General features: G+C 31.3%; 11 protein-coding genes across 21 annotated transcripts; 5 read left to right on the top strand and 6 right to left on the bottom strand.

Annotated features, from left to right (window-relative positions):
• The first annotated feature begins 4,700 nt into the window (after nucleotides 1–4,700).
• LOC111310351 (uncharacterized) lies at nucleotides 4,701–7,199 on the top strand. Of its 2 annotated transcripts, none has more exons than XM_022909726.2 (2): nucleotides 4,701–4,959; nucleotides 6,202–7,199. In XM_022909726.2, the coding sequence occupies exon 2, from the start codon at nucleotides 6,230–6,232 to the stop codon at nucleotides 7,049–7,051; it is 822 nt and encodes a 273-aa protein (XP_022765461.2). In that variant the 5' UTR covers nucleotides 4,701–4,959; nucleotides 6,202–6,229; the 3' UTR covers nucleotides 7,052–7,199. The 2 variants fall into 2 exon arrangements, with proteins under 2 accessions (XP_022765461.2, XP_022765462.2); XM_022909727.2 differs by having other exon boundaries at nucleotides 4,791–4,959; nucleotides 6,230–7,199.
• A 257-nt stretch (nucleotides 7,200–7,456) lies between these two features.
• LOC111310350 (protein FLOWERING LOCUS D) lies at nucleotides 7,457–12,548 on the bottom strand. Of its 2 annotated transcripts, none has more exons than XM_022909725.2 (5): nucleotides 10,682–12,548; nucleotides 9,320–10,081; nucleotides 9,172–9,217; nucleotides 8,930–9,054; nucleotides 7,457–8,499 (listed from the first exon to the last, which is right to left on the bottom strand). In XM_022909725.2, exons 1-5 carry the CDS (start codon nucleotides 12,453–12,455, stop codon nucleotides 8,468–8,470), a joined length of 2,739 nt encoding a protein of 912 aa, XP_022765460.2. In that variant the 5' UTR covers nucleotides 12,456–12,548; the 3' UTR covers nucleotides 7,457–8,467. The 2 variants fall into 2 exon arrangements, with proteins under 2 accessions (XP_022765460.2, XP_089604629.1); XM_089748503.1 differs by lacking the exon at nucleotides 7,457–8,499 and adding an exon at nucleotides 8,507–8,677.
• A 29,389-nt stretch (nucleotides 12,549–41,937) lies between these two features.
• Nucleotides 41,938–42,705, bottom strand: LOC111309549 (B3 domain-containing protein At3g25182-like). The gene has a single exon (XM_022908581.2). It carries the CDS (start codon nucleotides 42,672–42,674, stop codon nucleotides 42,069–42,071), a length of 606 nt encoding a protein of 201 aa, XP_022764316.2. The 5' UTR covers nucleotides 42,675–42,705; the 3' UTR covers nucleotides 41,938–42,068.
• A 2,542-nt stretch (nucleotides 42,706–45,247) lies between these two features.
• On the top strand, nucleotides 45,248–67,811 carry SEC8 (subunit of exocyst complex 8). 4 transcript variants are annotated; one of them, XM_022909721.2, is made up of 28 exons: nucleotides 45,248–45,289; nucleotides 45,633–45,696; nucleotides 45,948–46,074; nucleotides 46,415–46,627; nucleotides 48,662–48,835; nucleotides 49,000–49,104; nucleotides 55,156–55,265; nucleotides 55,468–55,647; nucleotides 56,358–56,499; nucleotides 56,602–56,708; nucleotides 57,110–57,417; nucleotides 57,519–57,676; nucleotides 57,806–57,921; nucleotides 59,742–59,812; nucleotides 60,646–60,776; nucleotides 60,883–60,932; nucleotides 61,674–61,774; nucleotides 62,422–62,534; nucleotides 62,788–62,895; nucleotides 63,906–64,103; nucleotides 64,316–64,401; nucleotides 65,002–65,185; nucleotides 65,277–65,354; nucleotides 65,895–65,996; nucleotides 66,119–66,193; nucleotides 67,190–67,285; nucleotides 67,376–67,425; nucleotides 67,511–67,811. In XM_022909721.2, the coding sequence occupies exons 3-28, from the start codon at nucleotides 46,033–46,035 to the stop codon at nucleotides 67,596–67,598; spliced, it is 3,186 nt and encodes a 1,061-aa protein (XP_022765456.1). In that variant the 5' UTR covers nucleotides 45,248–45,289; nucleotides 45,633–45,696; nucleotides 45,948–46,032; the 3' UTR covers nucleotides 67,599–67,811. The 4 variants fall into 4 exon arrangements, with proteins under 4 accessions (XP_022765456.1, XP_022765455.1, XP_022765457.1 ...); XM_022909720.2 differs by having other exon boundaries at nucleotides 45,248–45,401; XM_022909722.2 differs by lacking the exon at nucleotides 45,633–45,696.
• A 6,025-nt stretch (nucleotides 67,812–73,836) lies between these two features.
• On the top strand, nucleotides 73,837–78,233 carry LOC111310348 (uncharacterized). 3 transcript variants are annotated; one of them, XM_022909716.2, is made up of 3 exons: nucleotides 73,837–74,236; nucleotides 74,359–74,412; nucleotides 75,051–78,233. In XM_022909716.2, exon 3 carries the CDS (start codon nucleotides 75,096–75,098, stop codon nucleotides 78,102–78,104), a length of 3,009 nt encoding a protein of 1,002 aa, XP_022765451.2. In that variant the 5' UTR covers nucleotides 73,837–74,236; nucleotides 74,359–74,412; nucleotides 75,051–75,095; the 3' UTR covers nucleotides 78,105–78,233. The 3 variants fall into 3 exon arrangements, with proteins under 3 accessions (XP_022765451.2, XP_022765453.2, XP_089604628.1); XM_022909718.2 differs by having other exon boundaries at nucleotides 73,991–74,236; nucleotides 75,090–78,233; XM_089748502.1 differs by lacking the exon at nucleotides 73,837–74,236 and having other exon boundaries at nucleotides 74,323–74,412; nucleotides 75,090–78,233.
• A 2,882-nt stretch (nucleotides 78,234–81,115) lies between these two features.
• Nucleotides 81,116–82,458, top strand: LOC111309859 (uncharacterized). The gene has a single exon (XM_022908858.2). The coding sequence runs from the start codon at nucleotides 81,387–81,389 to the stop codon at nucleotides 82,221–82,223; it is 837 nt and encodes a 278-aa protein (XP_022764593.1). The 5' UTR covers nucleotides 81,116–81,386; the 3' UTR covers nucleotides 82,224–82,458.
• Nucleotides 82,459–82,938: 480 nt separating this feature from the next.
• MRH2 (Armadillo/beta-catenin repeat family protein / kinesin motor family protein) lies at nucleotides 82,939–93,934 on the bottom strand. Of its 2 annotated transcripts, XM_089748500.1 has the most exons (22): nucleotides 93,331–93,934; nucleotides 92,975–93,075; nucleotides 92,614–92,736; nucleotides 92,163–92,348; nucleotides 91,570–91,791; nucleotides 91,271–91,415; nucleotides 90,862–91,011; nucleotides 90,407–90,495; nucleotides 89,764–89,976; nucleotides 89,432–89,566; nucleotides 88,245–88,424; nucleotides 87,902–88,081; nucleotides 86,621–86,740; nucleotides 86,306–86,434; nucleotides 86,096–86,231; nucleotides 85,907–85,999; nucleotides 85,550–85,675; nucleotides 84,523–84,648; nucleotides 83,993–84,136; nucleotides 83,782–83,910; nucleotides 83,332–83,494; nucleotides 82,939–83,189 (listed from the first exon to the last, which is right to left on the bottom strand). In XM_089748500.1, exons 1-21 carry the CDS (start codon nucleotides 93,560–93,562, stop codon nucleotides 83,340–83,342), a joined length of 3,114 nt encoding a protein of 1,037 aa, XP_089604626.1. In that variant the 5' UTR covers nucleotides 93,563–93,934; the 3' UTR covers nucleotides 82,939–83,189; nucleotides 83,332–83,339. The 2 variants fall into 2 exon arrangements, with proteins under 2 accessions (XP_089604626.1, XP_022765450.2); XM_022909715.2 differs by having other exon boundaries at nucleotides 82,939–83,494.
• A 3,836-nt stretch (nucleotides 93,935–97,770) lies between these two features.
• Nucleotides 97,771–106,800, bottom strand: SVR1 (pseudouridine synthase family protein). Its single transcript, XM_022909714.2, has 10 exons — nucleotides 106,259–106,800; nucleotides 105,694–105,773; nucleotides 105,185–105,285; nucleotides 105,014–105,086; nucleotides 104,783–104,876; nucleotides 104,651–104,699; nucleotides 104,123–104,273; nucleotides 103,797–103,853; nucleotides 98,916–98,971; nucleotides 97,771–98,187 (listed from the first exon to the last, which is right to left on the bottom strand). The coding sequence occupies exons 1-10, from the start codon at nucleotides 106,776–106,778 to the stop codon at nucleotides 98,127–98,129; spliced, it is 1,242 nt and encodes a 413-aa protein (XP_022765449.2). The 5' UTR covers nucleotides 106,779–106,800; the 3' UTR covers nucleotides 97,771–98,126.
• A 374-nt stretch (nucleotides 106,801–107,174) lies between these two features.
• On the bottom strand, nucleotides 107,175–112,931 carry LOC111310345 (glycerol-3-phosphate dehydrogenase SDP6, mitochondrial-like). Of its 2 annotated transcripts, XM_022909712.2 has the most exons (7): nucleotides 112,351–112,931; nucleotides 111,099–111,572; nucleotides 109,743–110,074; nucleotides 109,454–109,614; nucleotides 108,869–109,127; nucleotides 107,615–107,913; nucleotides 107,175–107,527 (listed from the first exon to the last, which is right to left on the bottom strand). In XM_022909712.2, coding segments are annotated over exons 1-7 (1,905 nt in total). In that variant the 5' UTR covers nucleotides 112,730–112,931; the 3' UTR covers nucleotides 107,175–107,526. The 2 variants fall into 2 exon arrangements, with proteins under 2 accessions (XP_022765447.1, XP_089604625.1); XM_089748499.1 differs by lacking the exon at nucleotides 107,175–107,527 and having other exon boundaries at nucleotides 107,614–107,913; nucleotides 112,351–112,838.
• Nucleotides 112,932–117,524: 4,593 nt separating this feature from the next.
• On the top strand, nucleotides 117,525–126,479 carry ATVPS33 (Sec1/munc18-like (SM) proteins superfamily). 2 transcript variants are annotated; one of them, XM_022909709.2, is made up of 22 exons: nucleotides 117,525–117,658; nucleotides 117,754–117,793; nucleotides 117,974–118,054; nucleotides 118,348–118,542; nucleotides 118,646–118,756; nucleotides 118,851–118,916; nucleotides 119,106–119,213; nucleotides 119,329–119,373; nucleotides 119,672–119,728; nucleotides 120,392–120,486; nucleotides 120,919–120,970; nucleotides 121,082–121,138; nucleotides 121,479–121,541; nucleotides 121,644–121,750; nucleotides 122,007–122,129; nucleotides 122,294–122,375; nucleotides 122,486–122,556; nucleotides 123,414–123,494; nucleotides 124,269–124,326; nucleotides 124,568–124,590; nucleotides 124,960–125,053; nucleotides 126,032–126,479. In XM_022909709.2, the coding sequence occupies exons 1-22, from the start codon at nucleotides 117,606–117,608 to the stop codon at nucleotides 126,119–126,121; spliced, it is 1,752 nt and encodes a 583-aa protein (XP_022765444.1). In that variant the 5' UTR covers nucleotides 117,525–117,605; the 3' UTR covers nucleotides 126,122–126,479. The 2 variants fall into 2 exon arrangements, with proteins under 2 accessions (XP_022765444.1, XP_022765443.1); XM_022909708.2 differs by having other exon boundaries at nucleotides 124,529–124,590.
• A 1,690-nt stretch (nucleotides 126,480–128,169) lies between these two features.
• Nucleotides 128,170–133,170, bottom strand: PUB14 (plant U-box 14). The gene is made up of 4 exons (XM_022909707.2): nucleotides 132,545–133,170; nucleotides 130,477–130,593; nucleotides 129,738–130,151; nucleotides 128,170–129,620 (listed from the first exon to the last, which is right to left on the bottom strand). The coding sequence occupies exons 1-4, from the start codon at nucleotides 132,833–132,835 to the stop codon at nucleotides 128,529–128,531; spliced, it is 1,914 nt and encodes a 637-aa protein (XP_022765442.2). The 5' UTR covers nucleotides 132,836–133,170; the 3' UTR covers nucleotides 128,170–128,528.
• Between the last annotated feature and the right edge of the window lie 9,525 nt (nucleotides 133,171–142,695).

Genomic DNA, 142,695 nt, shown 5'->3' with positions numbered 1-142,695 from the left:
ATTAATTTTTACAATTTGGTTGCTTTTAATTGTAAAAAAAATATTTTTAATACAAATCATAGTGTATTTAATATTGCATTTATATTCAAAAACTATATTTTTGAAATCCAAACTTAATATTAAATTTTAATTTGAGACATGTGACGGTAACCACGATTTGAAACAGACGTTAAATCTTTTAACCTAATGTCCTCCGTTAGAATTCATATTTATCTATAAAAATTGGTTTAAAGAAATGGTTGGTAGTGAACTATTCCATCATCGTCAATATGAGACATGGCAGCTATAAATCAAGATAGTATCTAATCAAGCTCATTTTTAGAAACAATAGGAATAATAGTTTTCAAAGAAGTATATATGGGAACACATTTTGAGATGACAATTGAATAAATCAAATCGGATTTGAATTGATTTTAAATAAAAAAAAATCGAATAAATTTATGTTTGAGTTGAATGATTTCAGATTATTAATTTTTTTTATAATAAAATCGAATTAAATTGAGTTCAAATTTGTACAAACTTTTTAGATTCGAATAAATTTTACTAGCTTTAATAGCACTCTAAAGATTTCAACTCTAATGCGTGGGATAAAAGCAGAGGGAAAAATCTAAAGGTTGGTGCTGATGTCCAATGTAAAGGGAGAAAGTGGATACCCATATTCTTGAAAATGAAATGACCTTCAAAATGAAGAAAGAAAAAAAAAAATCCCTAGCCCTTGTTTCTTCTTTCATCGATATCGACGTTGATGTATAATCAATACAAATTAGAGGTTGTTTTCCGCTTCTTGACATAAAAAAACTTTAAGAAATATATTAGAGTTTAAGTTTGAATCAAGCCATATTCTCTCTCTTTTCATGTAATAGGTTGTCCTCTTTTGGATAAAAAAAAAACAAATTAAAGGTTAAAAATTCATTTGAATTTATAACATATGTTTGATTGGATTTTACATTAAAAAATATTTGTTTCATATTCATTCAATTCATATAATTAAAGGTGAATAAAAGTCAGTTTGAATTAATTAGATCGATCAAGATCAAGCGAAATTCATTAATCTGATTCGATCTATTTGATTTTTAGTTATAATTAGTTTTTTGGATTGATTAAATTAGTTAATTTAGTTTATTTTCAATTCTTAAAATTAATAAATTGAATTAATTGACTTATAATAAATAATGATAAAAAATTTGAGATGAGTATTTTTATTTATTTATTTTTGTAAAATATTATTAAAATTATTAATTTTTTTAATGATTTAGTTTGAATAATACATGATTTTGAATTTTATTTGATTGAATTTGTGACTAAATAATTATTCAGAATAAAAAAAAATGATAAAAAATTTGATTATTAATCGAATTGATCGAATTGAACTAATTTTAGTCGACTCAGTTATGATCAATTATTTAAAAATTTTAAGTTGGTTTAATTATTTATTGAATTAAAATTGATTAATTTGATTATTGATTTTTTTAAAATTTAATGATCAAATCAACCAATTGCTCACGCTTATATATATATATATAATTTAGATTAAACAATTGTGACTGCCTTTTAAAATTTTTTTTTATTTCACACTTAGCATTTCATTTTACTTGTTTCATGGGAGAAACCCACCCACCATTGACCCCATTCGGAACCATGATCTATTGTTCATGTTAATTACAATTTGCTTAGGACCCACCCAAGCTTTGTCTGAGTGGTAAGTAAGAATTTTCGAATCTTGATATTCCAAATTCATGTTTCATTATAAGTGAATTTGATTTTAATTTATATTGAATTTATTTAATTATATGTCGGTTAGTTGATTGATTTATTTATTTGATTTAATTCATTTATTATGAATATATTATTTAATTATTTTTATTTTTATATAAAAGAGAGCTAAAAAGCCTTATTAAACTCTAAATTGAACCAATCTCTAATTCATCATAATCCAACAAATTAACTAAATTCCACATAAAGTCCAATGACATCAAAGATGGTGAAAAAAAAAAAAAAAAACAAGTTTTTTCACACAATTTGAACTTGCATATCTTTCATGAGTTAATATTATACACAATCAATCAACCATAGTGATATTTTATTAATGAGTTTAACAAAAAAAATTTATATTTGATACAATATCAATATATGAAATTTATATATTGTTAGTGAATCGAAAATATTATTTTATTAATGAGTTAATTTTTAAAAAAATTAATTTTTTATATAATTATTTTAAAATTAATATTGATATAATTTGATTTACTGACAGTATATCAAATATAGATTTTAAATAAAAAATAATCAAATCCTTATACTTATAAATTACCAAAGTATCAAATACTAACTCATTTGTTACGAGATAGCCTTGTTGAGTGCAACTATCAAACAAAAAGAGGGATACAACAAAAGAATGAAAACCTAACATTGAAGGTGGAAACTATATTTTGCTTGAACGTTTCTGTTTCTGGTTGGTCATGTCATGGCCTATACTCATTCTATATTAGAACATAATTTGTGTAGTAATGTGGACATTGAAACATGTCATGAAATTCATTATTGCAACTGTTTCTTGCACTGCTTTCCTTCTCAATATCAGGAGAACAAGAAACCTCGGTGCCCTTCCTTAAACCTATTATGAGTTTAACGGGCTTGGCAAACGAATACACCATAATTTGAGAAGCCATATTTCTACAGTTAACCTTTTACTGATTGCTATTAGAATTAATGGCCACGTTTGCTACATAAAAGGAGGTCTTGGCCTCCAACTGGATGGTGGAGTGTATTTGAATAGCCTTCTAATGATGTAGTTGGATTAGTTTTTAATTGAAGGGAGAAAAATTCAATGGCTCATTGGATTTTAATATAATCTAATGATTTTAGCATAAAATTAAAAAAAAAATTTTAATTATGATAGTCGATGTAAGACAATAAATTATCATATTTAACTCACAATTATAATTGCATTTACATTTAAACACATATTTTATTATTAATTTTAATATCATTATTACATTATCTAATTTTATCATCTCGTTATTTTTAATCTTGTTAAAATCAATCTTATAACTCATTTAGATAACTTTGAGTGACTAAATTGACAAAATTAAAATTTGATAAGCCAAATGAAAATAAAAAATAAATTGTAGAATTTATTGGCTCGTAAGCTTATTCAAATTTTTTGGGCATGGCTTTTAACGTATATAGTTGGCACACAATATTCTAAATGGACCATCCAACAATTATAGTTCGGATTATCACTTAAATTTGAATCTTAAGAAAAAAAATGAAATTTATAGGATAAAAAATTACTTTCTTTTTCATATGTAAAAAAAAAAATATAGTGGACATATCATTTTTTTTAATCACAAAATATCAAAGTAATCGGAATGATCAATTTTATTACTAGATCAAAGTTCGATAATCTAATTAATAGAAATTAACTAAGACTATCCTTAGTAATAATTAGTGATAAACTTGACAATGCAATTAACCAATGTCCATAACACAAACTTGTCCATGGCCACGAACTAAACTAGATGATTTAGAAGTCTTATTTAAGATCTAAGCAGGTTTGATCTATCTAGTTTAAAAGATTTAATTTATTTAATAATATATTAAATATTATTATTTTAAATATATTTTAAAATTAAATATAAAATATAAAATTACTAATAAAAATATTTAAATTGAATTGAATTCAAACTTCAAATATTATGTCCAAACCCCTAAATAAGTTTAGTACATAACAAAACAAAAAACTAAAGAAATAGAATAGAAAAAAGATGGAGATAAAGATGGATAGATTTGCAAAATTTAAAAAACCATTAGAAAAGAGTTATCGCAAATAAATTTAATAATTTATGTATTTACATCGTATAAAAAAATAAAAATTTATGTATTTATTTTATGGTTTATATAAAAATTGAGTGTGACAATTCGTGTAATCATAAAAAAATCAAATACATTTTTTTATTTATGTTAAACCCATAATTTTTTTGCTAAAATGTTAATTTATATCATTTTTATGTCTTTTTTATACTATTTTCTCATAGTTTAGTTGCGAGTCAATTTTTTTTTTTTTGGTTTTATCATATCTATTCATCATATTTTTATGTAAAATTTATCAAATCAAAAAATAAAAGATGAAAGAAAAGAAAAAATAAATGATGAATATCTTAATCGCTTTTTTTCTCATAAAATTAATCTAACAGTTAAACATCCAAAACAAAAAACAAAAGAAAAAAATGAAAAAAGGTAAACAAAAAAAAAAAAAAAACTAAAAACAAGTAAAAAAGAAAAAAGCTAATATTGGGTGTTACTTCACATCTCATATTGAGATTAAAATAAAAATTTTTAAATTAAAATAAAAAATTCATCTTATTAATACACACACATGTGTATACATATATACATATATATATATATATATCTAAAATTAGTGTACTTTTAAAAGATTAGCTCCACAAAAGAAACCTCTATAAAATAAAAAATTAAAAAATATAAATAAAAAAACTTAATATGTGACATTTAAAAGGCTTTAAAAAAAATTAAAATATTAAAAAAATCTATTAAATGTAAAAATTAAAAATTAAAAAAAGTTTTGCATCGGCACGTATGAAGATAAATTTACAACGTTTATATTTATTTATATAGGAATCTTTTATAAAAAGAAAAATTCATAAAAGGGCACAAGCTACAACACTAATATGCCCTTTGTCTTTATATTCATTAGTTCATTTCTGAATTCCGATAAACTTATTGCGTATATATTATTATTATATATATAAAACACACGACAGAGCTTTATAGATGAGAGACAGAATCAGAAAACGCAAATAAAAAAGTTGAGAGGAAAAGGAAAAGAAGAGGCTTCATTCCTCTCCAATTTTGAAGTTTAAATCTTTCTACTTTTGATTAACCTTAAGATTGCTTTTCCTCTTTGGAAGCTTCAACTGTTCTTCTAGCGTTGTTTTGGTAAGTGATTTCCCTCTTTTCAATTATTGATTAAATAGCTCTGTTTAATTGAATAAATCAAAGCCAAAAACACATTTTGATTTCTGGGTTTTTGTTTTTTTGGTGATTTTTTAACGTGGGTATTGATTTAAATGCCTGATCTTTTTCGTTTAATGGGTTGTTTTTCTTTTGGCTTATTGAAGATTCCAGGTTGTGATTTTGACGAATTTATGCTTGATTTTTTCCTGAGATTTTTTTAGGGTGAAACTGTTTAGCTCAAATTTTGAAGAGGAAAAAAAAACATTGCTTGAAGAAACAAATGGTAAACTATGAAATTAAACCCTGTGATGGTTTTTGAATTATCCATGAAACATTGTGTGGGAATGGTTTGGCATAACTAGAAGGTTTATCTACACAGTAGAGATCAAAGGCCACAGGAACTTAGGTAGATCCTATGGAAAGAATTTGGCACATTCTTGTTAAAATTAAGTTTGCAAATTTGGGTTCTCAAGCAATTAATGGTATAGTTTGAGTTTTTTTTTTTTTTTTTTTGCCCGTACAACAGTGAAAAGTTTGAACTGTAAAACCACCACCGCCATGAATAAGGTATATGATGGTGAGTCTTGTTCAAACTGGGGATTGGTGTAATTGTAATTGTTTCTGTTTACATTACTTTCTTAGGGAATAGAGTGGGAGTTAAGAAAATGCCAATTTGGTACATTAATTGTTGGAGTGAAATTTGCCATTTCCCTTTAGAATTTGGCACTTTCTTGTCAAAATTAAGTTTTCAAAGTCCGGTCCTAAAGCGTTTGTGGGGTATAGTTTGATTTTTGCCTGTACAATAGTGCATGGTTCGAAATATAGAACCACTAGCAGCCATGAATAAGGTGTGTGATGATGAGTCTTGTTCGGACTGGGTGTCAATATTATTGTAATTGTTTCTGTTAACATCACTTTCTCAGGGAATATAGTGGGAGTTAAGAAAATGCCGATTTGGGACATTGATTATAAGAGCCATTTCCCTTTATAATTGGAAAAATGACTAGTTTGTTAAATGCAATAGTCAGATAGGTCATTTTTGGTTAACCTTTTCTTTCCAGATGACATATAAACTAATGTGAAGATATCTGCATTGATAAGTTTTCTTTTAAATAAAATATGATATTCCCTATATTCTGGCAAATTTTTTCTTTTCTGTCTCTTTTCTTGTTTAAAATTTCCCCTTTGTTATGCCTTTTCCATTTGTGATTTTTGACGAACCAGTGATGAACTGTCATTCACCTTCAACAAGATGAATGGATTCTCCACTGTGGATGGCTTTGTGGAGATAACTGAATCCCTGGCAGATATGATCAAGTATGTGGCGAATGAACCCTCAGTGGGCCTTTTCTATGTTCAACAGCACACCCAACATGCAGTTCCTAATGTAGTTAATCTCAATAATCATGTTGTCAAAAAGTCTCGTGAAGCAACTTTGCACACAGAGGACTTAGAAGATTCTATCACCATGGTGAGGTCAATGAAGGAGTGTGGCTTCCCCATTGCTGATGAGATGATTAAGGACATTAGGAATTCTCTAACGTTAATGTCAGCAAAACAACCAAAGAGAGGATTGATCCACAGTCCTGTTTCAAGCTTTCAGATTAGAAGAACTAGCTCTTGGGGACCAATGTCCTGGGGTCATGGTTCTGGAAATGCCCAGCGGGATGGAACTAATTATTTTTCAACTGTAATCAAGTCAGCAAGACAAAAGGCAAGCAATTTTAAGTGGCCACAACTTGAGTCCAAGGAACAGACAGAAACCAAGCCACAGAACCTGCTTCCACGTCCTGCCCCGCCATTATCAGTTGCATCTGCCAGCACTAGTTCAATTCCTGATACAGAAGTTGATGAGCTACCCTTATCCAGTCTTATGGCAGATGAACTTCATGAAGAAGAAGAAAAGGAAGAAACTGAAGATGATGTCAATCTGTCACGTCGCAATTTATTGTTAATGTCGGAAAACTATGATGATTTCAAGGTTGATAAAGAAGCTAAACTAGAACAATGGTTGGCAGGAACTGAAGGCAAAATGGACAAAAATAAGGGAGAAAGTGATACAGGTGGGCTTTAACTTGACAGTTTTTGGATTGAAAAAGAAGCTTGAGCGCTGTAAATATTGTTGTTTGTTATAACAGTATCTCCAGAGAATGATTATATATCGTATGATTAATTGTGCGGTTTATTCTTTGATATCGAAATTAAATTGCAGTTTTCACTCACGCACTTGTAGACTGTGTGGGACATTCTGCAGTGGCAGGAGTTATATTTCCATGGCAAATTTCCACTCCATCAAACCATGAAACCTCCGCCATGCAGACATTGATTACATTACCGGACTTGTCTGCATCTTCGTTCATGCCTAAAGAAGCAGTCCAGGCTATGCTTTATAGCAAATTGGCCTAAGCCCAGAGCCAAAATGCTATTCAAGAGCGTTTTCTTATATATATATATATATATATATAAGTGTATCTTCATCTTAAGGAGAAAATGCAATGAAATAATAAAGAAAATAGAATGATACAAAATACAAATCTGCTAAAAAGAAAAGCAAAAACAAGATAGCCGAGTTGGAAATGAATAAATCTCCAGAAGTCATCAACATTCATGGACATCAATTCCTACTCAAAATAGGAGCTTTTCAAAATATTTTTGCAAATCCCATGGACATGCTATTTGCCTCAACTTCCTATACTGCCGGGTGTGCAAATAGCTATTGAAAAAATTTATGGTCTTCATGGTCAGGATGTGAGCTTAAACAATATTATTACCCCATCAGGTAGGGTAAATAGTTGGCACACATGTTGAGGTAGATATCAGTTAATTCTTATAAGTCGTCTTTGACCAGAGATTTTGATCGTGCCACAATCTTAAGGGAATAGAAAGCAGCATCTTTGCAAATGGTTTAATGTCACTGTCGGCATCAACAGCAGGTTCATCTTCTCAGTGGCATTCGTTGCAGATCACTTTGTCTGACGAGGTAAGGATGACCATAAACCCTGCAAAAGAATAGATGCATGTTCTGCTTCTCACACTGGGGTCTCACGGGAAAGCCTCAGTCATGAGAGAACAATTTTCACCATCACATCTAGTCACAACCGGCTTCATGACTGTTAAACAGTTTGTCATAGCCAAACTTTAATCACAAGAGTCAGAATTGCTGATGATACAGAGAAGTGATTCTGAAGGTCAACTCGATGCTGCAGCAAGTTGCAGGGACGTCTACTACAGGGAAATATCAATAAATGCATCCTAAGACCATTGCCAACATCTGGTCTTAGCTCAATGTATTTTTAACTTTCAGTATATAGGTTGGGAATAGAAAATTTGGTTGCAGCTTGTATAGCAACATTCTGAAGAAATCAGACACAAGCTCCAAGCATTTAAGAAGGGGATCTGCAGAATATTCTGAGGCTTAGGCTATGTCTCTGCTACTGTGAACTCTCAAGATTTTCAGGATCCATAAAGAATACACCCTCACATTCCCAGCTCATTCCTTCAATATCTCACCTTGATTTTGCCCTATTAAATGGAAGTTTTTATATTCAGATTTCCCATTTGAAAAATATTGACATATTATACAACAGACAGATGATAAAAGTAAATTTGGATAGAACTTATAATCTTGGTTTTTCCATCACAATTCACTTCAAATCAAGTAGAAACAAGTGCCGATATCGATAGTTCCCCCATAATTTTCCTAAAGAGAAAACTCTCCAAGTGAATTAGGGAAAGACAGAACAAAGGCACAATTGGGGAACAATTAAGACATTTGAAACCACAATAGCAACCGACACCACAATAGCAACCGACACCAAAAAAAAGAGTTGATATTACTTCAGGAGTAGAAAGTAAACGAACAAAAGAGCAACTGGCATAATTAACTGCATGACATAGAATTGCACCAAAATAAATGAAACTACAGAAGGAAACTAGAAACCTTCAGACATACCTGAACTAGAGGGCTCAGGAGGAGCCTGCTTTATCGCTTTTATTTCCTCCGACGTACTGCCATTTACTTCATTCACAATAGGAGGAGGAATCAACCCTTTAGTGTTGCGCACAATTTTAGCCCTTCTGCGGAAATAAGGACGAAGAATGAAGAAAAGAAGGATCAGGTAAAATTCCTTCGTTAATCATAAGGAGATTTTCAACATATATAAGAAGAATAGAATTAAAAGGTTTGGCTCTGACCTGATGAATTTTTGCTTTAAAGTGCCTGTTTTCAGCTTCGATGTCCCTTTACCAAAACCATAGAAATGTTATTTTTAGTGTTAAGACAGAAGTAGTTTTCATATTTTGAGATACAGGTATAAATAAAGGAATATCCAATGACTCTCACCTGATTTTAGAGCCAAAGAAGTCGAAGAGGGTTTTCGAACACCCCTCTGTGCTTTTATAGAAGCAATGATAGAATCAGCAGTAGGTCCCAAACCCTTCCGCCCCAGAAGCTTAATTCCCAGCCTTTCACACAGGTAGTTCAACCTCATCTCATCCCCACCTCTTACTTCTCTCAGCTCAAGTGCCTGTTGCTTTGATAACAAAGTGTAAACATGCAACTGTTGTTGCTGATTAAAATGTGACTGGAGCTGCTGAAAAAGCACCTTATTAGAATGTTGCTGATCTGTCTTTGAACCTTCCTGATTCTTCTTTCGGGGCTCACTAAATGTCACCCTCAAAATTGCTGGTGACTTTGGATCAGCATTCTTTCGACCAAAAATAACAGAAAAACTCCCGAATTCCAAATCAGGTTCTCTGAACAAATCCATAAGGAGGGAAGCACAAGAATGAGCATTATTCGATGGACTCCTGTCAATCTTTTTCTTTGCAGTCCGAGCCTTAGCAAATTGAGCCATATTTGCAGCTTCCCTGAGCCCTGTAAGAAAAGCTCCATGCATGGTAGCAGGGTATCGCCTTGTAGTGGCCTCCCCTGCAAAGAAAAGTCTTCCATCCCCCACACTTTCTGCTAATATATCATAGTCATCTCCAGATGCTCCCACTGCAACATTAGAGTATGAACCTAGGCTGAAGGGATCACCACCCCATCTGGTACAGACAGTTTGGAGGGGCTCAGGGACAGTGATTCCTTGTGGTTCATATATACCTAAATGCAATCATACAAAAAGCCTCAGGATAATTTCACATAACCAACAGCACTTAAAATTTTTGGACATAAGATATTAATCATTGCCAGTTAACATCATATATAACCAAAATAAAAACAAGTTAAAATGAACAAATATGTACTAGTATATTGATTAAGTTCACTTGATTGGTTCAAATACAAAGGACAATTTTCTCTTTCTTTATAGAATATGCACATAAGACAATGAGAAACTGCCTGCTGTTATTTACTATTCAAGAAAGTTGCAATTAAAATGAGCCACATGTCAATACATATAAAAGATATAAAGGAAAAAAGAAAAATGTATTATAATGTTAACCCTTTCTTTAGAGTATGTGAACATAACATCAATGAGAAACTGCCTGGGGTTATCAACTATACAAGGAAGTTGCAACTAAACTCAGCCATATGAGCAACCAATACACAGAAAAGATAAAAAATGCATCACAAAGTTAAATATCTGTTTTGCAGCTACTGAATGTATATCAGTATTTCAGACTACAAGACAGATTTCAAGCTTTGAAAAAAAAAAGAAGCTACAAAAAAAAGCATGTCAACACATGAAATTGAATTAATTACCCTTGAGAATTTGGAGAACCTGGGTCACTGCATCTGTAGGAGGCAGAGTCTCAAACCTATGTGCAGCTTCTCCTGCTACTAAAGCGAGTAAGAGAGGACCACCAGCAACTGTTGCATAGCTATAAAACAGAAAAAACTCCCCTCGATGGCTTGGATCTTTAGTAAGATGCCCAAAGGTATCAAGATCTGTACCCCAAAAAACATAAGGAAAAAGCATTGCAACCTTATTCAACAACCCAAATCCCAACCTCTTTATCCCATCAAGCTTCCTCTGAGGCAACTCCGGAACAAACTTGATTGACCCACTCTTTAAAACTCCAAGAGGCACCGTACATAATGCCATATCACCTTCATACACGTGACTTCCTGCCATAACCTGCACCCCGTCACTGCCATACCTAATAGTGTGCACAGTTTTCTCATACAAAATAGGCACATTTTCTGCCAGAGCCTGAACCAACCTGCCATTCCCTCCAGGCAAGAAACAATGATCCCCTCCCATGTCATATGGATCATCTTGGTCCCAAAATGCAAGTGAAAGCTTTGAAACCAATCCGGCATTTGCATATTCTAGATTTGCAAGATGCCAATTGAACAAATTAATCTCCTCTTCGGTCACTGCATCCCTATAAACCTGTCTAAAGGTCTCTAATGCAGCCCCAAGTGAAACATCCATTGAAACCTCCCCCATTAACTGCCTAAGCTTACTAGCCTTATCCAAAAGCCGATTAAAAGCTGTCTCCACCTTCATATCCGTATCTGGATCCACCAGACTCCCATCCATCCGATAAAGTGGACACTTATCCCTCACCTTAAAAAGGGAAGCACCCAATTGTTTCGCCACAATCCCTAACGGATTCCCCAACGTGCCTGTTAACACACTCCCACCTAAATCCGCAGCTGCACTCACCCTACTTCCTCCTTCCATCTTCTTCGTATAAACCCTCCCACCTGCTCTCTTCCTTCCTTCTAAAACAGTCACCTTAAATCCAAACCTCATTAACTGTCTAGCTGCAGCCAGCCCCGCCAACCCGGCACCAATTATAACCACATTATTTTTAGTTGGTTCCACTGGGATTTTCTCCTTAATTGCTGGGGCAACCCCAAAATTTATATATCCATGTGTAACTAAATAATTATAAGCAGAATCTAAAAGCGTACTACAATGTTTTGGTATAGAATCAACAAACATGTCTTTAGTCACCCAATTGGATATATTTTCGCGCCATTTCGCAATAATGTGATTTCGAATGAGAATATAGTTTACCTGCTCGATGCCACCAACGGAGGAAACGACACCGAAGTCAATTTCTTCCTCGGTGAGAGAATCAGCAGGGAATCCAGCAGAAAGAGCGGTGAGAGCCTCTGTCGTTGATTCTTTATTGATCACGATGATCTCGTCGGCAATTTTGGTTTGTGCAGTTGTCGTCGCCGTTGACGATGAGGAAATCGAATTATGGTTAGGGTTAGAGTTTGGGAGGTTGGGATTGAAGGAGCCATTGGGGAAGGCAAGGAATTGAAACGACGACTTTGAGGCACTGCGTTGAGGCCTGCCACGTCGTCGTTTTTTGGGGACTGGGAAGGAAAGGAGGTGATCAATGAGAGGAGGAACGGCATTCGGGATAGGGTTATGGATTGGGATTGGTGTTGGAGTTGGAGCTGGGATTGGACGGAAATTAGGGTTAGGGGTAGGGTTTGGTAAAGGTGGAATAAGAGTGAAATGGGGAAGAGGGAATTGGGAGAATTGATCAGGAGTTTGATTTGGTGGGTTCATCTAGTTTTGTTTCACACTAGTTACCGAGAGAGAGGGGTGAGGAAAGCAGGAAACCGGTTGTGATGGCGGAAGAAAAGGTTGTGTTTGTTTCCTGAGAAAAATTCAATTGGAACCGCAATTTAAAACGACTTGTCGTTATGCCAAAAAAAAAAAAAAGAGTCAGTTGTTACTAAACAAATAAAACGCCCTTTTTTTAGTAACCCAAACAAAAAATTTATTTTTTCTACTTTTCTTTTTTTTCTTTAATAATATCTATAACAGTATATAAAAATTATCTCCTCTTATCAATTGATGCCTAACCCAAGTTTGTATTAAAAAATAATTAGAGAGATAATTTTGGAACTATAAAAAAGAAATTTCTCAAAGAAACTTTCTAAAGTTGAAAAAAAATGAAAGCTTCCAGAGACTCACATGGGAAAAAAAAACGGAAAAGAAAAAGGAGAAAGGAACAAAAAAAAGAATAGGGGAGGAAGGAATCAACCACAAACGTCCATAGGTGACACTCTTCTGAATCGACCCACCAGTCAGCCAAACTCCAAAAGGCTTGACCCTTCTGTTTAGGTAAGTTCGAGAGTTGTGCCTATTGTAGCTGCAATGCAAGTAGTGACGTGTTAGTTTTCAAGGTTGGATGGGTTTGTTTTTGGTTCAGATTAGACGGGAAAGTAAAAGAGATAGATGTGAATCCAATATTTGAAAATGCAAATACAAATCTCATGAAAGGCAGGGTTTTGCTTTTGAAGAAATTTTTTTTTTATTTGGCTCTTCCCTCTAGCTGTGTTAGCAAATGAGAAAGAGAGAAAAAGAGATAAACAATATCCATATATCAAATTTTTATTGCAGAGAAAATAAATATGTAATTTTTTACAACGTTGACATTTGTATATGATTTTTTTTTTTTAATTGCAGAGAGAAAATTGTGAAAGACGCAATGAGCGAGAAAAAGAGGAAAATAAGAAAGGACGAGTAACTTGATTTTGACTTCGACAAGCTAACAGAGTTTTGATTCTTTGCCATGCAAATTAACACATCCATCTATCAGTACCATCCATCTAACTTATTTTTGTGATGCAATGGATGTTTTTGTATTGCTATGTGATGTTTCTATTAATATTATTAATAATAATTGTGTTTTCCATTTCATTGAATGTTGAGACAGGTTATCATATCATTTAAGTTGAAAAAATTTATTCATTATATACAAAAATTATTGATATTTAAATGTAATTGATCACCTATATAAATTTGTCTCTTTTAAAATTATTTTAAGTCTAAGTTAAGGTCCTTAAAAAAAATATATTTTGATCTATATCATCAAAATTAAGATTTAAAAATTGATTATTAACAAGAAAGATATTAACATACTTTTACATCTAAAATTGATATTAAATTAATTATATGTTATCTTACTTAAGCCTCAATAAAAAATAATTTTTATCATGCAATAAATCAATTTCAATCCTTTTATTTATTTACAAAATATGATGATATAAAAATTCTATCAAATATCAAGTAATCATGTAATCATACAATAAATATTAAATCATACCATGCAAAAATTATCATACAAATATATTATAAAATTATATCATGCAATCATATCATAAAAATTATTCATGTAATTATATATAATTATGTAATAATAATAATCATATAAATATAAATAATGTCATGTGAATATATTATAATATAAAATGCCATGCAAATATATAATCATGAAATCAAATATAATCACACAAATATATTAATAATATAATCATGCAATTATGCACAAAATTAATATAAAAACATGCAATTAGATATCATTCAAAATTAATATAATATCATATTATGTAATAAGTATAAAATCATGTAATAATAATAATGAATAAATAACCATGCAAATGGATATTTTACTAATCATACAATCACACAAATAAATAAATTAATAATCATGCAAATAGACATACAAATAAATAGATAATAACACAATTAACAATGTAAAACATGTAATTAAATATCTAATCATGCAATTAGTAATGTAAAACATGCAAATAAATATATAATCATGCAATTAACAATATAAATCATACAATAAAATATATAATCATGCAATTGACAATATAAAACATGCAATTAAATATAGTATCATGAAATTAATAGTATAAAACATGTATATAAATATATTATGCAATTAACAATATAAAACATGCAAATAAATATATTATCATGCAATTAACAATATAAAACATGCTATTAAATATATAATAATAATCATGCAAATATATTAATAAATCACACAAATATATAAATTGATAATCATGCAGATAAATTAATAATCATGCAAACATATTAATAGTAAGCAAATATATTAACAAATCACACAAATATATTAATCATGTAAATAAAATATTAGGTAAATAAATTATCATGCAAATATAATATTAATATGCAAATATAATATTAGTCTTGCCAAAATAAAAACTATGTAATAAATATAAAAATAAATATTATAACGTATAGATCCATGGACCTACCACTAGACATGACATGGATAAAAGGGAGTTGTCGGTAATCTTTTTTGTTTAGGTGTGATTGACCACTTGATTGAATTTGATCTACCAAACAGACGTTAGGTTCGGGAATCGGTTACACATAGAAAAAGTTGTAGCACCCTCACAATGCTCATCCAAAGAATGGTACCAGTTTGATATCGAATTATCCAAACTTCGATTATTTTTATGATTTACCAAATAACTTAATATTAAAAATTAACCCTAAAATTATCCTAATAGTTTGATAGTAATTTAGGATAATTTTTTAACCTTAGGAGTATTCATGGAGATTAGTGTCATACTTTGAAGAGGCTCCGTCGTTGGATTTATTAATTTTTATTACCTAAAGAAAACAATAAACCTCTCAATTTTTTTATTTTTTATTTTGAAAATATTATTTAGAAAGATTTTTTTGAAGGATTTTATTTTCTTTTTTTTGAATTATTTTTTTCCTTTCAGAAATACCGATGGTAGGAATAATTCCCTCTTTTTTTATTTTTTTCTTTAAAAAAATAAAACAAAAAAATAATTAAAATAGAATAAAAGAAAATAAAATCAAAAAATAAAAATAAAATAGAAAAGAGAACCTATGATCGGGTTGAGTCAGAGCGCGGGTCAACACGCGGGTCGTCGAGTCTGCGCATGAATCTTGGCTTATCCAAAACGACATTGTTCGACAGCAATATAAAAGCCAAGCTTCAGCATTTTTTTCTCACAATCACCCGAGCCCTTCTCTCTCTAAACCGATTTTTCTCTACCTTCTCTTTAGAAATACCTACTGAAAACTTCAATCGGGGATTGAAATCCACTAGTTTTTGGAAAAGTTACTAGAAAATTCATATAAAAAAATTGAGGGCCTGTTAGTTTATGAAAAGTTGGCTAGATTCTGAAAATTTTGCTAGAATCTCATCAAAAACTTTAAATGGCCACAAAAAAATTCATCGAAAATTTCATGTTCTTCCCAAAAACCTAATAAAACCTAGATTTCTTTGATTTTTTTCTCAGATTTCTCCAAAATTTACCTAGATTATTCCCAAAAGCCTTCAAAATCTTGATTTTAACCCAGAAACTTAGAATCAAACCTCTAACTTTAGATATAATCCAAAATCTCAAAATTGAACCTCCCAGAGCCCTTTTGCCAAAAATTTTTTAACCCTTTTTCCTCAAAATTTCTTTCAATTTTTTTTGTGTGTTTTCATGTGTTCATCCTCTGTAAAATTAGTCCAATTTATAGGTAGTCTTAGGATTAGTTTAAGAAAACAGATAGAATCAATATTAGGCTTGAATCCCGGGATTGAATTCTGTCATGACGAAATTTTAAGTCTTAAGATTTCAGCAATCTCATCTGATATGATTTGGCATTGAAATTTTGACTAAGTTGGATCTGATCTCGATTCTATTTTTTTTGTTCACGTGTGAATTAAAACAAAAAAGGAAAGAAGAAAAGAAAGAAAAAAAAAGAAAAGAAAATATTATTATTATTATTAATATAATAATGATATATACCAAAAAACCAAAGAAAGAAAAGGAAAATAAAATAATAATAATAATAATAATAATAATAATAACAATAACAACAATAATAATAATAATAACAAAAATACAGAGAAAATCAATCCAACTAGGCCTAGGCACAAATGGGCTTAATGGGCCTAGACATGAATGGGCCTAATCGAGACCTGGGCATAAATGAGTGTCTATAGCTGCATCTCTTTACATATCTTTGTTAAACAGAGATGATGCAAAGACCTAAACATCCACTTTGTTCTAATCAAATTAGCGAGTAAAACTGATCGGGGGTAAATCTCGAGTTAAAAGTAAAGTGATCTAACTTGAACTAAGATCGAGTGACTGGGATGATGCCGCAAGTCTGAAAGTGATATGACCTAAACTGAGATCAGATGACTAGGACAATGCTGTGATCAAAAGACTAAAATGATATCACGAGTCTGAAGGTGACCAAGATCGAGTCGAGGTTGTAAACAAATGATCGGACTGGTGTCGCAAGTCTAAAGATGATCTGATCTAAGTCAAGGTCAGATGACTGGGATGATGTCGTGAGTCTGAAGGTGACCAAGATCAAGTCGAGATCATAAATAAATGATCAGACTGGTGTCACAAGTTTAAAGATAATCTGATCTAAGTCAAGATCGTATGATTGGGATGATACCACGAGTCTAAAGGTGACCAAGATCGAGTTGAGCTTAAATGATTAGATTGGTGTTACGGTTAGAAGATGATCTGACCTAAGTCGAGATCGAATGACTGGGATAATGTCGTGCGTCTAAAGGTGACCAAGATTGAGTCAAGGTTATAAATAAATGATCAGACTAGTGTTACGAGTTTGAAAATAATTTAACCTAAGTCGAGATCGGATGACTAAGATGATGTAGCTAGTCTGAAGATGATCAAAACCAAGTAGAGGTAGTAAATAAATGGATGAATTGATGTTGCGAGTCTGATGATGATTTGACCTAAGTCAAGATTGGATGATTGGGATGATGTCGCGAGTTTGAAGGTGACCAAGATCGAGTCGAGATCATAAATAAATTATTAGATTGGTGTCGTGAGTCTGAAGATGATTTAACCTAAGTCGAGATCGAATGACTGAATAATGCAAATGAATATTTTATTTGAAATGCAAGTGAAATATCAATTATGGTACTAAAGCTTCTGTATTCTTATTCTATACTTCTTTAGTAAATAAACCCTAATTTATTACCTTGAATATTTATCTTTATTATACATTTTACGAAAAACATCTTTCATTAACCTGAATGCACGTTCTTGGCATAGAAACCATATTTTACTAACCTGAATGCATATATTTGGCAAAGAAATCATCTTTCATCAGCCTAAAAATAATCTTTATCCCCAGAAGGCTATGCTTTTATTTTGGAGGGGTTCATTTTTGGTCCTGGTCTCTTTAAATCTTTTAAAGTAACATAATTTCTTATGACTTTATTCAATTATTAATCATTATCATAATTCCAAAGTGGAGGATACAACTTATGCGCTTCTTCCATTCATGGCAAGGTATAAAGAGAAAGGATAAAAATATTGGCAATGTATTGAACTGAGAGAAAATGATAAGATGACTTTCATTTATTGGGATAAGTAATAAATTACAAATGATGGTATAGAGATACAAATAGTGTATTTAGGAGTGGCTATTTGGGGTAGCAATGCCCTAAGACAAATGATTAGATAACCATAACAATAAATCTTGGATCTCATTAAAAAACTCAATCAAAACACGATGCCCTAATGCTTCAAAGCTCTTTGAAATTCACTGTCCTTGGTATGTCTTCCCAAGTGATGCCATATTATGTTCACTCAATTTTGCTTTCATTTGGTTCTAGTTGCCTTTCAAGGTTATCAACCCGAACCTTTTCTTTTGGATCCAAGCCATCCTTTCGAGTTTTCAGCCTAAACTTTTCTTTCTTTTAATAGCACAAGTTACCCTTTCAGGTTTTTAACTTAGACTATTTTTTTGTATTTTATATTTTTATATATTTTTATTTATTTTAAAATCAAGAAAAATATTTCTTTACTGTTTCAGAATTAACAGGACTAGAAAGTTCATCTCCATCCATTTCTGACAAAATTAAAGCTCATTCTGAAAAGGCTCTTTTTACAATGTATGGTCCCTTTCAATTTGGGGTCCATTTCCTTCTATCATCATGCTAACTTAGAAGAATTCTTTTAAATACCAACTCTCTTTCTTGAAATTGATGAGGTCTGACCTTTTTGTCATGAGCTCTCATCATTCTCTTTTAGTACGATTGGTCATGACAGAGTGCCATCAATCTCTTCTCCTCAATAAAGTTCAATTGCTCATAGCGTTCTTGAATCCATTTAGCTTTTTCTAATCCCACTTCTCTTAAGACCCTTAGCGATGGGATTTTTACTTCTACTGGTAGTATAGCTTCTATTCCCTAAACCAGAGAAAAAAGAGTTACTTTAATAGAGGTGCGTACAGAAGTTTGATACGCATGTAGGGTAAAAGGTAATTTCTCATGCTAGTCCTTATATGTTTTAATCATCTTCTCAAAGATCTTTTTGATGTTCTTACTTATAGCTTCCATTGCTTCATTCATTTTTGGGTGATATGGAGCTAAATTGTGATGTTTGATCTTAAACTGAATACATACTTCTTGCATTATCTTGCTATTCAAATTCTTGGCATTATTTAAGATGATTCTTTTTGGGAGCCTATATCTGTAAATTATTTTTTTTGATGAATTTACAGACACTGACCTATTCACAGTTGTGAAAGAGGTGACTTTGACCCATTTAGTGAAGTAATCAATTACAAAAATGAATCTATTTCTGTTTGAGGGCTTTAGTGTGATAGGGCTAATGACATCCATCCCTCACATAGAAAATTGCCAAAGAGGTGCTATGACATGTAAAGAACTAGGCGAAGCATGAATCTTGTCAGCATAAATTTAGTACTTATGGTATTTTTGAGCATAATCAATGCAATCTTTTTCCATTGTCAACCAATAATATCCAGCTCGCATAACTTATCTTACCATCATATATCTATTTGCATGTGCTTCACATATACCATTGTGAACTTTTTCAATAATCTTTTTGGCTTTAAAGGCACTTACATAACGTAATAACACTTGGTTTTTACCTCTTTTATACAAAATTTTCCCATTTAAAAAGAATCTCATAGTCAATCTTCGTAAGGTTCTTTTATCACTTTCTGTTGCTTGATCTGGATACTACTAATTCTTTAAATATCGCATAATATCATGATATCAGGGGTAGCTATTCTCCTCTTCTTGCAAGTTGGCATAATGTAATGGCATGTCCTTCATATCTAATTTGATAGGTTGAATTTTAGTAGTATCACCAATCCATACCGTTGCAGCCAAGGTAACCAAGGTATCTACAATCTAATTTTTTCATGAGGTAAATGTTCAAACTAAATTGCTTTGAATTGTTTGCACAGCTTTGAGATGTATTTCTGGTAAGGGATGAGTTTGGAATCCTTTGTTTTCCATTCACATTTTAGTTGATAAATGGCTAAAATTGAATCCCCAAACACCTTTAACGTTTCAACTTTTTTGTCCAAAACAGCATACAGCCCTATAACATAAGCCTTATATTCGACTACATTATTAGTGCAATTAAAGTTTAATCTTACTGTAACGAGATAGTAGTGCTCCATTAAAGATATTAAAACTGTTCCAACCTTATGTCCCATGGCATTGGTAGCCTTATCAAAATACATCATTCATGTTTCTTCTCTTCATCATCTTCTTTTAACTTTGATATGGCCGTTAGTTTCTCTTTTTCTCTGAAAAATCAAGCTTCATTGGCTCAAAATCATCAGTGGCCCAACTTGCTAAGAATTTAGAATAACACTTCATTTGATTACTTTTTGGCTTACATATATTATGTCATATTTAAAAAGCATCACTTGTTATCTTACGATTCTTCCTGATAGTGATGGTTTCTTGAATATATATTTAATGGGATCCAATTTAGCTATTAGCCAAGTTGTATGGTAGAACATGTATTGCTTGAGTCTTTTAGCTGTCCAAGCTAAGACACAACATATTTTCTTGAGTGATTAATACTTGGATTTATACTCCATGAATTTTTTACTCAGGTAATAAATAGCTTTCTTTTTCTTATTGGATTCATCTTGTTGGCTCAGCACATATCCCATTGACCTTTCATGTACCACTATGTATAGAATCAATGGTTTTTTTGGAATATGAGGTGTTAATATTTGAGGGTTTGATAAGTACTATTTAATCTTATTGAAAGCTTCTTGACATTGTTCATTCCACTCTTCAAGATTATTTTTTCGAAAGGAGTTTGAAAATGAGATCACATTTAAGAGTAAGCTAAAAAATAAACTGAGAAATATAATTTAATATACCTAAGAAGCCTCGAACCTCCTTTTGTGTACCTGAAAGAGATAAATTTTGGATAGCCTGAATTTTGTCTGAAACCACTTCTATCGCTCTTTCACTGATTATAAATCCTAACAGCTTCTTTGATCTAGCTTCAAATGTATATTTAGCGAGATTTAGTTTAAGTTGGAACTTCTTCAACCTTTCAAATAATTTTTTGAGATTGACTACATAATCCTCTCTTTTTCAGGATTTGGTAATCATGTCAACCACATACACATCAATCTCTTTATGCATCATATCATGGAAGAGTGTTATTATGGCCCTTTGATAGGTTGCCTTAGCATTTTTTAGTCCCAAGGGCATAACTTTGTAGCAAAAAGTTCTTCATATAATGATAAAGATGGTTTTCTCCATATCATCTTAGGTTATTTTTATTTGATTGTAACCAAAAAATCCATCTATGAAAAAGAATACCAAATATCGGGCTATATTATCCACCAAAGTATCAATGAGGTAAAGAAAATTTATCTTTAAGGCTAGCTCTATTCAGATCTCTATAGTCTACATACATTCGTACCTTTTCATCTTTTTTAAGGACATGTACTATATTAGCCACCCATTCAGGATATTTGGCCACTTGCAAGAAGCCTGTATCAAATTAGTTTTTAACTTCTTTTTTAATTTTCAATAACATATTTGGTTTCATTCTTCTTAGCTTTTGCTGCACTGATTTGTGTTTTGGCTTTAATAGTAACCTAGGCTCCACTATTTTAGTGCTGAGTTCAGGTATATTTTAATAGGATCAAGCAAATACATCCACAAATTCTCAGAGCAAATCCTCTAATCGCTGTTGATCAATCGTTGAGAGTGAAATACTAATCTTAACTTTTTTCTTATTTTCAGCATCACCCAAATTGATCAATTCAACAAATTCTTGATGATGCTTAATAGATTTATCTTTTTATTCAATTAGCCTTATTAAATTCGAAGACAAAGTATATTTATCAGAATCTTCAGCACCAAGTTTATCGGTATTAATTGAATTTTCAAAGTTAAACCTTAGATCATTGTCATGATTACCTTTACATTCATTTGGGGACTTGAAAATTAATAGAATAGGAAATATTGGCTAGAAATTTTGATGAGGTGATGAATGGAATGGAAAAAATGAATAAAATGTATGCTCTTATTTTTGTTTACATAATGAAAAATAAAAAGCCCAAACATAAGAGTTCATCATAATACTTTTAGGCATGAACAATTAGGAGATATGATTACACTGAAGGAAAATCAGAAACAATAGACATTTGGATGACCTTTCAATTTTGCAATTCATATTCTGGCGGGCATGAGAAAAGCTAAGCTTCCTCATCTTGACTTTCATCATCCACCATATGAATGGATAGCTTAGCAAAAGCTTTCTTTTATTTTGTTTTTTTTTTTTTATGTCTTTTTTAGCTTTCTGGTGCATGTATCCCCTAAGAATGAAGGTTTCATTCAAATAGGGAAAGATCGTTGATTTTTTTTTGCCTTTTTACTGTTGTTCTACATTTTTTCTGTTTCATAACCCAATCTAAATCTACAACTATAATCTTCAATCTTAGGAATCTCTTTTATCCCTTGCAGGCTTTTGCCTAGGCTAAACCCGATATTCTAACCCTTGTTAACCATCTGATTAATCACAAGCAGGCTGAATTTGAGCCTTTTACCTATTGCATTAATAGGTTCAAAGGATCTATAAAATCACTCCAATGATCTTTTTACTGCTTCCACATATGGGGCATTTATGGGTTGGGTCACTAACAAATCTTTTTTTCTAGCCATGATCACCAATGGTCCTTCTACATTGAATTTGATCTTTTGATGTAGTGATGAAGGGATGGCACCTGCTTTTGTGGATCCATGACCTTGTCAATAAGCAACTATATGATAAAAAGATATCCATAACTTAAAATTTTATATTGAAGACACATGGCCCAATCTGGATAGGTAGCTTAATGTCTCCTAGAACTTTTCACCTAGTCTTATCAAATGCTTAGACCACCATTTGACTGTCTTACACATGGGACATATCAAAGGGTAGCTTGGCTAAAATAGACATGAGCATTACATTAATAGCTGATCTGTTATCAATAAGGTCCTTGGCTACTATATGGCTCTTACATTTGACAGTGATGTGCAATGCTTTGGTGCTCTTTTTACCTTTAGGTGAAATCTCATCATCACTAAAAGAGATGTGATATGACACCCCTAGATTCTTTACCAAGTGATTCACATATTCCACTGATACATTATAAGCTACATAAGCTTTTAATACATTTAACAAAGCATTACGATGCAGTTCTGAGTTTAGAAGAAATGAGAGCAGAGAAATCCTGGCTGACATCTTATTCAATTGCTCCACCATAGAATATTCACTATGCTTTACTAGTTTTAAAAACTCACAGGCCTTCTTTTCAAGCATTGACTTTGAGACATCTTTTTTTTTAAATCTTTAGTTCAATTTGCTTTTTTATTTCTTTTCTCATTTTTTCAAAAGTATCCAGAGTATAACATTTTTCACTTTTAGTTATGCCCTTAACACCCGTTATATATGCAGTTTCAGCTTTCGACATATCTTTTTACTGCCCTTAAACTATCATCTCACACTCATATCTCTAAGGCACCGCTTTATTATCTTTATAAGAAAATGAGTGTGGGACTCTGAAAGCTACTGGTTTTAGGATGAACTTACTCACAGCTGATTATGGTTTCTTCTTACATTGTATAATGATAGGTTTTGGCACCCATATATTTGTTATAGTCACCCCAATATTTTCTGAGGCTCGTAATTTCTCATATAACTTTATCTGGTAAGAGTCTATTAATTTTTATACCTTTTGGTGAAATTGTTGACATTTTTCAATAGAATGCCTTAGAGCTCTACTATGATACTTACACATTTGATTGGGGATGCATTCTCTCATGTAGGTGTATAGAGTCATTGGTTGTATCAGTTCAACTCTGTATAAAGCATCATAAAGCTAGTTAAATGGCATTTTAATCTCTTCTACCCCTTTTTTTATATGCCTTTTATTTTTATCTAAGGTGTTGACTGTATAACTGGATAAAAGATTCCCACTAACATTAGGTACTGAGCTTTTACTAGTATCGAAGCTTATCAGCCTTTCTTTAATTAAATATTATACTTTTTATTAAAAAAAAAGGTAATTTTTAGTAGAATAGCCTGTTACTCCATAATGATAGTCACAATGGGCGATGGTGTCATACCATTTAGGATAAAAAAGTTTTGGCTATTTGATAGAGACATGAGCAATTAGATGGTTCTTGCAGAGTTCTTGATATAACTCTGTGTAACTTATGGGTATAGGATCCAAAGTAGGTTTTTTTCTAGTTCGTAGTTCTTTGGTATTACCTATAGTATTGACTGGGTGAGCGAGGATCTTGGTGAAGATAGATAAGATGGTTGGGTGGTTGATTGGTAAAGGATGTAGAGGTATAGTTTACAGTGTAGTGGTATGTAAGGTAAGTAGCCCGAGAGTAACTTTTGAATTGCTGCCCCTCAAGACTCACAGCTTGAGTCTCATTCTTTTTCTTTTTAGGTACTTTTTTGAAAGACTCTACTCTTTCAAGCTTATCATTTTTTATTGTATTTTTTATAATCTCTCTCGAAATCACCATATCAGCAAAGTTTTTTATCGTATTTCCTATCATTTTTTCATAGTATGTGACTTTAGGGTGCTCATAAACAACATTGTAGTTTTTTTTTTGTTAAAAGAGGTTGTACTTCAGCAGTTACATCCCATAATCTTTGGGTCTATTGCTTGAAAGATTTGGATACCTTCTTTTCCATTGCCTACAAAGAAAAATAGTCTGGACCCATGTCAATAATATGACAATATTGATTGATGAATGATCGGATCAAATCTTTCTATGTCTTTATTTGAGTCCCATCCAATTGGACATACCATATTGCTGTAAACCCAATTAAACTGTCCTGAAATACATGCATAAGTAATTTTTCATTACTAGCTTGTGCCACCATTTTATGATAGTACATGGTGATATGTGTGATAGGGCACTTAGAATCGTCATACTTTTCAAACTTTGATATTTTAAGCTTGGGTGGCATTACCACATTTGGTACTAGGCAAAGTCTCACTGTATCCATAGATCTATAGAAATCCATTTCCTCTATAACCTTCAATTTTTCCTCAAGCCTATTCATGGTCTGATCAGTCTTAGAATTCTCCAAGGGCATAACTGTCAATGGTTTTTCTTTCTTCTTTACATTCTTTATAGTAAGAAGTTGAATGGGCTCAGTTGTCTTTTGGCAAAAATAGGATTATAATAACTTTGGATGTTTTCATGACTGGGTGCATAAGTCATTCTTGGATAATTGTATTTTGAAAAAGTTACTGGAATACTAGGGCAGTTGTGCACCCAAGCCTGAAGGATATGCTGATTCAGTAGCCTCTTGTGAAGTATTTTCTTTCATCGATTTTCCTCTATTTACTTTTTTAAGGCTTTTAAAATCTTGTTCAATTTTTCCTCTAGTACTTCTTGAGCTTTTTCTATCCTTTCAAGGTAACTTGTATTGTCTTGTTCCATCTTTTTAGCTCAAGCTCATGTATCGTATTGATGTGTAGCTATTCTTGCACCTTAGTACCACAATTGAAAATTCAATGATAATGTTATGATAATGAATGAATGAATGAGCGTGATGCAAATACATGAAAAAAAAGAAAAAAAGAAAATATTTACCTCTTAAAAAAAATTCAACAAAAGAAAACTTTCATTTATTCCACAAGAGTCTGTTTTACATCAAACCTAATAGTGTTCCTTTATATAAATGCCTAACTTGCTCATATTGATTTTTAGCTTCTTCAATGAAGTTTAACAGTTTCTATCCATGTTTCTCTATTGGTGTAACTGAAGCTCTTAGTACCTCAACCTTTTTTGCCATCTCACCTACTTTGAATATAGCTTTGCCTATCTGAGTTGTGAGGTGCTCTATGTATTTTTGTCTTTCCAACCTTTCTCTTTTACTATACCACACATGATAGGATAATTCTTTGTGCATTTTTGTGAGGATTCTGACATGATTTTTTATTCATTCAACTTTGATATCAGAGTTAGAATATAGTCTGAAAGCCATTGATTCTCTTGCTCAACCTTCATTAAAGCATTTTTTATTTGGGCACGCTCTTCTTTCAACTTTTCGTTTTCACGAATCAGATTGGTGTTGTTTATTTCTTTAGCCTGCACCTATATCCACAACCTCTTATGTTCTTGTCGCACCTCTTTTAACTCCTTAAGGGCATTATTCTACTCTCTAACAACTTTTTGGGTCTTGCTGTATTCCTTGAAGATCCTATGAACTTAGATTTCTAATTTTTTTGCTTTATTCTACCATTGATCCTTTTCTTTTTATAACTTTAAAATTTCTTACTTCAGTTTCTCCTTCTCTATTTCATGCTCTAACTTAGAAAGTTTATTGTCTAAATCTTGGCCCACTGGTAGGTGATGATCTTGAGGCATAAATGTAATCTTCTAACCTCTCTTATTTCTCCAAATTAGATATTCCTGAATGACTTTATTAGTGAATGGCCTTAGGCTTACTCTCTTGGGCTTCTTCCAGGCCGTAATCATGTTATAAGTCTTTTGAAAAGTTTTAAGCTCCCTATATGAACAGTTAAACTGGTTGAGCTTGGAGGTCATAGACGTAAACTGTTCGGCTCCATGCTGTCTCCTTACCATCAATGGTGTATAGTTTGTTAACCCTCATAGACCTAAAAGTGGAACTCTTGTCTCATTTTCACATTGATACAACATAAGTTCCTTGTCTATCCACGAAGCTAACCATTTTACCTGACCCACTCTAAGCCCTTGTAGTAGACACTTCCACTTATTATGAGTTTTTGCTTCTGGCCAAATACTTTAACAGAACTCTCTTATCAAATTTTAAATGTAGAAATAAAGCTTAAAGAAGATGATCTTCTTGCATTCGAAGTGACTTTTCATCCATATATATATAATAAGGATATATAATCCATGAAGCGTGCTCTATCATTTTACCTATAAAAAGTTAGTGATCTGATGGTTTCTACCAAGATAGCTGGTGCAGGATTACACTTCTTTTCAATTTGCTCAAATAAATCAATCACTTTTATCTCAATATGGCCTAAAATCTTAGGAAAAATGACCAACCCATATATGGTAAAAGCAAATGCATTCATTCCTTGATCATCATCTAGATGTTTAATAATGAAATCTAGGAGCACCTCCCATAGAATACCTTTGTGATCTTTTTTCTTTCAGATGTATGAATCTATGACCTCTTTTCCCACTTCTAAGATTTGACCCAATTTTTTATGACTTTCTGATTTGTATTTCTTCATGTATACTCTATCTGGATACAATATATGCATACCCACTAGAGTTGAGTACTCTTATATTGTTGGTACTAAATCAATCTCATTCATAATGAAACATCGGTAGGAAAGATCTCATAACTGTACTATTACCTTGATAAGTGAGTGGTTAACCTCTACTGATAAGAGATATGCAATATGCCCAAACTTCTCACAAAAAGCCTCTTACTTTGAAGAGGTCATACCATTCCACATGTCTAATAAGCTTTTCAAATCATTATGTTTGAAGAGTAGGCAAACTTCTCTTGACAGTGTAGAGATATAACCCTGTAGTAAGCAATCTTTTTCTTTTCGTTGCTTCTTTTTTATTTTGTCTTCACTTTTATGGGAGACTCACATTTAAACAATTTAGATAAGGCACAAACCTGATGTTCTATGGAATCCATGAAAGTTTTTGTTAAAATAGCTTTAGGGTAAAAATACTAAGCAATCTGTAAACATATTCATGAATATGCACAAAAGGAAAAGAAATAAAAGAAGACAAAGAAATTAGTTAGTCACTTCAATAAAATATAGAATAAACATCACATAGCAATTAAGATAACAACATGACCTAGAATTTTGGATTATCTACAAAAAGTGGAAAGATAAAACTCTATCTATTGTTGGGCTTTTAAAGTTAATTATATGTGGTTTGGGTTTGTTTTAAAAGATTTCCAAATTGTTTCCTACATCATGGTTCATTACAGACTAGTAAGGCACCAAAATCCTCACCCATCATAGGCTACAAATGAAAATGGTTCAATTTGAGTAGGAGTGTTTCACGGGGCCATACAGAGACATGAAATCTCATGAGGGCATAGGTACTTTACTCCCTCCTAAAGGTAAAGCTCGGATGGAGGGCTTATGTTATGCACATGTTGATGAATGACAGATATATATATATATATATACAAATAGTAAATACTTAAGCAAATATGAACAACTAAATAAGCAAATATATATATAAGGAAAATAAATAATAAAGTAGATATAAGCAATAAAAGGGAATAAAATAATTTTAAACTTATTAAGCAAGGCTTTGATAATAAAAAATCATTTATTAGCTTGACTCTCAATGTCCCCAGTGGAGTCGCCAAACTGTCATAACGTATAGATCTGTGAACCTACTGCTAGACATGGATGAAAGGGAGTCACTACCAATCTTTTTTATTTAGGTATGATTGATCACTTAATTGAATATAATATGCAAAATAGATGTTAGGTTCAGAAATCGATTACGCATGAAGAAAGTTATAGTACCCTCATAAAGTCCATCAAAATGATGGTACCAATTTGATCTAAAATTATCCAAGCCTCAAATTTTTTATGATTTACCAAATAACTTAATATTGAAAATTAACCCTAAAATTATCTCAATAGTTTAGTAGCAATGTAGGATAATTTTCTCACCTCATGAGTATTCATGGAGACTAATGTCCCATTTTGAAGAGGCTCATTCGTTAGATTTATTAATTTTTATTCCTTAAAGAAAACAGTAAACTTCTCAATTTTTTTTTTATTTTGAAAACATTATTTACAAAGATTTTTTTGAAGGATTTTTTTCTTTTTTTTTAAATAATTTTTTTCTTTCTGAAATACTAGTGGTAGGAATAATTCCATTTTTTATTTTTTTCTTTTAAAAAATAAAACCAAAAAATAATAAAAATAGAAAAAAATAAAAATAAAACAAAAAATAAAAAACCTTTGATCGGGTCGGATTAGAACGCGGGTTAACACGTGGGTCATCGAGTTTGTAAGCGAATCTTAGCTTATCCAAAACGACGTCATTTGGCAGCAGTATAAAAGCCCAGCTTCAACGTTTTTTTCTCATAATCACCCAAGCCCTTCTCTCTCGAAACCAATTTTTCTCTGCCTTTTCTTTAGAAATGCATATCGAAAACATCAATAAGAGATTGGAATTCCACTAGTTTCTGAAAAAGTTGTCAAAAAATTCAATCAAAAAAATGGGAGCCTGCTGATTTCTGAAAATTTGGTCGAATTCTAGAAATCTTGCCAGAATTTCATCGAAATCTTGTCAAAAATTTCAAACAGCTACTGAAAAATTCATCGAAAACTTCATATTCTTCCTAAAAACCTAGAAAAACTTAAAAAACCCAGATTTCTTCAAATTTTTCTCAGATTTCTCCAAATTTTGCCCAGATTATTCCCAGAACCTTACAAAATCTTGATTTTAACCCAGAAACCTAGAATCAAACCTCTAACTTTAGATAGAATCCAAAATCCTACAATTGAACCTTTCAGAACCTTTTTTGCCAAAAATTCTTCAGCCATTTTTCCTTAAAATTTCTCTTAATTTTTTTTGTGTTTTCGTGTGTTCATCCTCTATAAAATCAATCCAATTTATAGGCAGTCCTAGGATTAGTTTAAGAAAATGGACATAATCAATTGTAGGCTTGAATCCTGGGATTGAATTTTGTCATGACGGGATTTTAGATCTCAAGATTTCAGCAATCCTATGTTGATACAAAGCAACAATATGAAGGAACCTAAAATTGAACGATTGACCTAATAAACTAATCATCAACAGGGATTGAAAAAAGTAATGCAAGGTTTCCAAACTTCTTTTGGAAAGTCTTCTTGTCAGTGATACTCCATTGGTTCCAAATACTCACCAAATTGCTAAGATCATTTCATTTGAGATTGAGATGGATTTTGGCAAGCAGAGTAGTTACATAATTGTCTGGCAAACAATCACCTTCTTTAAGCTGCGATTCCTTAGACTTCATTCTTAGGCATATAGAAAACTTTGATAAGTTCTCTATGGATGTAATTAAAATTTTTTTTGTTAAGATTATTTTGTGGTAATCACTCTTTATGTAAATCTAATTATGCATGTATGCACAATAAAGTAGAAAACAAAAGGTTAGTTAACATAATATAATATATACAACGAATAAAAAAATATGAAAAGGTTATTATGCAAAAATATAAACAAAGAATAACATAAATTTACAAGAATAATAACTGTCCCATCATGTTTCTTATTTAGGTTTTTTCTAATTAAAGGGAGGGGAAGGCTTTACCTTAGGTTTGGATCCTTAGGGTTCATGTATATGTTAAGTTCAAAGGCTTGACAATCTAAAGGCTCCCAACCTGTTCCTTACATCATCCTCCATTATAGACTAGTAGGGCACTTAAATTCTCACCCATTATTATAAGCTCAAACGAAAATGGTTCAATTTAAGTGAGAGTTTTCGCTAATTCACACGAAGGTTATCACCTCACGAGAGTATAGGTACTTACTCCTAATAAAAGATAAAATCTAAGTATAAAGCTTATCATGAATGCAAATGTGGTGTGCATAAAGGAACATACCAAATAATCAAATAAATTAATGCACATAAAAAATTAAAATCTACAAAACAAGAAAACAATAATAAATTAGTAATATGAAAATCACAAATAATTACATAATAAAACCAGCAAGGCAAGGCTTAAGATAGCACATGACTAACTAATGACTTGATTCTCTAATGTTCTCAGTGGAGTCGCCAAACTGTTATAACATTTAGGTTGACAATACCTACCCATTAGACACAAAAATCATAGAGTCGCTACTAATTTTTTTTTATGTATATGTGATTGGTTACCTATGTGAATTTATCTCTTTTAAGGTTATCCTATGCCTAAGCTAAGGGTCCTTAAAAAGAATAGATTCTGATGTACATCATTAGAACTAAGGTTTGAGAGTCGGTTATGTGCAAAGAAGGTATCAGCACTCCTTTATGCCTAAAATTGGTACCAAGTTAATTATGTATTATCTTGCCTAAGACTTAATCAAATATGGTTTTTATCATGCAAATAAATCAATTCCAATCCTTTTATTTATTCACAAAATACGGTGATACAAAAATTCTATCAAATATCAAGCAATCATGCAATTATGCAATAAATATTAAATCATACCATGCAAAAATTATCATGCAAAAATATTATAAAATTATGTCATGCAATTATATCATAAAAATCATTCATGTAATTATACATAATTATGCAATAATAATAATCATATAAATATATATAATGTCATGCAAATACACCTTGCAAAAATATAAAATACCATGCAAATATATAATTATAAAATAAAATATAATCACACAAATATGTTAGTAATATAATCATGTAATTATGCACACAATAAATATAAAAACATGCAATTAGATATCATTCAAAATTAATATAATATCATATCTTGCAATAAATATAAAATCATGCAATAATAATAATGAATAAATAACCATGCAAATAGATATATTACTAATCATACAATCACACAAATAAATAAATTAATAATCATACAAATAGACATGCAAATAAATACATAATAATTAACAATATAAAATATGTAATTAAATATCTAATCATGCAACTAACAATATAAAACATGCAAATAAATATATAATCATGTAATTAATAATATAAATCATGCAAATAAATATATAATCATGCAATTAACAATATAAATCATGTAATTAAATATATAAATCATGCAATAAAATATATAATCATGCAATTAACAATATAAAACATGAAATTAAATATATTATCATGCAATTAACAATATAAAACATGCAATTAAATATATTATCATGCAATTAACATTATAAAACATGCAAATAAATATATTATGCAATTAACAATATAAAACATGCAAATAAATATATTATAATGCAATTAACAATATAAAACATGCAATTAAATATATAATAATAATCATGCAAATATATTAATAAATCACACAAATATATAAATCAATAATCATACAAATAAATTATCATGCAAATATAATATTAATTATGCAAATATAATATTAGTCATGCAAATTCATGCAAAAATAAATACCATGTAATAAATATAAAAATAAAAGTAAGCTATTAAATATTATAAAAGTTATGCAAAAATCACAAAAAAAAAAAAAATGAAGGCAAACATTACCTTAATGGATCATGGGTTCTAACAATTTTTTAGCTTTCAAAAACTAATGCTTCATATTATAAATTTTAACCCTCATTCTAAAAATTCCAACTGGGTTTTCTTGCAAAATTTTTTTGCTTGATTGTTTCTTCCTTATTGATTCAAAACTTTGCTTAAATTTTTTCTTTTTTCAATGACCCCCCTTTGATCTTAGATTCAAGATCCTTATATAGGGATTGAATTTTTTTTGATTTGGAAGAAATTAATTCAACCGAATCTAAAATTTTTCTCCAAATTTTATTCTCTGTGCAATTTTCCCTTTTTCAATAGAGTGAGTCCTAAGTCTTTCCAAATTTATTCAATCATTAAAGTTAAAATTTGAGATAGAATCCAGTAGTTGAATTGAATCCAAGATTTTTCATGCAAAATCTCATATTTTTTTCTTTTTTAATTTTACCTTTTTTTTTTAACAATTGACTTTGACTCTTTTGATTAAAAAACAAAAATTAAACCAAAAATTAAACTAAAAAAAAATAAAATGTAAATAAAATTTAGGGCTTAATCTTTGAGTCCAAAATTCACTTTTTTTTATTAAACCCAATTACATAATCAAAATAAAAATTCAAAGCCTAATAAATTTTAAAAAATCCCCAGATAAAATGAGGTATCTACATAGGTTACTAAAATTGTTATAAGAAAGAATCATAGATCCATTGGCATTAGAGTTTAAGGGCTTGCAGATATGTTAATCTTACTTGGCATGGCCTTTGATTCACTTGAGGTATATTTGATTACAAATACATTGATTTGGTATACCTTTTTAACCTGAATCAATTTTATCTCATAGTTTGCTTGTTTTGAATTTCAAGTTCAACAGCTGAACAAGGACATATTTTAGACCATATATCACCATGCTCTAAAAGCTTCTTCTGATATAGCTAAGAAAAAAGGCCCCTATGAGACATATAATGGGAGTCTCGTGAATAAGGTAGGTGATTTTCATAATTTTTTTTGAAATGTATGGAAGTATTTTGGATTTTGGTTATTAAATGTGATTGTAATGTCTTAAATGCTCATTTCTTGTTGATCTATTTTGCTCATCGCTAAGTTTTTTTTGTTAAATTACAGGGTATTTTTTAGTCAAACATGTGGGGTGTTACTCATTTAGATTGGTGGAATTGGAATGCTATTAGGGATATGATAACTAAGAATGGAGTGAGAAATTCACTTTTGTTAGCACCTGTGCCTACTGTTTTAATTAGCCAGATTCTTTGAAATAATGAATTCTTTGAGTCATATACTTTCAATATCTATAGTCGTAGAGTTTTGAGGTGATAATTTTTGACTTCCTTTTATTTATCTCATTCTATTTATTTGTTGTCCATTCCTTAAAACTTATTTTCTATCTATCTTCAATGGGAAGTTTGTGATGGTTAATAAGCATTTTTTTTATGATTTAATTGAGATGGGTCTTTGATCTCTTGTTATTAAAAACAACATAATACATGAGGATGATTCTGTTTGATTTTGATATGGACTTTACTCTTTGATTTTGAATTCCATTTTGAATTATTTATTTTTTGTGAATTTAAATAATGATACAAATTCAACTTTTGATTATTTATTTTTTATAAATTTAAATATTAATACTCAAGCAAATGAAAAAGGCTTGGATTTTAGTGATCTTGAGGGAACAACAGATTCTCATAGTGACAATTTAAGAGAGCATAAGAAATGTTAGTAAATGTATTATTTTATTTGCCAATATATGGTTGTCTTTTTATGATTCTAATCAATGCAAAGAGAACAACACGAATGTTGAACATCAAGAAAAACATCTAACAAAGGATGATTATGCAAAAGATAATGAAGAAAAAAATTTATTAATTCCTATAGTTAAAGGTGAAAATTATGATAACTTAGAGGTAGAATTGGTTTCTGGTGAACCATGGGTAGTAGGAGAAATTCTTGATAACAAGACATTGGAAGGGCAAGGTTAGTAAATTCTCACTTTAGCAAGTTGAAGTTAAACTCGAATTTGTTTCACCTTTTAGTTGAGTTGAATATTCATCTGTTCATCGGGTGATCAATCATAGTTATCAAACTGGGCCAGACCATTGGTCTAATCAGTTGAACCAGTGAACTGGTGCTAAAACTTAGTTGATTCTATAATTAGACCAATTTTACAATTAAGTAGTTTTAAACTATTGTGAACCGATGGTTTACATAATAAACCAATAAAATGGGCAATTTTTTTTAACCAAACTGATTCAATACCAATTAATAAATTTAAGTAAAATATGAAAAACGCCCTTCAAGTATTCAAAATAATTTAATTAAACCCTTATACTATTGTATCATCTAAATAAACCCCTTAATTTTTATTTTCTATTATTAAAACCCTTGTATCCTTATATTAATGATATGTTAGTATATTTTGAGACATGTGAATAATAATATTGCAAAAAACCTTACACATGTGTAAAAATAAGTAATTTAAAAAAAAAAGATGATCTAATAAAAAATTTTATTAATTGATACCATAATAAAAAATAATTATAAAATTAATAATATATAAAATTAATAAAAATAAAATGTTAATAAAAATGATTAATTAATTGACCATGATAAAAAAATAATTAATAAGAGAAAATGTATATATATGTAAAATTAATCAAAAAAATCTACATTTATATAAAAAATATAAAAATGATTTTAATTTCCTTTTTAGCAATTTTCATATAAATATAAATATTTCCTTTTTATTAATTTTATATATAGATATTTCTTTTTTATTACATAAAGATTAATTATTATATATTAATAAATAATATTTATATTTAATAAATAATAATAATAATTTATATAATAATAATAATTATTATTACTTATATTTATTAAATTATAAATATTATTTCTAACATATTTTAATTAATATAAATAACAATAATAATTTATAATAATTTATTAGTTATTATTTATTATACTTATTAAAATATAAATATTATTTCTAACTATTAAAATATAAAATATGATTTTAATAAAATCTTAAGTAATTTCATTTCTAACTAGTAATTAATTGTTTTATGAATTTTATATTTTAAAATTTGTAGTTATGATATACTTTAAAATTTATAGTTTTATATGGTTGAATTATTAAATTATAACTTGAGCTAAAAGTTTAAAATTTGAAGTTTTAAAATATTTATAGTTTTTATAATATTTTTTATTGAATCAATAATTGATATGATTGATCGATGATTAAACCATTAATCTAGTGACCCAAAATTTTAAATATTAAACCGGTTCGATTTTGATAATTATGGTTTAAACTTATTTTGGCACTTCCATGTTTATAGAACAAGGAAAAACTGAACTGCATCCTCCAGTTGAGTTTCCAAAAGTTGATGCAAAACCAAGTAAAGTAGTTGAAGGCAGTGAAACCCAACCAGTTTCTTCATCCAAGAACTTGGAAGACCATGAGATGCAAGAAGAATCAAATTTTGAGAAGAATCTATTTGGAAGAACTCATCTATCCTGATTATTCATCAAGGCCCAACCAAGAGGAAAGCGTCATTCATCGTTGGCATTCACCTGTCAACCACTATTGTCTTCATCACCTCCTTCCTGGTCCGAAAATGAAAATCTATCCTTTTTTTTTTCTCCTTACAGTCCTTCCAGTCCTTCCGGCTTCATTTCAGGATAAGTCCCGAAACTGAACTAGTCAATTGATAGGCTACCCCTTTCTTCTATTTCACATTATTCTGTAACTCAAGAACCAGCAGTTCTAGAGCCTGAAGGGCATGAATTGGCCAAAATCCATACAAAGGGTGGTGTTTTTGGATAGGGTCAAGAATGCTTTCCAGAGGAATCCCAATTTGGCTAGCTTGGTTGCAGACCCCGAGTTTGCTAGGAAGATGGTTCAAAGGCAAGCAACTTGGAGGAAAGTTGTGGGATTGACTTTCTCTAGTGCGATCAACATATCAAAAATGTAGGTAAACTCCTCGTAGCATAACACGGGTCTAAGTTCGAGTAATAGAATAATAGTCATCTATTTTTCAAATCAAATTTAACAAAAAATTAAATATTGAAGTCATGTTTTTTAAATTTATACATTTAAAATCATAAGTATTGAATTTTCAGTATTCATTTGATCCTTTTATTTTTGAAGGAAAATTTAAATTTCAATAGAAATAGGTTCAAAATGCGTTTATTTATAACCCAAATATTGGGATGTTATATTTTATTAAGAATTAAAAAATTAAAGTGAAAGTTGTCATTATATCATATGCGAGTGGCACAATATCACCTCATTAAATAAAATTGTCACACTATTTTTATTTAGTGATTTCGTATAAAAAATAATAAAATTAAAATATTTCACAAAATATTTTATCAATGCAAAGAATAAATTTGTCATTAATTTTATTATTTTTATGTTCAAAAATCAATGAAACTAAAAATATAATAAATAAATTCAATAAAATTAAAATATAATAACAAAATTTAACATTAATTTTTCATTCAACTTAAAAAAAAAAAAAAAGGTTTGTACCAGGAGAGGACAATGATGCTAAAGTTGGCTTTTGGTTTTGTTAGTAACTATGCAAGGTCCTATATCTTGATCTTGTTTACATATAACTTTAGATGGTTAGGAAGATTAATTTATGTAAAATTAATAATAACAGTGGATGCGAGATTAATTATAATAATATTAAAATTGATTATTAAAATTAAAATAAAAGATTAGATATGTATTTAAATATAAAAATGATGATGACAATAAAATAAAATATCTTGATAGATAAAATAAATTTTATAATATATTTATATGTATAAATTTAACATATAATTGAAAATTAATAAAATGATTTTTATAGCAAATCATAATTTTGTTAAAAATTAATAATATATTTATACATTTTAAATTTAACAAAATAATTTTTATTTAAAAATATTAATATATTTATACTTCTTAAAATAAAACAACTAAAGGTCCGTTACGAATCGAACGGATCCTGACGCAATAAGATTGAATCAATTTTTGATGTTATCGTCCAATGCTTTGGCACATAGTTGAAACACATGTTGCAGCAGAGGAAAAGTAAACATGAAGAAGAAGAAGACATGGAAACACATCTATTCTCAAGCTTACTGATCTCTTTAATTCCCCCTGCCCTGCTAATCCACTAATGAACTGTCCAATAATGCTTAGGAAGGACGGAAAGAAAGGGAAAGCCAGATGAGCCTAAATTCATTCAACAATATTACAACAATATAAAATATAAAACAACTGTTTGGAGCACGACATAGGAAAATTTAACAAAAACTAAAGATTTTAATCTTATTATTCATTTTAAATTAAGTTGAACAACTAAAAAAGGAAAAAAAAAACCATAGATAAAATTAATTACTTGGAGAAAGTAAATTCCATTACAAAAAGAATACCCAAACATAAAGAAATCAAAACCTGGATACTAATGGTTGAAAACATAAGCAGTTACATTAATTAATTTGTTAGAATCTTAGCCACTTGAACCTTAAACTTATTGGCTAATTGACCATGTGACCATCTCCCACGTCTCTAACCTTGATCATGGCAAAACCAAGCTTTGATTCCGGTCCGACGCGAAACGACCAAATCTGCACCACCGCCTTTGGCTTGAGACTATCGGCATTGTTCTTCACAATGTCATTCCACTCAGTCTTGAAAACATAAGCAGAGCAGTTCTTTCCGATGTCCCACTTGGTGAGATGCAACTTAGATACCTTAAGACATGGTTCTACGAATACAACATCTATTACTCCATTGTTCTTCACTTTTACCTCCTCAGTTTCACTCAAAAACTTAATCCTAACTTGTTTCAGAGTCATTGACAATCGATTTTGGGATGGGTTCAAATCAGTAACTTGTATAAACTTTTGTATAACCAGCTTTATTTCAGACCCACCCACGGTTTCAATCACATTCTTGAACGCTTCTGGCATGTCGGGAGGCGGTTCTAAACCTAATGCAGTAAGCTCAACCAATGTTCGATCGAGTTTCTGATTCTGGTTCTTCAGCTTCGGCTTCTGGGTGCTTTCATTGTTGCCTGTCTTGGGCTTCTTTTTGTTCCTGGTGATCAACTCTTCTTCTCCATCTTCAACACAAGTTTCTATTCCACTCCCAACGCAACGTTTGATACCCAGCTTTTTCTCGATGACCATCTTCTGTTTCTTCGTCCCTTTGGAATTTTCATTGGTTAAGCGATTTATAAACCCTTCCAACACAATCTCAGTTACTTTCCTCAGCCTCTGCCTTTCACTATTTGTCACTGATTCAACCTCCTCCATCAGTTTCTGCCATGAACCACCATCATCAACATTCTTTAAATCACTTAACATCTTCTATATATATCTTTCTCAACTTCTTCGCCTTCAAAGAACTCAAGAACAAGATAGATTGAAGGAAATTACAAACGAACGAAATAAACACGATAGATTAAAGGGAAAAAGTGGTAGGTTTCCTGTTTGTATATATAGGGATGTTTTTGATTCCCAATCCTAACTGAAATTGAATTACTTGCAGAGATCATCAAGTAGCCTGGCAACAAAGTTTGATAGTCTTTTACTTTAAACGGGCAAGGGTTTTGCTGATTTTAAGTCGGTTTAAGATTTCTAGTTTCTAATAGCTTAATATAAGCTTAATATTAATGCATGTAATAAAATTAATCTATCCATCTATTAATTTTTTTGTTGTTTATTTAATCACACATTCTTTTTTAGAAATAGTATTACATATTTATTATTATTTTTTCAACGTGGTTGTATAATAATAATAATAATAATAATAATAATAATAATAATAATAATAATTTATTTATTATTATTATTATTATTATTATTATTATTATTATTATTATTATTATTATTAAATCATCTCAAAGATATTAACCAAAAATAGTAGTATGAAAAAAAAATCATGTTAAAAATTGTTGCTTATTTTACATTTAAAAAATTAGAGTTCAAAGTTTCTGAAAGGAAAAAAAAGGAAAAGGAAATTATCAAAATTCATTTTACTATTTATTTTTATTTTTATTTTTTGTTAAAAGCTTGAATTAAATTTATTATTTGTAATAAATAATTAATTGAATAAAAATAAAATGAATAAAATAAATGAATGAATAAGTCAAATTTTATTATTTCAATTTAAAAAATCAATATTTTAACTTTATAGTTTTGACTCTAGGTTGTTATTTTTTAAAAAAAATATTTTTAAATTATTATTTTTGTCTTTTTCAATAAATAGAAGTTTTATTTATCTAAAAAAATATTTTAAAAAAACTTACTACCAAAAAATCATACATACATTCATTAACTATACATCACACGAATGAAATTGTACGAACAAATAAAGAATTTAAAAATGTGAATCCGAAATTTAATTTTATTGGTTTATGCAATTATTTTTAAAATGTAATATTTTTATTGTCTGAAATTTAAATTATAATATTTACAATCATTTTCTTTATTCTCATACCATATCCTCTTATACATAAAAAGTTTTTAAAGTGTTATTTATCAAAATAAAAAAACTTTGATAACTTAAATTTTATTTATTTAGAAAAACAATTCAAATTCAATTTTTTTAACAATAATAAAATACATGTATAAACATGATTAAAGAACTTTGCATCAATATTATTGTCATAAACTAATATCTCTTGAGTGTTTAAAGTCTGTCTAGAAGGTGAGGTTGTATCGACCACGGTTATTAATATTGTACGGAACAATATTTCGGTTTTAGAAAAAAAAAAGTATATATTGATATTAATTGTTTTAAGATATTATTTTAGATTTTTTGATTTAATAGAAATACATTTATAATATATTTGGATTTTTACATAATAATACTATTAATAATATGTAAAATAAAGAAAGGGAAAGTGCTTCTGATGTTTTCCAAGAATGTGAGTGTCAAGGATTCAAACTTGGCAAAGCTGTTGGCGGCAATTGAAGCTCTCACTATCGTGGTAAATACAAACATAGGTCAACGTCCAGACATCATAATCGAAAGTGACTCCAAAATCATCACATCATGGATCAGCAAAATCAGTGAATACTCTTAGAGGTAAAAGAATTTATTGAACAGGTTATTTAATCTTTTCGATAGGATTAAGAATATTATTTTTGTTCATGTCATCAGAGAAGCAAATCTTTTTGCAAACGCTTTAGCCAAGATGGGTGTTCACTGATCCTGTGATTTTGTAGTTCGGCTATAAATGTCACTTTCTTTATTATGAATAAAACTGTTTATTTCACTTTAAAAAATAATAATATGCAAAATAAATATACAATATTTTCAAATATCAAATAAATAATTTAAAATTTTAAGAAATAATATTATCAATTTATCATAATATTTTAAACATTTAATCTGATCATATAATATTTAAATAGATATTTTTTATGTAAGAATATATTAAAATAAAAACAAATATATGAAAAAAATAAAATATTAAAATGAAAATAAAAAAATGAAAAAGAAAGTAACTTTAGCTTTAAAAGCCTTAAATCTTAAGGTTTGAAATAGATATAAACATTTGATTTGAAAAATCAAAATGTAAAACAAAGAGTTGCTCTAAAAAATAAGGAGACAGCTCAAGTTCAAACTTTTACAGGTTTTATTTTGTTCTTTAATTTTTATTAAGTTAAAAATAATAAACAAAAAACAAAAGATAAATCATAAAATTACAAATTATGCTTCACAGTCATTTTTTTTTCTCAGCCAAAACACATTTTATTTGTAGGGACCAAAGGTACATGTAACAGGTCAAGCATACTGCATTTACTGGCATCATCCTACGCCTGACATCATATTACAATTATTGAATACAAATACATTCTTCTATAAAGAAGCATAAAACGGAGTTGAAGAATCCATACCCATTCTAACCAGTGAATCTACAAAAGCATTAGCCTCCCTAAAAACATGCACAAAGTTCACCTGTCCTATTTTGTCTTCAAATGATCAATCTCCTACATCTCTTTCCACAGCTCCCACGATCAGTCTTTCCTATTTAGCATAGCATTAATAGCCTGTTTTGAGTCTGACTCAATAATTAAAGCTTGTCACCCCCACCCCCCCCTCCCCCCCATGTAGATGTGTATAAAATTTCCATTGCTGTTTTAATAGCTAAAATGCCAGCCCATATTGCCTCTGGTACTCGCAAGGGACCATAAAACATATCCCTTATCTTAACTTTCACAGTTATGTACTGATCGAGAATGGTTAATTTAGCGAAATTGGTCAAAATTACAAAAACATTCAGTATTAGTCAGTATCAAGTTGATCGGGATGAAAAAATACTTTTAAATATAATGTATTTTGATAAAATTGGAATGTACAGATCGATACAATCAATATCAAAATGAAATTAATAATATTGATATAAATGCATGCTTAAGTTTTTGTATATGCATGCTATTTTGGAGAAATCAAATTTCTTTTGAATGAAAAAATATATTTCGTCTAACATCATTTTCAGAACGAGGACTTAACAATACAATTTTTGTCATTAATTCATTACCTTAATGACTAAAGAGTTCTTAAAGACATAGAGATCTTAGTTTTGAACCAAGGTTTTCTTCCTTTCCCGTGAGTTATTTATTCACCGTTAAAGTTGAACAACTAAAAAAAGGAAAAAAAAACCATAGATAAAATTAATTACTTGGAGAAAGTAAATTCCATTACAAAAAGAATACCCAAACATAAAGAAATCTAAACCTGGATACTAATGGTTGAAAACATAAGCAGTTACATTAATTAATTTGTTAGAATCTTAGCCACTTGAACCTTAAATTCATTGGCTAATTGACCATGTGACCATCTCCCCCGTCTCTAACCTTGATCATGGCAAAACCAAGCTTTGATTCCGGTCCGACGCGAAACGACCAAATCTGCACCACCGCTTTTGGCTTGAGACTGTCGGCATTGTTCTTCACAATGTCATTCCACTCGGTCTTGAAAACATAAGCAGAGCAGGTCTTTCCGATGTCCCATTTGGTTAAGTGCAACTTAGATACCTTAAGACATGGTTCTACGAATACAACATCTATTACTCCATTGTTCTTCACTCTTTCCTCCTCAGTTTCACTCAAAAACTTAATCCTAACTTGTTTCACAGTCATTGACAAACGATTTTGGGATGGGTTCAAATCAGTAACTTGTATAAACTTTTGTATAACCAGCTTTATGTCAGACCCACCCACGGTTTCAATCACATTCTTGAACGCTTCTGGCATGTCGGGAGGCGGTTCTAAACCTAACGCAGTAAGCTCAACCAATGTTCGATCGGGTTTCTGATTCTGGTTCTTCAGCTTCGGCTTCTGGGTGTTTTCATTGTTGCCTGTCTTGGGCTTCTTTTTGTTCCTGGTGATCAACTCTTCTTCTCCATCTTCAACACAAGTTTCCATTCCACTCCCGACGCAACGTTTGGTACCCAGATTTTTCTCAATGATCATCTTCTGTTTCTTCGTCCCTTTGGAATTTTCATTGGTTAAGCGATTTATAAACCCTTCCAACACAATCTCAGTTAGTTTCCTCAGCCACTGCCTTTCACTATTTGTTACTGATTCAAACTCCTCCATCAGTTTCTGCCATGAACCACCATCATCAACATTCTTTAAATCACTTAACATCTTCTATATATATCTTTCTCAACTTCTTCGCCTTCAAAGAACTCAAGAACAAGATAGATTGAAGGAAATTACAAACGAACGAAATAAACACGATAGATTAAAGGAAATAAATGGTAGGTTTCCTGTTTGTATATATAGGGATGTTTTGATTCCCAATCCTAACTGAAATTGAATTGCTTGCAGGGATCAAGTAGCTTGGCAACAAAGTTTGATAGTCTTTTAGTTTCAACGGGCAAGGGTTTTTGTTTATTGTAAGTTGGTTTAAGATTTCTAGTTTCTAATAGCTTAATATAAGATTAATATTATTGCATGTAATAAAATTAATCTATCCATCTATTAATTTTTTTGTTGCTAACTTAATCACACATTCTTGTTTTTAGAAATAATATTAATTATTTTTTAATTTCTTTTCAACGTAATAATAATAATAAGAAGAAGAAAATTGCATCTCAAAGATATTAACCAAAAATAGTAGTATGAGAAAAAATCATGTTAAAAATTTTTGCTTATTTTACATTTAAAAAAATAGAGTTCAAAGTTTCTCAGAATGGAAAAAACGAAAAGGAAATCATCAGAAACGGTTTTACTATTTAATTTTTAATTTTTTGTTAAAAGCATGAATTAAATCATTATTTTTAATAAATAAATAATTGAATAAAAATAAAATGAATAAAATAAATGAACGAATAAGTTAAATTCTATTATTTTAATTTAAAAAATCAATATTTTAACTTTTAAAATATTATTTTGGTTTTCTGATAAATAAAAATTTCATTATCCAAAAAAATATAAAAAAAAAAACCTACTACCAAAAAGTTGTACTAACATTTATCGACTATACATCATACGAATGAGATTATATGCACAAATAAATAATTTCAAAAAATAAAATTTAAATTTAGTTTTGTTAAATCATATACATATGACCATTTTAATACTTAAACTTGGTTTTTTTTTTTTTTTTATACTCAAACTGTAACCTTCTATATATAAAAAAAATTTAAAATAACATCAAAATAAAAGAACTTTGATAACTTAAATTTTATTTATTTAAAAAAAAATTCAAATTCATTTTTTAACAATAATAAAATACATTTATAAACATGATTAAAAACTTGGCATCAATATCATTGTCATAAACTAGTATCTCTTGTGTCTTTAGAGTTTATCTAGAAGGTGAGGTTGTATAAACTAAAGTTATTAATATTGTATTGGATAATATTTTAGTTTTCTAAAAAAGTGTTATATGTTGGTATCAGTTATTTTAATATATTATTTTGAATTTTTTGATTTAATACAAATATATTTATAACATACCTAAATTTTTACATAATAATACTATTAATAATATACAAAATAAATATGTAATTTCTTTAAATATTAAATAAATAAATTTAAAAGTATAAAAAATAATATCATTAATTTATTATGATATTTTTAAATATTCAATCAGATCACATGATATTCAAATAAATATTTTTTTATGTGAGAATATATTAAAATAAAAACAAAGTTATGAAAAAGAAAATAAAATATTATTATAAAAATAAAGAAATGAAAAAAAAAAACTTTGGCTTTTAGAGTCTTAAATCTAAAAGGATTGAAATAAATACCTTTTGTTGGAAAAAACAAAATGTAAAACAAAGAATTGCTCTTAACTTTTAGAGGTTTTTTTTTTATTATTAAGTTAAAATTAATAAAAAAAATAAATCATAAAATTATAAATTATATTTCACAACCATCTATAAGCTTAAAATGGTTAACCCACCAAAATTACTCAAAATCAACAAAAACATCGATATTAATTCGTTACCAATTGCGGTATAAAAATTACGTTTAAATGTATTATATTTTAATATAATTAGGTATATTAACCTATATAATCGGTATTAAAATGAGATTAATAATTTTAATATAAATGCATGTTTGAAATTTGTACATGGATGTGATTTTGGGGAATTCAAAATTCTTTTAAATAAAAAAAAAATTGGCTGAACGTCATTTCAGAACGAGGACTTAAAAATACAATATTTATCCTTAATGCTTTGCTCTAACGGTTAAAGAGCTCTTAAGAAAATGTACAGATTTTGATTTGAGTTTTCACCCCTTTTACCATGAGTTATACTCTACAACAAAAATATAATTTTTAATTTTTAAGATCGTTCTTTTCAAAAATAATAATTAATTAATTAATTAATTAAAATTGACAAATATAGAAAGGTTAATTAAATTTAAATATAATTAAAGCTTCTTTTCGGTCTTTTTAATATCCGACCCGACCCGTTTTAAGACTGTGCGGTCCATTTTATAATAAAAATAAAAATAAAAATAAAAATCAATATTCGACTGCTCCAGGGTCGGGGTATCGCTTTCCTTTCTTCTATTCCAAGGTTTTGACATTTTCTCCTTATTCTTCTTCTTGTGCCATTGAAGAGATCTGAACACACGAGCTCAGCGTGTTGAAGGCGGCACGCGCTTTAAAACGACAGCGTTCTTCTGCATGTACCTGCAAAATTGAATGAATCTCCACTTTTTCTTTATTTTCCTCACTGATTCACACTTCCAATTCGCTTCTTGTTCTTGTTCGTTTTGATCAGAAACGATGTCATTTTTGCATTGCAGATTTTATTTGATTCTGACAAAAATGCTATGATCTGTTTTTAATTCTTTGAATCACATAAATTTCCGTGTTGAGATTTTCACTTTTTTCAAAATTTTTTTATTTATTTGTAGATTTTAATTAAGTTTTGCATTGCTTGCAATTCATATTCTGGTGCTCAGCGTCCTGGATCTGAAGGTCTTTCTCTCGATTTTTAGCTTTTATTTTTCTTCTTCATCTCTTCTTTGGCTACTGAGAAAACAATTGAAAATTGAATGGAAAGGAAATTTTGAATTTTATACTTTTTTTTTTTTGGTGTAATTCGTTTCTGTTATTATTATAATAAATTCAACTCAAATTTCCTCTTTTCTTGCACTGACCTGTAAGAATTTAGCCGGTAATATATAAAATATTTATTTTAAAAAAAATTCTCGTATTTTCCTTTTCAGGTGGGATTAAAGGCTTTGTTAGATGATTTGAGTTTGTGCTGTTTTCCTAGTTTTATAGCGTGGGAGAAGTGAAAAGCATTTTGAGATGGGGATTTTTGATGGATTTCCCATTCCTCCAGATAAAGAAGTAAGTTTTAATTCACTCTGTTTGCTTGCTTTTTTCGCTACTTTGCTTTTCGTGTATAAAAAATTACTGAAAAGAAAAACTGTAATTGATTAATAATGAATAGATGACTAAAATGTGACACCAATTCTAATATAGGTGTTCTAGATACATGTAAAATTCATGTCTTTAATTGCAAGTTTTGGCAATCATCTTGAGGCTAGTGGAGTTGGAAGTATTCTGATTATTACTGTGTTTTAGAATAGTATGCTTTACTTGGGTGGTATTATTCTGTTGATTTGCGGGCAGCTTGGTTTGCTGTTTTCTCATGGTTCTTCTTCTGTTTGCTTATTATTAAATGCAGTATTTAAGGGATGAGCTTTCAAGAATAGATGAGAGTTGGGCAGCTGCACGTTTTGATTCACTACCTCATGTCGTCCGTATCCTGACCTCAAAAGATCGTGAAGGTGAGGTCCAGGATTTAAAGGAACAAAGTGATGTTGTTGAGGATGTTGTAGATGAAGTTGTGCATGCTTATCATGGTGGCTTCAACAAAGCAATTCAAAATTATTCTCAGGTTCTTTAGTAGCTTCTTTCCAAGCTAAACTTTTGTACAGTGTGCTTCACAAGTTTTTTTTCTTGGTTTTTTACTAATGGCTTGTTTTTGTGTTTGTTTTAGTTAAATTGCTAATTAATTTGTTTTAAAAAACCATTTCTGGTGGTTATTTCATTGAGCATATGAATTCTGTGCACATTTTTCCTGTAACTTTTTTCTGATAACGTTGAGTCCACAATTGGATAGGGAATATGGAACATTGTTCTTTGTAGTTTTGGATCTTAGAATCCTGTGATTTTGATTCTAAAACTTGATGGAAAATTACTTTTAAATGAAAAAACCTGTCAGTAATCACCATAATTGGTGAAAGCCTATGATTCTTGCTTTCTTAATTGGTGCTGCAATCATAAGGGCCTTGCATGAGATGATCAATCATTTATCTACTTTCAGGTTCATGAAGAATATTAGTGTTTGATTTTCACCTAGATTGATAAGTGCAATAGCTGTGATGTTGACATGGTTTTGGGTTCAAGGGTGTTACTCTACAAACAGATGTTTCATTGTGTCATGGTTTCTGGTTGATGGATGCTGAGTCATAAATGGATAGACTCAAGCAAATGATTCAGAGATTTTTGTAAAAAAAAATTATCTCGTCTTGTTTTTCAAATATTGATGGAATTCTGTCTCTTTTATTGATATTAGCATTGAGTTAATTGCACATGAACCATATTATCTTATCCTTTTTAATGAAAACAATACTATTTACAAGTTATTTTAATATAATAAAATTCTATTAAAACAATTAACTCTAACAATCATTATCTAAATTTCTCACTTCTTCTTATGTTGTTGTTAGTCTAATAGGTTAAGAATTCTATTGATGCATAAACCTATTTTAAATAGTATAAGTGAAGTTCAATTAAAAGTACAAGGGTAATAAAAGTTTCATATTCCCACAAACCACATTTATATATAGTATAGATAGATATGTTCTGAATGCTATTAAACTAAGAGAGATGTTTCTTTTTATGGTTTCTCTTTTATAGTTCTTATACTTGAATCCTATGATTCTATTGATACTATGAATATAAAAGTTGCAATTCTTCCTTATCCCTCCTGGGTGATATCTTTTGTGTTTTCTTTTTCCAGAATATGGTGGTGGTTTTTATTTTTATGGACTCTTAACCACTTTATTTGTCACTCCTCTGTCCCATAACTATTTTCCCATTTGAAACTCCAAATTTTTTCAGGGATGGGATAATTATTTTTGTATGACTTAATTTTGTGTATTATTTAATTTAGTATATTCTCAAAAATACCCTCCCCATAACATTACCTCTCTATCCTGCAAAATTTGCCCATCCTTTTTTTTTGGTCTCAGAATATTTGTCTATGTTGAGAGGTCAAAGAATTATTTGTTAATTTTACAAAATCAGTCTTACTTGCTTCTCATCTGTTTTACATGCAAGAATTTGCTAGGCAAACTCTTAAAATCAAATGCATTTTAAGACCAATATGAATACAATAAATAATGCCCCCTTAAAAAAGGAATTCTAAAGATGAGCTAAATATATGAGAAGAGAGAGTGTTAGTGGATTCGAAATTAAGATGATGTGCAAAAGTAAAATAATAAAATTTTGAATTTTAAATCAAGACACTCCTTTTTGACATCTAATATAGAAATAGAAAACATGTCCATTGATTGAGTATTTCAATCTCTAATTATGCCTTTGATAATCAATCCTGTGTTAGAGAGCACTCTATCAATCTGACGTCCATTGGACACTCATGGTAATGAATCCTATTACATGATAAATAATGGACAGAATAGGGGCATGAATGATCAATACTATTATATGCCTGGACAAACAGGTCATGCAAAATAAATAAATAAATTTGCCATTAAAACTAATTATCTCTGGTATGATAACTTGAATGATGTGCCATCTGTCATGTCAGTCTCATTTTCTGCTTTTCCTTTTCCTTCTTTGTTGAAATTAGAAGAGGAAAGGCAAACTTTTACATTTTTATTACTAACTGTTCTGTCCTCTTCAGATCTTGCGGTTATTCAGTGAATCTACTGAAAGTATTGGTGTCTTAAAGGTTGATTTGGCTGAGGCAAAGAAACGTCTTGGTACACGCAATAAACAATTGCATCAGTTATGGTATCGGTCTGTTACATTGCGTCACATAATCTCCTTGTTAGATCAGATTGAGGGCATAGCTAAGGTTTGCTCATCATTATTTCTACCTTTTAAATGAAATTTTGTTATCATTTACATGCTTCATCTTCAGTAGAATTTGACACTTCACTTCCATCCATGCCTTCCTATGTTCCTGCAATAATCCAGTAAATCTGATGAATCACCTTGTTTGTTTGTAATGTGGATCAGGTTCCTGCTCGTATTGAGAAGCTTATTTCTGAAAAGCAATTTTATGCTGCAGTTCAATTGCATGTTCAGTCAGCATTGATGCTTGAGCGAGAGGGCCTCCAAACGGTAATTTATGAAATGTTGCAAGCAGTGTATCTGTTCTTATTCTTTGCTCTATTTAGGTGAAACTTTGGTTTTGCTCATGTTGCCAATTCCTAGATTAGATTGGCACTCACTTAAAATGTTATCACAATTGTTCAACTTGTTCTTTCAAATTCTCTTACATTTTTATTGTGGAAAAACTAAGAAATAAATCAGTGTGAAAACTGAATGTATGTTGGAAAACTGCTTATTGAGAATTATACAAGAATCTTATGTTTATATACAACTAACTAGGGGTTAAACTAGGAAACTAAATCTTCCTAAAAAACTAATCCTATAATTGAGGGATTGTCTATCCTAATTTTAGGGATACAAATACTTAATTCTAGAGATACAAATATAAATATACAGATTACAAGATTACAACCAGCTGTAAATAAGTATTTTCCCATACTCCCCCTCAAGCTGGTGAATAGGTGTTTTCCATTCCCAGCTTGGAAATAATTTCTTGAAATGTTGCACTACTGAGACCTTTAGTCAACACATCTGGAAGTTGACCCTTAGTTGATACATAAGGTGAACAAATCAACCCACTGTCTAGTTTCTCCTTTATGAAATGCCGGTCTACTTCAATGTGTTTTGTTCTATCATGTTGCACAGGATTGTGTGCAATGCTTATTGTAGACTTGTTATCACAGTAGAGTCTCGTTGGTCCATCCCACTTAATCTTCAAGTCTTCTAAGATAATCTTTAACCATAGTAGTTCACAAATTCCTTGAGCCATTGCTCTGAACTCTGCTTCAGCATTTGATCTTGCCACCACATTCTGTTTTTTACTCCTCCAAGTTACAAGATTACCACCTAAGAAAGTGCAGTAGCCTGAAGTGGATCTTCTATCAGTTACTGAACCTGCATAATCCACATTTGTATATGCTTCTAGAACTAACCCCGAATTTCTTTTGAATAAGATACCTCTCCCAGGATTGGCCTTTAAATAGTGCAATATACGGTAGACAGCCTGTAGGTGCACTTCTTTAGGACTATGCATAAATTGACTTACCACACTCACAGCATATGCTATATCAGGTCTAGTATGTGAGAGATAAATGAATCTTCCAACTAATCTTTGGTACATCTCTCTATTTACAGCAGCATCTTCATTAGCTTCTCCAATTTTATGATTAGGATCTATAGGGGTATTTGCAGGTTTACATGCAAGCTTCCCAGTTTCCTTCAGAAGATCCATCACATATTTTTGTTGTGAGATGAAAATACCATGCCGTGAGTGAGCTACTTCAATTCCTAGGAAGTACTTCAATCTCCCTAGCTCTTTTATCTTAAATTCTCTAGCCAAACACTGTTTTAAAGATTCTCTCTCTTTTTCATCATCTCCAGTTACAATTATATCATCAACATACACTAATAGAACTGTGACTCTCCCTGAATCAGAGTGCTTGATAAACAATGTGTGATCTTCTTGACTCTGTTTATATCCCATTGCTAGCATCACTTTGGCAAATCTCCCGAACCAAGCTCTAGGACACTGTTTAAGGCCATATAAAGCTTTTTTCAACTTGCATACTTTGTTTGCTTCTATATGACCTCCAAATCCCGATGGAACCTTCATATATATTTCTTCTTCCAAATCACCATGTAGAAAAGCATTCTTTACATCAAATTGTTGAAGCTGCCAATTGTAATTTGCAGCCAATGATAACAAAATCCTAACTGTATTCATCTTGGCAACTGGAGCAAAGGTTTCCTGGTAATCCACTCCATAGGTTTGAGTGTAACCCTTAGCCACTAACCTGGCTTTATACCTTTCAACAGTACCATCTGCCTTGTATTTTACAGTGAAAACCCATTTACACCTCACTGGATTTTTTCATTTAGGCAACTCTACTAGTTCCCATGTCTGATTTTTCTTTAAGGCCTCCATTTTTATTTTCATGGCTTGCCTCCATTTCTCACTGGATAATTCCTCGGATAATATAGTTGGAACAGAAATAGTGTTTAGGCTCACAAGAAAATTTTTGTGGGATGGTGAAAATTTTTCAAATGATACAAAATTAGAGATTGGGTATATTGGATGCTTGGTACATTCTCTGGTTCCTTTCCTAATGGCAATAGGCAGATCATAATCACTAGTTATAGTTTTAGGAGATTCATGCTCATTTTGAGAAACAGAGTCAAAAACTGTAGTTACCTCATTTCCAGAGTTAGGATCAGGTTCTTGGACTGGCACTAGTTCAGGATCTAAAACTTTCCTTCTTGAGTACACCTATAATTCCTTCATAGAATCAAGAACAATATTATTCTTTGTCACATCTTCCGTATTTGGAATGGGTTCAGACTCAAATTCAGTGTTTAACTTGGGCTCAGCAGAAACAGGTTTCGACTCAGAAGAATTAATGGGTGTAAATGTTGAAGAATGGGGCAAATCAAGCAAAAAGAAGTCTTTATCCTTATCTTCCATGAATGAAATCTCCCCCTGAAGATAAGGTCGAGTAAAAAATGGTTTATTTTCTTCAAAAGTGACATCTGCAGACACATAAAATTTTTTGGTAGGAGGATGATAGCACTTATATCCTTTTTGAGTTGAAGAATACCCACAAAAATACACTTAATCGCTCTTGGATCCAACTTTCCCCTGTTATGATTGTGAACATGAACAAATGATGTACAACCAAATATCCTAGGTGTGAGATTGTTTGTGGTATTGAGGTTGGGATAAAATTGTGAGAGTAGTTCTATAGGAGTTTTAAATCCAAAAGCCCTTGAAGGTAACCTATTTATAATATGTGTGGTAGTGAGAACAGCTTCCCCCCAGTAAAATTTAGGTACATTTGCTTGAAAAAGAAAGGCTCGGGTTGTGGCTAGTAAATGGCTGTTTTTCCTTTCTGCCACTCCATTCTGCTGTGGAGTATTAACACAAGATGATTCATGGATAATCCCCTCTTTTTGGAAATAGGTAGATAGACTCTGGTTGAAGTAGTCTCTTGCATTATCAGACCTAAATCTCTTAATTCTCACTCCAAATCGATTTTGGATCATGTTTTGGAAACTTAAAAATACACTATTCGCATCTGATTTGGATTTAAGTAAAAAAACTCAAGAGACCCTGGTACAATCATCTATGAATGAAACAAACCATCTCGCATCAGAAATATTATGAATTGTTGAGGGACCCCAAATGTCACTATGAATCAAGTAAAAGGGAGTAGAACTTCTTTTGTTACTGATTGGAAAAGACACGCCTATGCTTTGCAAGTTTGCAAACATCACAATGAAAATCTTCAACATTTAATCCTTTGAACAAGGAAGGAAACATGTTTCTCAAGGTTCCAAAAGAAGGATGTCCAAGACGAAAATGATAAAGCCAGATTTTGTCTTTATTGGAAGATTTTTCAGAAAGAAATGACAAAGGTAAACTATTCTTGATACTACTTTTGTTATCTGATGTCTCAAGATAGTATAGTCCATCCTTCTCCTTAGCAAGTCCAATCATCTTCCTCGAACTCTGGTTCTGAAATTCACAATAAGAGGGATAAAAAGTTACTTTGCAATTCATATCTCTGGTAAGTTTTTGTATAGATATCAGATTAGTAGACAATCCAGGAACATGAAGAACGTTTTTTAGAACAAACGAGGGATTAACTTGAACATCTCCTAATCCTGCCACTGTGGTAAGTGAACCATCTGCAACAACAATTTTCTTATTACTAGGACACAGGTTATATGTACTAAACTTTTGTGAGGAATGTGTCATGTGGTCTGTGGCTCCTGAGTCAATGACCCAAGAACTCGTAATAGGCTTAGCCGAGACATTTAATCCATGAGAACCGGAAGCTTTACCTGAACTAGAAACCTTACCCAAAGAACATACCACAGTAGGCTTTTCAAGGATTTTCAATAAGTTTTTCAGCTTTTCAATCTCTTCCCTGTCGAACTCTCCTTGTTTCTGAGACATCTGTAGTACTCCAGTGATTTTTCCAATTAACATTTTCTCAAATTGGGTGGTAGTGATATCTTTCTTTGAAAGGGTTCGGCAATGAAGCCCTAAATAGGATTCGGCAATGAAGCCCTAAATAGGATTCGGCAATGAAGCCCTAAAAAAGTCAGCAATGAAGGCTGAAAATTTTGCTTCCCAAGAAGAGCCTAAAGCTCTGATACCATGTGGAAAAACTAAGAAATAAATCAGTGTGAAAACTGAATGTATGTTGGAAAACTGCTTATTGAGAATTATACAAGAATCTTATGTTTATATACAATTAACTAGGGGTTAAACTAGGAAACTAAATCTTCCTAAAAAACTAATCCTATAATTGAGGGATTGTCTATCCTAATTTTAGGGATACAAATACTTAATTCTAGAGATACAAATATAAATATACAAATTACAAGATTACAACCAGCTGTAAATAAGTGTTTTCCCACATTTATCTTTTAGAGTAACTTATTGCTTTTACATAAATAGATCAGGTGTCCATCTTAAAGCTGTTAGGCCTTCCAAATTCAATGGCCATATTTATCTCACAATTATTGCAAAGGCCTAGTGTAAGGGGTTTGTTAAATATCTGGACAAGATGCAAAAAAAAAAAAAAAAAAAAAAAAGACTAGTTTCAACTTGAACCTATGGTTTAAAAAGTGAAGACATTAACCTCTAAATTAAATCTGTTAAACGGTTTTAACCTTCAATTAACTAGACCGTTAGTTGGCATTTGAGCTGCACATGCTGCTATAAAGGGATGCTAACATGATGTTCTCTCTTTGCTCTTTCTTATCATTGTTAATAATCGTCTTTTGTCTATTTGTGGCATAACATTGATAGACCATACACATGATTACAACAAAATCAAATCCAACCATTAAAATGTCGAAAACTAATCTTAAAATGCAAAATAATCAACAGGTACATAAATAAGTAAAAAAAAAAAAAAGATGGAAGCCAAGTCAATAAAATGCTAGGAGCCTAGTCTGTGTTATGCTAATTACAATTTTATTAATCCAAATGGGTTGGAACAAGTGATGTCTTATTTATATGTTAATAAAACAGAGGTTTTACAGTAGCAAATAGCCAACCTAGCTACAAAAGGCAAAACTTAGGCATGAAAACCTGAAACAGAAAATCAATTCAAACACAAAAGTCTATTGCTTTTAATTCCACTGATTCATTGACACAATGCTTTGATGTATAAATCGTGATTGTTTGATTTTCCTATAGTTTACTGCATTTGTTATTCAAATTTTGCTACAACAAGGTTTTGGGTTCTGTTTTATTTGTCTGAATGGCTGGAAATGGTGTTTGGATGTGCTTTTTGTATGGAAAAAATGGTAAGAGAGGCAGAGTGAGGAAGACAGAATGATAGGGAGATAAAGGGAAAGGAAAAGAGACCAAAAAAGTGGTAAAAGAAACAGCATAGTTTTGGGATAGCATGTACTCTTTGTGTATGCTATGATCTTGTTAATAAAAGGTGAAAACATTGTATAATGGACATAATTTTGATGTTAACATTTCAACTCTCTTCACTAGAAGGTTGAATTTGAAATGGGTCCAAACTATAAGGTCTTTCATGTACTTTTATTTAGATATCATCATTGTGCCATTCTTTGTCAACTTAAGTTTTTGTGTAAATTAATTGTTAAGATGTTGATATAACAATTGAAGTGGCTTTCAGTAAATAATTTGCAACTATTCTCTGTCAGCTGGAAGCTTTTAGACTAATTAGTTGCTTAACTGATACATTTATATTCGACATAAACAAGTGTCAGTTTAGTCATTTCTACTATCTTCATCTTGGTTATTAATGTTCCTTCAAATTAGGATGCAGATTAAATTGAAATGTCAAAAATGAAAAAAAATGCTTCATAAAACCCAATCAATTGACCTACTATCTCAAAATCCTGCAATTCTTATTGGTCTAACTATGCTAACCTCCATAAGAAACCTTACACTTATATAAAGTTTAGCTTTTTCTACATCAACTTCACTTTTGTGGAATTGAAACTATATAAAGAGCTTTTAGATGTTTTCTGTTTGCCCACATTTAAAGATTCTAACTTAATATAATCTAGGTTGGTGCTCTCCAAGATGTTCGATCTGAACTAACAAAGTTGCGAGGGGTTCTGTTCTATAAAGTTTTGGAGGATTTGCATGCACATCTTTACAATAAGGGTGAATACAGGTATTTTCTATCTATTAAGGGCTTGACTTTCCATGTAATATCCTTTTGTGATTCATCATTTGATCTATTCACATCGAATTGGAAAGAAAGAGATATCTGATTCTATATGTTTTGCACATTTTATTTGTTCCAATAAAAAGCGATTTCTGGAAAACGTTCCCTTTTGCAAAACTTTGTTCATTAAGCTGATTAAATTCTGCAGCTCAGTTGCTTCAAGCATGCATGAAAAGGACGATGAAGTTCCAACAACCACAGCTGTTGCATTTGTATCAAATACTTCACAACCTGTTTCTCGAAGAACTAGGTCAGTGAGAGGTGATGGTCAGTTTGGCAGTCAGGGGCTTGTAGATGGATCATACAGGCTGGGTTCCATTGATGGAGGGTAAGTCTACATGGTTCATTTATTTTTTTTAATATTTTTATATGTTCCTGACTTTTTCATATCTGTAAAAATTAAATCAATTTGTAATTATTTATTTGGTTGTCTGTTTGCACTTTCCCCCTGAAGCATTTTATGAATTTAGAAACATCCTTTAACTGTTATGATGGTATTATTTGCATTAATTTAAGTGTTAATTAATCCTTGTTTACTGGAATTCTTCCCTTGGAATAGTTCTTTCCTCTTTCATGATATTTCAATGTTCAGCTGAATTTTAATGGATTTCTTTTTTAAATTATAGGACAAGAAGCCTTCATTTCTGTTTTAGTTAGTAGAGTTTTATGAGTTTCTGCCATCAATGGAGGAATGATTTGGGTGCCAAACTTTCTTTTGAATCATAAAGTGATACATTTAATGGCATCGTCAAGTGTGATTAAGCTGTTTCTTCTAGTTAGTGTTAATCTCTGATACCTGCAATGTATTTTAAAATCTTTTAATGGATCCTATCACTTTCATTTGCTCCGTCTTTGTCAATATTTTCTTGTTGGTTTTTAAGTTTTTATTATGCGCAAATCATCAGAAGCCTATACTGCTTGATTTTCTAGATACGCAGAAAGTCATTAGGATTCTGTTTTTTAATTTTTATTTTCTTTAAAGATTATATTTCACACTTCATTCGGATGTCTCAATTTGTATCTCACAATTTTTTTCAGTTCATCGTATGATGGCCATGATGAGGATGGTTCTTTGGAGCCTCATGATGAAAGGCTTAACGGTGGTGATGGGAAGGATGTCAAACTCGTATCCCATCAAATCCCAGTGTGGCTTCTGAATTCCACTCCTGATGAATTTGTTGTATGAATACTTCACTTAATATTATCACATCTCATCATGTTGACTTCATTACATTTTCTGACTTGAGCATTGAAGTACTGTTTTTTCTTTTTGGTGATCCAGGAAACAATTAAAAAGAGTGATGCTCCTGTTCACGTGAAGTATTTGCAGACTATGGTGGAATGCCTCTGCTTACTTCACAAAGTAGCTGCAGCCGGTGCTGTAATATGGTTGGTTGCTGTGCTTATATAGTAGCATGTTTTAATAGAACTTATATTCTTTCCTTGGTGCTTTTAGATAGAATCTGAAAATGGTTTTCTACAACTATTCCAACATGCCTTAACATTCCTTTACCTTATCACCTACTGATGATTTTTGTAAGGTGGTTTTCTAATGAGATATGTGAACTTAGTAAGTCTGGATTTAAGTTTACATTGATGAAAATAGTTAAAATAGCCTTGAGCTTTTTCTTTTCATTTAAGAACTGTTAGTATTTAGCAAACTAATGACATGATAACTTCAAATTTTTTTTTTAATTCTAATATTTTTATTGATGCTGCTTTTGCTATTACTTGTCTTCATGATGATTTATCTATAAATGAATTGTTACATTCCAAAATCTATGTAACAGCCAACGATTGCGACCCACAATTCATGAGATTATCACATCCAAGATTAAAGCCCATGCAGAATTCATTAATTCTTCAAGGTCTGGAATTGATAAGGCCACTCGAACTGGCACCAGCAATCTCCACTTTATAAAGGGACAGTTAGAAAGCTACCAGTTACCAAAACAGAAGCGTCAAAACGGGATAGCATTGGCTGGGACTCTGTTGGCAGTGAGCCCTGTCTCGCCTGTGATGGCTCCTACAGGAAAAGCACAGGCTGCTGCCAAAGAGCTTCTTGACTCAATTTTGGACTCTGTTGTTCGGATATTTGGTGAGACATTGAGTTTTTTTTTTATTACTCTTAGTTTCTTGCTATTTTATTTAATCTTAAATTAAGAATTGAAACTAAGTTGCTCGGGTCTAATTGATCAGAGAATCATATTGTTGTTGGAGAGCTTATTGAGTCAAAATGTTCCCTACAAAGTGACACAAACACACCAAAGTCACTGTTAACAGATGTAAACCTTGATTCTGAAGCATCTCAAGTTACTGGAGGCTACAGTATTGGCTTTTCCTTGACAGTTTTACAGGTCATCTATCTTCTCTAGTGCTATGATATTGACACAAAGTTTCTTTTGGGCAATGGTTTTGGCCCAATAACTTCTCCTTGACTTTTTATTTATTCATTTTACAATTTTTTCTTGAATTATGTACTACAGAGTGAATGCCAACAATTCATATGTGAGATTCTTCGAGCAACCCCTGAGGCTGCATCGGCAGATGCCGCTGTACAAACTGCCAGGCTTGCAAGCAAGGTTCCTACAAAAGAAAAGAGGTAAGTAACTATGAGTCTCATCTTTATATTGGAGGAAGAGAAAAAGTAAGGATTTAGTAATAGTTTCCAATGGTCATCTCTACTTTGCTGACATATTTTTATGTTTGAGTTACCTGTTTCTTTTTTCTTTTTTTTTTTTTTGGGGGGGGGGGGGGGGTGGGGTGGGGGGGTGAGGTGAGACTGTTGCTCCCATATATATCTCCTCTTATGTTTAGGAAGCGATGAGAAAGAGTAACTGCTTCAACAATATTTAGTAGATTACTAAAACTAGGGCCTATTTATAATATTGGTATGATGCTGCTTGTAAAGAGAGAGATTGTGAATGTCAATGATGTTGTGGTAGGAAGAATTCAGAATTGTCATTAAGTTTTGGATTTTACACATTAGAGTTTGGATGTGACATCATGATCGCAGTGAAATGTGGTAGCATAAAGTGTAGACATGGTTGTGGATGTGAATGTAATGTCCAGCCGCATGATTGACAGTTCTTTCCTCAATTTTCATTAAGTCACCTGATAGGATTTCTCTTTCTGCATATTTTCTTAAGAATTATCTCCTAGCATGTTCAAGCAAAATCCAACTGGAATTTAGTTTTTGTTATCTTGGGTCTATTGTCATTTGAATAAATAATGGATCTCTTTACATTCCTCTCATGAGTTAGTAAGAATAGCTGTTCGATAGATATAAATTTTCCACCATATGACTCTCTTTGTTAATTTAATCATAATTACTCATTGCTAATGTGCAATGAGTTATGAGGATATAAATTGTGATTTACTCCCCAAAGTTAGCATTTATCTTTTGGGGGGTGTGTGTGTGTGTAAATTATACTTAATTATCAAAAGAAGGCTTCATAATAGTATCCCACATCGTCAAAGAACATTGTGTATGTGTGAATTGTTTAGTAATAATCAAAGGATAAAAAAGTAGCTGATACTATTCCATATCAGCTCTGGTGAGTTAAGAGAGTATTTAAGTAGGTACTTACTCACACATCTATTGCTTGGGGTGTAATTATGCCTTTGTGTTATCTCTGCTTTGTTTCCCTTCCTCTCATCTGACTATTTCTTAACAATAAAAAATAAACTTTTCCATGACAGGGAGTCATGACTTACAAAATAAAAGATAAAGCAGCTAAAAACCTAGAATCTTTATATAGCCTGTCCTTTTATTGATACCGGCCTACCATTTTAGGATTCATAGTTCAGCCTTTGGGCTTCAGTTATTGTAACCATTTATCTCATTGCCAGTGGTTGATCACCATAATTGCAGACATAGCTAATATGAATACTATTTTCACGAGAATTGCTGCGATGAATAAACAAGAAACTGAATATGGTTGGCATTCTTCTATTCTTTTTCTTTGATCGTTGTATTATTTCTTTAAGCAGTGTTATCCTATATCAGTTAAGTCTTGAGTTTGTTGTGCTTTACATTCAAGTTGGGCCTCTCCGCCTATAACTAATTGGTTTGAGGTTGGATGTAACATAATATTAGAGCCCAAGTTTGTTATTTTGTTCATTGTTTTCATTGTTTGTTACCCTTTATGTTTTTGTCCACATTTTAGGTCTGTTTGTTAGTATTTTTTTACAGATGAGGGGGAGTTTTTATCCCACATCAGTTAAGTCTTTAGTTTGCTGTGGCTATATATTGAAGTTTGCTTCTCCCCTAGTCTATTAGTTTTAGGTTATATGCTTAATATTAAGCACCTCGCTAGCACTTTTTTGTTTTACCATTATAACTACTATAATTTGCCTATTAAATTCTCTTCTTGCTTAAATTTTTCACACAAGCATGAAAGTTGATAGTGTTGGTTACAGGGATGGATCAGAAGATGGCCTCACTTTTGCTTTCCGTTTCACTGATGCTACCATATCAGTTCCTAACCAGGGTATGCTAAAGTTAAATGATTGCAAAACTTATTGAATTGTTATTAGTTCTTTTGCCATGATTTATCTAAAATTCTTAATGTGATTTGATTTATACAATGTGCTTTCTGCAGTGATTTGGTGAAGTTCCCTTATTGTGATTATTAGTATGAATCAGCCTAGGAGGGCTTGATGCCTGTCCAATTAAGTAAAATCTATGGTGATGAGCTTGACTCTTTAAGTTTGAATCCTGAGAGTAACACTTGTAGCAAATATGTGGTATTACAGGAATGAAGGTTCACCCCCTTGAGGGCAGTTCCTTTGGACAATAATTCAAATGGTAAAAGAAATATAAATGAACAGAAAATTCATCTCATTTCCAAAAATATTTGGTTGAAGCTTGTTGTTCTTCACTATAAACATTGTCGAATTATAGTTCTTGCTTATATTTAACTGACAGCATGTATGATGGTGAAACTTCTTCATTTGAAGTATTGTATGTTTCGCTGGCAGGGGGAAGCATAATGAGATTTTCAATTAGTTTTTAAATGTAAAATTCACAGTTTTGACTCTTTCAAGTGGTGTCATTTTTTTTATCCAATTTGCTTGAGTCAGCAAGCAGTCAGAGTAGGAGAATTTTTGTTGTGCTGATTTGATAGATGCTCTCTTTCTCTCCCTTTTTTTCTTTGCAGCAGCCATTCATGATTTCTGTTTTATCGTGTCTTGATTTTACACTTTTTTCTTCTCTTTCCTTTTTGAGTTTCAATTTTTTTAGGTATAACTTTTTTCAAATATTCAATTTATTAATGATCTACTCATTGACATTTAATTGTTGTATGCCTCATCTACTATATAGGAGTTGATCTCATTCGCCAAGGATGGAGTAGGAGGGCTCCCAATGTGTTACAAGAAGGTTATGGCTCTGCAGCTGTCTTGCCTGAGCAAGGCATTTATCTAGCAGCATCTGTATATCGGCCTGTTCTTCAGGTTTGGGACCATGAGAATCAAATATCTATGTTTTCAAACGTTTTCTTTCATACATGTTTGTTGATGGTTCTGCAAATGGCCTTTTTTAATCTGATGTGTGGTGCAGTTTACCGATAGGATTGCTTCTATGCTGCCTAAAAAGTATTCCCAGCTTGGGTAAGTCTCCTTCCGAAGCTTGTATGGGTACAAAGAAGAGTGAATTGTTGTGAATGATATGATAAGTATTTAAGGATAGCTGTTAGGCAAAGCTCACTAGTTTTTATTTCTCACCTTGTACTCTTCTTTTGTCAATCTCGTGTGGCTAAATCGAAATGTTTGGCTTTGAAGTGAGACGTGGAAGGGAAAAATATTTACAACCTTTCACTTTCTGTCTGTATTATCACACAGATTTCATTATCAAGTTTCCAAATGCTTACAGCCATCTTTAAACATATTCCATGTTAATGCTTTTACTGAATGTTCTTTCCTCCTTATATCCATAGAAGAGGGTTTTCCTTAATTTGCTTTGTAGGAATTATTTGTTGCAATTTCACATTATTTCTTGTTTGACGGTGAAGAACTTGCAGGAGTTCTTCAAGAATTTGCTATCTTTGTAGTTATATCCTAGTTTTGGGTAATTATTACTTGTTTGAAGGTGGTTGTGGTGATCTTGATCCATGTGCTTTGTTAATCATAAACGTGGACATTTAGTGTTTTTTTTTTTTTTTTTGGCCAAAAGAAAATATGGACAGTTTAGTTTATTAACTTTCTTGTTTTAAGAATATTTGAAGCTATGTATCAGTTGGGATTTTTATTCATTTCATTCAATCTAGGTGAAATTTGTGATCCAACTCTTTTGCAATGGTCTGTAACTTTGACATTTATGTTCCTTTATGTCCTTAATTTCCATAATTGCAGGAATGATGGACTGCTAACCTTTGTGGAGAACTTTGTAAAGGACCACCTTTTACCAACCATGTTTGTTGACTACCGAAAAGGCGTTCAACAAGCTATATCAAGCAAGTTCCATAACAATGAGTCTTACAATTCAGTAATTGGCATTTTCAATCCATGCCACATTTTTAACTGTCAACCTGTTTGATTAGAAACTGTCTATCAAAATAACCAGTCTCATTTCTATATTAATTATAATAACCAGTCTCATTTCTATATTAATTATATACTATTATTGGTATTTTCAACTATTCAGCATCTTAGGATGGTTATCACAAGAAAGATGAGGAGGGTCTGATATTGTTTGATGGATGTTAAGCTAGGTTTGTTTCACCAATGTTTGTCAGTTAGTACACTGAAAGATGGTTGGCACAATATAATTATAAAAAAATATAAATTAAGTAAACCTGCGCGATATACAGGTTTAAATAAAGCAGCAATGTAAGTGTAGTAATTTCTGAGTGATGTAAGTGTAGTAATTTCATTTTAGAAAGCCAAGAATAATGGAAGAAATTTTTGTGAGAACGATGCTGCAAGAGACTGGGGGTTGGTTTGTTTCAAGAAATGCAAGGTTTAAAAATGGTTAAATGTGAGTTATATCACATATATGATGATGCAGCTTTTGATTCCATATTTGTTTCTCCTTTAGAACTCTTAACCTTTTTCTGGTCAGATCCTTTAAAACTCTTAACCTAAAAATGTTTTCTTACAGGTCCTGCTGCATTTCGTCCACGGGCAAATACTAGCGTTTCATATGCTATATCTGTTGAGAAGGGTCGACCTGTCTTGCAGGGGCTTCTGGCTATTGATTTCTTAGCAAAAGAGGCAAGTTTATCTTGTCTTTCTTATTTCCTGAAGAAACTATTTTTTATTGCCTCCTCTTCAATCTCATAATATTATTTTTGTTATATTGTGATAACAGACTATTAGCATTTTTCCTTTTTTTTTCCAATATATTTGGGTAAAAGTTATTTACCATTTTTCTTTGTTTGTCTTGAACATTTTCCATACAAGTTTCTGAACCATCTACTCTACAGCTGTTCTTTTTTCCTAAAAATAAACTTCAATCTAACTCTAGGTGCTTGGTTGGGCTCAAGCGATGCCTAAATTTTCTGCTGACCTTGTGAAGTATGTGCAAACTTTCCTTGAGCGAACCTATGAAAGATGTCGAACTTCATACATGGAGGTAGGGATTCTTTTTCTATGATGTTCTTTCTTATTTTTGCATTTAACATGCTTTTTATCTGTTGTTGATTTTTGTTTATGTCATCCAGGCCTAATTGATTTAGTTGTCTCTATTTTTCACAGTTTTTAGTCATATCAACAACATGTGAAATTATGAAGAAAGAAAATATTATATAATACTGTTTAAACATCTTCACCTGATTAATTACAGTTCTAGATGTTGTTGATAGATACGTTGTTTGTAGCTGCATGTGACACTAGCGTTAGGTGGAGGCAGGGGGAGAGGGGGTGAATTTCTGCTTTTTTCTTCATTCTTTTCTTTTTCTTTTTCTTTTTCTTTTTCTTTTTTTTTTTGTTTAAGATGGACCCAAACTATTGATATATATATATATATATATATATATATATATATATTTCAGTGCCTAGGTGGAATTGCATTTATTTGGCATAGATAATGGTCAAACAAGGGTTAAGAACTTAAGATATTAAATAAAATTTGGCTGTCTTGTGTAGATGGTATGTAAACAAAGATGTGAATATAACAGCTCAAACTTATACCATTTCTTTTAGTAAATGAGTTAGGGTGGAATAGTTCTTTTAGTATATAAATACGGAGGGAAATAGGCTAAAAGTGTAGAAACAAAAGCAAAGAATTAGCCACAGTGATGCTATTTTACAACAATAATAAAAGTTTCCAAAAAAATGAAGTACCAAAAAGGTCCCAAAAGATCCGAAAAGATCAAACTGGCAAGAAGATACTAAAGCATGTCTGATATTGTCAAAATTGATTCCACAAAATGTTGTAGAACGTTATGCCATTGTGTAAACTAAGAAGCAGTGATGTGCATGCTTCTTATTAGAATTATTTGATTGAGATAGTTGAAATTCATTCTTGATTTTCTATCACTGATACTTAGAATATAGTGGTCTCTAAACCATTTATTTTGTCCATGCTACTATGCATATGGTAATTAATGTTTTCCATTCATAAACATTTTGTTAATATTTCAGGCAGTTCTTGAGAAGCAGAGTTATATGCTCATTGGAAGGCATGATATTGAAAAATTGATGCGACATGATCCATCTAGCGCGTGTTTACCAAATGCACTTGGTCAGTCAAATGTGAGAAATATTGCTTCTGATGCAGAAAGTGTTGAGGTTGAATCAGAACTAAGTGAACTTCTCTTAAATTTGCGTCCTATTAAGCAGGTAAAAATATGCCTGGTGATGACTTCTGCCCCCACTGTTTCAAAATTGTTTTAAGTAAATTTTCTAGCTATCTACTTCCAGAAAATTGAATTTATTATGCATTTGAGCTTGACTTGCTAATGAAACTCCAGTGCCATCCTTCATATGAATTGATGTTGTCAAAGTATCAATTGAAGGTAATCGTTCTTTCTCTTACCACATCTCTTGTGCAGGAGAATCTAATTCGCGATGACAATAAACTTGTTTTGCTGGCATCCCTGAGTGATTCGTTGGAGTATGTTGCAGACTCAATTGAAAGGCAAGTTTATTATCTGGCTTGAGTTGGTACTTGGATATAATGTGCAATGTTTGTGAAGTCACAACGGGCTTTAAAGAGTAGTTTATGAGAACATAGAGTTATTACTATGGACACAAGGTGTGAGATCTATTCCCTGTATTTCAGAACACATCTTGATGTTTATCTACATGTTGCAATGTGTTATGATACCTTATAAGTATGCAAGTAGCATGTCATTTTCATCAATCATGTATTTCTAGATCCATGTAAAATTGGTGATCTAAGGAGTCTTGATATGACATTAACGTTTCTAACGTAAAACTGTATATAAGGAATCATGATATGGCCTTAACATTTGTAACCTAAAATTGTATATGCAACTGAATGGGGCTTTGCATCAAAGAAAAATAAAATGTTATGGCATTAATATCTCAATCTTTTTTCTCTCTTTCCTTCCTTTTCTCTTTTCCTGCCATACATAGATATGAAGAATGGTATATCATTTTTGCCCTTTATGATGTTAATGGAGCAGATACTTCTGCAAGTGATATGTCATGATAGACAATTATGCTTTCGAGAACTCTATTCATAAATTTTACACATATCTAATGCAACGTGTAGACTTGTACAAGGGACCCCACAAACATCAAATCATGTAGAGAGTGGCAAGCCTAGCCATACACGAACAAGCAGTTCACCCACTAGGGATTTGGCATCATTTGCTGATGAGTACAGAAAACTAGCAATTGATTGCTTGAAAGTTTTACGTGTGGAGATGCAGTTGGAAACAATTTTCCACTTGCAGGTTTGTCTAAATAGCATAATTCAGAAACACTTGGAAGAATGACTATGTGGTGAAAGCACCTGTAACTAACCAAGTATTATGGCTCAAACAGGAAATGACAGATAGGGAATACCTGGAAAATCAAGATGCAGAAGAGCCTGATGACTTTGTTATTTCACTTACTGCACAGGTCACTTGCTCCAACTCTTATTAATGTGTAATTTTTTATATTACATTGGTCTTCTTCAAGGATACTTATTTCAGTTTAAAACTTCCAATGGATAATTGTCCATCTGTCCATGCTCCTTTAAGTTAGAATTAAGATCTAATGTACTCGGTAGGTAACAACCTTCATGGGAGAAAGGTAGGATTTGGCGGCAGCTTACTACGAAGAGTTCTTAATTCTACGTACCATATGATGTTCAGCTTATCATTAGCTGCATCTTGGGTTTGTCAGTGCTTTTATTTTTACATTTGTCTTTTAATTTTATGGTTATTGGGTGGCTAGGTGGCAATGAAGAAAATAGAGAATGAAAAGTTTTGGGCATTATTTTCCTGTAACTTTTATTTTTATTAAAAATGATCAGATTGCTTGGAAAACTTTGATGTTGAATTTATTCTTCCCATTATTATCCCAATTTCAGATGGTCAGCTGCTTGATTTTTACTTTAATGAATTTTATAAAGCTACCCATCATTAAAATTTTCTTTTTATGTTTCTTTATGTATAGATAACACGCAGGGATGAGGAAATGGTGCCTTTTGTTGCTGGAGTGAAACGGAATTACATATTCGGTGGAATATGTAGTATTGCTGCAAATGCATCCATTAAGGTTGGGGTTCACTTTAAAGTTAACTTTGATTCTAATTTGCTCGTTTTTAAGATTAGTTCCAATTTAGTGTAAAATAGCACCTACTTTATTCCTCTTACCAATGGGATAATACATCTGATTAGGCTTTGGCCAATATGAAATCGACCAACCTGTTCGGAGTTCAGCAGATATGTCGGAATTCAATTGCTCTAGAGCAGGTTAGTATGTCTTTTTATTTTCAGATGGGGTGGGGTGGTGGGACGGCAGTTATTATCTCTGAAAGTGCTGAAATAATATGAAAATATTCCCATTTTTTCTAGGAATATTACCTGCTTTTTTATGCAGTTCAATGTCAGTTGTGTAAATTGATTGCTTTAATGTAGAGGATTGTCTGGTCTCTTGAGTCCATTCTCGAGTTTTCTTTATATGAAGACTACAATTTTTTGAGTTTTGCCCTTGTATGAAGATTCATTCTTGTCAAGTTAATGGTGAAACCTATGTTGCTTGGCCTAGGGAGTGAGTCAGACATAGGGTTTTGTAATACACAGGTGCGGCCAATTTTTTAAAAGTTTTTGTTATATTTGGCTAGCTCAGACCCCACAATTTCCACTGAGGTGTATGATATGTGTTTGACATGATTCCTTTTGGAAAAGTTTAGTCTGAGCAACATAAACAATATCTCTGTAGCCAACCTCAATTGACTAGAATTAATCTTTGTTCATTGCGAAGAGCCAATTTTTATTGCTTGAAATAATAGTTTCAAATATTTTCTATAGTTGAAACAATATGATCTATTTCCTTCTAAAGCATAATAGAGATCATAGTATGTGCTCATAGGTGGTTCAAGGTCTGAGACAGTGACAGTTTCCTATGCCTAGAGTTGAATGCAAAGATCTTCACTTCTTTACTCTCTCTGTTCTCTTTCTTGTTTCTTACCTTTAGTTTTCTCATCACAAGAATGACCAGTTCTTGTGAAAAAAGGATTTAGGTTATGCTAGCATCAGTTGCATAACCTTATCCTTACCTGTAATTAGCCTTGCTTGGATTCGGCTTTGTTGTCTGAATGTTTGGCCAAGAGTTGATCAAAAAATAAGTTTCAAGTTTCACATTCCAGTTCAAGCTGTTGAAAATCCAAATGGTTTGGGTGTATCCTTCTGATTTTGGTTTTGAATGTACAAAACAATCCTGATTTACAATCTCTGTTGGCGTTACAGGCCCTTGCAGCTATTCCTTCAATTGACAGTGAAGTTGTACGGCAGAGATTAGATCATGTTCGAACCTATTATGAACTGTTAAATATGCCATTTGAGGCAAGCTTTATCAACTCATAGTCCCTTTTCGTGATTTGTGAATTAAACTTTTTTGCTGTTACAATTGATTTGTACTTTCCTTGATTGCAGGCTTTGCTTGCCTTCATTGCAGAGCATGAGCACTTGTTTACAGCTGCAGAGTTAGTGGCATTGACTAATTTCTCCTTGTTGCACCAAAATATTTGCATATTAGTTTAGTGACGAATGATGCTGTTGTTTTGACAGGTATGTTAATCTTCTCAAAGTCCAGGTCCCAGGAAGAGAGATACCTCCTGATGCACAAGATCGAGTATCAGAGATTTTATCCCATTAGCACTCCAAAATGACTTGATCTGTTATCTTCCAAAGTCATATGACCTTTGCTTGCATGGATAATTACCCATCTCCTAATTGGTACAGCATCATGGAAGCTATTGTTCAACATGTGCCAAATAGCGGTATACTTTTGTCAAATATCAGAGATACAAGGTTTGTTCTATCGCATTTGTAATTATAATTTATTCTTTATGTAGTATCAATTTTGTGAGCTTTGTGTTTCTCCATGGGTTTGTTTAGTGCTTTTGTTTAGTGTTTGGTGATGACAGATTAAGAGTACAAACATCATGTTATGCTGTCGACTATATGGCTGTCGACTATATGGTCATTGTCTTGTTGTCTTCTTGTTATTGAGATCGAACATTTTATCTTCTAACCTCCATAGAAAGTACAAGTTCAATAAGAAACTTAAAGTTTAATCGAATTAGGGATATCCTTTGAGAACCGAGGCATCTTTTTATACGTTAGGCTGTTTTGGATGTTTATTTAATTCCAACTGTTTTGACTTAAGATAAACTAGAACTAATTCTAATTGCCAGAATCTTTTAAATGATTTGGTGACATTTTTGAAGCTAGAAATGCTTAGTTTCTATGAATCCGTTGTGTTGGATAGGTTTTTGAAACTAGAAATACAAGTTCTTTTTTTTTTTGTTTCAAAGGGGGGGAAGGGGCAAAGCCCTAGGGGAGGGGGGGGGGGGGGGAAGGTTTGGTTCGAAACCAAGCCTTGATGTCTTCCGAAACGCTTCAGTGGCCACTAGGCCATGAAGCGGAAGACAGAAATACAAGTTAAATATGACACATCTTGAGCTATTTGATAACAAACCCAATGCAGTAGGAGTGTATTCTTACCACTTTAAAATCCCCTTGACCCCAAATGCATCCATCCCACCGCACACGGACCCTTACAATGTAAGATATTCATTCAAGTATGACATTTTGTTTTGATTTGTCATACCTAAAAGCTTATGAGGTCCAACAATTTATTTATTCTTAATTTTTTTTTGTACGACAGTTCGGAATCACTGTTTACATGTGAAAACTATATTATTTTGCATAATGCAACTTGTAAGTGGCAAAAAGAGTAAGAGTGTGTTCTTTTTTGTTGTCTGAGTTCGAATCCGTTGGAAAAGCAATGGGAAAAGTAATTTATGAATTCACTAGATCCTAGTAAATAAGCCTGTTTCAATTTGTTCAGAAAGGGGATGTATTTTGCGAAGTTCAGGAATCTCTTGTCGTTAAAAAATTAAGAACAATAAATAAAAAAAAGTTGTGTAGTCCAATAAATTCTCATGGACAATTTATTTGAGTGTCGATCCTCCATTTTAAGTACTTTGAAGAAAAAAAAGGGCTTTTGAATTTTGAACAAGTAGAATTAAAAGTTTCTAGGTGTTCCTTTCGGCTTTCGAGGGGTATTCTTTTATTTTTACACAGAGCTCAAGCATCATGATTAATTCTCGTCATTTTAAATTACTACAAACAAACAGGAATCATAGGGGCTTATTGAATTAAATATTGGATAAAAAGATAAGAACATTGCTTTTCTTAATTTGATACGATTTTCAGAAGTATGCTATTATCTTGTTCATCTTTTCATTTTAAAATTTAAAAATAAAACTTGCAAAAATTTTCATACGATTTTCAAATAAAAAATTTTACAAACTTTATCCATAAAATGTTATATAATTTTTTTTTTTTTCATATTTGAAACCCACCTCCGAACTCCAAAGTAAGAGATGCAAAGCAATTAATTTATAAACTCTAGTCTATTTTTTTAACTAAGTGTGCAAAAAACCTAATAAATTTTAGGGTTTAGAGCCTAAAGTACTAGGTAGATAATGCCTACTTGGATTTAATTAATGGAATAGCCTCTTAGTTTACGTTTCATTATATCCATAACTAAAAAAGAAGCTATAAATTTCTTGATTTTGGGTCTCATTAATTATGAATAATCAAAACTATATATATATATATATATATCTAAACTTTTAACTCAATGATAAATATATGTATTTTCGTTTAAAAATGAATTTGGTATAATTTTTCTAAACTTATTTAAAAAATTGCATAATCAAAGAATCCAATTAATTTGTATGCTCATAAGAATGTTTTATATTACATATCTTCTAAAAAAAAGGTTACAATCTAAGAATAGGAAAATAAATTATGAGAATAGAAAAAAAAATTATAACTGTTAGGATTTAAATTTTTGACTTATTAAATATCAACAAATATGCTAAGTTTTAGATTTTATATTATATTTCATATTTATATCTATATCATATAGATATGTGAGTTAAGGAGTATGAAACTTTTTTGAAGATTATGGTACCCTTTTTTTTTTGGTTAAAATTTTAATTATACTTTAACAAAGTAATAAACCTCAAAATTAGTACAAAACTTGTATAAAGAGTAATTATCTTAACTTAAAGATCAAATAAAAAATAATTAACTAAAAATTTTTGTTTGAAATTAATTTTTGGTATATTATTAATAAAATATTTATTTTATTAGAATAAATTGTAAATATATTTTTTATTAAAATAATTAACACAGCATAATATGCTTCGAAGTGTAATTTGTAAATTAATTAAATAAAAATCAATAAAGTAAAAAAAAAAAAGAAAGCTAGATGCTCTAATTAATCGGCATGGTTATCTTTAAAATTTTTAAAGATCCAATCATTATTTTTTTTCACTTAAATATACTTTCAAAACAAAATTATAATTTAAATATAAATTTTGCTCAGTAAAACAAGCTTTTAATGCAAAATTAGAATTTAGGGAAGATTTATTTTATTTTATTTTTTTGTTAGATTGCAATCCGACATGCATCAGACTTTGATAAGGTTCAAAATTTCTTACACGACAATTTTCCACATTATTGTATAGTACGTTGGCCATGCTGCTCAAAAGCAGACAAATGTCAATAAATATCTGCAGTTGATAGATCGAACTTATGGTACTGACAACTTTTTTTCTTTTGCCCCACTTTACTTTGCAAAAGATTGAAAAATTGAACGTATCAAATTGTTGGAAAAAAAACAGTGTTTCTTGCTATACACACTAAATAATATTATCAAAAATATAAAAATATAGGATATAAATAAAATAAACATATTTGAAACGAATTTTATTTTATTTATGATATATTCATTTAATCAATAAATTTTAAAATATTGTAATATTATTCATAATCATTTATTAAGTTTAATAACAAACAAAAATTAGGTCTAATTACAAATTATTTTTAAAAAAATTTATTCATTTACATTTTTATTAAAAAATGATAATAATCTTTTATTTCTTATTTTGTCTTTTGAGAAGCATTAAAAAATAAAGATATCAATTTTACACATAATTAATAAAAAATTTAATTTTTTATTTTAATAGAGATTGAGATAAGTATTATATTATAAGTATAGAGATAGATATGAATGTAATTTTAAATTTTTATTGAGTACGAAAATAAAAACGAATAATATAACACTCACTTCATATCCATATCATATATATATATATGGTTATTAAATAAAATTTTCATTAAATAATATAAATTATTATTTTAGATTAATTAAAATTAATTTTTTATTGAAAAAATATATAATAATATATATTTATAAAAAATTATTTAAATATACAAGATAAAAATAAAAACTAAATTTTTATTCTTATTTTTTAAAAAAGCTATAAGTATAAAAATTACATATATCCATTAAATATCAATGAAAATGTAAGTGGAAATAATTTTAAAATACTTGTTAAATAAAAATACGAGTTAAATATAATATAAAAATTTAGATATAAGAATGAAAAATATTCTATCATCTCCTCATCTTACCAGTTAACATCTCTACTAAAAAAAAAAGTTTATAATTAAATATATATATATATATATGTATGTATATGTATATATCTTATGCTTTATATGCTTATACTCTTAACTTGTCTTGAAGCTGAAGGGGACAAAATTTTTGTGGAAATGACTGAACCTCCCTGCTTCAAAGTACAAATCCAATAATCATTTTACAATTTCCCCTTTTTTCTCTTTGTGCCAAAAATTATAAAAAAAAATAAAAATAAAAAAAAACCTTTTTCTCTCTTTTTTTTAGTGTGACAAAGTGTTGGAACCCAGCCATTGATTGATTGCAAAGGAATCAGAGCCCTTCATTGCGTCTGGTCTCACATGGAAGCATGTGTTACCAAATACTACTAAAGGAGTGTCATTTTTTGGACTTACGTTCACAGAGCCTACTCAAATTACTCATTTAAGTCAACTCAACTCAACAGTCCTTTCCTATTATTTGTGGGGGAGAGACAATCCGGTGTGTCCATGTTCATCTTTACAGCATATGTGGATCCCACATAATAAAAAAAATTCCAAGTATTTTTATTTATTTATTTTTAACAAAATTGAGATAGATAGATTATTTAATTTTTTTATTTTGTATAAAATATTTTACATTATATATGTGCAATCAATATCAATGTTAATAAGTTATTATAAAAAATTTAAACTTAATATCATTTATATATGTTTTGGATATTTTTGTTTAATATTAACAAATAAATTTTTTTAATTTAATCAAATTAAATTCGAACATTATGCAAACATCTTATCATTAAAATAAATCAAACTCAAACAAACAGAATAATTTTTTTTATAAAAAATAATCAAATTCGAATATATCTAAAAATAAACAAATAAATCATATATATTTATTTATATTTAATTTATTTACATCTCTACATACATATATTTATATTTATTTATTTATTTATATAAATCACATACAAATTGCAATGGGAAATAAAAAAAAACCATATGATAATAATTAAATGCTTAATCTGGATGTCTGGTGAGAAAGATTTTTTTTTTATATTATGAGTGTCATTTTAAAATTTAACCATGTCATAAGTGTTATTTATAAATTAAACAGAATCCAATCATAATACGACGTCGAGAATTACAACACAACGAGAGATCCTTCCTCATGCATATCAAATCATTGAGTAAAGTTTTTTCTTTAATCACAAAATAATTAAAAAGCATTGTTTTGTGTAACCATATGCTTTTTTTTTATTATTATTATATGAAGAGGATAAAATTTTAATATAAAAAAAAAAATTAACTTGAAATCAAATTTTTATGTTACTTCAAACGTTTTCGGAGTCAATCATATGCTTTTTCGTTTACATTCAAAAAGTGACAGTAACTTTTTAAATTATTTCCAAAGTTTCTTCATTACTGCAGAAGCAAGAGAGAGCTTTCTTTTAAATTCTCAGTACCAACCCTTTTTATAATCTCTGTCATGTGATGCCATTTCTTTTTCTCTATCACTCACAAATTCCTCTAAACATTAATTTGAAGTAATAATCATCATAATTTCACCCATTATCATTTTTTTTTTACTTTTACATTATTACTGCTAATTAAGCTTCAATAAATAAAAAATTCAAGCTTATTCATCATGTAAGAGTTAAAAGTATTCTTATGATTAAAATATATTTTTTCTTAAGAGTTAAATAGAGATTATTAATTCAATTTTTTGATGTTCATGCATCATGAACATTTTATGTGCTCGATTAAGAATTCTTTTAAATACGTGGTGAAAAAAAATTTTAATGCACATCCTAATAAGACATAAGTCTCATACAATATAGAAGTAAAAAAAAATTACATAACACTAAAAAATTGAAATTTTAATTCAATAGATAAAATTATTCATCATAGAATGAAAGATATTAATGTATTAAATGACAATTATAACAATGTAATTTTTATATTAGAATTGATAATTGATGTATTTATATCATATAAAATATAAATTATTTATGTGTTATATAAAAATTATATATTATAATTCATATCAATATAAAATTATGAAATTTTTTTATTTTATTAAATTTATTTATATTTTTTATTAAAATTTTAAATCATGTTATCTTTGATATCATATTATCATATTATATTTTAAATTATCAAATTTATTTTACTATGCTTATATGCAATCTTCTTAAAAAGAGTAAAAAACCTTTTCTTTGTATGGAAACAAAAAGTAATATGTAAGTTTTAGTAACCTTAAAAACAAGCCAACCTCAACACCCACAGGAACAACAGTAACAAAAACGAAAACCCATGTTCAAATGTGAATCCAAAAGCCGAAAAACACAGTGGTTTTATTGTCAGAAAAAAAAAATCGCAGCTATAAAATGGGAGGAGGCAGTGAATTGGAGCCTACCAACCCACAACTCGTCAAATCCGTCCTTTTGGGTCCCATTTTTTCCCTTCTTCAACGGTGCTTCTGCTTCTGTTAGAAAAAATAAAAAAACTATAGACAAAGAAATAGAAATAGAAAATCTTTTTGTAGACTTTGTGTTTTTAAAAGACAAAAGAGAGAAAAACAAGGGTTGAGTTTTAGTTGGACAAACAAAGCAAAGAAGTGTTTTTTTTTTTTTAAAACAAGGTTGAGGCTTTTGGTTTTGGATGCCATTGCCGATGTTGGGTTCATTCAAAAGCTTGGTTTTTGAGGGCATTGATAAACATCTTTACTTTGTTTAGTCTGTTTTTGAAAATGGGTCTTTATCAAATCCGGTAAAACTAACTCCATTGCGTCAATTTGACATTGATAGCAAAACTGTGAGTGTCTGCGTCTTTCATTATCACAAAAAGCTATCAACTTTACCATAAAAAAATAAATTCTTTTATATGTTTTTGACTAATTATTTGTATTGATAAACGCCCTTTTTCTTGTTTTGCAGTCTTGTAAAGTTGAATTTGTTTTTGATTGGTTTGGCAGCATGGTTTGAAGCCAAGTAAGTTGCCTAGATCTGAATTTACCATGGAAATGTTTTATTCTACTAAATTGAGAAGTGGATCTTTATATCTAAACTTTCTTTGTATATTAAATAGCTTCTTTGGATCTGTAATGCTCTAGAATTTAAGCTTTACTTATTGCCTCTAAGGTTCTTTTTTATTTTTCAATTTTTGGGAGTTGGGTCCTCTTTGTTCTTCATGTGTTGTATGCTTGAATTTAGCTTTCATGAGTTTAGGTATGAATATTGGTTTTTTTTTTTCTTTTAGATTTTGAGTTGTGTTATAGATATTCTGCTTCTTTTCTGTCTCTCATTCTCACATGCTGGTTTTTCAATCCTTTTTTTTTTTTTTGTGTTTATGTATGTGAGGCCATTTTCGTTAATCTTGCCTGGTTTTTTATTTTTAATGCTTCAAAGATTTGAAATTTAATATCTCATTTTTGCTTTGGAGATGTATGCATTATTTTCTGTAATTGTTATTCGACGGTTTTTCTGTTTATTAGAGTGGCATTGATGTTTCTTAACTAAAACATCACTGATATGGATATAGCATTCAGTTTTGGATAAATTATCAGTACAAGTCTTTCTTTGGTATTATCCTGTTTTAGTAATGATTAATTTCATTCCTTTGATCCCAGAGTGGCTTCTCATACCTTGGTTACATTTATGGCATTCAGCTGGAGATGGGAAGTATTGTAAATATGGATCTCCAAGAAGATAGTGGCAAGTTGGGGTCGCTACCAGCGACAACCTCTAGAAATTTGTCATCATCATCGTCAGCATTCTTTTCTGCGAATCAATCACCATTCTTCTCTCCAAGACCATCAACGTGTCAATTATCTGAATCGGCAAGGTCTGATGCTCAATGTGATAGTATTAATTTAACTGCTGATCGTCCAAGTTCCAGTTCTGGAATTCAGGAACATGAATGCCTCGCAAATGTCAGATTTGCCCTGTCAGACATGTCATTAACACCTGCTGCTTGTATTTCAAGTGACTTCCAGAAATTTGACCATGTGTCATCTACAACTCTTGTCTCTAATGGCACCCTATCTAGTTGTGGTCATGTGGATGACAATGGTTATTGTGGCCTTATGGAGAAGCACAGAAAGCATATGAGAAGCCACGATATGTCCTTTTCCCCTGTTCCAATATCGTTATCTTCTAATATAGACAGAAGCTATGATGTTTATATAGGTTTGCATGGTCACAAACTTTCCTTACTGAGGTTTGCAAATTGGCTCCGTGCTGAGTTGGAAGTCCAAGGGATGAGTTGCTTTGTATCAGATAGAGCTCGATTTAGGAATTCTCGTAAGCATGGACTTATTGAGAAGGCAATGGATGTTTCTTCCTTTGGTGTTGTAATTCTAACAAGGAAATCTTTTAGGAATCCATATACTATTGAGGAGCTTAGATTTTTTTCCAGCAAGAAAAATTTGGTCCCTATCTATTTTGATTTGAATTACGGTGATTGTCTTGTCCGGGATATAGTTGAGAAGAGGGGAGAGCTGTGGGAAAAAAATGGAGGTGAATTATGGGTTTTGTATGGAGGGTTGGAGAAGGAGTGGAAGGAAGCCGTTAATGGCCTTTTTCGATTGGATGAATGGAAATTGGAAGCTCAAGATGGTAGTTGGAGAGACTGCATATTAAGAGCTGTTACTCTTTTGGCAATGCGGTTAGGAAGACGAAGTGTTGTAGAGCGATTGACGAAGTGGAGAGAAAATGTAGACAAAGAGGAATTCCCATTTCCTCGAAATGAAAACTTTATTGGCCGGAAAAAAGAATTGTCAGAGCTAGAATTTATAATTTTTGGTGACATTAGTGGAGAATCGAAAAGAGATTATTTTGAGCTCAAGGCTAGATCAAAGAGAAAGAATTTGATGATTGGGTGGAGTAAGAGCAGTTCAGTAGAGGAAAGACGCAGGGAACGACAGTGGGAGAGTGGCAGCCGGAAGGGTAAAGAACCAGTCATTTGGAAGGAGTCAGAAAAGGAGATTGAGATGCAAAGCACTGAAAGGCAGCACTATCAAAGACCAAGAGGTGGTGGACGGAATTCACGGAGAAAGAGATCAGCGAAAATTGTATATGGAAAGGGTGTTGCCTGCATAACAGGGGACTCAGGAATAGGGAAGACTGAGCTTCTTCTGGAGTTTGCCTACAGATATCACCAAAGGTATAAGATGGTTTTATGGATAGGAGGGGAAAGCAGGTATATTAGGCAGAATTATCTAAACCTCTGGTCGTTTTTAGAGGTTGATGTTGGGGTTAAAAATTGCATAGACAAAAGCAGGATGAAAAGCTTTGAAGAGCAGGAAGATGCTGCCATTTCTAGAGTCCGGAAAGAGCTAATGAGGAACATACCTTTTCTGGTGGTGATTGATAATTTAGAGAGTGAAAAGGATTGGTGGGATCACAAGCTTGTAATGGATCTTCTTCCCCGTTTTGGCGGAGAGACCCACATTCTGATATCGACTCGCCTTCCACGTGTGATGAATTTAGAACCTTTAAAACTTTCATACTTGTCTGGAGTAGAGGCAATGTCATTAATGCAGGGAAGTGTGAAAGACTACCCTATTGCAGAGATTGATGCGCTCAGGATCATTGAGGAGAAAGTTGGAAGGCTAACTTTGGGCCTTGCGATTGTAGGTGCAATCCTATCTGAGCTACCAATAAATCCAAGCAGGCTACTGGATACCATCAACAGGATGCCATTGAGAGACTTTTCATGGAGTGGTAGGGAAGCTCTTCAATTTAGGAAAAACACTTTCCTCCTACAACTCTTTGAGGTATGTTTTTCCATATTTGATCATGCAGATGGACCAAGGAGCTTGGCTACGAGAATGGTCCAGGTGAGTGGTTGGTTTGCACCTGCGGCCATTCCAGTTTCCCTGTTAGCCCTAGCTGGACACAGAATACCTGAGAAACATAAAGGAACCTGCTATTGGAGAAAAATTTTGCGTTCCTTGACTTGTGGTTTTTCTTCATCATACTCGAAGAGATCTGAGGCAGAAGCATCTTCCATGTTGTTGAGATTCAATATTGCAAGAAGTAGTACCAAGGAAGGTTATGTCCATTTCAATGAACTCATCAAGGTTTACGCTCAGAAGAGAGGAGTTACTGGAGTGGCACATGCTATGGTTCAAGCTGTTGTTAGTCGTGGGTCACTATCACTCCACTCAGAACATTTATGGGCAGCATGTTTCTTGCTATTTGGATTTGGTAATGATCCTAAAGTTGTTGAGTTCAGGGTGTCAGAACTGTTATACCTTGTCAAAGAAGTGATTCTGCCTCTTGCAGTTCGGACATTTATTACATTCTCTAGGTGCACTGCTGCTCTTGAACTCCTCCGGCTATGCACCAATGCTTTGGAGGCAGCAGACCAGGTGTTTGTTACCCCAGTTGAGAAATGGTTGGACAAATCACTTTGTTGGAGACCCATCCAAACTAATGCTCAATTGAATCCATATCTTTGGCAGGAATTGGCGTTATCAAGAGCCACTGTGCTAGAAACAAGGGCCAAATTAATGCTGAGAGGGGGGCAATTTGACATAGGAGATGACCTAATTAGGAAAGCTATTTTTATTAGAACTTCAATCTGTGGTGAGGATCATCCAGATACCATATCTGCTCGTGAAACTCTAAGCAAACTCACCCGGCTTCTTGCAAATGTTCATACTCATATTTCACCATAGATTCTATATTTATTGTTAGCAAATTTTGCATTATTATACAAAGTTTACAAATAAAACTCATGTAAACAATCCAGAGAATTTTTTATACTATTTTGACTTTGAATGAAATGCCCTACAGTTTTGAATTTACTCTTTTCTCCCTTGTCAGAAACGGGATCATCTAGACTGACTTTATTGCATCACGTGCTTTCCTAAGTTTCTTGTCATAATTAACTGTTTGATCAAGATTTTATAGCCTGTGCTTATAGATTGGACATTTGATTTACATTTGGGAGTTTAAAGAAAGAGGCCAAGGAATAATGGTGCATGTATCAGTCTGAGGCATTGATTCTTAAACCAAGATTTATCAGGTGAAGAATAGCATCACTGGTAGCTATCTGATATTTATTAGTCTTTAACTGTTTGAGTTTTTTGTACAACTTGAAATATTCAATATTGCAATGTAATTTCTCTTGTTCAAACTATTCAAACATGGAGAGCCTGTTGACCAAGATGAGGGCTTCTCACTCTCAAAAGGTTTATCCTTGTCTTTATGAATTCGCTGTTATATTTTCTAAGGGTGTCTCTCATTTTGATTCTGCTATGCTTTACTCTCTTCTCTCAGGCCTCAAAGTTCTACGGCCTAATTGCACTGGCTAAGTTGAGAAAGTTAGCTTGTTAAATTCTAGGGCACATTTTTGTGTCTAGCATGGTGCATAACATTATAAGGTAGCAGGCTCCAACTCCACCTGCATGTTCATTTGGTTTTATTCTTTTCTTAAATGATTTACCCATATTCAGGTTGACCTATTTAATTGTTGTCATGTTTTCTGTCAGGAGAAATTATCTGTTGAATTACATCTTTCATGCAGGTTTTTACATTAATGTTTTGAAATCTACTGATGCAACTTTGACAACTGATCACTCTGGAGAAAGGATGTTGGTTGCATCAATGAGCAGCCTCATAAAAGATGTGAAAAACTGGGACCTATATAGGACCACAATGAGAACCTCACTATGGTATGTTCTTGCCAGGTTTAGTTCTTGTATTCTTGGTACTAACATAATATGTTACCGCCTTTCTGTCCTTGATTTCTTTCTGTAGTTAAGTTTATACTTTTCTAATTGTTTTGTCTCTACCACTTTTTTTGGCCAGAAGTCTGAAGTCTCTACCATTTTTATGCGTGAAAGTTTGATCATGTAATCTGATTTTTGTTTTTAGCCATTTAATATGCTCACATTTGGTCTTTGAGTGAAATAAAGATGAAATACTGATGATATTTGTAGGCCCGGAATATGCTCGCTTGTCTGGTAACTATGTAGGTTTGAAAGTTACAGCATTCATTGAGGTTAGAAATATGAGCATGAATGATGAGAAGCATAAGATTTCAATCAAATGTCAAAATTTAGAGTCACTTTCATCTTGCTGTTTTTAGTTATTTCGTTCTTTGAAACAATCTTGGAGACAGAAATAAAGAATTTGTCGTGTGGACTGGTTACAAAGAGAAAATACAGGCATGAATAATTCAAAGTGCATGTAATGTCCATTCTTAAGTTCTACATTTACTCTAACCTTTCTGTTTCTAGGTATGTCCTTTGCTACAATTATGGAGACAGGATGAAATTATGTTCAGGTTTTATCATCCGACATCCTTTTCTTGAGCACTGGAATTTCTTTAACATACTTGTGCTGGAAAATTTGTTGTTGATTACTTAATTGGTTTAACATCCACAAGGGCATTGCATGAAATGGTCGATCTTTTACTCTACTTCCATTCCAAGTTCATGGAGGATATACATGTTCGATTTTCCCACAGATTGGTTGATACTTGGTGTCGATATTAACATAGTTGAAAATGGCCTACCTTGTCCGTGAATTATTTGTCGATACTTGGTTTCTGATTTCTAAATGGATTGGTCACCATAAACTATTGTGATTGTTTGATTTTCCTTTGGATTACTGGGTTTTATATTCAAATTTGGCTCAAAAGGTTTTGCCCCAAGAACATCTTCCATGGTGTTTTAATGCTTGATTCATTGATATCAAAACTCTTCAATTTTGACACAAAGTTCCTTTGTGGCAAATGTTTTGGCTTAATGAATTGTCTTTTTTTTTCTTGAATTTTGTGCCACAGAGTGAATGACAACAAATCATGATTGTTGGAGCAATTCTTCCAGCTGCATAAGCAGATGCCGCAATACAAAATGCTACGGTAAAGATTTTCAGTAATAGTTTCTTTTGGTCATGTCTACGTGAGTTGCCATTTTCGTTTTTTCTTTGGGCGAGTTGTGCGATGGTATAGTTTGTTGCTTGCATGCTATGTTACTCGGACTTGCCAATGAATGTTGGACACATGCATTCGGTACGGAACATTAATTTTTTCTTTCGTAGATTTTTTTTCTCATATCCGTGGAGATTGAATCTTTAAATATTTATTTTTATTTATTTAAATTTTAAAATATTTACTTTCACTCAATTAAATCTTCAATTGAACAAAAATAATTAAACATTTTTCTTCTAAAAAAGGGTTCAATTAGTAAAAATAAAATTTTGAGAGTTTAATTAATTGTAAAAAGAAAAAGATAAAAATTTAAATAATTATTAAATTTTAATTCAAAAGTGCTTTTAACCTTTTCACAAAAAAATTATAGTTGAAAGGCTCCAACGCAAAACCTAATGGCAAGGCTTGATCATATTTTTTTGGGTAATTAATATTGTCAATAATTTGAATTTATCTTAAGTCTAATAATTTTAGATTATATTTTTTAACCCCATTTTTTTATCTATTTAATTTTTTAATTTTATACATAAATTAAATTCATTAAATTACTTTTTTAAAAAATAAGAATAAAAACAAATTAAATAATTAATTGAATAAGTTAAATATTATTTTTTATATTAAAAATCAATATTTTAAAATAATTATCTTATTTAAAAGCCGTTCTTTATAAATTTTTTTTATGGCCAAAAACAAGTAAATTTTTAAAATTAGATATATAATATTAGTCCAAAACAAAAAGGGCATTCAATGGAGGCACGTCTGTCCCCATATAAAAATCCGTAGGCAGACCCGTACTTCTCTTTCTCAGTTCTTTCTAGGTATCTTCTTTTTTACTACTTGTTTCTTGTAACCTAAGTAAAGACGAAAGCAGGGTTTTTTGTTGGCCAAAAACGAAAGCGGAGTTCCTTGGAACAAAAGAAAATCAAACCCAAAAAAATTTACAGTTTCTTAGAGCATATAGAGAAAAGCCCTGTTCTTGATTACTCTGGTTATTTTTCTTTTGAAGTTGGTTTTTTCGAGTATGGGATTTGCTGGTGATCAAGATACAAAGGTGGGTTCATCTTTGTCTTTAGATTCCTGTAGAAAAAGGAAGAGACGTGATGGTTTATCTATTGCTGACACTCTCAAGCTCTGGAGTGAAAATCCTGAGGCCAAACAAGCCCGTAAAGCGCCTGCCAAGGGTTCGAAGAAGGGGTGCATGAAGGGGAAAGGAGGGCCTCAGAATCAGACTTGTAACTACAGAGGTGTTAGGCAGAGGACTTGGGGTAAATGGGTGGCTGAAATCCGAGCACCTAATCGAAGGAAGAGACTTTGGCTTGGTACTTTTTCTACTGCTTTGGATGCTGCTATGGCTTATGATGAAGCTGCCAGGACAATGTTTGGTGAAAAAGCGATCCTGAATATGCCTCATGTTTCAGATTCTGACTCTGTTGCAACTTCTTCGGTTTCACACCCGTTTTGGGGGGCTACTACTACTTGTGCTGGTTATGACTCCATGACTGTTGCATCAAGCAACTGTGAAACTTGTGACAAATATGTGGGTGCTGAAGGTGAAACAACTAGGATCAATCTGGAGTTTCCTGTTGATTCTGAAGCTCCATCGACAAGTGGTGCAATGAATTTGACAGTGAATGAAGAAGCACAAGGCGTGAGCGATGCCAAGGAGGCAAACCCACAAGATGAGTGTATGAAGGAGACAGATTATAGCTGCCTTGATGGATTGAAGTTCTTTGATGATATTCCAGTGGATTTTGCAGGGCAGAGTGGCTGGTATGATGGATTTTATAATGAGGAGGAGGCTTTTAATATAGATGAACTTTGCGTTAACGTGAATCAGAGCTGGATATACAATTGGTAATGGGGCAATTATCCCACGGAAAATCCTGTATCTTTTGGTAGTTTTGGTAATTATTACAAAGTTCAACAAATTTTCTACTTGTCTCAATTATTGCACGAGTAGTTCATTTTTTAAGAAATTTATAATTTTTTTGTTCAAAAAATCTTAGAGCTGTAGCGGATCCAGATATTGTAATATCAGGTTGAAAAGTGTTTATAATCAAAGCCTAAACAGACAAAGCTTTCAATTTCGTAAACTTCGATGAATTATTTGTTAATATATTAAATTTTTATTCATGTATTAAATTTAATAAATAATTCTAAATAATATTTTTATATTTATTTATTAAATAAATTAAATACGAATAAAGATCTATTTAATTTGATTATGTTTGTAAATAAATTTATTTAAAATTTATTTAAAATTCGTTCATTTATTATTTATTTACTGTTTATTTATAATAATATTAATAAAATTATATTTTTACTTTTTACCTTAATCTTGTTCTAAAATTCTTTTATATTTATTTGTTTAAGTTTATTTAATTATATTCATATATTATTCATGAATATATTCATTTATAAATATTTACGAACATGTACATTTAATATTAACAAATGAATTCGTCTAACTTAATTGAACGAATATAAATCAAATGCGAACTTATTATTTAAACGAACGAACATAATCAAATAAAATAATTTTTTTAACAAATATAAATTGAACATGAAAATACTAAAAATAAACAAATAAATCACAAATATATATTCGTTCATTCATATTCGATTCGTTTCCAGCACTACATAAATATTTTACTTCGTTTCGAGCACTACATAAATATTTTACTATATCAACAAAAACTGATCGATTATATGCCATTAAACAGTCAGTGTCGATCCCAACTAAGTGTTTACTCTCCTTTCCACCACTTCAACCCCATCCCTTCACCACAAGCTGGCCTCTTACAAATGGATTGGCGAGAAAAACCTGTGGTGTGAGTGACATTACCCTATCTGTTTGTTAGCCGTGTACTTACCTATGATGTACGACATGTAACTTTGTGCAGAAACTGAAACCCGCAATGCACTACTTATATTAGAGATGCAAAATACATTGCAAGGCTTCATACCGTATATCTTACTGCCGCCTGGAACGCGTCTCACCATGAAACATTGTGTTTGATTTCAGCATCTTCTTTGCCAAATTACGAATATCTTCTCGGCTGGATTCCATTGATATCCGTCGTACCTCTTGTAATCCTCCACTGGATGTAAAATCCTCAGCATTGTCCTCTGCAAGAGGCAGCAGATTGGGTTATCCTAAAAGTGGCTGATAAGTGTCATCAATGAAAATTGGCCAAACATTCAGTCTAGAATCAAAGAATTATAAAGGCTCGACTTTGGGAGTCTAAGAGGGATAGTGGAATACAGATGATTACCACCAGCATATTTCACAATGGAATCAGATTTTACTAAGTACATGTTCTGTCGCAGATTTCACATTAGCTCAAAATATCTAAAGTACATCAGAATCAAAATGTTGCCCCGCATAGAATTCACAACCCTAGAACTTTGTTTACCATTTTGTGCTAAATGACAAAGGGCCAGCTCAACGTGACGTCTTGTTGAAGCTGATGCAATGTTACAGTTGGCAATCAACCATTCAAATGCACCATCTTCCATTAGAAGTGAACGGCCTTTGCGATGTCCTGCAGCAACCGAAGTTCATTATAATCATGAGAGATGATGACCTACATAGAATATCTACTTCATACAAGGACATGGATGAACCTTGAACAATTGCTCGGGATTCGCATTTAGCAAAGTTAGCCATTCCTCTAGCAACCTGGGCAACCACATCACTGTTCCCTGATCTAACCATTCCCAACAATGCCTTGATGCCTCCATCTTCTGTCAGCATTGTGTGTAATTTTTCTGTTGAACAATATAACATCCAAATTGAACATAAATCCACCTGATGATTAACTTCCCTTTTCAGTAAGATCAGTTTCTTAATTTGGATCAGGTATATTGTGAAACATACGGATGCTTAAAAGCATTTCATGATCTAAGAAGATGGATTCCACGGTCAAAGAACTACATTTGAACAAATGGATACTAACCTAGGTGGCACCAACCAGTCAGTTAAAGCCTCGGCTCTAGGCAAAGGTCAAATATTCGAACAAGCAAACCTTTGTAACAGTGCACACTAACTTACCAACAATCCCTATACTCCATCCCAATTCCCTCCCATTCCCATCCTCTTCTCTTTGCCCAAAAAAGAATTTTACCAGTGCACCAGATAAAGGAAAGAGGCTTACCATTTCCACATAAATTGGCAAGTGCACCAGCTACCATTCTAAGAGTTTGTGGATCGTCTGTTTTGGAAGCTGTCTTTGCTAGTAACTGAGCACCTCGTCTGCTCATTATTAGACCTTGATTCATCTCTGAGGACAATTTGAAAATAAATTAATGTAGCGAGTCTTTGATACATTATGGAGGAGTTAAAGGTAGTTATTGATTAAATGACACATGTTAAATTCGTTTTACCATTTCCATTTCAAATAACTAGTTTAAAGCATTTCAACATGGAGATAATGCATCAATGAGATTATGGTCAGAATTTTCCTCAGCAACTGTAAATTTGGAGTGGAAAACTATATTTATTCGAATATTCAAATATGTTATACTTGTTTTCATAAGCCTCACCTTTCAACTATATTGACATATTCCAATCATCAGAAATACATGATACAGCAAGTTAATTCTATTTTCTAAAAAATATAAATTTCTACCCAGTCTTTATTAAACTTAATCACATAATGGGAGCTAAAATCAATCACTAATCATAAATCCACATTCAAACACGACAACGATTGAGGACCAGTATTTCAGGACTTAATCCACATGCAACTTACTAGTTTTCTTTTTTCTTTTTTTGCTAAATGTTTTTAACTACTAATTGAAAGTTTTGTTTATCCTTAAAGGAATCAGGATATACCAGATTCGCCTGATAATTTTTTTTTTTAAAGATATTTCCAGGAATGAAAGTGGTGATGCCCAGTTCACAACACGAAAAAAGAGTATTATATTTTGCTGACATAGTTCCAATATTATGGGCCATTAAAAATAGAAGAAATCATGACTATTAACAGCTTTGCATGGACTAGATATGTATGTGTGCTAATTCTTCATATGACAATGCATTGCCATCTATTAAAGTAATATATGTACATATATGTATGGAACTTTTTGGATAAAGGGAAGGAGATTGAATCCATCATAGATAACCATTAGCCAGATTCAGAGTGCATAACATGCCAAGGGAAGATAGGGAGTCAGAATTACCATTCATTGCCAAATTGGCAATGGCCCCGGAAGCCACTCTGAGTATAGTAGCATTTTGAGATAGTCTCAACATTGAAAGCAGAGCATCTAGACCACCTTCTTCCACAATCTTCTCCTGATTAACATCTGCAGAATATAAAACCTTAATCAATACCAAGTGTTCAACCAGAGGGAGATAACGTAAACTTTCAAAGCAAAGAAGGAAGAAAGAATGTAGAGATGGAAAAAGAGACAGGAAAATAGCTGGGTAGTAAAATGAATTCAAAAACACAAAATCCATCATAAGATTGTCCAAACATGGTGGAAAAGAATGCGACAATTTATTTAAATCCAATCAGAAGGCATATTGTACTCCACCTTCAGCAGCAAGATTGGCTATCACTTTCATAGCATGGATTTGCACATCTGAGTCTTCAGAAGCTAACAATTGTATTATCTTTTGAATGCCAACTGAATTTAAGAACCAAAATCATGTAAATCAAGATTTCTCATTGATTAGGAGAAATATTTTGATAATATAAGGTTTTATTAAAGCAGAAGTTTTGCCTTCTTCACATATCTTTGCAACTGTAGCTCTCTGAGCAGATTGTGTTTCCCTTAATGGGCCTGCCTTATTGAGACTCACTGAGGTCCCAAACACTGAACTTTCTCTGATATTTTCCTTCATATATGATTTCTTGTCCTGCGGAACATGATAGAGTAAGACCATAAAGCAATAATAATGAATGCAAAGTAGAAAACATACAAACAACGTACCTCAAATTCTTTATCACCTTCAGGTGCACTTTTTTTAAGCTTTACCAGCTCATGTTCAATAGTCTTCCTCTGCTTCTCTTCTGCTGACAGTTTTTCTTTCACAGCATAAAGCTCTTCAGTAATTGTTTCCTATACAATACCAATTTATTTGGGGGAAAAAAGCATTAAGGGTAAAAGTAAAACTTCAGGTAGCAACCAACATTGACAGTTCCTCTAGTTCGGAACTGCTGGATGCCCGCAGTGCGAACAAACTGGAACTAAAAGTTACATGCGCAGGCATGTGCATACATATGCATGCATGCACACCAATCATACCTTCTCTTGAATCTGATCTTTAAGTTCTGCTTTCAGGGATTTTAGTTCATTTATAGTAGATTCATGCATCTGATACATTTCTTGTAACTTCAATCTCAGTTCACTGATTTCTTCCTGCTCCTGGATAACACAAGAAAACAAGGGAATAGTGCATAAAAGTGTTCAGAGAGTAAGTGAATCACTTCTAACAAAGCCAATAAATCATCTGCGGCAGATTAATGGAAGGAAAAGAAATTTCAGGAAAGTTTAACTGCTCAAAAAGACTAGACTGCTATTACATGCAACAAAGACAACGAGATAAATTTGTACAATTTACAATGGCATGAAGTCTCTGACTCTCTCACAGGGCCAAAAATATATCTGTGAATCTATGTTGTCTAATACACACAGCAACTACTGAGGTTTCAGGTAAAAAAATAGCTGGCCAAACTGGGAACATATCATGTCTTTTTAATCATGCTCTATTATATTACATCCTAATGACTAAAGAAAAGTTTCAGCTCTAGACATGGGGACTCTGATTGAAGAGTGTTCTAAAGTGGGGGTGAAAAATGAGCCACACCATACAGATTGAAGATTTCAGAATGAGAGCAAACGAACAATAAAACTGCTAGCAAGTCTTCTTTGAAATTTCATATATTCAGAAACAGAAATCCTTATAACCATATATTGCCAAAAGTTAAGATGCCTCAATTTTCCTAAATATATTTATAACTAGCATGGAGACATCAAATTCATTAGGAACTGCAACTTATGCAACAATTTTCATGTTACAAGGCCACTACATGCAATTAAGGAAATTTTTAAAATTATTTTCCAGAAGATATTGTAGGGAAAAGGCTTATTTCCATGGAAAATCAATAGAATATCCTCTTTATTAATTCCCTATTCACAGACATGCTCCCAAATTTTTTCTGTGTGAATGAAAGACGAAGCAATCATGCCCATAAGTTCTTTTGGAATCAATTTTACCAAGATAAAGGTTATCTACACAGTATCAATCAAACACTCAACTCTTCAATTCCTATTAAAGCACTATGGGCTCCTTTAGTTCTTATAGAACATCAGATTGACTAATATAATTGTTAAAAAAAATAAAACATAAAACAATGACGATAAAATGAAATAAAAATAACCAGGCCTGGGAAGGGAAGAGAATAAGAAGAATTTTTTTGTTATAGCAAATGGATGTAAGGATCTATTTAAAAAAAAAACAAAAAACAAAAAAACAAAAAGATGATCTCACATTTCACTTATCAAAATTTGTGGGAGAAGCTTAACCTGCATCGAGTTTTGATAATCTGTCAGAAGATTGTTTGCCAAATGCAGTTGTTCTTGTGCACCTTCAAACCTGGTGTGCTCATCTTCTAATTGCTTTGTTAACTCCATTATTTTCTTTTCATACAGCTGAGTAGTGACAGCAAGAGCCTTCTGATATTTAGAATTCTCCATCTCATGTTGCTATTAGCAATAACAATATATAATTAGGGTTCCAATATAATCTTGCAAAATAGAACTCCTCCAGGAATCAGAGAAAAAATTAATAATAATTAACACAAAGAAGAGATGAAACAGATGGGAGGACCAGGGACCTTTTCCAATAATCAGCGGACAAACTACTAACCTGAATTAATTTTTTATGGTCACCTGATAGCTTTTTCATTGCATCTAACTCTTCTTTAGCACTTTCGGACCAGGCATGCTCAACTTCTAGCTGCTTGATCAACTCAGCTATCTTTTTCTCATACATCTGAGTGGTATCAGCCAGTAGTTTCTGGTATGTGGAATTTTCAAGCTGGTGTTGCTACTAACAGCCAAAAGAACGGCATAAATACTCTTGTTTTTTCAATAATTTAAAAAAAAGAAAAGAAAAAGCATAGATACACATGTAGAGAGGACAAAATGGGGAAGGGGGTTATATTGATTACAGAGTTACATACATGACCTATGTAGCTTAAGTTTAAACTAATAAAAAAGAATAATATTCTAAAATTATATTAATGCTTTTGTGACTATATTTTGCTCAATTGAGCATTTGGTTCCTTAGAATTAATATAGAGTGAAAGGTTTATCCATTTAAAAAGTTTAAGCATCCTGTCAACCAGAGCCCTCTAAGGCTGAAGCCATTGCATAAAGTACTTCAAGTCATAAGCATAAATTCAGGTGTAATTTTCTACCTTATAATCTATGTTCACCAACATGATAATTGGATCATATCTATACTCCAAATGAAATAGATTTGAACATTTAAGTGACATAAACCCCCTTAATTTGGTCTTTTTGATAACCTAGACCCAGCTATCTTTAAGAATACTCCTGTATTCTATTGATCTTTTTCCAAAAAGCATTTGATCTAAAAAGAAAGAGAGACTGTGAAACCTAAGCAGCAAGGTTTTAATTTTTAATGTTCAACATATGCACAAAAGGTTCCTAGAATTTCCCAAAGTTCCGTAAGATAAAGTAAAGGTCAAAATTAGGAATTGATGAATTAAAAAACATGGGACAAAATTTTATCATATATATATATATATATATATATGTATATGTGAGACGGTATAATAATGATTCGTTCCTAAATTAAAGCTGTTTGCACGCACCACAGATCAAGATTCTAGGTACAAAGACGAAGTAAGGCTACTGTTAAACCATAACATTATCAGAAAGGCTTTTATAGACTTAGAGATCCAGCAGAATGTTATCAGCAAGAAAACGTTTAGTTTATTAACCAAACAACGTAGAGACTCACTTGGATCATATAACCAAAAATACATAGAAAAACAACCACAGCAAGTTTTTATCAAAAAGAACTACCTTGCTTTGCTTTAAACTCATTTCTAAATTTGCAATTTTGTCTTGCATCAAAGAGTTATGATCTTTGTGGCAGTTTAATTCAGCTAAACTGTCTTTCATATCCAATTCCAAGCGAGTATTTTCCTTCTCTAAAAACTGCAAAAGAATATAGGATATTAGAAACTTAAAACAAAAAAAAAAAAACACTATACCAACATTTGGATGCACGTCAGATTCAAACTGGATAGGATGATAATGTGATTTTAAAAGATAGTGTTAGAAAAAACCAAGGAAACAAATTTCAGAGCAAGTATAAATTATAAGTAGAAAACAAAAGCAGGAGAAAAAACTACCTCAGACCTCGTGACTAGATTCTTTCTTGTCTCATAAAAAGAATCTTGACATTCCCGCAGTTGTTTTTCCAAATCATATTTGTCACTCTGCCTCAACTTCTGTTGCCTATCAATTTCTGCAATAAGATGGTCTACTTGAGCCTCAAGTTTCCGGCATAAACTTTCGTAATCAAACTCTTCTTTAAGCTTTACCACATTCACAATTTTCATTGCCTGCAGAAACAAGGTATTAGGCTGCCACATGAAAAAGATAATATAATATAAATAGAGTGCATTTTTTCATCAACATCTATGGTACAAGCATTTAGCTATAATGCAGAACAGATACATAAAGATACACAAATTCAGACACATAGATACATGCACACATAGGTGCATGTACATACATCAATCTTTCAATCTTGGATTGCTTTGCTGCTCCAACTATTTACGTGCTCAGTGGAAATTCACAAAACCATGAAGAATTCCAAGATTGAAATTTCCAGAATATTTGTCAGATGTATCAAAGTATAAGCAAGATTAAAATGCCATGGAAAAAAGAGAGAGAGAGAGAGAGGTTTGTCGAAAATTAAACAATAATATTGCATGAATTTGACAGCTGAATTCCTCCATTTTTAAATTGCAATATTCTTCATAAACTCACCCTCTGCCCAAACATTATTGTGCTAGTGGTCTCTGCATGATGCCGTGAAGATGGCCCAATTGTTATTATAAGTGAAGTCCTTGCAGAGCCTAATCATTGACAGATGAATCTCATAAGAATATTAGAAGATCAAACCAACAAGCATATTAGGATAAAATGACTAACAAGGCATGCAGAATGTGCTTACTTAATCTAAACATTAGTGTCCTTTCGCTGTCCGTATTGAAATCCATAAATTAGAATATAGAGGAACATATCAAGGCATAAACTTATTAATTAAGAAAAGCTATATGTATACCATTAAAATACTATAGAAAACCATAGAAACAGTGATATTAATGTGACAGATGATAGACATCACCGATAGACTGTCCTATTCCAAAAACTTCATGTTCTGATAAAGGTATTGCAAGAAATAAAACGACAAACCATAAAGTAAAGAGTTCCATACTAACCTCCAAAAGAATCACGAAGCAATCTTGTAAGTTTAGAATCCCTTATAGGTATATGCGGACTGTTCTCAGCTAATGCATTTATGCATTTCCCCAGCGAAGTAAGAGAGAGATTAATAAACTTAGCCTCTTCAAGCAATAGGCCTTCACTGCCTACAACATGGGTAAAGAGTTATGCAAGTTTTTGAAGGATGATTTGATAAAACAATGCTCCTATTTTCAGTTGTTTATCACTCAAAGAAACAAGAAACTTTGGGAACCAGTTATATAAAATTTTTAGTCTAGTAAGAAAAATACACAAGACAGAGTAGAAGACACTGTGCAAAATCAAACAAAAAAATTAAAGCCAAAGAAGTGCTTGAAGTATGCATTTAATCCTCTTAAGCGTAAATATCAACCACCAAGAACATACCAGATTTGTCCAATCTTTCAGACCCTGCAAGATCCACTATCAGCAACTTGCTTTTCCTAACGACGGGTAAATTGCTTTTTGTTTTCTTATCTTGAGAGCTAATATCATCTTCCACTTTTTCAGGGACAGACCTCCGGATATAAACCTGCCAGATAAATGAGTTTAGGATCCTTTTTGTACTTTTTCTTAACCTTTTTCCCTTTTTTTGTTATTCACACTAAAAACATTGTTAAAATAGTTACTGAAAATTTAAAGGCCAGCATTAATTGAGAGAGTACAAACTTCTAATGCACACTTACCATTAGAATTGCATGGCTACGAGAAGATTCTGTATTTAGCTTTGTATTAGCTGCATGACGATTAGCCTCACCAATTTGAAGTAGCTCTAGAAAATGATCTAGATCTCGAACTTTAACTGTAATAGCACCAGGCAATGACACTTCCCCAGTCTTGGGGTCCTCATTAATAGGGATATTTGTCTTTTCTGGTGCGAGCAAATCTTGTATAGATTCCATATACAACTGGATTAAAAAAATTTTAAAAAAAAAGCCACTAAATCAAAAAGAGCGATCATTCATCTGAAAAATGATATTGGAATAAATGAAGTGAACACATCAAATAATAGTTTCTCTCTATATCACTAGTATTTGATTGTTTTCATTCTGCATAACTTCCATTTGGCTAAAATTCAACTCAAAAGTCAAAACAACAAAACCGAACCATGCTCATCAAGGAGATAAACATCCAGTGATACATTTAACTCAAAACTAATATACAGCAATAGCTTGAGGAAGAAAACACACCTCAATGGTTAAATTTAATCTAGAATCATGACACAAGTGCCTATAAACAAACAACCCTAAGTCACAAAAGAACGTAATATCAATATTACCTGCAAATAGGAGACTTCCACAGTGTCAGAAGCAATGGATATGTTGGCCATTATGTCCTCTAGAGCTCTAACCATAATACCACGTTCAGATGCATCATCTTTACCAAGCCTGCCAAGTGTAAAAGTTTTGCCAGTGCCTGTTTGACCATAAGCCATAACTGTCCCATTATAACCACTCAATACACTCTGCAAAAACATATCAAAGTCAACCAAAAAGATTAAATATCAAATCATACTTGAAATCAAACAATCTAAGGAGGCCATGATGGCTTCGAAGTTACCAATTATAAACTGAAAATGCATGCATATACACATACATATTAGGGGGATTAAGTCATATGCATGGAGCATTTAAGAATGAACATGCAACTGATATCAGCCAACAAGATCAGTATCCAGTTAAATCCACAAGTTAGAAAGAAGTCTACCACTTAAGACATTTCTCTCTCACCTCGACTACAGGTTTTGCTACGACCTCATAAACACGCTTCTGAGAAGCAGTTTCTGTGAATACTTCGTCAAATTTGTAAGATTCAGAACTCCAGTTGTTTTTTCGCAACTTTAACCGCTTCAGCTACATTGTATAGAAAAAAGAAAAAAAAAAAAAAAAAGATCAATTTAAGATTCTGGTGGATGCACAACATAGGGTGTCCAGAGTATTTCAAAAACAAGAAAAATGTGGCAGGGTAGGGTCCAACTTACTTATGATAAAACCATGAAATCATGCTATGAACCAGAAGTAAACATGCTTTGATAATTTACAACAACTAGAAAAAAGCCTCAGGAATTTTGTTAATAGGCCTATAAATTACCTCTGGCTGCAATTCAACACAGTCAGCAAAATCAGCATCTGAAAGAAGATCCTCAGCATTTCTTGGTCGAAGTCTGACAGCAACTCTCACCCTTCCAGGATCTGTGAACCAAGTTCAGAATGAAGGATATTTAGAAGAGATATTTTACACAAGCATAAGAGCAACAAATTAATAAACAGTCATTATTATCATTCCACAAAAGTCAAAATGAAACTCAATAATAAACTCATTTTAAGCAAGCCAAAAACAAACCTTCATTCAGAAACAAGTAAAATAACCAAAAAAATGAAAGTTCAGTATACAAAATACAGCAAAAACAAAAACAAAGAAAGAGAAAGAGAAAGAGGGGAAAAAACCATTTTCATCATCAAATTCCGTGGAGTGAGAACGAGAAGTTGGAGTAACTGAACGTCTGGAAGAAGAAGAAGAGGGAGGAGGTTTGGTATCCTTTGAGCGAAGAGACTGTTGCCCATTATTTAAACTTCTCGTTAATGAATTCCCACCATGGCTAAGACCTTGTTGCTGTTGGCTAATTCTTTGCCTTTCAGCCCTTTGTGCCGGTCTCAAACCAGAACTCGTCGTAGCCATTGTCAGTGTGAAAAGAAGAAAAAGAAGAAAATCTGAAACTGGATTTGGCTAAAAAAAAGTTGGTTCTTAAAGAAATTGAGTAAATGGGTACTTTAGAAAGAACAAAACCCAAAAAGAAAAAGACAGTTTTTTTTTTCCTTTTGTTTTGACAAGTTCTTGTTTGCAGGGCAGTTGAGGCCGGCACGATACCAGAGAAAGAAACACTAAATGAAAAGAGAAATGGGGGTTCCCGCGTTATTGGGTGGTGTTGAGAAGTGGGTAGTTTGTTCTGTTTGATGTGAAAACGTCAATGGAATAGGGGCCGGCAGCAAAGCACTCAGCAGATTCAAATGGCTTTAAGGAAATCTTGTTTGTTTCAAAAGAGGGTGTGTCACCATTGTTCTTACCTTTTCAACTTTTAAAAAGCTTTGATTTTGAGAGCTACCCTCTCACCAAAAAAAAAAAAAAAAGCAATAAGCCTTTTTGATTAGCAGCAATTCCAAGGCATCCTTTCTATAGCACATCTTACTTTCTTCAATCAAAATATTCCAACAAAAATTTAAATCATTAAATTAACTTCATTTCAATGTCATTGTTGCTATAAGTGCTTAATATACAATTCAAATGATAAATTGAAAATGAAAAAAAAAATTGTGGTATATCCTCACAATAAAATTGGAAATTTAATACACAACAAATTAATATAATTAATTATTTGTCTATAGTAAATTTTCATTGAAAGTTCTTTTCTTTCCCTACCATCTTCATGCATGGGTGAGATATTTTTGTTCATTTTGGCCCATTAATCAAACCCTTAATAGCTGCGGGTTCCACCCTGCATGTGAGCTCATGGCTCCTTCCATATCTTTTCATTGAATATTTGATATCTGTAGTTGTTTTTTAAATTTGATATTTTAAATATTTATATTATATCTTATATAAAAATTATGTATAATAATTTATATCGATATAAAAAAATGTAATATATTTTTTAAATTATTTAAATTTAAAAGACTCGAATTCAAAATAATTTAAATTTAAATAATTAAATTCAAAATTTTTTTTCATACAATCCAAAACTAAATTGGTATGATTGCCACCTCTATTAATTTTAAATATCGAATACTTTAGTATATTAAAATTAATGGGAAAATAATCATGAATTTCAACAAATATCGAAACTTATTTGTGAAGCAACCCTTTGTCATTTCATAAGTATCATTCTATTTATCTTTAAATTTGAATTTCAAATTTTTAAGATAAAGTCTTAACCGTTAATTGTTGCGCTGTTTCCTTAAGAGGAATCAAACAATTTATGGAAGATAGACTCACCACAAAATTGTTGGCATTACTGTCTGCCGCATTGATTGAATCCATAAATTCATAGGGCAATAATTAATGAAATTAATCTTCGTAACAAAAACCAATGATTTATTATTATTATTATTATTATTATTAGATTTCTTTCATTATTTTTCTGTAATGTACTTTTTTAATATATTCATTAACACTATTTATAAGTATCTTTTTTATAAAAAATTGTAATCTAGCAATAAAAAATTATCAATAAAAATTTTAAATTTAAATTAATTATATGCATATTTTAAATATATTTATATGAATTAATTAAATTAAATTAAAATTTTTACAATGTGTTTATAAATAGATCTTAGAGCCAAACCCATATTATATTTGACTGTTTTGACGACTTGTTTCTTTCTGCAGACGGTTGCCGGAACCCAACAATGAATGTGCGTTACATCTTAGAAGACAGCAGTAGCTCCACTTGTTTTGTCGTTTTCTATTGACACAGACATTTCACTCTTTGAATTCAACAAGTGTGTTTCATTCATCGGTCATCTCTGGACAAAACCTTGTAAAATACGGTTGTCTCTTGTCTCTTTTACTCAAATCTCAAAAAAGCTGGCCCTTTCTTTTTTTGTTATTATATTAAAAGCTTTTCAATAGGTTTTAAATTATTCATATCCTACTTGATCATAAACAATGTCGCTCCATTTGAAAGATTTAACGTGGAAACTTAACGTTTTATGTGTATAAATCTTCGTACGTAAAGAGAGAAATGACGTAATTTGTTCTTGATTTTTTTTTTGGGGGGGGGGGGGGCGCTAAATTTGACAAATTTGAAGGAGAAGTTCAATCTTGTACCTTAAATACAGCCATCCAAAGGAGGACCATATATAATTCACCTTTTTTTCTACCAAAGGAGCAGTTATATATAGAGTTGTTGAGCTATTTATAGGTCCGGTGAGAGCAAGATTTGTTGAAAGTTGAGTTAGTAAACTTGCTAGACCTATCAAGGAAAAAGTAGACATTAGAGTTAGAACTTGGGGACGAACTTCAAGACTCGAGTTAATGAAGTATTTGAGAAAGAAGAAGAAAAAAGACTAAGAAGGAGAGGAAGAGAACTATAGAGAGAGAGAGAGAGAGAGAAAATGTTTAAATGTCTAATAATATTTTTATCAAAAATTTTTTTTTATATATTTCATGAATAATGATTTGATTATTTGTACTAATAACGTGTTTTCTTTACAATTATATATAAGATTAAGTGTAAATCATATGAGTGAAAAAAAAGAATGATAAATTATAAAAGTTAGATATATTGTTAAAGAGTGAATTGATGGTTGTTGGTTGTTCAAATGTTAGGATCAGAAGTAAGGAAAAGGATAATTTGTTAAATCAAAATTGATATGCATCTTTGCTTAAATTATCAAACAAAAAAGAAAAGTTAGTGAAAGGTGTAGCACATATGAGTTTGTTTCCTTTTATTTTTCTATAATCATTTTCATATTTTCTATATTATCTTCCATATCCATACACAATAAAGTTGTCATGTATTCTTGTGAAAATAATGTTTTTCAAAAATTAAATTAAAACTTTTATTTATATTCATGAAAGTTTAAACTTTTAATTTAAGTTAAATATGCTTAAAGAATAAAAATTTTTATTATCGAAAAAATATGTTATTTTCTTAACATCTTTATTATGGGTTAAAGAATTTTTCTCTTTGTTTTTGCTCTTTAGACCATGTCAGCTATTCCTCCTATTCCTTGACATGATCCATTAAATAAATAAATAAAACTGTGTCTACGCTGAAGTGAGTTGGTTACTGTGAGAATAACAGTGAAAGAATCTACCGTTGCTTTGCATTGCTTTGCTTTCCTGTCTGTTTTTGTTGTATTCATTTGGCCGGCGAATAATGGAAGCGTCCTTTACCATGTGCAAGCTGGAATGAAAAGTTAAGGCTATGCTTCACTCATGTGCACGGTAAAGGACAGCGAATGATTTATTAATAGAGTTTTGAAATTTTAGTTCATAACTTCACAAGCAAAATATAAAAATTAAATGTTTCAACTTTTTTTAATTATTTTATATTTTTACCAAACTCTAAAATATGTCATATATATGTCATCTACTACTCACACTTGTAATATTTAAAAATCTACTCATCGTGCTTGTACCATTTAAAAATTCTACGGCTAGAGGACGTGATAATTTCTTTTTAACTTATAAACATTTATTAAAGTTTGTTGATTTAGATTTTTTTTTTCTTTTAATGTAATAGTTTTATTAAATTCAAGAAAAGATAATAAATTAATTACAATTTTTTTTCTTTAAAGATCATTCTAACTCATGCCCGTACACACTCGTTAGCCACTATTCCAATTTTGCATGCCACTGTGATTTACACCAAAGTCTTGAATGTATTGCATCCTACCATTTAAGATTCAATTCGGTAATTTATGCATAATCTCTTATTCAAATAGCAAGTTTTGAATCTCTGAAGTCAAATATGACAATTTTAATAATACGATATAAAAATGATATTTAAAAAGATAAAAAAAAATAACACAATTTAAATTTTTAATAAAAACATATATAATTTTGATAAAAGCAAAAAATTTATATTCTGTGTTTCCAGTATCAACATGAATTATGTTATAAAAATTTTCATATTTGATACACGAATATATGAATTACTAGATTTATCCACCACCATGGCAATAACAGCACTATCATGTATTATTGCCCAAGGATGAATGCAATAACAGCACGATCACGTATTACCGGCCAAGGATGAATTGTTGTGAAGAAATCAAAGTCATCTAATTTAGATAGGGAGAGGTATATCCTGTGAACCTTCATTTAAATATCAATAACCATTAAGCAGAGCATATTTAAATATCTATACCGTGGCAACGGCACAATAATGCAATTGCTTCAGCCCAGAAGTTCCTTTTCTTTAAACCAGTTGAATTACAATCATTTGATTTCCATGAAGAGTTTGGTAATGTAGCATCTATTAGAAGCTCTCTATGTACGCAACTTCACATCTATATAAGTAATTTTACCACTCAGAAGCAGTAATCCAAGAATTATACCTTTTCCAAGGAAAAAGATGGGGTCTGCCTGCACAATTCAGCCAAACCAATGAGCAATGATGAAGTTAAACTCATAGGCCCATATACGGTTGCCGTGAACGGGTCAGTTTCCATGCTCTGATTGAAGTCTCTGCCACAGAAACCAAAGAAATGCATATGCTCCCACTGAAGCAGTGATTCTTTTAACTCTTCCAACCCATCGCACGAAGGTCACTCTGATTTAGCTCAATATGCTTCCCTAGCCTGCATTTAATAAACACATTCATCACAATGTATTACATGCATATGTAACTAAACTAGAATCTAATTCGCAGGATAATCCACATCCAAACTACGATTTTCATTAGCAGACAAAAGCCAAACCTATCTTAATAAATAGATGGTAAATCAAAGATGCACAGTTTTAGCTTTTAAGGATCTATAAAAGCTTCTCACTACAGAAGTTTTAGTTTGCTTTAAACCTTTGTATGTTAAGCTTCTAACATACTAACCCACCTCCATTGGATCACCTGCCTAAGAATTGGAAGGGTACTTTCTGATTGATAAACATGGTTATATTACCATATGATGGGATAGATCGAAGAAAATAACTGGTTTTTAACAAATTTTAAAATAAAGATAGTAGAAAGCACAAATTTTAGTACCCTAGCCTTCCCCGTATGAACAGAGGCACACCAAGCTAAAGATTCTGAAAAGAAACCCACATAAAACAAGAGAGAGAATATTGCTAGTGGTACCCTAAGAAAGTTGATTGCTCAACAGGACAATTAGTTCAGAAGTTAGAGTGCCACTTTTATAATGCGACGGTTATTAGTTGAATAGTAGCTTGCTTTGGTACTATCAAATTGTATCCATGTGATCAAGCTAACACTTGGTAAAGTGATTATGTAAAGGAAAAAAGAAAAGGGAAAAGAGGGAAAAAGGCACCCTAAAAGCTTTATGTAAAAAAGTGGCATTATAAAAAATAATACCCTAGATCTGCTGGAAGTCTGAAACCGCCTATGCGTACACGCTTCAATGAATGAATCTGGAAAAAAAAAAATATAAAGCCTTAGCAACCAAAATAATAAGATAAATAAATAAGTTAAGGAGAAATTTGAAGAAACAGATAAAGTAGCCAGTAAAACTTGATGATGGAAGATCTCATATAGTTTAATAAGCCTACCATCCCAAAGCAACAATAATTTCATATTACTAATGATTATCTTGTGAAACAATTCACTTGATGATGGAAGATCTTATATAGTTTTGTGGGAAAACACTTATTTACACCTGGTTATAATATTGTAATCTGTATATTTATTGTATATTTATATTTGTATCTCTAGAATTAAGTATTTGTATCCTTAGAATTAAGGACAAAAAATTAGGATAGATAATCCCTCAATTATAGGATCAGTTTTTAAGAAGATTTAGTTTCTTAATTTAATCCCTAGTTAGTTGTATATAAACCTAAGGTTCTTGTATAATTCTTTATGAGCAATTTTTCAAAATACATTCAGTTTTTCTCTTAATTTTTCACATAGTTTTATTTCTTAGTTTTTCCACTTGGTATCAGAGCTTTAGGCTCTTCTTGGGAAGCAAAATTTTCAGCCTTCATTGCTGACTTCTATTTTGAGTCTTCATTGCCGAACCCTGTTTAGGCCGTCATTGTCAAATCTTGTTAAGGCCTTTATAGCCATTCTATTTTTCCCTTCTTTAACCTTCATTGCTAAGAGTCATTTCTGGTTATATCTTAACACTTGTTTCAATTCAAAGAAAGATATCACTACCACCCAATTTGAGGAAATGTCAACTGGAAAAATCACCTGAGTCTACCACCCAATTTGAGGAAATGTCAACTGGAAAAATCACCTGAGTGCTACAGATGTCTCAGAAACAAGGAGAGTTCGACAGAGAAGAGACTGAAAAGCTGAGAAACCTATTGAAAACCCTTGAAAAGCTTACTGTGGTATACTCCTTGGGTAAGGTCTCTAGTTCAAGTAAAGCTTTTGGTTCTCATGGATTAAATGTCTCAGTTAAGCCTATTACGAGTTCTTAGGTCATTGATTCAGGAGCCACAGACCATATGACACATTCCTCACAGAAGTTTAATACATATACCCTGTGTCCTAGTAATAAGAAAATTGTTGTTGCAGATGGTTCACTTACTACAATGGCAAGATTAAGAGATGTTGAAGTTAATCCCTCATTTGTTCTCAAAAATGTTCTTCATGTTTCTGGATTGTCTACTAATCTGATATCTATACAAAAACTTACCAGAGATATGAATTGCAAAGTAACTTTTTATCCCTCTTATTGTAAATTTCAGGACCAGAGTTAGGGGAAAATGATTGAACTTGCTAAGGAGAAGGATGGACTATACTATCTTGAGACATCAAATAACACAAGTAATATCAAGAATAGTTTACCTTTATTATTTCTTTTTGAAAAATCTTCCAATAAAGACAAAATCTAGCTTAATCATTTTCGTCTTGGACATCCTTCTTTTAGAACTTTGAGAAACATGTTTCCTTCTTTGTCAAAGGATTAAGTGTCAAAGATTTTTATTGTGATGTTTGTGAATTTGCAAAGCACAGACGTGTGTCTTTTTCAATTAGTAACAAAAGAAGTTCTACTCCCTTTTACTTGATTCACAGTGACATTTGGGGTCCCTCTACAATTCCTAATATTTCTGGTGTAAGATTGTTTGTTTCATTTATAGATGATTGTACCAGGGTCTTTTGGGTTTTTTAACTTAAATCCAAATCAGACGTGAATAATGTATTTTTAAACTTCCAAAACATGATCCAAAATCAATTTGAAGTGAGAATCAAGAGATTTAGATATGATAATGCAAGAGACTATTTCAACCAGAGTCTATCCACCTATTTCCAAAAGGAAGGACTTATCCATAAGTCATCTTGTGTTAATACTCCACAATATAATAGAGTGACAGAAAGGAAAAACAGTCATTTACTAGCCACAACCCGAGCCTTCCTTTTTCAAGCAAATGTACCCAAATCTTACTGAGATGAAGCTGTTTTCACTGCCACATACATTATAAATAGGTTACCTTCAAGGGTTTTGGGATTTAAAGCTCCTATGGAATTACTCTTACAATTTTATCCCAACCTTAATACCACAAACAACCTCACACCTAGGATATTTGGTTGTACATCATTTGTTCATATTCACAGTCATAATAGGGGAAAGTTCGATCCAAGAGCGATTAAGTGTATCTTTGTGGGGTACTCAACATCTCAAAAAGGGTATAAGTGCTATCATCCTTCTACCAAAAAATTCTATGTGTCTGCAGATGTCACTTTTGAAGAAAATAAACCATTTTTTACTCAACCTTATCTTCAGGGGAGACTTCATTCATGGAAGATAAGGATAAAGACTTTTTTTTGCTTGATTTGTCCTCTTCTTCAACATTTTCACCCATTAATTCTTCTGAGTCAAAACCTGTTTTTGCTGAGCCTAAGTCAAACATTGAATTTGAGTCCAAAGCCATTCCAAATACAGAAGATGTGACAAAGTATAATATTGTTCTTGATTCTATAAAGGAATTACAGGTGTACTCAAGCAAGAAAGTTCCAAATCCTGAACCAGTGCCAGTCAAAGAACCTGATCCTAACTCTGAAAATTAGGTAACTACAGTTCTTGACTCTGTTTCTCAAAAGGAGCATGAATCTCCTAAAACTATAACTAGTGATTATGATCTGCCTATTGCCATTAGAAAATGAACCAAAGAATGTACTAAGCATCCACTATACCCAATCTCTAATTTTATGTCATTTGAAAATTTCTCACCATCCCACAAAAATTTTATTGTGAGCCTAAACACTATTTCTATTCCAACTACATTATCCGAGACATTATCCAGTAAGAAATGGAGGCAAGCTATGAAAATAGAAATTGAGGCCTTAGAGAAAAATAAGACATGGGAGCTGGTAGAGTTACCTAAAAGAAAAAATCCAGTGGGATGTAAATGAGTTTTCACTGTAAAATACAATGCGGATAGTACTGTTGAAAGGTATAAAGCCAAATTAGTGGCTAAGGGCTACACTCAAACCTATGGAGTGGATTATCAGGAAACCTTTGCTCCAGTTGCCAAGATGAATACAGTTAGGATTTTGTTATCATTGGCTGCAAATTACAATTGACAGCTTCAACAATTTGATGTAAAGAATGCTTTTCTACATGGTGATTTGGAAAAAGAAATATATATGAAGGTTCCACTAGGATTTGGAGGTCATCTAGAAGCAAACAAAGTATACAAGCTGAAAAAGGCTTTATATGGCCTTAAACAGTCTCCTAGGGCTTGGTTCGGGAGATTTGCCAAAGTGATGCTAGCAATAGGATATAAATAGAGTCAAGGAGATCACACATTGTTTATCAAGCACTTTGATTCAAAGAGAGTCACAGTTTTATTAGTGTATGTTGATGATATAATTGCAACTGGAGATGATGCAAAAGAGAAAGAATCTCTAAAACAGTGTTTGGCTAGAGAATTTGAGATAAAAGAGCTAGGGAGATTGAACTACTTCCTAGGAATTGAAGTAGCTCACTCACGACATGGTATTTTCATCTCACAACAGAAATATGTGATGGATCTTTTGAAGGAAACTGGGAAGCTCGCATGTAAACCTGCAAATACCCCTATAAATCCTAATCATAAAATTGGATAAGCTAATGAAAATGCTACTGTAGATAGAGAGATGTACCAAAGATTAGTTGGAAGACTCATTTATCTCTCACATACTAGACTTGATATAGCATATGCTGTAAGTGTGGTAAGTCAATTTATGCATAGTCCTAAAGAAGTGCACCTACAGGCTGTCTACCGTATATTGCACTATTTGAAGGCCAATCCTAGGAGAGGTATCTTATTCAAAAGAAATTCGAGGCTAGTTCTAGAAGTATATACAGATGCTGATTATGCAGGTTCAGTAACTGATAGAAGATCCACTTCAGGCTACGGCACTTTCTTAGGTGATAATCTTGTGACTTGGAGTAAAAAATAGAATGTGGTGGCAAGATCAAGTGCTGAAGCAGAGTTCAGAGCAATGGCTCAAGGAATTTGTGAACTACTATAGTTAAAGATTATCCTAAAAGACTTAAAGATTAAGTGGGATGGACCAATGAGACTCTACTGTGATAACAAGTCTGCAATAAGCATTGCACACAATCCTGTGCAACATGACAGAACAAAACACACTGAAGTAGATCGGCATTTCATAAAGGAGAAACTAGATAGTGGATTGATTTGTACACCTTATGTATCAACCAAGAGTCAACTTGCAGATGTGTTGACTAAAGATCTCAGCAGTACAACATTTTAAGAAATTATTTCCAAGCTAGGAATGGAAAACACCTATTCACCAGCTTGAGGGGGAGTGTGAGAAAACACTTATTTACAGCTGGTTGTAATATTGTAATCTGTATATTTATTGTATATTTATATTTGTATCTCTAGAATTAAGTATTTGTATCCTTAGAATTAAGGACAAAAAATTAGGACAGACAATCCCTTAATTATAGGATTAGTTTTTAAGAAGATTTAGTTTCCTAGTTTAACCCCTAGTTAGTTGTATATAAACCTAAGGTTCTTGTATAATTCTTTATGAGCAATTTTTCAATATACATTCAGTTTTTCTCTTAATTTTTCACACAGTTTTATTTCTTAATTTTTCCACAAGTTTAATAAGCCTGCCATCCCAAAGCAACAATAATTTCATATTACTAACTATTTTCTTGTGAAACAGTTTTAAGTTATTGTTGGTTCATTCCTATATAAACTAGATCAATTTGGGGCAAATAATAAGCCATTTTACCATGCGAGTAAATGTCTTGTAAGAGAAACTGACCTCAAGCCCCGCATTTTTCACAAGTTCACGAACTTCATGATTCCTCCCTTCATGAACCTGCAAATCAAGTTTTAGCAAAAGGGAAAAAATTGGCAAAATAACTCAATCAATCTTACACAGCACTCATCTTTTTACTAAATTCTATGAAAATGATTGGCAAATACCACTGTTTCGTTTAAACTGTTCAATTAATGGCTCAATTTGCATACTAAATCTTTAACTACAAAGAATCCAAGAGAAAAAGACCAAATTATCTAAAATTACAAACTAATTTAAATTCATAAAAAATTGGCAATTTCAAAACCGCGTGTTGGGAAAACCCTTACCACAACACGAAGACGAGGTCTAGACGAGTCTGGCTGCCGTGGAAGTAATTCCACAGAATCTGGGATGCAATGAATGCCTTCAATTTCTGTCCCTTCACTGATGGCAATTAAGTGCCGGTTCTTTACTTCACCATCAATTGTTGCAATGTATCTGTAATTACATTGTGGCAAGGAATAGAACATATGTCTAAAAATAAATATAAGAGTGACAATACCATCCTCAAAATAACAAAACCTTAGTCAAGATGAAAAACGAAGGGTATCATTTAATTAAAAAAAGAAGCAAATGGAATACAAGAATATAATGAATGAGTCACCATAGCATTAAAGTCTTAACTCAAAAACAGTTGGCAGTTAAAATATCAAGCCATTGCTAATCATAATGTAACACTACTATCTTTCAGAGACATACTATCCAATGTAACAATTCTCACCAGTACTAATTTCACTATGAAAGGACATTCTTTCAGGACAGTTATGTGCAATAATCCCAGTTACAAACAGAGAATAAAATTAGAAGAATCTTACTCCTTATGAAAGTTGGATGAAGGATGTGAAAGCTTTTGAGCAAAATCTCCTAAAATGGACAACAAAAAGAAAAGATGAAATGGCTTAAGATAATAAGCTTAAGGATGGGTATATATGCAGCAAAATGCATACCATCATTGGTCACAATAATCAAACCAGTTGTAGCAACATCAAGTCGGCCAACAGTGAATAATCGTGGCTTGGGAGATCCTGGATTCATTTTGTCCTGTAAAAGCAAACATCCTTCTTACAAGTTTGCAGACTATAACATTGACAGGAGCAAATCTTCTAAGCAACCATGGTTGTAGCTGCAAGTATTTAACAAGTAAAAGCCAAATTTTTAAAATTGAAACATGGACATACCCATCTCTTTAAATAGTCCTCAAACAGATCAAGGACAGATCTGAACTCTTTCTCCCCAGAAGAGCAAATATACCTGGCATAACATGATTGCATTAGATCCAGATTCAACTGAAGGAAAAAAATGTTAAAAAGCCATTAAAAGCAGATTGTGGTTCAGTAGTGGTGACGAACCCTTTGGGCTTGTTTAGGGCAAGATACACTTTTGGTGGCAATCTTTTAGGCAGGCGGCTCCCATTGACATAAATAATATCCTTTGCAGGATCAACTCGAGTCTGCAAATTATCACATATACTGAGCATTTGATTCCGGTGCCATCAAAAATGAGATAAGCATAAAACCTTCTAAGGAATTCCAGCAGCAATATTCAGACATGAATCATTTTTTGTCTTGATGCTTCTAAACATGAATAATAAAATGAACAAAAAGAAAATAAAGCAGGGATGCATTGCCCATAAAACCTCTAATAAAATAATATTGAACATGTTAGACTTCTCACTTCATTTTTACCAATTCTACTGTCCCATTTACTTCATTTATGCTGCAAATGCTCAACAAATCCACATTGATGGTAAAAGAAGTGATCGAAAAGGGGAGCATTTTTCCAAGAGAAAAGCGCTTTATCAACAAATTGACTGAGAACCATAAGAAATATCCAAAGGGACCGAGAACCTCCAACTCACCTGAGGAGCATTGCACACAGAACCATTAACAGTCACCTTGCCATCAAAAATAAGCTCTTCACTTTCACGCCTCGATGCCACTAGTAACACAAACATTAAAAATATATATGTATGTATGTATGTGTATATATATATATATATATATATATATATATATATATATATATCATTACACATTCTACAAAGAATTATAAACACATCTACTGATAGTTGGGGTTTAAAAACTAACAACTGATTATAAATAAAAACATTAACATATTTAATTAAATGGACAAATGATAAGCATTCAGAATCTCTTGTAAGAATTTTTAAACTCTACCATTAATTTATAGAATATCACTTATCACTTCTACAAGTTTAATTAAATGGGCACATGAGAAGCATTCAAAATCACATTTTAAAGTTTTTAAACTCCAACCTCAATTTATAGAATAGCAGTTCTGAAAGCATTCAAATCACTTATTAAAAAAAAAAAAGCAGCGCCAATTTATAGAATATGGTTTCTTCAAGTAATAGTATTATTACACAAAACGCCCAATATTTTAGAAAATCAAAGTGAATTTACCTCCAGCAGCAGCAAGGACTTTGCTTAATCTTTGAGGAGGCTGTCTAAAATTTTCATTATAAAACCTTCTAGCCGCCTTGGAAAGCTTAGGCGGCGGCTGCTCAACACTGGCATTCCCCACAGCTGAAATCTCCTTTTCCTTCTTCACCGCCTTGACAGCCTTCTTTTTGGGTTTCTGTGTTTTAGCATCAGCTAGCGCGTTGATAAGATGCGAAGGGGGATGAGCTTGAAGTTTGAGGTTCCCGTCCTCGCCGCGTACGATCCAGGGGATGAAGAACTGGCCATCGGGAGGAAGAGGAGGGGAATCGGAATCGAGAACGGCGTCGGTTTTGAGGTTTGGTGGGGGTTTTGGTTTGGGTTTTGGTTTTGGAGGAGCAAATGTGATGTTGAATTGTAAAGAAGAGCAGGTGATGGGAGGAAGGGAACGGATTGGGCGAAGGAAAGGAGAGAGAGAAAGGGAAGGTTTTGTGAGGAGGGACAGGGAGGTTGAAACGCTGTGGAGGGACGACAGCGTTCCCATTTCTCTTGTTTTGCTTTCCTTCACTTGCTGACTGGTTCGCAGTGGATTTTATATTGGATATTTTGGATTTTTTTTAGTTCTTGTTTTTTTCTTTTAATTTGAACGAATTAGGGTAAATTTCATTCATAATCTCTAGGATTTTATTTTGATATCTAATATTTGAATTGTTTTAATTAAGTCTCTAACCTTTTATATTTATTTCTTTTTCATAATTCATTCATGTTGTAATTTATGTAAGAAGAAAAAACTACACTTATATCATTTCTAAAGGATGTACGCATTAATTAAGTTAAATTCTACGACCATGCCAACATTTTTCATATGCTATTGTTAACGAAAAAATATGACAAAAGAATCAAAGTGAAATTATTTTAAATGAAATAATTGACAGAGAACTAAGAAAACAAATAAAATTTTCTTTTATATCTTTTGAAACAAGTAAGAATTGGACACCAACACTTTGTAATCATGTATAGAGAGGGAAATGTTCGAAAGGCAGGGGGTGGAAAACCAGGAACGGGGAACCTGTCCTCAACCTTCAACACAGGTCGGACATGTTGCTTAAGTGTCCTGGGGACCGGCAATCTGTTTAAAAAGTTGTATTATTAGTGATGTAAAGCAAGCTCAATAAAATCAAGTTCGATTCAATCACGCTTGCTCTGCCGAATGAAGCAGAAACATTGGAAACCTGCCGGACAAAATGTTAAAGAGTCTTGCGCTCCAAAATTCCTGTCATTGATTTCAGGACCCTAAAACAAAGTTAACAGCTTGTTAATATGGTTCATATAACTTCAGGAAGTCTTCCACTGGATTGATGAATAGAAAATAGTACTCACTACTGATGCTTCCCATCATGGAACTGTGCATTCTTTGAAGACTTGAAAGTTTCCAAAAATTCTTTAGCCTTCTTCATTTCTTCCTTCTGCCTTGACCTGTCCCAATTGTGCTCGGTAGAAAGTATTTGGATAATGCGTGGCAACGCACGGCCTGCTGCATCAGTGTCAAGGAAAGCAAGGCGAGATCTCCTGGCAATGAAATCAACAGCAGATTCACAGTACTCGTTTCGAGCACAGTATGCAACCTCGGCCTCCAGACAAGGGTACCCATGGGCAAGCCTCTTACCCAACGCTTCATTCTAAATATTGAAAGGAAGATTTGAAATTGTTAAATACCCAATAAGAAATTAAAATACCCATGTTCAGAGGCAAATTGCGATATTCAAATGATATAATACTTAAATATTCCCAAATTACTCTACACACTAGATCACTAGATTAGATGGTGGCAATTGGGATAAAAAAATTCAAGAGCCTTATACTAAAACCATGTCATAGTTATGGTTCTATTTAAACTAATAAGGCTATTGCACCTATCATTGATTGCCAATAAGGTTCTTATATAATTAAGAGGACAAGAATTAGTATATAAATTTATGATGCCCAGAAAAATTTAAGAACTGAATAAGAGTAATAAACAACTGCGACAACTGCTCTACAATTGCTTGTCCTCTCTCTAGCTGCACCCAAGCTTGTCATTTAAATTTTAAACAGGCATGGAAACCTGATGATCAATAAGTATTTTGATGCCAGCTCATACTGACAAGGAACATAATCTCACTTGATATTTCACAATATCAAAGCCATAAATATTCAATACACAAATAATAATGCATAACATGAAATTCGCATGACTATTAGCACTATCCCAGAAATAAATTATGGGAAGAAGCTCAAGACATTCCAAGCAAAAAATTTGCATTTATTTACTCTCTCATCAAGTAACCTAATAGAAGTGCCTAAGACTATGATTCCGAGCTTATTTCCAGTTATTTTATCCCTCTTAGAAGAACAAATCAACACCATATCAGAATGGAGATCCTAGAAAGCTTTTTTTTTTTTTTTTTGCCAATATCATTGAAAGCTATTCAATTCACTATTTCTTAACCCTTTGACTATTGAGGTATCTTAGATAAATGTAAACAAATCCCTAAATTGGTATACACTCGAAGCTCAATGCGCCATAGACAGATGCACAATTACCTCATCACTTAAGACCCATAATTAACAGTTTTGAGAGCTTAGCAAACCAACCTGAGCTATGGTGGCTACTCGTTCTGCTAAGGTGCCATATGCATGAGACAAATGCTTTGCAGCAGCTGTGTCCATCAACCCAGGAACAACTTTACCACCATATGACTTCTTCATGCGTACATACTGCTGAGCAAGAACAGTAAAAAATGAGGGTTCCCATCCATCTCCACCAATGAGCCGCAGGTTGCTTGTTATACATTCATTGCCTGGGCTCAGTTTACCAGACTTGATAGCTGCATTAACCGCATCTTCTGCCATGCTGAATCTAATTCTAATAAGCACAAAAACTCATGCCAAAAAGAAACAGAGAAGGAAAGAGAGGAGATCAACAGAACAAGATCCCATGCCCCAAACCAGGGAATCCAGAATATGCCGATAGCTAGATCTGTAGTTCAACAGTTGGACCTACACTCCAAATTTTCACTTGATGTTAAGTTCAACAGTAGTCCATCAAGATAAACTCAGCTCTTGTGGACGACTGTAAACCACCAACACAACTAACACTTGCAACCATGTATCGGAAACAAGCCCCAGAATATCTGGCTACACCAAAAGAAAATTTAGCAAAATCAAAGTAAACATTACCTTCGATAAGTAGTCCACTTTCCACCAGTGATTGTGACCAAACCAGGATAATCCTCAGAAACAACATGATCTCTAGAGATACTCTCAGTATTCTTTGCATTAGGATCTACTGCCAATGGACGAATGCCACTCCAAGCAGAAAGAACATCTGAACGTCGTACCTAAAGTTTTCCACCATAATCTTAATCGAAAATCAGACTGAACCATTTACCAAAAGACAAAGACCGAATAAGAAATAAAGTAGAAAGACAAAGTCCAATTATTAAACATTGATAAATCCATGTTATACCTTGACATTAAGGTAATCACAGATTGCATCAAGTATAAATTGAATTTCATCCTCATGTGGTTCAGGAAGTGGAGTGATGGAAGCATTAGAATCTGTAGTGCCAGCTACAGTTCTCCCTAACCATGGAAGCATGAAAACAACACGTCCATCCTTAGTTTTAGGGACAATCAAGCCCATTCCTTCAGGAGAATAGTAATCAGGGAGAATAATATGTACACCACTGCTAGGGCATATCATAGGCTGTGCATCTTTGTTAGCCATTTTCCTTAAAGAGTCACAAAATGGTCCAGCCGCATTCACAACAACTTTTGCATAGGTGTCAAACTCTTGGCCTGTTTATATGATAATGAGCAAAAGGCTTAATGTAAAGATTGAATTTTATCAATCATTTTCCATGCATGTGAACAACAAAATTTCCTCTTTTCTTCATCTTGATAACAGTATTAAAAATAATTCAACAGTGCTTCAATCTTGCAGTACATGAGATAAGCCCCCCAAAAAGATAAAAATAGATATGTTTAACTAGGATAGCAACCTATTTGGAATGTAAAGATTAAATAATGAATGGTAACCTGAAGAAAAACACTTACTTTTTGGAACCACAGAGCACCATCATCTAAAGAATGACATCTTTAGATTTTAATTTTATCAATCTTGCATGACAAACGAGACTATTAATTACGTTATATAATTTGGATGGAAAGCTTTGAAGTTTGATGAAAACCTCCATTCTCAGGCATTTCTGCCACTATAGCACCGCTGCATTTTATTGGCTGTCAATTCTAAGAAATTAGGATAAGTTCAAAACTCGAATTTTGCAATTTTGTCTCATTTTTGGCATATTTCAAAAGTTAAGATCCCAATCTGTTGTATCATTGTATAAATAAGGAAATAGCCTAATAAACATATTCAAGTGTCTAAAAGGTGATTAATGTGTTCAAGGCAAAACTAATTAGAGCAAGTCAACTACACAGAATTCAAATGGGACCATCTCAATCAACTGCTTGGACAGAAAGCCGATTCGTATGTTCAAGACATAAGTGACTAATGCATGTCAAACAATAGAAATCAAATGCATCTTAGTCCATTGCTTTGACTGAAAGACAGAGTCAAGTCAGAGAAGAACAATAATTCTTACCAATCAATTTCCTAGAATATTATTAACAAGTATCTCTAATCTTATAGTCCTTTTACTTTTCTTTTTCTTTTTTTTCTTTTCATTGCAAACTTAAGGTTTCATGAAGAGGCAGAGAACAGAAACTAGACTAATCAAGACAGATATGAGAATTGTCTACGCTTGAATTGGTTAATCATTTATGCGTATATTTGTTTGTTGAAAGAATATGCCTGCTCTACCTGACAGATTGTCACGAATTCTTGCACCAATTATCCGCTGAGTATCTTCATCTTTAAGAAAGGATACAACCTCTGCATGGTTAAGCACTGCTGCCCCAGCAAGAGCAGCAGTGCAAGCTAATCCAACATTTAGGCGTGAGTCATTCATCTGACCATCATAGTAGACAACTGTGCCCCTCAAGCTTTTATCGTTACCCTTCCTTGCAAGAGTAGGGAAGAGCTCAACAGATTCTTGAGCAGAATAATATCTGGATAAATGTAACAGATGTCGTCCTGCGACCAAATCGTACATTTTCAAGCCCATCCAATAGTATACCACTTCAAACCAGTTAAAACAGGGTGTCATGCATGGCAATGCATGGCAGAGATGAGGAGCATTCTCAATAACCTGTTTACGCTCCTCAAGTGCATGGAAAACCAGTTTCAATTGCCCACGGTCAAGGTTAAAGAGAGCTTTCTCCAAGTAGCGGACTCCTAGCAGAATCAAACAAATGGATTAACCTAAAAGCTAAAAGAAGCTTATAGAGGAGATATGGAATTGGCATCATGTACATATTTCATGGAGTGTGATCAAACGTTCATCCTAGAGGAAACAATAAAACTATGACATGATGACATCAATTGCTATCCATCAAACACTTTATATAATTCAACAGGAAGGAAAAGTTTTGACATTAATCAAAAGACAAGGTAGGAAAAATACTTAAAATTAAAAAAAAAAAGTGTTTATTGGCAAATTAATACAAGGATACTTGATACTTAATGGGGAGTATAATACCGAAATATTGAAGAAAAAATTTTAACAGAATTAATCAATGTGCTTATGTATTTAAACTCTACGCTCCCTCAGCAAAAATTAGAAAATTCAATATCTAATATCTTCTACGCATAGAATGAGTTCCCAAAATTTCGAATCCAATGCACTCACCATGCTGGATTTGGCCTCTTCAACAACAACCGATGTTGAAAATCAGCAATTTTAAAGCATAATGCATATTTGATCAAATCAGTTTGAAATTTCTTCATTTTTTTAATTATTTACTAAAGCACATTTTCATATCAAACGGACAAATCAATCATTAATCAACATGAAAACTAGAAAAATTTTTGATAAATGAAAAAAAAGACTCGAAAAACAGAAAAATAATATACTGATTCATTCTCAATTTCTTTGAAAAGGTTGAAAATAACCTTCCACAATACAGAAAATACGCGTATATACACGCATTTATATACGAATATTCATGCTTACCTCCATGAATTAGCTTCGTGGACCGTGAAGACGTTCCAGAGGAAAAATCCTCTCGCTCCACGAGGCCGACTCGGAGGCCTCTAGTGGCGGCGTCCAGAGCAACGCCGCAGCCTGTGGCACCACCGCCGACGACTAGTATGTCGACTGGATTAGCGGAGGTAGCACTGATCAGAGACGATTCCTGGACAGTGCGGGACGGAACGACGGCGCTTGGGTTATTAATCGTCCGCCTTACGGACTGTATGGTGGCGGAGCCACCTGCAGGGTCATTGGAAGCAACAGAGGGAGTTAAGAGGATTGCGCCACCGCAGGCTGTAACTGCTACTGCTGCGGTAGCGGCGGTGGCAAGACGTCGGAGGCGAGTGGCGGCTGCTGACATTGCGAAAGACAGAGAAAGGGCAAATAGTGAGGATAGAAGGGAAGTGAGAGTTGTTGGAGGTGCTGCCTTGAGAATCGGGCCGATTAGGAAGATAGATGATTTTAAGAATATTTTATTTGAATTTACAAAAATGCCACTCTCATTAACTTTCTTTTCTAATAAAAATGTTTGACTTTGTACTGAGCTTGTTAACCCTGTGGCTGATAGGCTTTTAGTAGATTCTTGGTTTCAAATAAGACTTCCTTTCATTCCTTGCTCTGTCTATATAGGAGCATAAAAAATATTCGACTTTCCTTTAATATGTAAGTGATTCACAGATATGCCACTTTCCTTTTATAATTTAAACATCCAATTAGAGATATAATTGATATTTTAATATTTAAATTATTTAAGTTCAATTAAAATAAATTCAAATTTGATTTCATCATTGATTAAAAAAAATTTTAATAACTTGATTTATTAAGTAAGTCGAATTTAAATATTTTAATATCTAATTTAAATAATTTATAAATTTAATCAAAATTTTATATTTTAATAAATATTTTTATTAAAATTATTATTTTATTATTATATTAATTTAAGTTCAATTTCATATACAAATATTTAAATTTGAAGTCAAATATGAATATCGAACTTATTTTTTATTTTATAAATAAATTTAATCAAACAAATTTAAATAATTTAATTTTTATTTTAAATTAAATTCAATTTTAAAAATTAAAACATAATTAAATTATAATCAATTTTCTAATCAAACTCGAATTTAAACTTCTTATGATATCAAATCAATTCAAGTACAAACTTACATTCAACTAACAAAGAACATATTTGCTATAGATTTTTTGCCAAATGCTTTTTGTATAATTTTTCCAAATACTTTACAGAAATAGTTTTGTCAAATTAAGCGTGGTAAGGAGCATTTACTACATTTTATCAACATCGTAATTTTCTTTGAACAATGCATCATGGTAATTTAATCAATAGAAAAACTGAATATTTATGGTAAATTGTTACATTCAACATAATAATATTTTCTTAAAATAGTATAATTTAATTAGTATTCTTTAATGTTTTAAAAAACTAGTATTCTTTACTTTTTAAAATAAACTACTAAAGTACTCACTATAATTACAAAATTTTTGGTATGTTTATGCTTAATTATATACATTATAAATTATTCTATGGTTTATATGATAAAATTACACCATGCAAATAATCTTATCTAATCAAATTTTAATGTTTTAAAATTATAGAGACTAACTTTATTTAAAACTTTTACCATATATTTTTATCCTATTTAAATCAATCAAAGTTTATCCTCCAACTCACTTTTTTCAAATATGTACTATATTTAAAATTTATATAGGTTTTTCAAATATGCAAAAATTATAAAATTCAAATAGATTTAAAATTTAAATCATTAAAAATGATATATTCGACATTGTTATCTTGGAATTATTATATATTTTTAGGTATCACCTATATGATGATTCAATTCTTTTAAATTAAAAATGAATATTCTTAATTAATTGAACCAAATATAAGATAAAATAATATTATTTAATTTGATCTTAATCATAATATTATTTTATCATATCTTATCATAGTATTATATATTAAACATAATCATAAAATATAAGATATGATAATATTATTTAATGTAATATTATTCATAATATTATTTTCTTCTATCATTTTGCATACGAAACACACCCTTAAGTCTATAAATGATTCGGACTGTCATTATTTTCTTTTTCAATTTGCAAATGTTGTTCAAAGCTATTTTTTTCCTTTGACACACATTTCCTTTTTTTTTTATATATTATGTTCAATAATTGATTAAGATCACATAAATACAAGTATGCCATACTTTTTTAATGATTTAATTTATTATTTAACAATATATTAGAAACTATGAAAAGAATTATATGTCTATTTCTAATAAAACTATCAAATTTATATTTCAAGAAGATATTGTGACTGCATGTGAAATGATATATCAATGTTGTCAAATACAGTTTCACATTATCTAATTTTATCTCAAAATTTTTTTCTTTATTCTTCAATAAATTGTAATTGTTAATTAGATTTGAAAAAAAATTATTTTTAATTTCGTTCACTTTTGTCTCCTTTTGAATTTTTTAAAATTGTTTCTTTAACATTCAGTTCGTGAATTGATATAGGCTATGCCTATTTATGTCCATCACATTGCAACATTTTTATTTTGCTTTTAAATGATGCTTGTCTGTTAAAAATTTAATTTTATTTTCTTATAAATAAATAAATATTATGCTTAGATAAAAAATTTCATGTTATCAATTTAAAAATTCTAATTGAAAATTATAACATAATAAGTTATAAATTTTAAAAACTTAAATATAATTTAAAAATATTAATTTATGTATATTTATATATATTTAAATAGATAAAATTAATTTATACATCTCAAAAATCACAAACTAATTGATGATATATTATTATTCCGAAATGGAGTCATCATATTGGCATCTAAATAATAATAAAAAAAAAAGGAAATAAAATAAAATATCTCGTTAAAACGAATCCAAAAACGAAAGGAGGACGTTGAGGTAATTTCAAATGAAAAGGTGGGTCCCCAACAAACGTCTTCAAAGAGGTGGCGTAAAAAAAAAAAGAAGGAGGATTCATGGCTCATGATTTGTGAACCACCACATAAGCATTAAATAAATAAAAACAGTGACGTGAATTGAAAGGACTCTCCCTCCTTTCCATGAAGTTTGCAGCGTTTTTCAGTACTTGGATTTTTCGATGATCCTTGTGGCCTTTTGCTGCTTTGTCCGCTTTCATTAGATTAATTAATTAATGTACTGTGGTGAGTCAAAACGGAAACTTCCATCCGAGGTACTCGCCCTTCCCAAAATGGGCCATTCGACCAACCTCTTGCTATTTTAAGAAGATATATTATCATTGTTTGAGAAAAGGTGAGGAAAAGGAAGAGAAAGAAAAAAAAAAAAAGAAATAAGAAAAATTTTATTTTGTATGATTTATTTTTATATTTTAATCAAGGGCATGAAAGAAAATTGAGTATCCTTCTTTTTTTTTTTTTTTAGATATTTAATTATCTCAAATTGAGATAAAAATAAGATAAGAGAAGGGTTAAAAATTTTTTAAATATAAAATAATTTTATGTACTTATTATATTTTATTATTTTTCAAAAAAATACTATTGTAATATTTAAGTTTAATATTTATATTAACTATTGATACTAGCTTTAAATTTTTTACAACTTATTTCTCAACCATTTTTTTGTCAATAACTTTGAATTTTATATGTTTTTAATTTATGCTTAAATCTTAATTTTTTTTTATTTTGTTATAATTTTACAAATTTTAAATAATAAAAATAAAAGAATATAACAAAACATATACAACGATAAAAAATGCTAATATTTAAACAAATTTATGATTAATTAATAAATATTTAAGTTTTTAATTTTCTCATATATGGATTAATTTTGAAAAAAATAATTCTAGACATACATTTTTTATGAATTAATTATTAACAATATTCTCTTTAATTGAAATCATTTTTATTAATTTTCAAATAATTTTAAAATAATTAATATCAAAATTATTCACATTATAAAAACATTTTTATTTTAAAAGAATATAATTAGAGTAATATAATATAATATCTCATTTCCTTTTCACAACTTAACCAAATAAAATATATGATCATTCATTTCCTTTTTTTTTCATTTACTCATTTTAACTATTCAAATAAATGAATGAACTATCACTTATTTTCTTTTAAAAATCCTTTTTTTTCCTTTCTTTTGTTTTACTAACTTCAATCCAAATATAGGCTAAATTTATCATTTATTTTTGAATGGTTGTAATTTAATTATTATATTTGAATAAAAATTAGAACAATTAATAAAATATTCTTATATGTTCTCATGAAATATAAGAATATATTCTACAAAATTTAATCATAAACCGATTATTTGTGAGAAAACATAGGAGTTTTATAGAAAAAATAAAAATTTTGGATATTCTTCCATCAAATTAAAATGTATATATTGATAAATTCACACTTGTTAAAAATATATAATACATTTAATCAATTACTTTAAGCAGATAGACAAATTTAAAATTTATCTGTTTGAATTTGATGCAATTACTCTTAAAAATATATTTGGTAAATTTAAAATTTAAAATTTAATATTTATAACAAATTTTGTTTCTAAAGTAAGATCTTATTTGTGAAAAAAAAAATATCTTGGATATTAAACCTTAACATAGGTTGAATGATTTGTACATAAAAATTACGTATCATAATTTATATCAATATAAAAATATAAATTATATTTTTTTATTTTTTAACTCATATAATTATTAATAAAATTTTAAATCGTATCACTTTATATCTTATTTTTTTATTATATTATTATATTATATTTTAAATTTTCATATTTATGTTCATTTAAAAGAGACCAACCACGAAAACATACCTTTCAATGCTATAAAAACCTTTTATTCACGCTTCCAACTGGACTGCGAGTCGCTTCCAATACCACTTGCTGACGGTCAGGGGGGATTTTGGATTCTCTTTGGGCCCACTGGGTTGCTGGTCAATTTTTAGGTGATTGTCCTTGTGTTATTTTATTCATTAGGTTTACTTGTCACTTCTTTGGGCTAATTGGGCTCAGTGTGCCCTAGCACCTAATGCTTTAAACAAAACAAATTTTTCGTTAAGGCCCAATAATGGAACCCAAGGATCTCCAACTCATTGACAGGGATTTTTTTTTTTGGTACACAAGGTTGATCTTTTTCACGAACTCCTTTTCTGATTTTCTCCACTGCAGACTGCAGAGAAAAGCAAAAGAATTTTAAAATGGCACAAATTCCAAATTTAGACAACTCTCCTTTGAATCTCAAGTCTCTCAGGTACAAAATTCAATCGATTAATCTCTTTATTTCCTTCAATTTCATTCGATTTGCTGTAATTAATTATGTTTTTATTATTATTTATTTTTTTACAGGGAACAGTCGCAGAGAGATCTTGTTAAAATCCTCAAAGATGTAAGTCTTTATTTTTAAATTGATTAGCATTACATTTTGTTTTTCAACTTAACTACTGTTCGGTTACCGAGAAAAGAAAGGAAAAATAAAATGATGTTGTTGCAAGAAGCTTAGCTTAGTGGACATTTCGTTTCGATTTTATTGATTATTATATATTTTTGGTTATTTTGATGATTTTAGATTCGAGGAAAGAAATGTTTGGTTATTGAACCGAAACTTGGTGGCTCCCTCTCTTTGATTATCCAAACATCTCTTCTTAAGGTAATTCACTTTTTTTTTTTTTTATTAAATGCTTAAATTCAATAAGAAAGTTGCATTCTTCTATGAAAATTCAGCCATTACGGTATCTATTGAAGCATTAAAGGCTCTTATGTTGACAAAGGTTTATATTTCGATTTATTGTTTTTATATTCAGCATGTTTCAATTCATACTTAAATTCAAGAAGAAGGATAATTCTTTTTGGTTTATAATTGAATAGTTATATGAACAATAAAAAAGAATGTACTGGTGTTTTAAAGTTTACGATTATGGATTTACTGTTGACTATGATCAGGAATATGGGATTGAATTGCGGCATCTTTCAGCTGAGCCAGTTCAGACTGATTTCACCAAAGTGGTTTATCTCATTCCTTCTCAGCGTGACTTGATGAAGTTCATATCTTCTCATGTGCATAGTGATATCTCAAAAGGACTTCAAAGAGAGTACTATATCTATTTTGTTCCTCGTCGTGAAATACAATGTGAGAGGGTAAGTACCTTTAGCAAAGAAATCTGTTGGCTGCTACTTAAACTCTTGATGTGCATATATATTGTCTACATAGACACTATAAAGAATCTTCAATGCTATGCAGATCCTTGAGGAGGAAAAAGTGCATCACTTGATAACCATAGGGGAGTACCCCTTGTATGTAGTTCCACTGGATGAAGACATATTGTCGTTTGAACTGGATCTTGCTTACAAAGTATGGAAAATTTACCTTTTTTCCCACCCGAGGTATTCATCTTGTGGTTTCTAAAGAATTTGAACCATTTTTTATGTGTATTTCTGCATGGTAGGAATGTCAGGTTGATGGTGATACAGGCTCTCTTTGGCATATTGCAAAGGCCATTCACAAGCTTGAGGTTCGTTGATACTACTTATGCTATTTATTTGGGCTAGATAATGATGAATCATAGTGGCAGATATCAAGAGTTAATAAAATAAGTTAATTAGATTATTATATGGTTAAGGATATACCAATTTAATACAGCTCTATCTTTCTAAATTCAATTTTTTTTTTCTAAATTTATTCTAAAATTTACATGTTGCAGTCTTCTTTTGGAGTTATACCAAACGTGCGCGCAAAAGGCAAAGCATCTGTTCTTGTCACAGATATTCTTAATCGCATGCAAACAGAAGAGCCTGTGAACTCATCTGATGTAATTATGGCCCCCTTTAAAACCTTTTCTCCCATGCAAATTTAGTTTTAATGCTTGTTGGCTTCATGTATTTATAAATGACTTGTGGCCTCCTACTTCCTTTTTGGTTCTTCAGATGGCTGTACCAGAGATTAACACTCTCATCCTCATAGATAGGGAGGTGAGTCTTGCCTTTTTGTGCACTAAGTAATTTTATTTTTCTAGAATACTTTCATCAAGATGATGTGAGACAGTTACTAAGGCTGTTTTAAGGAGAGTTACAAATTTATTATTTGATTAACACCTAAATGCTTAGCATACCACTAATAATTTACTAAATCAAATTGTGAAAATTCTTTATGTGAGCTCAAAATATACATAGTTTGTTGCCTGTTTCTCTCTCATTTGGCTAAGTTGACTGCAAAAACTAACAATAATATAGTTGGTATAACCTCAAATTTTCTATTGCTTATTTACAGGTGGATATGGTTACTCCTATGTGTTCGCAGTTAACATATGAAGGGCTATTGGATGAGGTAAGCTGATGCAAGTAGCGGCAGTATTGCAATTAAATATTGTTACATATTTTCTTTTCTAATCATCATGTTCATGTCTATAAGGTAGATCAGCCTATCTAGGGAAATAAAATTGGAAATTTATGTTGCTTTATGAGGTTTCTTTCCAAAGGGCTAGTTCTGTCATTATTAATATTTCTTTTGCTGACTATTTCAGTTAGTTTTGTCAGATAAAATATTCTAATGAGGTGGCTTTTTGATGGCATAAGTTGATGGGAAATCTGGATTGTCACTTATGCAACAAACAGTCTGTAAGATATTACATGTCTATATGGCATGAGTTGGTCCAGGGAATGTGATTAGGAAATTAAGCTTTTGTGGTCTTTGCCAAAACCTCTTCTCCTTCCCAATCTGGTGGCTGTTTTTTATTCTGGTTTTACTAAAACACCTGGAATAGTGAGATTGTTGAGCTTCCCAGTTTAATGGCATTGGGTCATTTTATCTGAAATAGGTTGGTTAGATAGAAATCTTACTAACAAAAGAGATTTCAAATCAAAATTGTAATGCTGAGCTCTTTGAGGCAATCGGTGTTCCTATTTTTCTTTGTGGAAAAGAATCAGTATAAGATATTTTGTCTCTTAGTTGGATTTTGTTCAAAGGTGTCTCTTAATTGTTTCACTGCAGTTTTTGCGCATACATAATGGTTCTGTGGAGCTGGATTCGTCTATCATGGGTGTTCAGCAAGAGGGAAAAAAGATTAAGGTCCCGCTTAATTCAAGGTAAAGTTAACCTGTGCTTGATGCATCTCAGTGAAAAATTAAAATAGAACTCTGATTTTTACAAACACTGTGGTTTTGCTTGTGTTTTGACATACGGTCATAGATGGATATGACTTTTAGAAGGTTCTTAACTGTGTACCATTGTTGCATTTGTCAAGTAATTATAGGTTAGCCCTTGAGTGCATAAAACCAAACATGAATATTTTAGTTTGGTGGCTATTTGATTAAGATTTCTATCCTTTCTTTTGTATTTGTCTTGAAGCATGATGAGAAAATTGACTCATATAGGCCTCAGTTAGCACTCTAATCTGTCTTCACAAATAAAAGTAAAAACCCTTTTCACTGAGTTTAAGCATCCTTTTGTTTACTGCCTTCGTCTCCCCTCCATTTCCTCTATCTGATGTCAATTTAAATGCTTATTTTAACTTTTAGTGACAAGCTGTTCAAGGAGATACGAGATCTCAACTTTGAAGTTGTTGTCCAGGTTGACCTGTTTTAACTGTTTCCACATTCTATTTTTCCAATTCTTGCTTCCCCAAAGTTAACATCACTCCCAAGTTTCTCTTCTTAGTTGCCATCTGCAGTATGATTGCAGGTTCTAAGGCAGAAAGCAACATCCATGAAGCAGGACTACACTGAGATGACTACTACTGTATGTGAATAAGAACCTGAACATTCCTCATGCCTCATATGTCATGCTTAATGTCATAACCTGAATATGCCTCGTAGTCAAAATCCTAGTGAAAGAATTTTGTTGCTCACTAGTTAAGTTTTCCTGTGACGATTTAGAAAGCAGTCGTGTGCAAGTAGCAAGAATATTTAAAAGTTTTATTGTATGAAAAAATTATCTGTTGAACTCTTATCCATTGTGTTCACTTCTCATGTATCATAATTTGTGGGTCACTGAGTTATTGCTCCAATGGTTTCCTTCTGGGACAGTTGAACATTCTTAACTTCTTATAAGCCCTTTTTAATTTGTTGAATGCATACAGAACCAAACAGTTTCTGAACTAAAGGACTTTGTCAAGAAGCTCAACTCATTACCTGAAATGACTGTAAGTAGGTTTTTTGGTTTTTGTTCTTGGGAGTTACATTGGCTTCCTAGAAGTGTTCTGGATGAGTTTTAGGTTGTAATTTGCTGCTGATTATTGCTTCAGAGACACATAAATCTTGCTCAACATCTATCAACATTCACATCAAAGCCCTCTTTTCTTGCAAAACTTGACATGGAACACACAATTGTTGAGGCCTCGAGTTATGACATGTAAGTCTAACATGCTTCACCTACTAATCTCATGAACTTAAAATGTCAGTTCTTGCATTTTTCTGTTAGCTAATGCAACTATTACTGCTTGCTCATGGCATTTTTCTTTTGGTGAAGAAACTTATTATTCATTTATCTGAGCCAATTGCAGCTGCCTGTTGTTTAATTCTCTTGAAAAACAGTATCAAAATATCAATATTTGATTTTTCTTTCTTTTTCTACTTTCTAAACATTTGTTTCTGGTCTATGAATGCAGTTGCTTTGAATACATTGAAGAAATGATCCAAAAGCAGGAATCTCTTATCAATGTTTTGCGTCTTCTCATCCTATTTTCTGTAACAAATTCAGGGTTGCCCAAAAAGCATTTTGATTATTTGAGGCAAGAACTGTTTACTCTGTAGAAGTCACTTTTGATCTTGTTTTTCTTCTTTTGTGTTGAAACTGTATGCTAGTTTTTGATTCTTGACTTATACAAATTAACAGCTAATTTTCTTCTTTGACATATGGACTTGGTTATTTAATATATTTGTATTCTTGGTTTAGGAGGGAGCTACTCCACAGTTATGGATTTGAGCACATGGCTACACTAAATAATTTAGAAAAGGCTGGATTGTTCAAGAGGCAGGTATAGAATAAGAATGCATAGTCAGACATTTCCTTCAGTTTGTGAACTAGTCTAATGATCACAAGTTCAGTTGACTGTATCTTAATTTGTTTTGCATTTGACTCTTGCAGGAGTCAAAAAGCAATTGGCTGACAGTCAAACGTGCTTTGCAACTTGTAGTTGAGGATACTGACACAGCAAAGTATTTTCCTTGGACTGATGCAATATTTTCTTAATTGAACTGTCTATAATGTTTGCTATATTTTTATTTCTGTGTTAGAGGTTAGTTACTGCACAGTGTCAAGCTAGGTGGTTGAACAGCCTTGACTGATATTAGTTGCCATATCATCTACATTTTAATTATGGCCAATTTTTCATTTTAGAAGCCCCCACCCCAAACCAAGCTAAAAATGAGAGAGAGAGAGAGAATGGATGAGTGTATTTTTTATAAAGAAACTGTGTTATTGTTTTTAATATTTTCTTGTTTCCACGGTGCAAAGATTTTTTTTTTTTTTTAGTTTTCAATCTCCTTAACACTCTATCATGACAAATAAATGATAATCTCTTGTGCCATTTTATATCTACCAAGCGGTCGATGAATTTCTTCATTGCATGTAAATAGTATATTGCAATTATTTTATGTGCCAAACAAAGAATTATGTGGAAGAAAATTGCTTCATGCTGATAAATATTCACTGGAAGAAACTTCTAGATAGCTGCTTATATATTTATTCTTTTATAAGTACCATCATGGTGTATTCCACATTATTAATCTCTTGGTTATTCTGAAGCAATTTAGTTTGATAACATTTTTAATATTTCTCTGTCCCCTTTTCTTTCTTGGTACAATGCTTTTGTATTTTCTCTTTCTCTGCTGTCAGAACAAACTTTGCAATGCTTGGAGTTAGTTGTAGCATGATATGCTGATGGATTTTTCTCTAGATTTTATCTTACATCTCATAGCAACATTTTAATCCCATGCATACTGTTCTACTTATATGAAGCAGTTAATTGTCCTCTTTTCTTTCCTAATTAAGAAGTTACTTTCTGATTCAACAGTCCTAATGACATAGCCTATGTCTTTTCTGGATATGCACCTCTTAGTATTCGTCTTGTCCAGCATGCAGTTCGATCTGGATGGTGAGTTCTGTTCAATTTCATTCTAATTATTGTATGTGATCTAGATATAGTATGCTCTGCCATTTTCTTCACTTTTCTGAATGAGAAAAAATTGATTCGACACTATCCTGCACTTTGTAATCATTAGAAAGTTTAATGCACAGCAAGTTTATAGAAAGTAGGCCCCAAATCAATCGACAACTAAGCAGACAAGTTTATAGAAATTGGCCATAAATCGATAGCAGACCAAATAGGCCCCAAGTTTATAGAAAACAGGCCCTAAATTGATAGCAGACTAATTAGTAAATTTTGTTGGGAGGAACCACCCCCACCCCATCCCCAAGGGAAAAAAGAAGAGGAAATAATTAATATTTATGAACTAATCATGGTAGAGGAGGACAGAAAATGGGGGCCCAAAGGTTTAACATATAGCAAAACAGGTTGCTGGCAATGTTTGGATAACAGAAAACATGATAGGGTTGAATTTTTAGGCATGGCTAGAGATAGAAAAGGGAGTGAGAATGCAATCTTGAAAGATTTGAAGAAGATGAGTTTATTGAAGAACACAAGTGCCTACCAAACAGAGAGAGATATCAAGAAAATGTGACGAGAGAAGAAAATAGAAAAAGAAAGGTGGGGTAAGGCAACAATTAAAAGAAGTTTTTTTATTGTTAGCCTGAAGTTCTTTTGTTGCTCTTATTTACCAGCCAAGAACTTTAACCAGGCAGGAATATTAATCCAAACCCCTGCCAGCCTTCAATTTGTGAATGTATATATGATAATATGGCCTTACAGGCGTCCTATGGAGGAAATTTTGAAGCTGTTGCCTGGGCCACATACAGAAACAAAAAGGGTCAGTACAATTCTCTGTTTCATCAGATTTGTTTATTTTACTTTCTACCCCTTTTTTTTCTGTCTTATGTTTTACTGTTTCAAATATCTGTATATGGGGTGACATTTCTCTGGAATTGACTTCTATGCACCAAAACTTGACTCCCCAAGTATATTTGTTTTTTGGATATATTTTACTATCAGTGGCATGTTTGTTTTCATAGGGTGGCTTCACTAGTAGTCAATCATTTGACGCATTGCAGGGTGCTTCGAGTGGCTTAGACAAGTAAGTAATATTTCCCTTTTATGCATGTCTCATAATTCCAGTGCTAGGCAAACCATTAAATAATTTCATTTAGATTTTTGTGTGGGAATTTATTTTGGTAATGAGACTCCTTTGTCAGTTAATTGTCCAAAGATAATGATGAAAGGCAATAACCATGAGTATGGGGCAGTAAAATTGAGACTGCCTTTTCTGTAATAATAACCAAAGATGGTTGTTTCAGTGATTACAGCAAGCTCCACTGACTTTTCTGTTTGAAGTATTGTTCCGTTTTTCTTCTCTTACCTCTATAATTTGAAAATAGCAATCTTCATATTCTTTTCCTTTACAGAAAACCTTTTGTTTCTTGGCTCACTCCTTGAGTTATTGCAGAATAGCTGATGGGAGGCGCTCGCTAGTACTTGTTGTCTTTGTTGGAGGGGTAACATTTGCAGAAATTTCTGCACTCAGATTTCTCAGTGCTCAGGTATGTTGATTCTTTTGTGTAAATGGTATGCTCACTGTCGTACAGGGTTTTGTTAACATATATTGCAATAAAAGAGTGATTACTTATTGAAATACATAATATTTTCAGGTATGTTAGGAAGCAATTTTCTTGAGTGTATTTTTTGGATTTGTGACACGGGAGTCTCTAGGGGTGTTCTTTTCTCTTTTCTGTTGCATAGGATTCGGGTGATAACTTTTCTAAGTTAAGAAAACAAAACATTTATCAATCGTATCTCATTACGTCTTGTTTGTGGTAACGATGACTATAAAATGTATTCTAAAGGCAATTGTATATAGTCTAAGGTGGTAAAATAGAAGCATTTAGACTTTTAAGAATGGAAGTGGTGCTGGTGGGTTTCCTGTGCTTAGATTTGTTGGTTTAATTACATTGCGTGTATTTTTGTGGGTTCTTATGACCATGACTGACTGTATGCAATTATAGAAATAGTCAACGCTTCCATGTTATCTCTTATTATGTCCCCTAAGGTAATCCTTTGTTATAAGGTGATTAGAACATGAAGGTAGTTTCTCTTGATTGAGAAAAGTTAAGCGTGCTCATTTGGTAAACCGTTTTTCTTTCTCTCATCTTACTTGTTCTTGCCTTCAAATGTGAAACCCTTGGCTTGATGCTATGTTGTGGTCTTTGTATTTAAATTATTTGTATTTTATCATGATGCATGATTTCTATTGGCTCGAAGTTGCACCATCGAATGTCAACTTTCAAGTTCCTGATGTCAAATGCTATAAAAATTTAAAATATAGTAATTTCAGTGTCACGCAACAATGGTGATTTTGTGTTGACAGTACGCTTGAACACCTCCACCAGAGTGTATAATCTATTTGCTGACATTAATTATTTAAAAATATCTTTCAGTTGTCTATCTTGTTGAAGTAGTATTATTGATCGAACCTGTTTTGATATTGTCCGTTTCTCCTTATTGGTATCTCTCTCTTGCAGGAAGGAATGGCATATGATCTGATTATTGGGACGACAAAAATCATCAACGGTCATTCATTGGTTGAAACATTCTTTGAGAGTTTTGGTTAACTTGTCCAACTTGTGTTAATTAGTGATCCTTTTTTGGGGTTTCGCTTTCCTATCTTCCCTGGAACAACCGCAGCAATCGTAATTATGGCTTATTGGGCATCAAGCGAGGTTGTCAATCTGAAGCGCTTGGCAGGATATGAATGCAGTTGAATCTTGTTGCGTGTCGCCAGGGTATCTATTGTGTTTATTCGATTTTGCAGCAATATCTATTCTGCGGAGACATTTATTTTGTGTCTTGAGAGTGAGTTGGGGATGGTATGATTGTTATGTGATGAAGATGAACATACAGGATCTGTCAGCGAAGTAAATGTGTACTTTGAATATGTTTATATGGATTCAATAATTTTTGATTCGATAATTTTAAATACAATATGATGATATAATATAAAAATAATATAAAAAAATATAAAAGACAAACAAAAATTTTAACGAAATTTTGATAAAAATAAAAAAAAAATGTATTTTTTGTATATGGGTTTGATAAAAATATAAAAATGTATTTTGTACTTGATGTGTTATGAGTTATGATATGATAATTATTATGTATTATGAATTGACCCGAAACAAATGTCACAAATGTATGAATAATGATATTTAACCAATCATAAAAACAAATCTGGCAATGTTGGCTCAAAACCAAATCTTATTGAATCAGCTATATATTTGTTTGAGGGGTTTTTAATTATTTTTTTTCGAAATATTATGGTGGGTGGAGGGAAGGAAAAAAATCTTCAAATTTGTTGAAAGAATGGAATTGTTGACCCCACGGTCGATGCAAACGGTGTAATAATGTGGTTAGATCAAAGTCGGGCTTGAAAAATGTTGGAACCCTCTATGCAAGTTAGAGAGACTAACAGAAAATTCTATGGCTTCACATGCAAGGAATGGAAATTGGGTGAATTTATATTCGTTGTGACAGGAAAAATCAAATTTTAAACTTGTCAAAGTCAGATGTGAATTGTTATTTGGTCATTACAATTTTGGGTTAGTCTTTCATGCAGCACACGAATTAGATCTTCAAACATTAGGTTTTTTCCACGATGATATAAAAAATCAAACCAACAGTGACTGCAAATGGTTAGGCTCCATAATTTATCATTTCCACAATGAAAGAAAATTAGAAATTCATCCAAATAGTTATGGCAAATGGTCTTTGATGGTTTTGTATTCCCTTTTGATCAAGACAAGTCCTTTACCTGTAAAATCTGAGTCACTAGGATACGTTGAACCTCACAAGGATCGTTCATTTTAGAGACTACAATTGCTGTAACGGTTGAAAAATTTTGGGTTTAAAAACACGTTAAAAAGTATGCTACGAAAAATATTATTTATAAATTTTAAATGTTAGATATTGTTATGAAAAATTATTGCGATAAATTAAAATGTCCAAAAAATTTGTATAAAATAATAAACATTTAATAATAGGAGGATAATAAAATTATTTTTCACAAAAATTGCATTTGAAAACAAAAGCATTTTTTCAAGAATTTTTTGGTTTGGGTTTGCCAAACCAAGCTTTTAAACCAAAAAGTTATGCATATTTTTTTAATTGTTTAGCATTTGTACGAAATAAAAATATGTTTTTGAACGATAAAAATAAAAAATGATTTTTTCTCGCTTCGCATCTAACCAACATTAAAAATATTATTTTTAATATTTGAATATGATTCGAGCTTATTTGTATAAATTCGTAATCGATTCAATTCGATCTAAAATTAATAAAATATTTATTTTTAATATAAAATTAAATAATATATATATATTTATATTAGAGTAGATTTGCATAACACCTGATTTTGACTTTTTTTAGAAGTATCTGCCCTGAAACCCGATTAAAAAAAAAAAAAACTGATCTTATAGGGTTGGGTCGGGTTGTAATCCAATGGAAGGTTAACCATGAATAAAAGTAACTTTCAACCTCGATGCTAATCAAACCGAAGATCACTTACTGCAGAGGCGCAAGAACTTGCCAATTCCTTGTTCCTAGTAATCTCATCATACAGAAGGTCATTGGCGTACAAGTTATGCCAAGCAATTCAAAGATCCACTTGAAAACAGCTTCCCTTAGAGCAAATTATCATTAAAATAAATACGACAGTAGCTAACCTCCACTTTATGCTTGTCAAAGTTTACATGAAAAACTCTAAGCTTTATCAAACTCCATATACTATAATTTACAGCAGGTATCATGCAACAATATGGGTAAAGATCAAATTTTCTTAAAATACCTTGTATTAAATATGGTAATACCCTGAAACAGGGATGGGATGCAGAAGAGCAAGTCCTCCCAATGCCAAGGCCGATCGATGTTCACTGCTCTTTTGAACATCCTGTTGATATACATTTCCTTCATATACCCATCATGTACAGAGGCTGTTTGAAACACCAAATAATATTAACATGGATTTCACAAAGAACTCAGAGAGGCCGGATTTTCCTTTGCTTCAAGTCGTTGGAGGAGTTCCAAGATACTTCCAGCTTTTCTCTTTGCTCTGTCAGTGCCACTGTCAGACAGTTCCTTTAGTGCCTCCTCTGCACCAAATTCCTTTGCTATTTTTAGTTGCTCTATATCACCCATGCAAAGTGACCACAGTATGGCTGCAGCATTCTCCCGATTACGTGGAGAACCAGTCCGAATAACCTCCATTAAAACAGGAATTGGGTCAGCCTGACCAATTGCCACCTTTCCTTCTTGATGGCTTGCAAGAATGGCCAGAATCGCCAATGCTTCATCCACCATCCCACCTCCTGCATCCTTCAGCAGTCTCATCAATGGTGGCACTATACCAGCCCTAACAGCCCTTGCCTTGTTTCCCTGATAGATTGACAGATTGAAAATAGCAGTAGCAGCATCCTTCTTTCCTCTTGGAGACCCTTCACAAAGCAGCTTTATAAGGGCAGGAATAGCCCCGGCTGCACCTATCGCCACCTTATTCTCATCTATAACAGACAAACTGAAAAGGGTAGCAGCAGCATTTTCTCTAGCCTCCATGCTGCCATTTTTCAACACATCTACTATATCAGGTATAGCTCCAGCATTAACAATGGTTCCCTTGTTACTGTCATTGATGGAAAGGTTGAGAAGAGCTGTCACGGCATGCTCTTGTGTTCGAGGATCCGTGGAGGACAATAACTCTACAAGAAGAGGTATGGCCCCTGCCTCAGCAATACACACCCTATTATCTGCATTTCTTTTTGCCAATAACCGGAGTTCACCAGCAGCTGCTCTTTGCTGTTCTGAATTTCCATTTGCAAGTTTTTCCAATAAAGCGAGGATAGCAGCACGATCACAGTCTGAGACACAGCTTCCTGGTTTTTTGCTTCTACAAGTCCCTTGTTTTTTAGGCAGCTCAACGCCATTGCTCTCACACCACAAAGCTATGAGACTTTTTAAAACATAGTTTGGTGTAAGGGCTGTGTGCACTAGTGTCTGCTGCGTTTTGGGACAGGTCTTGTGCCCTGCATCCAACCATTTCTGGATACAGGATCTTTCATATGTCTGCAAAAGAAAGCAAAAAACAACTAAGAATATTGGAACCAACAAGATTAAAATATCTATTTTACTGTTTAATAATAATAATAAAAAAAAAGTTAGGGATGCATTTTGCCAGTTAACCTGTCCAGTGGAGACAATTACAGGGTCTCTCATCAACTCAAGAGATATTGGGCACCGGAAATCATCTGGGATAACAGGTGATCTATGTTTCATCATGCCCTTTTCACCCTCAGAGGAGTCAGCTTCAGGATTTTCAATTGGTATATAATCTTTAAGCTTCTTGAGCAGTGATGACATCTTCTCAAAGCACTCCCCCGGATCTCCATCACTGGCAATAGCCAGTTCATGGAGAGCAAATGACTCTTTTGTTAGATCATTGATTGTCCTTAGCTGCAGCTTATCTGAAAGTCTTTTGAGAATTGCAGGGTCGGGATCTTTCTCTTTCTGTGCTACAGCTAAATCCTGGTCTAGTTGCAAATCAGGGGAGTCTGGTCTTTCTTTTGCTCTTCTGAATTGTGTATGAACAAGTTCAATCTGACAAGAAATATAACAGGTCAGACAAGTCATCAAAGCTTTGTATATTATTGATCTATTTATTATAGCCATTAGTTTTTGTCAGCATGTGCATTTTGCTGAGTCTTTCCATCTCTTGCATGCAAAAGTTCAATGAGATAAATACTAAGAAAAGGGAATAGAAGTTGCAAGCACGTAGGAATTTATTTATCAATCGCTTGATTCTAGCTGTTTGTTCTTGTCAAACTATAGTTTTACTTATTCCAAATGTGCATGGAACAATTCAAACAAAATAAAGACTAAAGATAACAGTTTTATTTTGGGCAAAATTTCCAAGGAAAAGTACCTGCTCCTGGACTTCCTCTGATATATCGAGTTTATCATAAGGAATCTCATTCAATGCTGCTTCGATTGTTTCTGTCATTTGCTGGAACTTTCCTGCTATCTCGTCCATTTGCAGAGCCTGTGAGAAGTAATGCAGAACTCGTCTCAATGAATGACTAGTACATGAATATAAAGGTATTCGTGAAAGATAAAATGGTTAATTAGCAGCAAAATGATTGTTTAAGTATGAAAAAGATCAAGCTTATTTCTAAGGATCTTGAAGAAAAAAAAAAGAAGATGTTTATATGACATTCTAAACTCTGAGAAATTAATCTAACTTGTTTGTGCCCTTAATAAGTTTGCATATCAAGTAAAATTAAAAGCATGGGAAAAAAGGAGGAATTTCTTTTCATTCGGATCCAGAGTAAACAGATTACTATTACACACAATTCGTAACAAAACGATACTCAGTAGGTTTGTAATAACAATATTTTACGCGCTTCCATAGTTCCATTGATAACCTCAAAATAAATTCCCAAAATTGGTACAGGCAATCAAAAGCTATAAAACCTTAAACACTTGAAAGGCCAAAACTCATACAAGACAAAATCCACCAGCTTTTCAAATCTAACGAAACACTTCAAAGGGTCATCTGTGATGCTTCATGGGAAAAATAAAAATCCTATAATATATATTCCTAGGACCTGATTCATCAATAGAACCTAGACAAAGCATCAATGCCAAAAACACAAGCTTTGAAGAACATCTAGTCATTGTGTATAACATTTTTTTTATCAAAACAAAAAAATGGCAAACAATGCACGAAATAAGGACAGTGATAGTATGCAGTAAACTCTCAAATAATACCAATATAACTTTATGATTATAGAATTATATTTTGTAATTGATCTCTTATGTCTTAATTGGGTGATTGAAAGAACTCATTTTAAGTAAGATAGTTCTTAGAAAAATATAAAAGTTCTAATCTTCCATTAGAGTTGATAATTGCTAACATACAAACATAAGTCAATGGGTATTTTTCTTTGTTTTCTTACTCAAATTTCTAAACTCTTAGTTCAGTTATCAGGATTTGATTCCTGACAACGTCAAGTATCCAAAAAAAAAAAAAAAATCATAGTAATAACAATATTTTAAACATAAATTTCGTTCGTACGATTCAGCGTGAGAATGTTAGGCTAAATAGCCAAATCCAACTGAATATTCACGTCAACGGAAGCATAATCAAATAATCAATCAATCACGTAAGAAATAATAATTTAACGCAGTTTGATCCAACCGACTTACATCTAAGGATGAAAAAAAAAATTCATTAGTTATAAAGAATTACAAATATATAATCTCAATCAATCACTTAATGATTAATACTTATAAACCCTTCCAGTCTCCTCTAATTCTATGAAATATTCTCAACTTAAACAAATATATATTCATATATACCATACTTATATGGACTCTTTCAATCTCTTTTAGTTCACTCACAAATATTTTAGTTCCTTCACAAACATTAAAACATATACGCATAAAAACATAAATCTCTGATAATCTTATAAAACTCCATAATTCTCTTATATATTTTTTGTCATTTCTAAACTTATAAAGATTTTATTTATTTATAAATATATAAACTTACCTTGAATCTTTTTTCTTTTAAATATAATACCTAATCCATCTCAAACAAAAATGTTATGAAATTTGATTTACTGTTAAAAAAAAAAGGTACAAAAGCAAGGATTGCTTAAAATACAAAATAGAATACTAAAAAAAAAAAAGGAAGAAAAATCTATTTGACATCTTAAGAAAACTGAAAACCTCCATCAATACAATCCAAATTCAATCATTTAATAAGATTCAGAAAATCAGGTCAAGTTCTGATTTTTATTTTTGAACAAAACAACACTCAGGCTCAGCAAACAAACATAAAGTTTTGACTTCTTTTTTTTTTTAATTTTCAAACCAACATCACATGGCACCAAAGAAAAGAAAAACACAAACTTTTCCCTTTCGTTTTCATTAACTTTCTTAGCGACCAACAGAGAATTAATACTCAAAAAAATGAAGAAAAACATTACCTGATACAACTTGCTTCCTTCATTGACCGAATTAAGAAGCTCTTTAGCAGAATCCAAAGCAACCTTCAGCAGCTCAAACCCTGTAATCTCTTCAATTTTTATCATTATCTCTTCGTTTCCGTCTCTCAATTCTTCAAACAAAGGACTCAACAGCTTGATTCTACGTACCAAATTCCCATGCATTTTCTTACACGAGTTTTTACACTCTGGTAACCCAGATATCCCCTTCACCAACTCCGCCAGTTGACTCAGTATCTGGCCCTTGGAATCACCCGTTAGTCCCATGATCATTCAAAAACAATAAAAATAAAAAAAAAAATCCAAAATTGAAGGAAAAGTTTTGATCTTTTGAGGGAATTAAAAGGTACCCAGACTGGGAAATTGGGTTAACTGAAATGGGTATTTCGGGAATTTAACAAAAGGATGCCATGGAAGCTGGGATTTTAAGCTGGTTCTTGTTAGAACAAAGAAAGAGAAAAGAAATAAATTTTGAGAACCAGATTAAAGATTGTTATTTTGTTTTAATAATTGAAAGGAGGATTGATTTCAATTAATTAATAATGAGAAATTTTAAATGATTTATTAATCAAATGATTACTTGGTCGTACTGTTCATTTTTTATGGTTGGGAAAGGGAAAGAAGATTTTGGTCATTTTTGACAAAATAATTGTTTCATTTTGACGAAATTACCCTTTATTTTTTCATTTTTTGAATTTTTTTGAAAAAAAATTATAATTGAAAAAATATATATAAGGATAGTTGGCGATTTTTAGATAAAAGAGAAATAATTAGCAGTAAACAAAAAATGCACTAAATTTTACACAATAATTTTATTGAAGGTAAATTATTGTAATTACCCAATCTTTTTATTATTGTTGATAATTACAAACAAAAGTAAATTATTGTAATTACCCAATCTTTGACTTCTATTATCAACAAAATTTTAAAAGAAAAAAATAAATATTCAAAAATCACTCTCTAAAATAATAATAATAATAATAATAATAATAAGTAAATCGATAGTATATATATTTAAAATGGAAAATTTTAAATATAAATTATGAATAAATTCTCATATTATAAAATAAAATAAAATAATTATACAAGTTTTCAATATAGAATATTTAAGTGAAATTTATAAAATTTAAGTGTTTTATTTCATTTTGTTTCTAAAATCATATTATATAATATATATATTTATTGCCAATAAAAACAAATTAAACTTTTTTCCCTAAAAATACTGATAACTCAAATATTTAACTTTTTCTAAGAAATAAGTATTTAAGATTTGAATATGTTAATAAAAGGGGCAAAACAATAATTTGAAGCAAAACAAGGGCATTTCCGTCCGAATAATATTCGTTGGCTTAGCGCCTGAGCCATGACATCACACCCACCAATAATTTGTCGGCTTCCCGCTGACGTTCTAGATTTATGATGGAGCCGTTAAAAGCCTCGGCTTCCATCGGCTCCACCTCAAGTCAAAGTTCAATATTGTTGGCTATTAAATAGACTTTTTCTTTATTTTAGTTTGACATGAATTATATTTTGTTTTTCATTTTATACATAAAATTTACAATCCATTTTTTTTTCTGTCGTCTTACGATCGTGGAAAATTATAAGCCACTAGTTTCATAGATTTTTAATGAATCTGATATTTAATTTAGTTAATATAATTATTTTTAAAAATTAATATTTAATAAATTTAAAATTTAAAATTTAAAATAAATTGTCAATAAAAACTTAAATTTAAATCTATACTATTTAATATCCAACAAGCATGTTACCATTTAAGTCAATTTGCAATAATTTTTAGGGTAAATTAGGTCTACCGTTTTTAAATTTTGAGATAAATGTTACTTTAATTTTTAATTTTTAAAATTTAAAAAGTAATATATTAGCCCCTTATATTTCTATGGTCATAACGAAACATTGTCATCAACAAAGCCATTAATGCAATTATCAAAAGTCAATTGTCAATTCATCAATAAGTCAAGGATAAAATTATAAAAAATAACAATAGTACAATTTTTTTACTTGTTACAATTAAAACAATAAATATTTTACTAAAAAAAAGTATTAATAATTTTGATAATTATATAAAAATAAAATTATATTTTGTTCATAATTTTACTAGTAAATATATTTTTTTTTGGGTTCAAGATTAATATAAAAAAAATCTATACTTGACAAAGAAAGTTATCTATTTTTTTTTTAAAAATTATTTGTTGATTGTTTAAAACATATAATTATACTGCACGGCATCATATAATATTTCATCATATATTTATCGTTTATTTTACAATACTACATCATCGTAAAATATTTCTTCAAAAGTCAAGTTTTTTTTAGTCATAAAATATTAGTATAAAATTCTCATTATCACTTATTAATAAATAATAATAAATTTAATTATTTAAATTGTAATTAAATATTTTCATGAACTGAGCCAAACTTAAATGACACTTTTAAAATCTTGCTCAAGATGCAGTTTGACTTGTCTGCTACAATCTTAAATAGACTTATTTTATTATTAAAAACTAAAATATTAAAATTATATTCTTATATTAATATTTTAATATTTTTAAATATATTTTAAAATACAAATAAAATTTTTTATTGATAAAATAATAATTTAATCGACTAAATTTTAAAAATCATGTTCAAAACTCAAATCTAAGTCAAATTTAGCTTTGTGAATCTTATTGGTAGCTTAATTTATAAATAATCTAATTGCAACTTAATAAATCTTTTTTTAAAATATTAATTGATTTAAAAATTAGTATTATAAAAATAATAATAAACATACATAAGAATTGATATCCATAAAAATAGATAAAGAAACTAAATATTATAAAACTTTTATTTTCTTAATTATATTATTTTATATCTTAGCTTTAAATTTAAAATATTATTAATTCATTATTCTACTTTGTAATTTTTTTTTTTTAATCTTTCATTGATTGAAAGAACTTTTTGTTACAATCATCAAAATATAAAGATAAGCATGTTACTTTTTAAAATTTAGGAATTAAAATGATATTCACCTTAAAATTTAGGGATTGTGAAAATAATTTACCTTGATTTTTAAAGTTTGACAAAAAAAAGAAGTTAATAAATTTTACTTTTAAATTATAATTTGTAATGTAATTACAATAGTTTAATTTTTCAAAAGAAAATTTACAATCATTACAGGGGATTTGATTTTTAGTGGTATTTTTTTTATCGTTTAGCGACATTTATTAACGCTACTATAAGGTTACGACGTTTGTGAAAAAATATCACGCAGAGTACCGTCTATACACGCGTCATGATAAATAGCGATGTTTTCAAAAAAATACCTTAATATTAGCAGCATTTATATCAGAAGCACCACAATTTTAGCGACGTTTATATCTTTGAAATATCGTTACTTTAGAGGCGTTTGAATTTGAAAACAGCTCAATATTATCGGCGTTTGTATCTTTTGGTCACCTCTATTTCAGTTGCATTTTTACGAGAAAAATGTCATTGCATTGACGGCATTTGTAACAGAAAACGTCACTATTTTAGAGGCGTTGGAATCTAAAAATGCCTCAATATTTGTGGCGTTTATATCTTTTGGGCGCCGCTAATTTAATTGCGTTGTTTTGAGAAAAACACCGTTGTTTTAGTGGCATTTTTATAAAAAAAATGTCACTTAACTAGCGACGTTTGCTGAAAATAACATCGCTACTTATAGTGACGTTTATGCTACAAACGCCACTAAATTATTCATTTAATGGCATTGCCCAACGCAAATGCTGTTATTATGTAAAAATATATATATTTTTAATTTCTTATAATAAATTTTATTTTTAGTAAAGAGCTTAAATTCAGAAACCAAAATTAATATTAACTTCATTCACGTTTAAATATACATCTAATTAACACAAAATTTAATAATTAGTACAATAACATTCAAATATGATAAATAAATTAACCAAATAAAAAATTAAAATGTATGAAATAGATGACTACATACATTTTGTTGGCTGCCAATTGATGAAAAAAATTTTTCACCTTAGTCACTACTGTGCTCAACAACCAATTGAATAATATCATATAATTTTTAACACTTATTTGTATGCTTATTTTTTATTTAAAAATTTTCATATTTACTAAATATAATACCTAAGTTGATGGAGCACTAAAATCGTTTCCTAAAAATTGTTGTTGCACAAAATTCATAAGATGATCGAATCGATCATGCAACTACTAAAATTTGACACGCTCTACCTCAATTCTAACACATTCTTCTTTAATTTTGGCACGCTCCTCTTCTCTTTCTTCTTCCATTTGCTTAAAACATTGTTATATAGTTTGTAACTCCCCTCTCAATATTGAAATGTATCGCAAAGACTGATTTGTTGAGAGTGTAAATTACAGAGAGTTATGTCCATAGTAGGCAGTTGGTGTTGGACCCAATCCATTGAGTCTGAGGAAGATTTATTTGATAAACAATCATTTTCTTTCATTGGTGTGGATGAGGTGAAAGAATTTTATAAAATGGATGAATTATCAGTTACTGAAATCGTTACTTATATGAGGTCAGCTTATAAATACAAATATGCACATTCAATATGTAGTAAGTTAGTATTATGGTGTAATACTAACCAGCAGTGTTGATTATTTTCGTGCAACTTCCTGTATAAAGAGCTGAAAGTGAGACAGTTGACGAACAGATTTAGATTCATTGACCCCAACTTCATTAGTGAGCAGAGTGGCACAGTCGTGTATTGTGTTAATCATGTGATCCTATGCATGAAAAGATCGGTTGATTATTATTTGCTCTCGTACAATGCACAATAAGCTATATTCCAACTTTACTTACTCTAACCTGTTCCATTCTATGATTTGATGCGTATTCTGAGTATATCATTATTATTATTTTGCAGTTGTCATTGGGTGCTTATTGTGATTGATACCAAATCTTTCACGCCATACTTTTTTAATTCAGTTAATCCAATGGCGATGCCTAACCCCGATATTCAAACTTTTATAAAGAGGTATTATAGTACTTTATTATATTATATATGTTCTGTTTCTTCATAAGAAATTTTATTTATGTTTTCACTAATTTTTTTTCTTTTCAATTTAGGGTAATATCTGCATTCAATAAGAAGATAAAGAAACTGAAATGGGTGTCATTATCGGTAAATGTCAAATTTATTCTTTTAAATCTAAATTGTGTAGATGAATATTTTTTAAACCGACTTAATTTAATTTTTAGGTACCTCATCAATCCGATAATACTGAATGTGGATATTATGTCTTTTGTTTTATGCGGGAGATAATGTTATATGATTTTATGACCACACTATTCAATGTTAGTATAAATTTCATTAACTCGTTATATATTCAAAAAATAAAATGGTACATTATGTTCTCATTTTTTAACATTTACTTATGATTTTTTTCTTTTAGTGGGAAGGCAAAAAAAGCTTCACGGAAGAGAAGCTAGATGAAATCTGTAAAGAATGGTGTGATTATGTATTGTCATTTATCAATGTTGATAAACCTTCCGGTTAGACATTGTTAGTTGAATGTAAATTTATATGAAACAAATTGTTATAATATTTTTAACATGCCATGTTGAATGGAAACTTTAAGTTTGTACATTAGGGGTATTAGTTTAATATTATTATTATATTTAATATGAATATACTATGTGTACTTATTAAATTACTGAGTATGATTATTTTAGAAAAGTATATTAATATGACAATGTTATTAATTTTAATTTCAGATGTGTGATCAATTTTTTAAAATACAACAATGCTCTTTATGCAAATTCCAAAATGTAATTTATAGTATCAGATATATAAACTAAATATTTTATGGGCATAAATATACAATTGACAGCAAACATTTTTTTGGGCATAAACCTACAACTGACTTCACATATAAAATATCAATTATGTTTTTTTGATGCAATTAATGAAGGTATTTTTAGCAAGAAAACGCCTTCAATCACCCCTAACAGAAAACATTAAAGGCGATTTTTACCAAAATCGCCTTCAATAATCCCCCTAAAAAATTATTGTTTGGAATATTAAAGGTATTTTAGACAAAAAATATCTTCAATAATACAAACTAAAAACTAATCGAATGGATTATGAATGGCATTTTTCTATGGGTAATGCCTTCAATAATCCCAACAACATGTTTATGAAGGCGTTTTTTGATATAGCTGCCTTCAATAATTTGACAATTAAAATTTATCGTTGGGAATATTAAAGGCGTTTTTGAATATAGCCGCATTCAATAATCCGACAATTAAAATTTATCGTTGAGAATATTAAAGGCGTTTGGCCCCAAAAATGCCTTCAACCATCCCATCCAAGTTTTGTCTATGGAATATTGAAGGCGTTTCTTACAAAATCACCTTTAAAAATAAAAAAAAAATTTACTGATTGGATTATAGAAGGTGAGTTCGACCAAAAACGCCTTCAAGAATTGAGTTCATATTTTTGCTATCGATTATTAAGGGCGTCTCTTCACGAAAAATGCCATCAATATTCTATGAAAATTTTTTTAAACCAATTGATGAAGGCGTTTTTGTCAAGAAAATGCCTAGAATAATCAATAACAAATAATCTATGCCTAAACCAAAAAAAATGTTAAAGGACGGATCGAACCAACAATCTTATGATAAATATCCGTACAATCCAAACAATTTGATAACCTTAATATTGAAATAATTTTTTTAGAAAATAAAAAAATTTAATAAGCACATGGAAAATTTTAATCTAAATATTAAAAGCGTTTCTTGTAGACAACGCCTTCATTAATCTCATATAAATTTTTATGATGTGATTATTAAAGGTATTGTCTGTAAAAAATACGCCTTAACTATTCACCAATACTTTTAACAAAAAATATTCAAGGTGTTTGAGTCGAGAAACGTCTCTAATATCAAGTATTGGGTGACGTTTATAAGTAACAACGTCGCTATTTGAATATTTAGTGGTGTTTGGATAATAAACACTTAAAGTTTTATAAAAACACGAAAACTAGCAGTATTTATAAGTGAAATGCCGTTACAAAACTGTCGCTAATACACCATTTTACTGTAGTGAATAGTTAAAAAACCCATAATAAATTTCAAGTCATAAATATATATTTCCATAGGAAAAATAACTAATTTTTGTTTCTATCACATATTATTTTCTTTTTCATAAAACCACGTCATCATCCAAATAGCTAGCCAGCCGCGTGAAGCCAACAAACCAATTGCCGACATGTTTATAGCAATGCTCGGTCAATGACACGTAAAATTCAGCCATGGCAGAGAGAATACGTTGGCTCGCTTAACTCTTTCTTTTTATTTCATAAATTCTATAAATACCTATTAGTTACTTTTGAGATTTGTATTCAAAATATTCATGTAAAAGAAAAAATTATTCGTTCCAACATTTTTGCCTTAACTATTTGTTTCTAGGTTTGACAATGGGTCAAGTTAGGACGAATTTTTGTTTATTTTGAATTCGATTCGATTTTATATTTATCAAAATTAAACTTGATTCAAAAATTATTTTTATTTTTTTCATACTCGAACTCGATCCGATCCGATTCGAAATTAATAAAATATTATTTTTAAAATATAAAATATTATTTTTTAAAATATAAATATTTAAATATATAATTATATAAATATATATAAATAAATAATTAAAAATTTTTTTATATAATATCAGGTCGAATTGAGTCGGGTTTGCCTAAAACTCGAATTCGACCCGACCTCGATTTTTTTTAGCATTACTCGACCTAACTCAATCTAAAACTCGATTTAAAAAAAAAAAAAAACTAACCCTATGAGGTCAGAACGGGTTGGAACTCACTAAAGCCGGGTTGAGTTGCCAACCCTATTTGTCTCATATGATATTGCAAAATTTTATTGTTCAACATTTGAAGAGTAATTGATTTATTTAGATTTTAATAATTTTAAATATAATATGTTGATATGATATGAAAATAATATAAAAATAAAAATAAAAATGTAAAATTTTAATAAAAATTATATATAAATTTTGTAAAAATAAAAAAATATTTCATATTTAATTTGTGATAGAAATTATTAGTCCATAATTTTTGTATTTTACACTTATTTAATTAAAATAAATATAATATTAATATACAAATTATCAAATTTAAATTTATCCAATCGATAATTTTTTTTTAAAATTTTTACAATTACATTAAGTGGGAATGCAAAATTTGACGTGTAATTTGATAATTTTATACATTATAAATGAATATATGGCTCTTAATTAAAGTCTTGGCGCAATTTTTTTTTTTTTTTTAGTTATATTAGGAGGGCAAAGCTTAGTATAAGTAAAGGGGAGAGGAGAGATCTGACATGAAACTAGGCCCTTGATGTCTCTTTAAACACTTTTAGCCACTAAACCAAAGACTTGGAGACAATGTTTAACACATAAAAACCTATAAGTTTACGAGTGTGTAGATATTTGGCAAGGCAAACCTGATTTTCAAAGTAAATCTTTATCATTTTCAACAAAAATAATATCTTAAACAAGAATAACTAGGCATTGACAATTACTCACCAACGGATTAGTGGTGATGCTACGAGTAGCCTTAATGAGCCATGCCCATCAAAGGTAATCAACCACAAACGAGAGTCAAAGGCGATTAGTGATGGAAATTGTGAGTGAAATTTAATGGTAATTAGTGATGTGATAATAATGATAGTGATTGTAAGAGAAATATTAACGTTATATACTAATGGTGATTGTTTTTTGAATGCCAGTTATTTTAGGACAAAATTTATATTAAGTTTTAGAAGTGAAGTGTGTAAAATTTTTTATTAGAAATAAGAAAATAAAAATTTTAATGAAAAATTTAATCGATAGATTGATAAAATTTAATATAAAAATTAATAATATGTAAAAAAAATAATTAAAAATATTTTTATAATTTAAATTTGATCGATATTTGTTTAATGATAAAAATTTTATTAATATTTTTACTAAAAATATCTATTTAATAAATATATTAAAATTTATTAAAAATTTTCAAATTGTATACGATTGATTTATGTAATGAGATATTTTGATCTATTAACTTTAATTTTTGAATTTAATTTTAATTTACTTATTTCTAATATGAAATTTTATGAATTTCAATTTTAAACTTTTCCGTTATTTTATTAAGAAGAAATTAATAAGAAATTTAGACATGGAAGTGTAACAAACAGGTGATGGAATTGATGCATAACTCAGCATTTATCACAAAGCACAGAATTTAATGCAAATTCAAAATTGACCTAGAAACCTGAATTTGCCTCTGTTGCCTCCGCTTGGTGCCGCCTGCACGGTCGCCTCGAGTGCTGGTGATGGTGGCTGGCGGTACTTCAGATTTGCCATGGAGGGAAGAGGAAGGAACAGTGTCAAGGTAGTTTTGCTACACTCTGATATTATCTAATCCAATACCGTTACAATTATTCATAATTTTATATAAATTAATTTGAAATCCCAAAATGATTTTGTTAATCCACGCTAAAAAGATAAAATACAACAATTGGGAGTTAACCAATCACAAGTGAAGCATTTACAACCAAGTTACCAAATCATGTGAATGAGATACCCCAGCTTTAGCAAGGCTGTCAACAATGGAGTTTGCTTATGTATTTAAATGTGATCTCTTATTATCACGTAAAATTATGAGATTTTATGTTCAAATCACATTGTGTGGGTTTTGTTATTTAATTATGTTTTAATTTGTTAATATATTATTTAGTAATTGTAATTTAATTATAATATAATAATTAATTATTTAATTGATTATATAAATATAATATTTAATTATAAGTATAATTTTTAAAAATATATGATTAAAAATGTGCTTCATCTGTCCAGGCACCATTGAACGATTGTTGGACCACAAATTTGCATTAGTAGAGTCATAAGTTCCAATAATCCATATTGTCTAGAGCAACCGAATAACATATATTTATATATTTTATCTAATAACATATATTCTTTTTAGTAAGAAAAATGTTAAAGAGGCTATTTTGGTAGGGAGAGATTGAGTAGGACGATAAAAAAAAAATTATCCTTGCCATTTTTTGCCCAAACACAAATTACCCATATACAAGAATTTATAATTTAGAT

Source organism: Durio zibethinus, chromosome 19 (assembly GCF_047325235.1).
Source record: "Durio zibethinus cultivar Kanyao isolate XHJ-2024 chromosome 19, ASM4732523v1, whole genome shotgun sequence".
Classification (NCBI taxonomy): Eukaryota; Viridiplantae; Streptophyta; class Magnoliopsida; order Malvales; family Malvaceae; genus Durio; species Durio zibethinus.
This window is presented reverse-complemented; position numbering and strand designations above follow the sequence as displayed.

Coding starts and splice junctions, on each gene's coding strand:
- SVR1 (XM_022909714.2), bottom strand. CDS start 106,778: ATGGGAACGCTGTCGTCCCTCCACAGCGTTTCAACCTCCCTGTCCCTC. Junction 104,274..104,650: donor TCATCCAACTTTCATAAGGA/GTAAGATTCTTC, acceptor ATGTAATTACAG/ATACATTGCAACAATTGATG. Junction 103,854..104,122: donor GACCTCGTCTTCGTGTTGTG/GTAAGGGTTTTC, acceptor CTTGATTTGCAG/GTTCATGAAGGGAGGAATCA.
- LOC111310348 (XM_022909716.2), top strand. CDS start 75,096: ATGGGAAGTATTGTAAATATGGATCTCCAAGAAGATAGTGGCAAGTTG.
- LOC111310350 (XM_089748503.1), bottom strand. CDS start 12,455: ATGAACCCACCAAATCAAACTCCTGATCAATTCTCCCAATTCCCTCTT. Junction 10,082..10,681: donor GGTTCTCCAAATTCTCAAGG/GTAATTAATTCA, acceptor GATTGCATTTAG/GTATATATGAACCACAAGGA. Junction 9,055..9,171: donor TTAAAGCAAAAATTCATCAG/GTCAGAGCCAAA, acceptor TTATTTCCGCAG/AAGGGCTAAAATTGTGCGCA.
- LOC111309549 (XM_022908581.2), bottom strand. CDS start 42,674: ATGGAAACTTGTGTTGAAGATGGAGAAGAAGAGTTGATCACCAGGAAC.
- SEC8 (XM_022909722.2), top strand. CDS start 46,033: ATGGGGATTTTTGATGGATTTCCCATTCCTCCAGATAAAGAA. Junction 65,355..65,894: donor TTATTTCACTTACTGCACAG/GTCACTTGCTCC, acceptor CTTTATGTATAG/ATAACACGCAGGGATGAGGA. Junction 65,997..66,118: donor CTGCAAATGCATCCATTAAG/GTTGGGGTTCAC, acceptor ACATCTGATTAG/GCTTTGGCCAATATGAAATC.
- LOC111309859 (XM_022908858.2), top strand. CDS start 81,387: ATGGGATTTGCTGGTGATCAAGATACAAAGGTGGGTTCATCTTTGTCT.
- PUB14 (XM_022909707.2), bottom strand. CDS start 132,835: ATGATCATGGGACTAACGGGTGATTCCAAGGGCCAGATACTGAGTCAA. Junction 130,594..132,544: donor AAGGAAGCAAGTTGTATCAG/GTAATGTTTTTC, acceptor TACTTCTCACAG/GCTCTGCAAATGGACGAGAT. Junction 130,152..130,476: donor CAGAGGAAGTCCAGGAGCAG/GTACTTTTCCTT, acceptor ATTTCTTGTCAG/ATTGAACTTGTTCATACACA.
- LOC111310345 (XM_022909712.2), bottom strand. CDS start 112,729: ATGTCAGCAGCCGCCACTCGCCTCCGACGTCTTGCCACCGCCGCTACC. Junction 111,573..112,350: donor CACGAAGCTAATTCATGGAG/GTAAGCATGAAT, acceptor TGATTCTGCTAG/GAGTCCGCTACTTGGAGAAA. Junction 109,615..109,742: donor GTGATTACCTTAATGTCAAG/GTATAACATGGA, acceptor GGAAAACTTTAG/GTACGACGTTCAGATGTTCT.
- ATVPS33 (XM_022909708.2), top strand. CDS start 117,606: ATGGCACAAATTCCAAATTTAGACAACTCTCCTTTGAATCTCAAGTCT. Junction 118,917..119,105: donor AGGCCATTCACAAGCTTGAG/GTTCGTTGATAC, acceptor TACATGTTGCAG/TCTTCTTTTGGAGTTATACC. Junction 121,542..121,643: donor ACTCATTACCTGAAATGACT/GTAAGTAGGTTT, acceptor TTATTGCTTCAG/AGACACATAAATCTTGCTCA.
- MRH2 (XM_022909715.2), bottom strand. CDS start 93,562: ATGGCTACGACGAGTTCTGGTTTGAGACCGGCACAAAGGGCTGAAAGG. Junction 89,977..90,406: donor CAATAATGTTTGGGCAGAGG/GTGAGTTTATGA, acceptor TTGTTTCTGCAG/GCAATGAAAATTGTGAATGT. Junction 83,911..83,992: donor ATCCCGAGCAATTGTTCAAG/GTTCATCCATGT, acceptor CGGTTGCTGCAG/GACATCGCAAAGGCCGTTCA.
- LOC111310351 (XM_022909726.2), top strand. CDS start 6,230: ATGAATGGATTCTCCACTGTGGATGGCTTTGTGGAGATAACTGAATCC.